Consider the following 112,827-nt stretch of genomic DNA (forward strand, 5'->3'; position numbering starts at 1 on the left):
GAGGCAGAACCGCTGTCTTGTATCCCGATGGAGTTCAGCTGTCTGGGCCAAAGGGGATCAACTGCTTCCCACCCTGACACCTTCACTTGGAATTTAGGGAGTCCCTTGAGTCTCTGGAGGACCTGACATGTGTGTTATCACAGTTTCCCAAAGCTGGGAAGGGAATTTAAACTTGGAGCCTTATTCAAAGGGTCACAGCCATGTTTTTAGCAGCACTCCCAAGGCAACAGGAGAGACAACCCTAAAATGTCTCCCAGTGGTAGGATCCGTTCTGGGAACAACCCGGGTGTTGGTGACAAGCTGAAATACTGGAATGGCACCTGCATTTTTGGTTGCCTGGCGTAGTGAACCAGTGGCCTTATGCTCACAGAGCTACCAAAGGCATTTGTAGGATTTTTCCACCTTTCCATTGTTTTTGCAGTCCATGGCAGCTTTTTCTTTGCCATCTTCTAATCCCCCCCCATACTAATAGTCCCTTAAAAGTTGTTTAAGTCGATACAACTGAACCCACTTGCCCAGCTGATGAGACGTGGAAGTTCCAAGGAGGCTGGAGAAAATGAGAGGAGGATATTTGGTATTTGTCAGTATTTGGTGACAACACCTGGGCTTTGGATCCAAAGGACTCCGATCAAACAGCTGGGGAACAAACACATGGCATTGAGCCTGCCACTAGAAAATCAAGGAGGGGTTTTTTTCCCCTACCTATTAGATTTCACCATTTTTTTCAATGTACTTGCATAAAAGTAACAAAACATTATATTTTAATTTACAGATCAGTACCTCCAAAGAGCATCTGAGCCTAAATCCAGCTGCCTTGGTTCCTATGTGCAGACTAGTTAAACTATCCTTCAACAATTGATTTATATAACTGAAATAGCTGGGGAAGTGAGAAATTTCCTTCCTCTTAGGATACAATGCCAAGGATGTCAAATCTCCAGAGAGCCCGATGATAAGAATTGGGCTGTCCTTTTTTTTGCAGTTATTAACGAAGTATCTGATTGTTCGTGAGGGCACCAAGAGAATCAGGAAACAGTTTACCAAAGCCTGTGTTCTTCTCTTCTTCCTCAGCTGGTTCTTGTTCCCATCGAACAGCCTCTATTTCCTAACAGAAAGACCAGGGCAAACTCCACATGCAATCTGTGAAGTACTATTAAATATAAGATTATTTAGGAAGAAAAAGCCCCGTATCTTCCAATACAAGCTCTATGTTAATTCTGTGAAGGTGGTCTCAGCAATTAATGCAAATGAGTGCGCTGAGATTTATAGCTTAGGACTTCTGTAAACTCTGAGCAAGAAGTGGTAGTTGCTTTATGAATTACTTTTCCCTTGAAATCTGCCTGAAAAAAATAAGACCAGTAATGACTGATCCCATCAATCCTAAATTTAGAAATGAATCTAATTTATACTCCTTGCTTTTCAGCAGAAAAGCAGGTTATGGAACTGACCTAGTACAGCTTTTCAAAATGCAGCCTACTCCGAATAACGGTCTGTCTAGTCAACTTGATTTAGATCAGTAAAACCCTGCTGTGCTTCCTCAGACCTTCAGCTTTGTAACGTAACTTCATGGTAAAGCTCTGTTGGCATCTCACAAGCCCTTGAAAATTACAGGTAACAAAGGACTTGGAGTGTTCATCTCTTAAAAGTAACGTGCGCTGTAGCGAACTGAGGTCATGTTGAACCGCCAAACTTTGGTTCACCTCCGAATGTTTAAAAGAAGGTTGGTTGAGAGGTGCAGGTGACTTGCTTGGGCTTGACATGATAAAAATGTTACTAGATGCGATTTCAATCAAGGATATGGTTTTGTAGCAGGATGGCGCGGTTGTCTTGGGATGCAGGTTTCAGTGCGGTGCTGAGCCCTGGGTGGACGCCTTGGGAATCCAGGGACGACTGGGCCCTCCCTCTCACAACCGAGGAAAATCCTCCATTTCGCTGAATGGACAGAACCCTGCATGTGTTTTGCTCAAAGTTCCTCCTTTTTGCTCTTTATCTACCTCTTCTTGCCGTCACTTTTAAAGCAAGACTGTGCTAAGTTCTTTTCATCTCTGTTACAAGACTTCTACATTGGATTTCAGCGACCGTGATTTCGGTCCTGGAGATGATGGCTGTGCTAAGGTTAATCGCAGTCTGAAATTTAACCTCGCGCGGTGAGCACCTCGCTCGATGCCTTTGTCTGTAGCCAGCCAGTAGTCCCAGTTTTGGGGCTAGGAAGGGATTTACTTTCAGTTAAAAAACACGCAAAAAAAGACTGCAGCTAATTCAGTTTAAGGATGATTTTACACACCAGCAGCCCCAGTGGCCGTGCACAGTGTGGGTTTTAGCAACAGGGAGAGCACCACTCGTTTGCCTGGCTGCACATTTAAAGAAACCTAAAGTAAGAATAACCTGACAATGTTTTGGAGGATCCTGTATCTATTTTCCTCCAAACTTTAGCACTGGAAAAAGAAGGTGAGAACTCATACAGAATCTGTTCCATTAACTCTTTATTCCTCAGTGACCCCGTCATTTAGGATCTTTAGCCAGTTCTTGTCTGTCAAACCACAGAGAACTGTGGATGCCGTGGCGCCCACACAGATACCCAATTGTGCGAGCACTAATCTCTGTTAGGAATCTTGTCTGATGCTGGATTGAGAGAATAAACTACTGGGAACTGCTCAAATACATCTGGAATTTAGGTGGAGTTCTTTGGGCTGCAACTCCAAAGCCATTTACCTTGTAAAAGGCTTCCCCTGCACGCTCTGAAACCCTTAGTTTGCAGAGTCTGAACTGTAAAAAAATCCTCCCTGAATCAGGCTTTTCTGTGTCCAGTTTGGCAGCTGGTAAACACTGACTGGGAGGTTTGTTCAAATCTGATTAATAAGGACGTGTTATTAACAATGACAGCCTGGAGTCAGTAACAACCACCTCCTGCAATTTCCAATGTACTTTGGTGGACGAACACAAATCCTACTCGAAAATATTTTCGAACCCTTTCAGTTTTAAATTTGATAACCTGAAAATTCCCAGCTCAGCAGGAGGGGAGCACGCACCCACCCACCGATTCGCCCTTCCCGCTTCTCACAGGGCTGTTTGTGGCAGTTAAAACTTGCAGAAAATCGAATTATCCAGGTCTGTAGAGTTTTCTGCAACTAGTAAATTCTTTTAATCAGGGTCAAGTCCTGATGAGCCACGTGACAGCGATCAGTAAACAAGCTGAGGTGCTTGTTTAGAGCCGTTCCCTCAAGTAATGGCTCCGTGGCTCTGACTCACTGTTTGCCAGCAAAACATTTGTGTCCGAAGCTGCAGATCACAGGACGAGCCGATCTGAGATGGGCTGTGGTGGACCAGTTCTCCCGAGGCTGAGATGTTCTTTGGCAGGCCTTTCAATAAAAGCAACACTCGGTGAACTTTGTTCTCCCCCACTTCTGAGCAAAATCGATAGTCCATGAAGCACTTGTTGAATTGGAGCAAATCTCCTAATATATCCTCTTCCAACCATAGAAGTGCCTATTAGAGTCAGGGTCGGATAACATCCCATCTTGGGATGGCAGTATTTCCATCTGCTGCTGCTTTCCCCATTTCCTCCCCAACTTACTGATCTTTAATTTCCAGCTTCAGAAAGATTAATTTTCCTTTCTATTTAGGGTCACGCTTAGACCACGGAATTTTGATTGTTGCCCATCTCGCATCCACCTTTGCTGCAGAAAACGTTTCGCGCTTGAGCGTTAACTCCTCGTGGGTGGGAAACAGGCAGACGGACCCGGCGGTGCAGGTTATAGTGACCCTGAAGCGTCTGCCATTCTTCTTGTCAAAGAGCACCCGTTTGTCTCCTCGAGCGACTTCAGAGTCGCGTTCTCCACCTTTCCCTAGCCGCGTATCGGCTCCCAAGCATCAGAACTCGTTTGGCCTGTTTGCTGTGCCAATATTAGCGTGTTCCCCCGCGTCTCGCATCTGCTGGTGGTTGCGGGACGATGACCAAGTGCAACAGATCTGGCTTGAGCTTCACTTCTTGTTTGACCTACATTCTGATGGGCATTGAGGAAAGGCGTAACCTCACTTTTCCTTCTTCCTTTAGGGACACTTGTGAATTTTGCCTGAATTGTTTGGCGTTTTTCTCTGACATCCCAATACCAAATTCTGCTGTTGTTGCAGTAAAATGAGCTTCCCCGTGTGCGCTATCTTGGGTGGTATGAATAGTCTAGACAGCGTAGTATTAAAATATCCAGGAAGGATGAAGTATTTGATCCATATTATCTGTAGACTTTGCATTTGGAATGTGGGAAATACCTTCGGAAGAAAATTTTAATAGTTGCACTTTATGGTTCCAGCAAAATTTTGCTTCTGCGGTGAGATGTCCGGCTTTAAAGTAGAATCGGTTTTGGTTGTCAGAACGAATATTTGTGCGGTTTTCTGGGGTATCACCACATTTTTAGATGAAAATCACACGCAAGTAACTGTTGGAGGCAGTTTGCTGGGTTAGATTTTTGTTGTACACCTTTATAAAAACGCAGAAGTCTGGAAGGGCCGCGCGGGGACCCGTCCCTGCGGAGCCGCTCGAGCGTCATTAGCGCCATGCAGCTGCTGCCTCCCCAGAGCCGGGTCACCTCGGTGACACACCCGGGACACAGTGACACCGCCCGCCCAACTCTGCTTTCCTGCGCCACTTCCCGGGCTCTGCTCCTTTAATCCGGGGGAGAAACGGGGGAACACCGGTGTCGCTCGGCCCTGCGTCGTCTGATGCGTAACGCGGGATGGGTTTGCACGAGTCCAGCTGTTCGCTTCACAGAAATAGCTTCTCTAATTTTGAACTATTGGATTTTCATTTAAATGTAGTCTTTGATTTAGATGAAAATCCAATAATGTTAATAATGCTGCCTTTTTTAATAAAGGTGATGCATAGCACCCAAGTATTTAGTTAGAGGGTACAAAGTCCCAAAAAGGAGGATATTCAGGTTCACTTGGCTGTGAAGATTTTAGGTGCTGTTTTAAATGAGAGAGGAGACTGCTTTAATAATGTTATAGCCATACTCTCCTACTGGCAAATACTCTCTACCTGGCAAAGATGTTTATAGATTGAAAACAAGGATAAGATACCATTTATTAATTACCGTTTCAGATGCCTGGTTTGCTTTGTTTGGACCTAAGTAGCGTCAGCTTTATTTTTTTCTGAAGCCAAGTTTAACATCCCTCCAGAATTCCTCCTCAGATCCCAACTCTTTCAAAGTCTGACAGATACAGGTAGATGAATTCAGTTGCCTTTTTTTCCTTGTTTGGTTGCAGTTTCATAGAATTTTCCTTCTGAAAGCAGCTTAGGACCAGTTTCACTTCACTTTAAACATGTTTCAAACAAGTTACTTCACCGTACATACCTATTTCTAGGAATACCCAAGCCTGTGGTATCGGTGTTTTCTTGCTGATAGAGCCACTAACTCGCCACATTTGATTGTCATCGAAATAACATCAGCTTGTGTCTCTATTAAGCAATTACGACAGTGATGGACTGTCCAGGTGACTGAATTATTAACAGTCCCTCTCAATGCAACACCTGTACTGTCCCCTTGTCGCTAAAATCTCAGCTTTGGCCCCAAAGAGAAGGCAGTCTTTATTAAAAAAGAAAAATTAGTAATCAGTAGCTGGTCTTAAACCACACTTAGTCGGAAATATTTACCAGATAATCGCTTGCTTCAATGTTTTAAGCAAGCTGATGGAAGCAGAAGGAAAGCAAGCATTCTCTTTAGTGTTTCTGTGCATGATGTTGGAAGGATGTAGATGGGTGGTTTGGTTTCTGGGCTCGCAATGATCGGGGCTGGAACAGCTGAGGCTGCTTTCTGCTCCTTGCTGACCCACCGTGTGCTGTCGGCAGCCGTGGGACCGGCTCACGGGTGGAAGAAAATCGCGATTTCTAGTGTCGAGTGTTTCTAGTTTCTCTCCTGAGCCTGCGGAGCTCAGATCGTCTCTCTCGGACTTTGATCTTAAGACTGATTACGGAGACGAGCTGAGCCCGTCCCTCCCCGCCGGTAGCGAGGCCTCCGAGCACCGGTAGCACCGCCCGGAACACGCCATCTGCCCCGAGCTCGGTGCCAGGGCGGCCGCCGGGGCAGCGCCGCCGCTCCCCCTTTTTTCCTTCAGCAGGAAGGAAAAACACAATCGGCCCCCGCGAACAATCCGTGTCCCCGGCGCTCCCGCCGCCGGCCCTGCCCGCACCGCAGCCCCCTCCGGGAACAATACCCGGGGCGCGGAGGCCGCGCCGGGGCCGCCCCCGCTCCCGCCGCCGCCGCTTCCACGTGGCCCCCGGGCGGCGCGGCGGGACCCGCGGCGGCGCCCCCAGCCCCGCGCCGCAGCCAATCCCCGCGCCGCCTGCCACGTGCCGCGACCCCCCTCCGGCCAATGGCGCCCCGGGTCACAGACCTGCTCCCACCATTGCCCGGAAGCGGCGCGGGGCGGTGCGGCCGCCGCCGTCCCCGCTGTCCCCGCCGCACCACACAGGGGCCGCCCTGTGTTTCGGGGAACGCCGCCGCGCATGCTCCGCCGAGTGACGCCGCGACTCCATGTGTGAGAAGCGCATTATTTGGCAAGGGGGAACCGCGGCGGAGAGGAATAGCCGGGGGGATCCCTGGCGGCGGGGGGAAAAAAGGGGGCGGCGAGGCGCTAGGAGCCCCCGAAGCGGCACCGGCGGGGAGGCGCCGCGGCTGTGTGAGTTCCTAGATTAAAAGTTCTCGTTGGGTTTATTGTCTTGGGGGAGGGAGGGAGAGGCGGCGGTAAGAGTTATTTGTGAGCGGCAGCAGCCGGGGATGCGTGTGTGCGCTCCCGGGGAAGTTCCGGGAGAGCCCGGCCGTGCGGGGGCCGCGGGCAGCCCCCGGGAGCCGGGGAAAAGTGCAAAGTCCTGCTGTCCGGCTGCCGGGCGGACTGATTGATTAACGCCTGCAAGGGAGGGAGTTCGTGCCGCTGCCTGCGGCGGGGAGGAGAGGGGCAGCGGGGCTCCCGGGGTGCATCCTCGCCGCTAAACGAAAAGTTTGGCGGGCGCGGGGCGACCCCCGAACCCCGGGGCCGAGCGCCCGGGCTCGCCGCCGGCTTTTGTTCGGTGCTGGGACGGCAGCCTGCGAGGCGTTTGTTTCGGAAAGTTGTTGCGGGCTTTCCGCCGTGCCTGCTTCCTCTTCCTCCGCCGCCGCCGCCGCCGCCACCCGGGCCGCCGCGGGGCTGGGAGCGCCCCCGGCCCCCGCTGCCCCCCGCGCACGGCGGCAGGACCGGCCCCGCGGGGCCCCGCGGCGGGGGGCGAGCGGCCGCCCCGGGCACCCCCCCCCCCGGGCCCGGGCAGCCCCCGCCGTGGCACCGGCCCGGCTGGCGGCCAGGCTGCGGCCCGTGTCACAATAAGAGTCCCCGCCTGCCCGCCCTTCCTGCGGCTCAAGGTGCACCGGGGCTGCGCCCCCCGCCGCCCCCCTGCCACGCAGCCGCTGCCGTGTCGGTAACCGGGGTTATCGGCCGGGCCGGCGGGTGAAGGTCTAGCCCCTGTGTCTCCATTGCTGCACGTTCCGAGCGCCCGCGGGAGGGGTCGGGCGGGATGCGGCCCCGCTCGGGATGGTCCCTGGGAAGCGGCGCTGCCCCGGTGAGCGGGCGGCTGGAGCTCCCAGGGGTCCGGGAATCCGTGCTCGCCGGGGCTCGGGGACTGGAAGCTGCCTGGCATCGCTTACTGCTGTGGAACGGCAAACCTGGGGAAGCCCAGGAGTTGGGATGCACCTACTTACTTCTCTAGAGCATCTGCTTCCTTTCTTTATTTTACACTCGCTATATATCTTAGGCTTTACTTCCACTTGTCTTTTTCCCTCTGGCTGCCTAAAGCTGTTCCATTTTTGTACTTTGTGCAGTAAAACCCCTTTTCCCCAGGACAGAGGCTCCTAAGCTGAGGGATACAACACTAATTTCCAGGCATGGCCCTAAACCTCGTTTCCAGCTTCTTTTTTGCAGGTGTTTGGCTTTCACGTTTCTCCCTTGCCTGCCTGCAAATGCAGCTGGAAGCAGAGGTAGCGGAGCTGCTGGTAGAGACGGTTACACAGGAAGTGAAACGAAGAGGGGCCTTGGGGAATAAGAGACATGCCAGTAGGCTGGAAGCTGCCATACATCAGCAGGAGAAGGGAGCAAAACCCGGCTTTCTTCCAGACAAACTATTGACCGGCGTCTCGAGTAGAAGGAGACGGGTAGGAAGAAGCAGGAGCGTAAGAGACGTGTCGGTGGTGGCAGGGGACCGGAGGCAGGAGATGGCAGAAGAAAGTCAGAAAGGAAGCGGGATGTGTAGCACGTGGAAGGCTTTTTGTGTCAGAACCCTGCGGGGCTCTCCTGGGTGTTGCGTCGCTGCGCACGTGATCGGTCGGTCTCACCAAATCTTGGGATGGAACCTGCTGGGGTGTAGCGGTGATACCGCGCTGATGCCCGCTGGCATTTGGGCTGTGGGGAGGCCGGTAGCCCCCCCAGGGCACTGTAAGTGGGGACAGCGCTCGGTGTGGAGGGGCGTCACCCCCGAGTGCCACCTCACAGCCACAGATTGTGACGTGTACGGGACAGCGTATTCCTGTACATCACGCTCCATTACCGCTGGCGTAGCCTTTGGTGCGTCTGGATTGTCAAGCTCTGGACAAAAAAAGGGGTGTGATATCCTGGAGGCAGCGAGGCTCTGCGGTGAGGTATCTCAGATGGGATCACAGAATACGCTGGTTTCGGGACTGGGAACTATTGAGTTTGTTTTTTCTCCCTCTGACTGTCTGGGTTTGAAAATGGGGAGGGTTCTGCAGCTTGGCATGTGACGCTGAGGCTGTGAAAGCTCACCCCTTCGTGTGCTGTCTGTGCATAAGCAACAGGTTGATGCTCTCCTAACTTGGAAAAAGAGTGAATTTATTACCAGTCAACATGATCTGGGTGAATGTGAAAAGGACCACGTTCTGTGCTTGAGGTGACAACCACCTTGCTGAGTTTCACTGGAGCAGAGAGGGTTGTATCTCTGGTCGCTCGGTATCAGCAGCGGGGCGGGATAGAGGCAGCCGAACACATTGCTCTGTCCTCAGAGCTGGAAACGCAGAGGAGTAGCTAAACCATCCCTACCAGCATTACATAGTCATGAGGTTACATCAGTGGGTGATGATGCAACACCGCTGGTGGATGATGCAGTGGCACTATGCTAATACTGTAACTTAATATAGCTGTGTTACGACTTTTTTGTAGTAATTACAGGCCGGTAGTCGTATGTAGAGCTGTTTAAAATCATGTGTTCCAACTCGGACAGCTCTGGTGTGTTGTGTGGTGTTGTGAGGCTTGTGCAAGGTGAGCTGAAGGATTTCATCGCTTTTTTGGCCAGACAGCAGCACGTGTCTGTAGGTGCAACGTTTGGCCCCCGTAGGGACCTCTGTGCACAGCCTCGGGGTTGAACTGGAATTATCCCTTTGCTGTAAAGGACCTGTAATTGTGGGAGGAACTCTGGGCTTACTGTCTTATGGTCTTACACTTCTATTTCTGGGTGTGCGCTTTGTTAGCCCTACACATCCGTATGGGCTATAAGCATCCTTACTTTCTCACCGCATCACTTCTGCTACGCTACTTTTTAGGGGCAGAAGAGGGAAAGAGGCTTGGGGTAGAACTAAAGGAAGCCAGCTTCTGACATCTTTTGGATAATGCTGGAAGTATTTTTAAGCCTACGTCTAAAATCCATTCAGATGCGATGAGGCCACACTTGAGACCATCTGACATTTTCGGTGGTACCTCTGTTGTAAAGTCCCCCTAACCAAAAGTTCTGATGTGTGGCACAAGAAGCTGGAAGGACAGAACCAAGAAGGTGCCGCCGCGGTTGGCGGAGCTCAGGTTTTCTGCTTGGACGGGGCACTCGATGTCAGACTTCTGGGTGGAAAACGCTCTGCTGGCTGCGTTTAGAGTGTTTTCATTGAGCGTGTTTTGAACCGCAAACTTCTCAATGCATTTTTTCCCTCTTTATGTGTCTTCTGAGGTATAAAGTTGTACGCCCTGTGCAGTTTGTGTGTGAGAGCCGTACCTGTGCAGGTACAGGCTTCTATCCCAGGTGTAGGTACCGTAGGTCATAGCAAAAAAGCTCGGAAAAAACATGCAATGCGTGCATTCCCCTTTTGAATTAAAATACAAAATACCAAAGGCAAACCGAACTGTGATGTGAAGGTTTTTAATTCCTCCTCTTAGAATGACCAACATTACAACCCCATTCCAGGCACTTCTCAACTTCCAATCTGTATCTTTTTCAATAATAGTCTAAGTAACGTAGAACTGTGTGGTTTGGGGGTTTTTTTCCCCTTCAAATGTTTCTGGAGACTGTGGTATCTGAAAATATGGTGGACTTATTTTTAGACTTGGGGAAGTAATGTTTGCCTTGGTGCGATGCTCTTGGTGGCGGAGGTATCACAGCACAGCCTGTGCGCCAGTATGTGCCGTGTCATTGGCGTGTTGTGTTGATTGGGGGGAAAACGGGTTTGTGAGCGCTCTTTCCTCTTCTGGAATTAGACAAGATGCATGTTCAGGGAAGAACATGCCACTGATGGACTAGAAAGCCTCAGTCTCAGTTGTATTCTTCGTTGAAAGTCTATTCGTGATAGTTTTTCATCGGGCTGACCCGTGCTTCTTGTTTTAGATTGCGCCCTTAAAACTTACAAGCCAGAGTTTGGCACTTTATATATAGACATTGTGCTTATTTATGCATTCATATTATGATTGATTGGTGTCAAGACTTGCTGGGGAGCTTTATTTTAGACTTTTCCAGGCTCCTTCCCCCTCCCCGTGTCTGCATTTCCGTGCCATCCCTTTACCTGGGGCAGCGGGCATTGACCCTCGCTCAATTAGCGGGTCCCGCTCTGTTCCTCATGCAGCACCTGCCATTTCAGAGGTTATTAATTTCTTTGGGATATTTTCTATCTGCTTATCAACCGCTCGGTCGGGACGCCCTGTGTACATCACCGAGCTCCACTGTCAGGTGAACCACATGCCCATTTTCAGGTGGGGAAAAGGAGAGCGAATTGCCCGAAGCAAGCGGTACAAGACAGGGACAGAACAAAGGTTCAGGTTTATTAATACGCAGTTTCCTATGTTGGCTTTTTGCTGCTCAGCACTTTGTCTCTTCCTTCCCCCAACACTTACCAACATTTCCACCTTTCCTCGCCTTTAATTGTGCTCTTTGGTGTTTGACTTTGGTGTGTCAGGTCTCGGGACTCTCCAGTGGGCACCAGTAAAGCGCTGGTGTTCACCTGCGGGCGTTTGTGTGTGTGACCTGTTGGGCATCACCTGGGGAGACTGTGGCCACCCCGGGGCAGGGAGGAATCCTCCGGTGGAGCTTCCCTACCTCCTAATTACAGAGCACTTCTTTGTTAGCGCTGGGGCTTTTAACCCGCTGTCCGCTATGCTGCTCTTGCTGGCGCTGGAAAGCAGCGTTGTGCCTGGCTTCACAAGCACGGCTCCCTTTGAGCAAAGAGGGCGTTTGGAGGAAAAATAAAGACCTGATTAGGCCATCTATGCTGCACGGGACAAAATCAAAGTTTAGCAAGAAAGTTTTGGGCACTTTTGATGTGTTGGCTCTTCAGAAAACAATGTTTGAGTGTGTTGCTGTGGCAGCCGGAGCGCAGGACGGGGCTGGTGGGTCCGGTGCGGCGTCATAGGCAGGTCCCAAGTGTTTGTCCCTGTTATTGCTTCTTGAAAATCCATCGGGCTGATGTCCTGTGTGCTGTGGTAGACCCTTCTCACTTCTGTTTCCTTCTCTTCACCAAAGGAGGAGTTTTATCCTGCCTGGGGTAAGTGACTTAAAGCTCTCCATGCCTTGGCCATCCTGTGTGCAAAGTGGATATAAGCGTGTGTTACAAATGAAGCGTGCAAAACGTGGATTATAACAACAGTTCCTTTTATTTTAACCTTCACCTTCTTTAGCTTTTATCTTTTGAAATTATCTAAGCCTCCTGTCATCTCATTTTTCCAATGAGAATTGCCGGTAGGACTTGAGGAGAGGGGGAAGACAGAGCCGTCGGGTTTCCCTCGCAATCCGCAAGGCCAGTTTGCTGTGTTAGGAAATGCAAACATTGGAAAGGTCTGGGAGAGTAAAATTTAACAACCGGCCACAGACGCCGAAGGCCACACAAATACGGGAAGGAGCGTCACGTGCAGACCCTGCACCCCAACATGGGGGGTTCGCCCCGGCTCTGGTGTTTGTTCATTAGGACGTGATGTGTGTGTAGGTGATGTGCACAAGTCGGGTGAGTTCTCAGCCTCTGCAGTTTCTTTCCATACATCCCATTTAGAAGTTTTCTACAGCTCTATCAGGTGCTGCTGGTGTTAAGCAGAATATATTGAATGGTCTGTGTCGTGGTTCAGGTGTCAAAGAGCTGTTTAACACGCACACCTCCGAGTTTATCTCCATCCATTCTGTTTGTATTCATTCTTATTAAGTATTGTTTTTTACCCTTTTTTCTTTACGCTCTGAGTTAAGCATTTCAGCCTCTTCATTCTCCCACTTCTTTGCTTTTCCTTCTCTCTTCCCTCTCCTTTTGATTTTTTCCTCCAAAAGAGAACAACAAGCAGAAGACAACTGGGATTTTGCAAGAGCAAAGGGAGTTTTCCTGCCTATTTTCGGGTGCCCCTCCAGGTGAGGTGCTTTGGCTGCGACCTCAGCAAGTGGGGTGTCCTAGATGATGTGGCATGAAGTTGCAGCGCTGCCGGAAAGGCCAGGAGTTGGTCCCCGATTCCTTTGGCAATTACGAGGTGACTAATCGCCCGAACGCGGTTTCCCTGCTAATTTGCGGTGCCCTGTAGTGAACTCCGCTGCGGCACGAAAGGGATGAGCCCCTGAGCGCTTCGTCTGCTGCTTTTGGCGTCTCATGCGTCACCTGATTTGGGCTTATTCCTGTATAAACACGAGTGAAACTACATTAAAAGTGTGGCCCAGGAGTCCCCCACGTGTCCAGTCACCACAGCAATATCTGCTTTTTGTTGCCCTGGCGTGAATGGGAACCAGAGTGGTGGGAACAAGAAGAATAAAGCCCATAAAAGAGCTCTCACATAAGGCGGATGAGCCCTTACATGAGGTAAACACCGTTCTCCCCGCACTAAAGTACCTTCAGCTGAGTATAAGTGGCTATAATTACTAATTCTTTAACAGTAAATGTTACTCAAAGTTCAGACAAAAGTAACGACAACTAAGAGTGTCCAGTGGCACCTCAAAAGGGTGGTGGTATTTTCTCCATCGTATTTGATGGAGATGCAATGATGGGTGTGTAAGAGGGAGCTGATCTCAAGGCAGCCTTTTCTTTCTTCTTTCCCATCTCTGTTAAATATCCAGAATGAGCAGGAGTTTATGGTGGGGTCTTGGCATTAAAGTGCCAGGTTGCTGGAGCTGAAGGAATAAAGGCTTATTATGTAGCTTTTCAATGGGAAAAGAAAATGAAGCACTGATTGAGTTTTCAGGTAGTCTTGACGTAGGTTTTGATATGACCAGTCTTGTTTACTTTGGGGTACAAATACCCAATTTCACTACCTATAAGACTATAGGAGTTGCCGTTCAAGAAAGCCTTTATTTTCTCTTATTTTCTTTAATTCGGTAGAACGCTTGCTGGGTAACGTGTTTCTTGTTTTCGATTTGATGCCTCAAACAGTGAAGACTCGCGGGTACTCAAACGGGTTGGAGAAGGGAGTTGTTGGATGTCCCGCAGACGCCGGTTTGAGCGGCGCCGCTCGCGGTGCCCGGTGCGTGTTCGAAGCGGCCGCGCCATCACGAGCTCCCAAATGCCTGCAAGAATTAGCGGTGGTAAACCGCAGGCATTCAGATTTAATAGGATCTCGGAAAATCCCGTCTCCGGTGGAATTAGGTACTTGCGTGTCCCCAAACACGCCGAACCACCCGTGGGGACCCGGGCGCAATATCAATGTAAAGTGTTCTGGTTTGGTGAAATGATGCTGTTGAGGAGGTGCTTCCAGCTTTGCTTTCTGCTGGTTTGCGTGGTTGTTTTTAAGGTTGGAGTCTTTGAAAACAAGTGCCTGATTATTTTGGGAGCGGAGAGACTATAGTTTTCAAACACCGCTTATGGGAAAGCCAAGAAAGCAGCAATATCCATTGGTAACGCAACACAAGGTGGTGAGCAACAGGGTCTTTGGGGGTGCTCTGGTGTGTGGCGCCTATGTAAAGTATTCTGTGGCTGGAAAAGCTCTAGAACTCTTGCGTTCTGAAGAGCGTAAACTCTTTTTGGCTTGATATTTTAAATAAATAGTGTGGTTGTGCCCGTGCCCTTCTCTGCCCGGCAGGAGAACCGAGCACCTCAAGCTCCTCACCCGCCGCCTTGGTTCTGTTAGTTTGTGTAGAAACTATTTCAGTATCTCCTACTTTTTCTTCTCCCTTCAGCAAACGTATCCAGAGAGGGACGTGTTCGTTCCTTTTGTTGCACCAAAACCTGCTTTTAAACCTGAAGGTGATGGTTTAACGAGCAGCCAGGACTTTGAAGCAGCTTGGGGAACAAAAGCGCATGAATCCTCTCGATTAAGACCTGATAGGTAACTTATTTCTGTGAGGTGCCTGAGAATTATGATGATGAAGACTACAGGAGTAATTAAATAAGCCTCATTTTAATATTGCTCATGTTATTGATCCCTTAGGACGTTTAGATACGCAAACTCAATAAGAAGATCTCCTCTGCAAAATGTCGCTTGGCGTAACACTGGTTGTTTTCCACCCAAAATGCCCTCGTGTTTCTGTGGGAGTTGGATGTTGTTTTACACAAAGCCACTGAAATAACCACATTTCATCTTGCTCATCTTCACTATCTCTTCACTTTCTGCTCGTTCTGGGTCCAGGGACCATTCCAGGTTTGCTCAGAATTAAAATCTCTTATTGATCCCATGGATGGCAACAACAACATTTATTTCCTTGTCCTATTGCGGGGCCAGGGGTGAAACACCAGCCCCACAGCCGTCCTTTTTTTTAATACTGATTTCAGGTAGGGGCTGCATTCTGCATCCAGATGGAGTTTAGTGTGCCTGGGCTTCGGGATTAATTAATGATGGTGACTGTTCTCGGCTTCCCCGTCAATAGGTGTGGCCGCTGGGTCCCTGCCAAGCTGCCATTTCGTTCCCTTATTTGGCTTTCTGAACAATGTCATTCCCCGCACACACCCCCTCGGGTCGGTTTGTAAATAATATGGTCGGGGAAGCCGAAATTGCTGCTCCAAAATTATCGGATTATGGGTTATTAGCGTACTCCTACAACTGAGATTAAGGACGTGTTGGTAGTGGAGGATGGTACTTGAGCTCCCCCAAAAAAAAGGATAATTAAAAAGGTTGCTAATGTGTTTTCCATCGCTGATGCTGAAGCCAGGGAGGCACCAATCAAGTTATTGTATTGTAGTTGATATCAGGTTGCCCGGTTAAAGCTACTTGGTGAGCACAGCAAAGCCTGAGTGCGCACCGAGCATCCCTCAACTCTGCGATTCCAGAGCACAAACACACCTGAATCCATGAAAATACGACAGATTTTTCCACCAGAGCTGGAAATAATGATTTACCACCCACTTTTTTCTTTTAAGTTGTACATTGCCGCTCATTTTCGCCTAAGGAGGGAAGATCCAGAGCTTTCCATTCTTCTTCCTTGGGGTTGTTGAGCGCTCAGTGAAAGGGGCGATAAATTCACCCCTCTTGGCCTGTTTAATATTCTGCCAAACAGTTCTGCAAGTGCATTTCATAACGCTGCTTCTTTGCATAGAAGAGACACCCCCTTCCTCCGGCAGAACGACATCCCACAGCTGGAAACGGCACAGAGGAGCTCCAGCTCTTGAAAAACGCGTCTACACACCGATCTGGCACCGGTGGGTGATTACATGGCACCTTGATTAAATCCGGTCGATTGGGACGGCCCGGTGCGGATGGAAGGTGACAGGGCGGCGTGTTGCTCCCAATTGCTGGTCTGGATGACAAATATTTCGGTGATTTGAGCCCTTTTTGCTCACCAATGAACCCAGTAGATCTTGGCCCTGGGTGAGGACCAACATCATTGGCCATAAATACAGAGTAACTGAAAAAGAAGAGTTGCTATGTATAAAGCAAAGAACCCCCAAACCAAAGCACTTCAGGCTGGTTTTAGCTCTTGCTGGTGTTCTCTCCTTTTGCTCTACAGCAGATACTATAGTTCCTCTTCTCCAAACGGGCCCCGTGGTGTTCGCGTCGGGTGGTTTTTGTTGTTCTGCAAGTCAACCTCTTGCAAATACTTTGATTTAATGAGTCAGGTCTCACTTATAGTAATTACAAAGATTAACTTGGATACGTGTGAAACAGATGGATAAAAGTGTTCGGACCTGACTCCAGCGCAGCCTCGTAAATCGGTGGTTTCATCCCTTCTCTGACTTAACTCCTGTTTCACACTTTAATTGTGAAATTAATGGCAACAGTACGACTTTCTCTCTGTTTCACTCACGGATTTCCCTAATTCCTTAACGTGCCCCTTTGTTCCTTTGAATGAGAACATGAAATGGCTCAGGTGCTTCTGCACAAGGGGATACAGCTCTGAAAACCAACCTAAAACTGCTCTACCCAATGCCTTGCTCTGGGGTTCCCTTCATCTAGAAATAGCAGCTTCTCTTGCTCATTTTGTAACATATTGCTCTGGACTTTTATGAAGCTGAAGTGTCTTGGGATGGTTTCCTGAGGACTTCTTGAGGAATAAGAGGTTTTTTGCAGAGATCTGGGTACCTGCTGCCCTTCTGCCCCCACTTTGAAGACACAGATTGCATTAGGAGTTGATTATTTGGTTCTGAACTGCGTTATTGGAACCTCTTTATCTTTGCATCCTCCAGTTATCCACGTTTGACTGAATTCTGCGTAATCTCGGTAGATTGTGGGGCTTGTTCGGGGAGGGAGGAAGGAGCTCGCTAATGGAATTAACCACTGAGATATTCCAGACTAAGAACAAGAGAAGTCAAAACGCGTTTGCACTTTGATCTCAAAACAGTAAGTTTTGATTGCAAGAGATTAGATTATACCGGTGTTGTCCCAAAAGGATTTTCTGAGGAGAATTTACTCCGACATTTCCCATTTCCCTGCGTGTTGGTGTGGGTGAGTGGCAGGGCTTGAGTAAAGAAGTAAAGCTGGGTTTCTACTCCAAGGTCTGTGAGCACTTCTGTGTGGTTTACCAGCACTTGGTACCCACCAGGGCGCAAACGCTGGGAAATAAGCCTTCTCCAAAAGGATGCGCTGGGTGACGCGTGTAGGGAACAGCGGGTGCTTTCTCCATCTCTGGTTTGTGCCGCCGTCTCAAGCGCTGCCCTCGCTGCCTGCGCCATCCCGGCTACTCACCGGCTTCACTACAGGGTTACTACAGCCCCGCGAACGCCGGCATCGATCGGGAGGGTGTAATTACAAATGGTATTGATGGTATCGAGGGGAGTCGGGGGGGTTATCTCTGGCGCAGGAATTCAGGAGCAAGCCGGGGAGACTCTTAATTTGTCACCGGTTTTATTTGCGATCTGACTTGAGCACAATAAACGGGTATTAATGAACATCTGAAAGGAGCTTTTTTCCTCCCGACAAGGTGGCATTTCACTGCAAAGAGGCTAAAAGTGAAGAGCGGGGTGTTGAGCTTTCACCTGCAGCTTTAGGCACACGGGAGGTACAAAGCAACGCTTGAATATTTGGAGAAACACCAACAAATGGCAGGAACAGGATGGATCGGCAGGAACAGGATGGATCGGCACGTTCACCAAAGCCAGAGCGGGGCTGTTCCACCCCTGACGGTTGCCTACGCTGGATCGCAACGTGCACCGTGACCATTATTTCCATCTGACGGCTCTTCCTTGAATTCTCTTGAAACACATGGCAGGGAGGAATCTGCATTTTTGAAGCGTACAAAAATGCTTTCAACTGCTATTTCCATGCTTAAAAAAACCCAGATTGGATACTTGCGAGTTCTTCTAGGCCAGCAAAGTCTTTGAAGACTTTGCGCTTGTATTGAAAAATATTTATGGAAGTAAAGCCTGAGCACATGAGACAGAAGCCAGCCCCTTGTCTGTCAATATTTGCACTGAAATGCGACTCCATTTTTCTGCTGAAATCCAAAAAATCCAGCAGTTTTCTTATCTGGGCTGCTGGAGGAGGTTTGTACAGCGGTCACGCTCAGCTCTGCTACCTGTGCCATAGTTACCGCGCTTTAATCTGCTTAGAATCCATAGCTTGTCTTACACTGAAAATGTTTCTAAAACCCTGTTTCATGGGTGAAATCTCCCTTGGATTTTACTGGATCATCATTTTTCTAGATAGTGTTGGTGGGATTCAGTCATGTTGCTAAAAATTCTGATCTACAGCTGTCATTGTTACATAGAGAAAAACCCTCCCCAAGTGACCAAGTGGGCTCTGAGCAAACAGACCCATTTCTGCTCTGGCGAGTTGGCAGGAGATGCTGCTTGGGTTTGGGTTTAAGTTGTTGGACGTTTCACATGTTACAGTCTTTAAAAGTTGCTGTATCGGAGTGAGAGCCGCAATTCTTTTTAAACAAGAACAGCGGAGCCGTGGGACACTAGAGATGTCGTTTTCTCGGATGGTGGAGGAGCTGCTGCCGAACAGGTGTCCCCAATGTCCCCGGTGTCCCCACACCGAGCACATGGACCCGCGGGTCCCCATCCAGCCCTGCGATCGCTTCCTCTGCAGTGACTTTTTCCGCTGGAAACGCTGTCAAAACTTAGAGCTGTTGCTCTTAGAGCTGCTGCTCGGGCAGAGCTTCATTTCCAAGCATTAACCGTTTAATCGCCCGCTTCCTGCGAGGTTCCCTGAGCACACGCTTTCCAAATCGATCCTTCACAATATTTTTATAGGCGTTTTAGCCTTTTCTCCTTAGCAGCATGTGCTGCGGGTGCTGACTTCTCACCTCAGAGATGCGGGAGGAGACTGAGCCGCGGATGGAGCCGATCCAGAGCGGGACCGCGGGTTTCGGTGGGGACGTCCACGTGCCGAGCGCGGGTCGGCACATCCTGCGGCGCTGAAGCGGTTAAACCGCTCTTCTGGTGTCCTCGCAAGATGAAAACTATTTTAGTCCCATGACACGGGCACTATGGGAGTTTAATGCTACGGTTCGTTAAAAATGGAGGCTGGCCGGAGCCTCGGAAACACGATTCGGTAGCCGAGCTCCTCCAGAACGCGGGAGACGCTGACGCCAAGGTGCCGCCGAGCCCGTTTACGGGACCGTTTTCCCCTGTGTCGGGAGGACTTTCGCAGAGCGCCGGCTCCCCAGCATAGAGCCGGTGCCGGAGGATCCTCCTCTCCCACTGCGACCTTTGCAATTATCTCGACCAGGCAGAATAATTCCTTTTATAATATCATTTTAATTCTCTTTCCCCCCAGCATTACAACTCGTGGCTTCCCGCTCGCTGCGATACTGTTGTGCCTCCCGGTGTCCCCCGGTAGCGCTTGTCACGGCCCGGTACGCGGTGTGTATGTTGTTTTCTGTTGACTTGTGCGATGAAGGAATGTTTGTTCGTCTCCCAGCCCGATGCACGAGGAGCAGCGGGGAAGCGCTGCTGTATCCATCAGGTTTTATAGCTCTGTTGAAGGCCCTGGAGTAACTATCGCAATGGTTTTCAATGAGCTTCTAATTAGAAAAGCATTGGACTAATAGGATGAGCTATAATTAGCCAGACCTGCCCTCTAGATAACTAATCAGGGACCAGAATATAGTTGTGTATCCATTCATTAAGTTTCTATATCTACACTTTTGTAGCAGGTTGTTTAACCTATTGGAAACTTTTTGCGTGCTTAAAATGGTAAAATAAGAGATGTGCTGGGCTCAGTCTCCCGGCTTTTGGGACAAGGTGACCTGTGAGCTCGCCGGAGTTTGGTCGGGGGGACGGTTTGATTTGAGGGACGGGACTGGGCAAGCTCTGGTCCTGCCTTTTGGGCAGCAAACCAGAAATAACTGCAACTTTTGGAGGAGGGAAATGACTCAGTTCTCGGTGGCTTCGCAGAAATGAGAGGCCGAGCTTCCAAGGAGTCGTCTTGGCAGCCGCTCTGCAGCAATTACGGAGCTGCAGCTCCAACCCCGCGTGGGGTCAGCGGCCGCGGCCCCGCTGCCCAAATTGCGCCTGTCGACCCAGCCCGGGCTTTGTTTGGGGAAGAGCAGCTGCCGTGGGGGCGTTCGGCCAGCTCGCAACGGCCCGTCCAGCACCACGGCAAACCAGATGGCTGCTCTGGGTGAGCGGCCGTGGGTTTCTTCCCTTGGTGCTTTCACGGGCTGGGAAGGTTTGGATGTCGTGCGCTGTATGTACAGGCTCGTGGAAGGATTTGTCGTACACTGTACGTACGGGCTCGTGGAAGGATTTGTCGTGCGCTGTATGTACGGGCTCGTGGAAGGATTTGTCATGCGTTGTACGTACAGCCTCGTGGAAGGACTTCTGTAAAGTGTTGGCCAGCAAAACGTTTTCTGAAGCAAGAAGCTGATGAACACACGAGCGTGTTCTTTCAGAATTATCTTTACGTGCTCTCCCACAGGACAAAAACTCACTCGAAGAAGTTGCTTCCCCTTCTTTTCTCTGCTTCATGTGCAACTTCAAGGAGCTTCTGCGGGAGCGGTGACATGGTCTGGAGTGTCCCAGACAATTTGGGAAAGAGCGAGCGAGTTTCTCTCTGTTAGGAGGTTTTCTGTGTGCACGCTTGGGCTGTTTTTGTCCAAGAAGTCGATGGGGAGGTGGTGTGGGGACTGCTCTGAGCTACTCGGAGTGATCCTGCAGTACCAGCCCTTAGGATGAACACAGGTCTTGTCAGTCTCTTCCTCCTCGAGGAGAAACCATCAGTTAGAAATGGGTATATTGGTCCCAGTGGGTGTGTGGGTCAAACCAGGAGCAGTTGGTTTCCTCCTAAACTTGATTTAACAGACTAAAGAGCTACAGAGTAAGCAAAGCATTAACTTTAAAATGGTTTTGTGTGTGTTCTGGGTGTGTAACCAGCATCTCTCTGCCCCCAGGATTCTCGCTGCTGCCGCTTTCAGCTGCTTGGCCGGGTCGGGGTCCCACCTGGAACCCATGAACGTCGCTGACAGGTAGGAGTTGTCAATGAAATGGAGAATGAGCCTCTAAAACAGCACAGACACCCCCTCTTCCCCCCGCTCGCTGCTGAAAATGGGAAGGTGGGCTGGGAGGGTGGAATTGTTGCCTGGTCCAGGAGGACAAGGAAGAGCTGTAGAGGAGCTCCGAGGTTAAACTCAGATCCGAATCCAGCTCCTGGGCCTTAACCAACAGTCACCTTTCACTTGGCGCTTAATCCACACTCCAAAGTAGGTAAATCTCCCTTGTTTACTGAGGGACAGAGGAGTTTCGCTTCCTTTTTAACCGGGCGCTCACAACAGCTGCACAATATTGTTGGTCTCGAATGAGAGAAGCAAAAGCAAGCGCACGGAAATTCCTCCCTTGAGACTTTCTGTATATTTTGATCATTTGTGCAAACCCCCCGAACCAAACCGGTGAATGGGAGGGAGGTTCCTGCAGATACTCGTAGCTCTGGCCATGCTCGTGCTCCCTCGCTCCGCTGTGCTGCGTGCAATGCCGCTCCCCTCTCCCGCTGTACTGTCAAATGAAGCATTTCATAAATAGCAATTCAAGGGTTTATCTTTTTTTCCTCCAAAACCCGTATTGCCAAGGTTCTGGTGATCAATTTGAAGCATTTCTAGTCTTTACATTTCTTCCAGTCTCAGTTTTCCTGGTGTAGGCATCGATGTCTCTGCTTATGGATGTGCTCATTTGATTCAGAGTGAGCTTCAGCACTAACACTGTGCAGGCCAGGAGCATCGCTGATTTTATTTGGCTATTTATTACATAAGGTCCCAAATCATGTGAAGTGGTGCTGTCTTTCGCGAGACCGAAAGGGTAAATGAAGTTACAGAACCACCTTTGTTAATGCCGCCTGTCAGAGGTTTCGCAGACATCCTGACCGTAGTCAGGAACATTCCTTAATTTGCTCTCTTGTTTTGTAGTGATAACTCACTGAACACCCAAAAATCACTGCTCTGTGCGTTGTGGAGCAGAGTGTATCAATACGATCTGATTTTGCCAGTTCAACATATCCAAATGCTGCATGTTGAACCGTAATGGAAACCAGTGTTTCGCTGCTCCTCTGCACCGAGGATCTCCGTGATTTTTGGGTAATACAAAGCCCAGACACAGCCATTACCAGACTTCCTGCCCAGGAGTTTCTAGACAAAAATAGATCTATAAAACTTGGGGGAGAATTCAGGTCAAGCAAGTCCCTGCTGTGGTGGCTGTAAGTGTAGAAACAACTCCTTAAACCCAAAGCAGTGGACCTTAGAATGAATGTAAAGTTCTCTTTTACAGAATTAGGATATTGGTTGGTTGTTTAGATCTTTCTTGTCACACCAGTTCCCTCTATATTGTACTGTGGATGCATTCAGTACTTTACATTGGTGTGCACGTGAATCCAGAGCACAGCACGTCTTGGCGACGAGTGACGAGCTGCGTGCACAGAACATGCAGGAGAAAACCTGTGTTATAATGTGCACATCACATGGTGCCGGAAAATCTGATTGTTGTTGTGAGCGAGTGTTTAAAGATGCCAGTTTTGCTGTTCTTGCATTAAAGTAAATGATCCTCCTTCTAATAAGCAGCACAGGTTAAATGGGGAGGTGGCTGGGAAAAAATGGTGCCATTACTTCATATTTAAATCTGTTCCCATCAAATAAATAGTTAAGTGGAAGGTTTTTGTTTTTGAGTCAAAATAGACACAGGTTTTAAGGCTGAGTTGATACCCGTGAGGATCGATGTGCCTGGAGAATGCAGCCCCTGCAGAATCCGCGTCGTTGTGAACTGAGCCTTTTCCTTTTAACATGAAACACTCTCTAAAGAATAGCGACACTAGTAAAAGGCGTTAAGGAGGAAAAACCTGTTATTATTATTATTATTATTATTATGCACTTTTAAAATTGATTACGATTTTTTCTAAGATTGCCCCCATAGCGAACGCCTCTCTGAAGTTCTTACAGATATTTAGCAAGTTGCTAGATGGATTTTTACAGGCAGCAGCTACATTCCATTGCCACAGCGACGTGTTTAATATAATCTGGAGCTGTCTGTTAAGAACTGTGGATGCTGCTCTCCTTGTTACATAGAGGTTGGACTCCAGACTAATAAATGGAGCCCAACTCAGCCCTAATAGTGATTTTTAAGATGAATTGACACAAATAGCATGGGAAGCAGGTTGGCTCCTAGTGCAGCGAGACTTCAGCTCCTAAAGTCCTGTTTCTGCCCAAACCCAGAACTTGACGTTTGTGGTGCTCCCAGCCCCACTCCAGCGCCTTCCTACAAACTTGTATCTCTTGGGTTTAGTAGATATTTAGTCAAACCCAGGCTGAATTGCTTCCTGCTGTGCTGCAATGGCTGTACCGTGGGCACGGGCTGGGTGCTTGGATGGAGATAAAACCAGTTTTTGCAAGGCTGGAGATGCAAAAGAAGCTGCTGCAGGTGCTCCCCTTGGTGCTGGGCACCCAGAGCACCCGTGGGGCTGTTGTCAGGACAAAGCAGGGTTCCCGTACCCCACATCTCAGCTGTTTGTTGTCAGGACAAAGCAGGGTTCCCGTACCCCACATCTCAGCTGTTTGTTGTCAGGACAAAGCAGGGTTCCCGTACCCCACATCTCAGCTGTTTGTTGTCAGGACAAAGCGGGGTTCCCGTACCCCACATCTCAGCTGTTTGTTGTCAGGACAAAGCAGGGTTCCCGTACCCCACATCTCAGCTGTTTGTTGTCAGGACAAAGCAGGGTTCCCGTACCCCACATCTCAGCTGTTTGTTGTCAGGACAAAGCAGGGTTCCCGTACCCCACATCTCAGCTGTTTTCCTTCAGCATTTCCTCAGGCCCACATCCCTGCAATGATGCTTTTTCTGCTGGTGGCCAGTGGAGAACTTCCCTCTGCCGCCTCCAGCCACCCGTGGCACAGAGCAAACTTCTGTGGGCTCCTTCTCCTTTTAATTGCAACTACTTAACGAGCTCATTTATTCCTCCCTGGATGCTGGAAGAATGGGGGAGCAGCAATGAGGGTGCAGAAGGGCCGTGCAGCTGAGCAGATGCAGCTGAGCAGCCCGGCCAGCGAAGGGTTAAGAGCTGCCATTTTGTTATGTAACACCCTTAATGGACATTTCGGTGAATGGCACCAAAATGGCAGGAGTTAACCCTTGGTGGGCCGGGGTGCTGGGACCCCCCCGCTCCCTCCTGCTGAACTTGGGGCTTCAGCACCTGCACGTTCTGCTGCTTCCTTAGCACTCCTGGTTATGGAAATAGTGGCAGAAGTGGCAGAAGCGATCGCCCCAGCTCTGGCAGCTTGGGGGCTTTTAGTTGCCTCCATCAGGGAAAGGATGGATTTTTGGTTGCCCGGTTGAATTTGGGTGCAGGATGATTTTTTTTCACCCGGCGTTCTTGTCTTCTGCTCTTGCATTAATTTATTCTTTAAAAAGAATTAAATCTAGTTCATACTTGTGCTTTCTAAAGTTTATTTTTCTAAATATCGATGCGCTAAGGTCGGGAACTCTGTGTGTGCACATTTATACTCGTGCACATGTGAATGCATATGCACGCAGTCCTATACAGGCACACTTAACTGTACATTTCAATGACTTTTCCCAGGACATCTCACTAACCAGCATGAGGGAATTATCTGAGGGTTGTATTGGAGTTCACTGTGTGCTTGTGCATCAAACCCGATGGAAAACGCACCGGCCGACTCACACCAGGTTGGTCTCGGTCTTGCTGCTCCGCTCTTTGGGGGTTCGAAGGGTTTGGAAGGTGGCAAAAGAGCCCTTTTGGTCCTTCTCCCCCCAGAACATGCGCGGGCGGCAGCGCAGCGTTCACTGGGCTGCAGAATCATTGTGAAATCGGGAGGTTTTGGGTTTTTCCTGTGGAGGAATTGGTGCCGAGACTTGCTGCTGGCCATGGCGATGGCCTGCGGTCCGAGCACTCCACTGCGTTTTATATGGCTTATAAACTGCCTTTTGAATCGATCGCAGTAGTTAATCTGTGACAGCGATAGCACTTACACCTGGGGTTTGCTCTTAGGTGCTGGGCTCTCTGCCCCGAGCTGTGCGGTTGCGGGAATAAACAGCAGAACCTCCCATAAAACTTAAAACTGACTGTGTAATCCTCGCTTTATCTCCCTTCTCTCAAATAGAAGGTGTAGTTGAGTTAAACTGAAGCTGTTTGCCATCAGTCGGTCGCTGTGAAGGGTGGAGAAGCAGAAGCGGTGTTTTCGGGAGCAGAAGTGACACGTTATCCTTGTTCATGAACATCCCACTGATTTATTCTCACCTGGTGGAATCAATTGGTGCAGACGCGATCTCAATAAACCCAGCAGACTTAAGGTGCTGGTTGTGGGGAGGTGCTGTTTGATACTGGTGCTGGTCTGGGATGCCTGGCCTGCCTGCCTTGGTACTGAGATTAAGCAAATCACCACATTTTATTTTATCGCTTTTTCTCCTCCTCTCAGCGCTACATTAAATTTTCGTGCATCTGTAGCTGCGTTAACACGTTGTTTTCTGGTACAACTCGAGAGGGCTGAAACAATTTTAGGGAGCTTGGTTTAGGGCTCGTCTACAATAAACATGATTTAATCACTGTGGTAGAGGAACGGCGCGGCCAGATCTCTCTTACAGGGCTTATAAACCTTGAGCCTGCGCTTGCAATTTGCAGGTTTAGCTGTAAAAAGCTCTTCAGTGCAATCTCATCCCAAGGTCCTTGCAGTCCCGCAGCTCTTCGCAAGGCGCTGCTTCGGTTCTTGCCCTCTCCAGCAATCGCCGGCCCCGCTCGCCGCTTTGGGACAAAATGCTGTGAGTTTTTAACAAAACCTTGGGCTGAATTTGAATGCACAGCGGCAGCGGTGCCGTTCCTCAAAGTCACATAGGAGCTGTTGCTTTTTGACTCTGCGAGCCGGGAAAACGAGGCCATTTCCAAGCGAAATTCGGCTTTGGTGGCTGATAAGGGGGCGGTGGGGACGTTGGGAGGAGAAACGACAGGGTGCAAGATGTGATGTCCCCGGGAGTTTGTAACAGGAGAAGCTTTTGTTGGGAAGGTACATCGTGCGTTTTCATCAAGGCCGTTAATCTGTTCCGTCTGACCTTTGTAAGGAGTTTGTGTGCGAAGGGTTTGCCCCTGGAGACGCTCCGAGTGGGGCAGCGCTCGCTGCGCATAACCTGCTTTTTTATGTTAGGATTTTGACCGCGCTGATTTTTCTCAATCAAACTCAGTGCCAATAATGAGATCTGGATCATTTCCATTGAGGTGTTACCCCAGGTAGATGAGATTCATCTGGAAGAGGATGTTTGGAGTACCCCGGTGCAGCTCGAGGTGCTGCCGTTCCCCATCCCCATCCAAACCGAGGAGAAAACACACAACGTTGCGGGAACGTTCTCACATTTCGGAGCGTGCGGTGCTGCTGTGGCTTCTCACCTCCGCGAGGCTGGAGAGGGGACGACGCTGAAAATAAACCCAGATCAGGCTTTAAGGAGGTTTCCTACTGACTAAGCAGTCTCGCTTCAACAAAGTCACTGCTTAATGGCGAGACGTAAGCCGGGCGATAGCTCAGCCCTTTGCTTTAGCCCTGGGTTGCGTTTACACCGAGTTAATGGGGATAACATTTGCAGTCCCCAGTCAGGCTGGTTGTTGGCGGGTTCAGGGTTGTGGTGCTGCCGTGTTGCCAGCAGAGATGCTTAAACCGAGGTGCTTTTGCGGGGAAAAGTTGTGCTGGGGGGTATGGGAAGAGCCGCTTGTGCCAGGCCGGGCCCTGCGCTGTGTACGGGCATCAGAAATACCAGGATTAACAGCTGCAGACATCCCAGAATTACCATCTACAGCCTATAAAACGCCTTCGTGCCGCCACCAGGAGTTGGAGCTAAACACAGGTCAGCCGTGGGGAGGCACTTTGTATCAAGTAGGATTTTAATATTCCCTCCTTTAAATATATATCTATTTATATATATTTTATATATATTTTATATATATATATATATTTATATATATATTTTTATATATATATATTTCATCCAACACAGTGTGGAGAAAGTTGCGGTCGCTTGCACGGGGCTTATAGTGTCAAAATGGCAATTTCACGTTGTGCTGATGTGACGTGAACGGGGGGGTGAGCAGAGGTTAATTATGTTGCGTAATTATGTTAATCTCTTGCTGTTTAAAAGAAAAAAAAAATGGAAAGACTTTGTTGAACTCTTGTGTCTTGGCCTCACTCTTGAAATCAGTTTTAAAAGGAGAAAGGAAAGAATCTGGGGTGGGAAGAGTGTTAAAAATAAATGAATGAATTAATTGGAAAATTCGAAGCGGGGGGTTATTTCTCTCCCTGTCCCCCTCCCACCCCCCACACTGTGTCACCCACTTGGTGTCCGGTGTCACTGGGGCGATGTCATGGGGGGGTGTCACTGGGGGGGTGTCACAGGGGGATGCTGGGGCGCAGGGTTTCCTGCCGGCTCGGGCTGCTTTCTGGAAAGTGCTTTGTCTGGCCGTGGCATCCTGGGAAGGGTCATGTGGAGCCCATGATGTCACGGGAGCAAAGCCTGACTGAGCAAAGCCTGACTGAGCAAAGCCTGACTGAGCAAAGCCTGACTCAGCGCCAGGCCTGAGTGGCCGCAGGTCCCCAAGTGCCGGCCGAGATGTCAACCCTCACCAGCAGCAAAACTCCCTGCGGCAGGCGAGGAGTTAAGCCTGGCTTTTCCCCCAGCCTGGCAGAGCCTGGCTTGCTCCCCAGGAGGGATGAAGGTGTATTTGGAGGGTGATGATGGCAGCGATGGAAGGTCCCTCACACAGGGTGTGCTGGGCCTGTTCCTCAGCCTGCTTGGTTCCCAAAACTCGCAGTCGGGCTCGTGTCCTCCGACAGACACCACAGCCCTCCCAGCGAGATCCTAATCAAGGGGTTTGTAATTGCGTTTATTTGCATGTGAGGCAAACACATACGTTCTTCTTGCCTTTTGGGGAAGAGCCAAACTTTTTTCATTACGGGGCTTTGTATATTTTCACGTGCTCTAATGCAAGCCGCCTCTTTTTTTTCCCCCTTGGTGATTCTAGTTTACACTTTGTGAGCTTTGTGTGTGTGTTCTTGTTTTCCTTTGTTTGTTTTTGCCCAGCACAAGAAGTGTAAGTACAGTGATGCCGGGCGCGTAGCAGCTTCAGACTGAGATGTATTTTGAAGATAAGCTAAGTGAGCACGCTGGCAAAACTTCTGTTGCTCTTTCCAAACTCCCTTTTTTTGCAGCAACCGCTGTACTTTGCCCTGTTTGGAAATTAAGGTGTTGTTGTCCAACCTTTTCTTCCCGATGTGCTGAACTGGTGTGTGTCTCCTCTCTTGCAGAGCCTCACAATGACAGAGGAAGCATGCAGGACACGGAGTCAGAAACGAGCCTTAGAACGTGAGGTACCGCACAACGATGTGGACAGCAAGAAGCTGAAGATGGAGAAAGGACTGCTAGGAACGGATTTAAACGCTGAAGGCGACATGAAAATCAAACCCGATCCCGCCGCTGGAAAAGTGCAAGGATTATTAAAAAGCGGAGAGGTGAAAGCGACCATTAAAGTGGAGGTTCAGACGGGAGATGAGCCTGTGGACATGAGCACCTCCAAAAGGTGAGTTAGGATTGACGTGTTGCGTTTGGGACACCAGCACCATAAAATGCCGAAGGAGGAGTTCTCCACGCTTTAAAGGTAGAGAGAATTAAAACGTTATGTGTGTGTTGCAGCTCCGGCTTTTCACGTGAGATTCAACAGCTGTTTCTGTATAATTTCCATCCTGATTTTCCTTCCAGCAGCTGTGCTGAGCAGCTGAGGATGGAAATTCAGTCTTGAAAAAAATGTCCAAGTTATAAAGAGGATGCGCTTAGAGCTACTGAGTGAAGTTTATGTGAGGAAGAGTGGTTTGGGGGTTTTTCTAATTGAGCTGTGATATAGGAAAACTAACAGCTTCTAGTTGTGTAAACAGAGGTGTTTTAGTGGCAACTTGATTCTTCCTGACAGAGCAGAGTGTTTTGGATAAGCCTGACTTGCTTTTTGAAGTGACTTGTGGCTTTTGCCACCAGATGTGTTCTGAAAAGCCAGTTCTCCATAGGACAGGTTTGTCATACGTTTTGGAAAGTCCAGCCTGCTTAAGGTGTCTGAATTTTGCCATCTGGAGGCATGAATTCAAAGTTCCTTATCGCTTCGGAGAACTTTATTATTACAAAAACATAACGCTTTTCCTCTGACTTGTATTTGAGACACACAAACGAATCGGGTGGTTCTGATGTCCCCTCGGCAGAAGTTTTCTGGAGAATCCAACTACACAAGTTGCCCAATTTGATACTCAGGACTTGCGCAGGAGCAGTTAATTGGGGTAATAGGTGCCTTCCCTGGGTTGTACTGACTGGGAGTGAACCTCTGAAGGTGTCTCTCGCCGTAATCTCTACCTGCTCATTAACGCAGGTATGCGCGCTCTTTTTTTGAACATCTCAAAAGGCTGCTCACGCCGAAAAACTGGAATGAATTAGAAGCAGGTATTCGCGCCGCTTTGTTGCGGTACGTGCCCCCACATGCCCGCGCTCTCTGTGAGTTCATCATGCGTTTGAAACGCGTGCCAGCGCCTCTGCTCTGTTGGTGTCCATCCCTGAACGAGGGGCTGGAATTGCTCAGAGCGCCTCTTTAAAGGAGACGGGAGAACATCTTCTCTCCATCCCGTGTTCTTATTTCAGGTGGTAACAGGATATTGTTGTATTCGGTTTCTGCAAGGGGGGAGAAGAGGCTTCCCCGTACCAAAAATCCGCTTGCCGGAGACGCTCTGATCCCAAATCCGCTCAAGTTAATAGTAATAAATATAATTAAGAACTTCACGACGCGTTGCATACTGTTTATAAGTTGCAACGCCTTCCGTGATGCGTAGTTGTATGAAATTCTCCATAGAGAGGAATGAAACCCTGGGTCATCTCAGGTGACAAAAACGAGCCTGGATGATTCCCAGGGCTTCTGGAAATGAGGCAGCGGCTTCGCAGGGTCCGAGGCTGCGATCCCGGAGCATCAACGCGGTGCTGAGCGGCTCGGGGTGCAAACAGACCCAGGCAAACACAACCCGCGGCCAGAGATGCCCGCGATACACAGGAACATTGTCCCTGTCGAGTCTCATCCCTTGCATGTGTAAAAGCACAATTGGCGCTTATAGGGAAGGTGGATCTTAATTTCATAAGGATTTTTAAGTTGTTTTCTGAGTGCGGGACACCTTTCAGAGCTCCTGTTTTTAGAGGAGTTTAGTTTGCGGCTTTCCTAAGACTGTGTCTTTAAAGCCTCTGAGCTGATCTTCCCGAGGAGATGAAAAAAGAGCCGTTCTTAAAATGACTGAACCGCTCCAAACTTCTTGGGTAGAATTCATGCTCAGTTCTGTGTGGTGTTTGGGCTTTTAGGCTTCCTTAATGCTTTTAGGGCTGGAAACACAATATTTTCCTTGGAAGAGGCAGCCCAGCGCTAATCACGATTTAGCTGACGTAAAGCTGATTGAACGGGCTATCTTCCTGACATCAGCTGCTTTGCAAGGTTTGCAATACAAACCTATCTGCGTTAAACTTTAAAGTGTATTTTAATTTTCCTTTTTTGCTAAACCGTGGAAGTGAAATTTAAAAATAGGATCTGGTTGGAGCGCGTTTCCCGATGCCAGAAGAAACAGAAGCGAGTCTGTAGTGGTAGGAGCCTTTGATGGGAGGTCACCCAAGGCCAAACCAAACCCTGGCTCCTCCGCACGGCGTTTGTGCTGCCCTGGTGTGTAATTATCGGGGAAGGAGAGTCCTCCCCCCTTGAGAAAGATCCCTCATAAATAGTAAGACAGTGGAACGTAAAGGGCTTTGCTTGTGAGCGCGCTGATTTATTCAACGTTATAGTAACTCTCCAAATAGGTTTATTTCGGCGTTCTGCTTCTCCGGCACACGGGGAAAGGGAGAACATGTTGTTTTCTCAGCACACAAGCAGAATGTCCATGGGGGTTGGTCATAAAACACAAATCCAAGAGCTGGCTCTGTCTATCTGCAGTTTAAGGCTGGCTGATCAATAGAAATAATTCCTACAGATTTTGTATCAGTTGGGGTCTTATTTAAAAAGAAAAAAAGGCAAAAAAAAGAACCCCCCACGTTCCAAACCACTATGTTTATCACATCGTCTTCTCACATCGAGCTGCAGAGTCTGTGTTTTCCTTCCAGTCGCAATGCGAGTCTGGGTAAGCCAAGAAAACAGTCTGCGTTGGATACGTTGGGTTTATTTGCACCCAGCTCTTGTCTCCTGGCGTGCGGGACCCACAGGTACCAAACACCCCGTGTTTGCAGCTGTTGCTTCTGGAAGCGCCGTCCGAGCTGCTCTGGCTCAAACCGCCGCTCGTTTGTGGAATGAAAACTGACGAGAACGCGGAGTTTGCAGCATCCCTGGAGTTAGTGCTCATAGGAAAATCATCTGAGCTCTAATTCCTTTCATTTTAGGTCTTGCCGGTTACGATTTGTGTGTTTGACGAGGGCTGCATTGCTCTGGAACCTCGGGATAGTCGTGTTCTCCTTTTGTTACACGGGATAATAGAAATAACGCCAAATGGGGATGGTGGGAAGTTGACTGCGCTCTGGACCTTCCTGTTGGGCTCTGGATGCTCAGTTTTGGTGCTTTGAAAGATTTTTAGGTTTAGGGCTGTTTCTTGTTCTTAAATGCAGCCAGGTCACAGTTCAGATCGACCCAAGGAACAGATTTGCCTCTGAAACTCGGCCGTGTTCCTGAGGCTCGGGGTGCAGCCTGTGCCGGCCGCCCACACTCTCCACTTCACCGGAATGGACTGGGGTATTGTGGCAAAATCAATGCCCGAGTTTCTTGGGGAGCTTTAATGTTCTGTTTTAACTGCAGGCACTGATGAAAGTTTCCTTCCTTCACACTCAGAGCAAGGGGTGACGTTTGCTTTGTTTCTTTTTCACGCTGCAGTCACCAAATCCATCGCAGCTTCTTTGATTTCTGCAGATAAAGCATCTCCAGAAAAAAGAAAAGCAAAATTCCCCACTGCCTTCCTTTTCTTTCCTTGTTTGTCTTCCTTCCTTGCCAAAGATTTTTGGATACAAGAGATTGTTGAATGGACTGAGGCAAAACTGTTGCATATTTGCTAACGCAGATGAAGCTTTGGTGGGAAGAGGAGTTTAAATTGGTTGTGCGTCATTGAAACCTGTGTGAGTCCATCTCAAGACACCTCAGGTGTCTCATCTCCGAGACAAAAGTTTAATGAACCTTCCTCTGCCCCAGTTCAATGGGGATTCAGCCACCTCACCCTCTTCTTTCCTTCATATCAACAAGTAAATCCGCCGTGTCCCCGTGGGAAAGTGGCTTTTTGGTTTGCTTTGGGTTGTTTCGTGCTAGCGTTGTGCTCTGCACCGCTGCAGGATGCTCCTCAAGAACACTCTCGAAGGGGCGTTGTGTCTGTCCTTGCGCTCGGGGGTTTGAAAGGAGGATATTGGGGAAGCGTTGCCTTTTCCTTCGAGTTTGCGGTGACCCGGGAGACCTGCGCTGGGTCTCTTACACCGATTTTCTGTTACAATTGTGTTTTATCGCTGCAGACGCTTGAACGGGCGTCCATAGCCGGGCAGCAGCCCCGTTTCCATCCTCCAGCACAGAGTCCAAACAGTTGAGACAGCAACACTTATGCAAGCCGAAGGGAGAAGAATAGAACGACATCTTTATTTAGCTGAAGGATATGCCTGACAGCACCACAGGAGGAAGGTCAGAGGATCAGGGCAGTTACCCCACGTTATTTACTGCTGGTGGCAATATTTTTCTGAAAGTGCTGATATTCCCATTGTCTCTCTTATTCCAAAGCATCTGGTTTGGGTTTATTTGCTTTACACACAGGCTAACAAAAGAGGAAAGCAGGCTCCTTTTGGAAGGCAGAGTGCTTTGCTGGGTCCTGCGCTGTGTCCCTGCAGCTCCTGCGTTCCCCGTGCAGTCGATCACCACCAGAGATGTAAATCCTGTAACACTGGATACGAGTCGACTTGGTGGCTGCGGTCAGTTGGTGTTGCCTTTAAAAATACAGAGCATCTCCCCCATTCAAGATGGGTTTTCCTCTGTGAGCTCAGCAGGCTCGGAGTCCTAAATAGATACAACTGTTTCGTGCCTTTGTGGAAATACATGTTTTTAAAAGCAGCGCTTTCTACGGCAGCTTCTATTAGATGAGCATCTTATAGCGCAGCAGTCAGGAGTATCATCATGTATTTTGCAAAACAGGAATCATAGGGTTTTCCTGCTGGCTGGTCCCACCAAACACCTTAGGCAGCTGCTTTTTTGGGGGGCAAAGCAGCGGTATCTTGCATGGATGCTCGGTTTTGCTGTTCCTCTCTTCTGAGGGTGAGATGATACCTCCGGGGTACCCCCGGCTTTCGGAGCAGGAGGACAAAGTCTGTGGGATCACGACGCGTCCAAGCAGCCGCTGTTCGCCTTGGCCGGACAGACGGCCGGCCGTCCCGCTGTCCCTCCGCAGGGTTTGCTCCTCTTCCTCCTGAACTTCGTGGTGTTTTATCGAAGTGCTCAGATCGCTGCTGAACGCAAACTTGTGCTGCTCGCTCGTTGTGCTGTTGCCGGCACATCGTTGAACTAGTCCAGGATGGAGCACGCAGGGTGCCCCGGGGGACGTCAGGCATCATCCTCCTCATCCAGCCTGAAAAGAAACGCAGGAGGACCCCACACTGCAGCACAGCGACTCCTGCGGCTTCTCAATTTTACCATTTCTCCTTTGTTTTTAACGGTTTTTCATTGAAAAGCACCCAGTGACCCTTGGCGCGGGGACCCCCATTCAGGGCCGCTCCATTTTCCCCGCCGTCCCGCCCGGCCTGACCTCCCGCACCTCCCAAGATGCCGGCCGGGCCGCACCGGCCGGGCCCGCCCGTTGCCATGGTTGTCACCGCGCCACGTCACGTGTGGGGTGTCACGTGGGCCCGCGGTGGCCCCGAGGGGACAGCCCCGGTGCCGCCATTTGAAGCGGACGGAGCCGGATGGAGCCGGGTGACGGCGGCTCCGCTGCCGTGTTGTCGCCTCCCGGGTTCCGCCGGGTCAATGGGCGAGGGGACAAAGCGTCGCCGGTGGTAGAGTCACCGTCCAAATAAAACCCGTCACGTCCCGTTTGCGGTGGCGTCTGTGTCGTGACGTGTTGACCCCGCGGCTCTCGCTCCGTCCCCGCGGTCGTGTGGGTGGTTGGAGGTGGAGGTGACAAGAGCCCCGCGTGTTTGGGTGCTCAGACCCCCCTGTTGTTGTGGTGCTCACCGTCACTTTTTGGTGCTTTTCCCAAGGGATTTAACCTTAAAGTTTAAGGGGGAGCGACCAGCGCTTGGCCCCGCTTGGGTCCCGGTCTTCTCGGAGCTGCTGGGTTGTCGCAGGACGGGACCTGCTGCGTCCCCACGCACCCACCCTTGGGAGAGGTTCCCAGACCAGTTAGAGCACAGCCCGGCCCAGTTACTGCCCCGAGCGCGACCTGGGCCGGTTCCGTGCGTTGGGACACGGGAAAACGCTGGGAAATGCTTCACCTGTGCCCCTGGAACTTGTGAAACAGTTGGAATGCTGGAGTTTTCTGGCTCGCTGTGCCCTCTAGAGGACACTCCTCTACTTGTTTTACTTATTCTTTCCCCACTGTGTGTTTGTATATTAAAAACTGGGCTTTTGGAGTGTTTGAGGCTGGTTTTGCAGTATCCAGGATACTGTTTGGCTGGTGGTGTGAGCGTTTACTGGAGGCGTGCGTGTCACGGAGCTTAGCAGGACACGCAGCTTTTTGCTGTATCAATATCTGCTGCATCGCTGAATAAGATAATAAGGATTAATTTCTGCTAATCATTGGATTCCTAATAACTCTGGGCTATCAGTTAAGTCTAGAAATTGTTGTTTAGTCTAAGAAGTAATTGCCTGATATTTAAAAGTACAAAGCTCCGATGCCATTTCTCTTATTTGTGGATAATACAAACCACCGTTCTGGGAAGCTTAATATGCACCAGGAGAACAGACATTGATTGAACTCGTCCGCGTTTCTTCAGAATCAAGAGATTTGGGATTGATCTTGCAGGAACCCGTAAATAACGTCGCTTTGCAGCGTGAAGCAGTTGCTTGTTTTTATTAACTCGGTCTCTGTATTTTTTCTTCTGATTCGCAGTGAAATAAAGCGAGAGAAGAGAGTCCCCTCCCCGGACGTTATAGTGTTATCCGACAATGAGCCTTCTAGCCCTAGAATGAATGGTTTAACAAAAATAGCATTAAAAGAGACCAACACGGAGGCGCTCATGGTGAGTCTTCCTGTCGTGACACGTACGTGACAAGTAAAGAGCTGTAAGTTCATGTCGTAACTTGCGTGGTGTCTGTTCCTTCCCTCCCTCCCCTCCCTGTTTTCCCATCCCTGTTGCAGAAGAGCAGCCCGGAGGAGCGGGAGAGGATGATCAAACAGCTCAAGGAAGAGTTACGGTTAGAAGAAGCAAAGCTTGTTTTATTGAAGAAGTTACGGCAGAGTCAAATCCAGAAGGAGACCACTACTCAGAAGGTATTTATTTTCATACAGATACTTATCGTTTGAAACGGGAGAAACTGGAATAGCTGTGGTGGTTGCCATAACCTATGGACCATAAGAAAGCTTTCAAATAAAGCATATCTCACTTTTCATAAAATCTCAATGAAGTTCATAGTGGCTTATCCTGTTAACCGCTCCTTTTTGTGGAATTCCTTGTTGTGTCTTGCCAAGACCAAACTACAATAATATTCAAAGCCAAAGATCTTTTCATTAAAACTCAGGTGCATTTGTGAAGGTAACAGACTTCCAATTATTAAACGCTGTCCTTAACGCCACGTAGAGATCACTGAGATTCGTTTGGAGGAGATTCCTACATGCGAGAAATGTGCTGATGGGCAGAGATAAAGCGTTTGAAGCGTGGGCTCTACCCACAGCTCCCGTCCCCTCCTCCTATTTTCTCCCCACCCCTTGTCTCTCGCAATATTTAGAGCTCTGGGGGGAGCGAGCTGCTTCCATCAGAACTATCCCAGCAGAAAAGTCTTGGGTTTTGTGGGTTTTGCCCCATTCTGCTCACTCTGCGCTGGAGAGCAGCAGGAGAAGCACAGAGAGGCTGGGGGGGGGCATTGCAAACAGTGGCAACGAAATGATTTCATTTTGCAGCGTGTGATGCTGACCTGGTGGGTTTTTTTGTGGTGGGGGCGATGTGTAGATGGACTTGGCGGCACGGAGGGGTGTTAATGCAGCTCTCCTGGCTGGTTTAGGGGGGTTTATTGGCGTCCTTCTCTGGACTTCGAGGGCTTCAGTATGTGGGATCAAACGTCCCTGCATCGCTCGACTCGCTGCTGAACGCGATGAGCTCTGGGTGTTTGAACTGACTGCGGTGAAACCACAGATCCTCAGCTTCTCAATATCTGAAATCTTTTTCCTAAACATTTTTCTCACTCTGCATTATGGTCGAACCCAGTTAGTTGAGACTAGTAGTAATGGTGGATAAGGCTGAGATTTCACTCTGCATTATGCTCGAACCCAGTTAGTTAAGACTAATAGTAATGGTGGATAAGGCTGAGGTGGGCTCTAAGCTGAGCCTGCTAAACAGATCTCCACGTTGCTCTGCTTTTGGTGTACAGACTCTTATTTTCCTGGTATAATCTTACCTAATAATTTCTTCATTTAAATATGCATGTTGAGATGCTTGGAGGAAGAAAGGGCTGGGGGAGGGGGAGGTAAAAACCACAGTCTTTGAAGATCCTCTCGCTGAGGCGCACGGAGGTAAATGCTTTTGTTCTCGTAGCTTCTGTGATTCTGCTTTTCCACCCTTACGCTCGTCTGCTTTTCTTCTCTGGTTTGTTTCTCTCCTCTTCCAGCCTGCTGGTTCCTCTGGGAGTGCTGTGGCCACCCCTCCGCCCTTGGTGCGGGGACCGCAGAGCGTTCCTGCCGGCAAGGCGTCCCTCCAGGTCAGTGGGACCAGGGGCGCGGAGCCACGAGGCGCACAGAGCAGGAGGCCCCATCACGTTCACGCCTTGGAGACGAGTGCAATTATTTAAATTACTTTTTTAAACTCCCAAAACCCCACTTAGACGCTTCTTAAGAACGATCGGGGTGGGAGATAAAGATGGGATGTCACGCAGAGAAAACTCTCATAAGCTTGGCTTTTTAGATCATCCTGATCCACCCTGCGTACATACGTCCATACAAGCGCTAACGACCTTTGGATGCTGTGCGGTTAGGTCATAGAAATATCATTGCCGTACCCTTGGAGACTTAATTGTGCCCTCAGTGTGATTAATTGTAAGAGCTGAGCGAGTCATACAATCTTCTCTTTTGGCGTGGTGGCTGAATGGCACGTGATGGCAGGAAAGATCCTGGGTCGCTCACAATTAAATGAGATATTGCAAAGCCTTGGGGAAGAAAAAAAGCAGAGACAATTGACATCTGTCAGCCTGATCTTCCTCTTGAGCCCAGTATCTTGTTTAGTTTGGGGGTTTAAAGTGTTTCTGGTTATTTACCTTGGGCTAATTTGGAACAAATTTCAAAACTGGTTTCAGAACCCCCTCCAACGCTGCGCCCAGGGAAGGGGTAGATTTGTTCTCCGTGTAGGAAACCCTCACAAACCTAAAGCAATGTCTTGCTTGGGCCGAGCTGCCTGCGCTGGGACAGCACTTCCAGAGGAACTGGCCACGAGTGAAACCCTCAGCGATCAGTGGGACTGGGGTTGTGCAGAGCAGAGAGCGGGCAGCCCAGCGCCCACAACTGAACTTACTCTAATTTGCAGCATTTGAGCAAATTAACCTCTGTCCGCTTCTGCTCGACTGTCAGGACTCTGCTAATCCCCATGTGCAGGAGTTGATTTTAACCTTTGGTCTTCAGCCAAAAGGCACAACACAAGGGGATAAAAATTCCTACCTGCCTAAATACGTATGTGTGTGCGCACGTGGTCAAAAGAGCGGGGTCTCCGCTGTTTTTGGGAGTGTTCGTTCACAGCGATGCCAGTTTGAGGGAAGGGCAGGACGTTTGAAGCCGCGTTGGGCTCCATCGCGTAGCGCTGATGATCCGCAGGAGCGCGAGTGATGCGTGAAACCCACCAGAGAACCTCAGAGGATTTAATGGGATCTGCAGCCCCAGCGGCAGTTTTTCAGATTTCTTTCACCTACCTCCTTTTCTTTTCCATTTTTCTCAAGTTCTCCCCCTTTCCGGTCTCATTTTTTCCCTCCCCACACGCACACTGCTCACCTCCCGCATTCCGGCTCTGCCTGCCCTGTGCTCCTCCTGAACGCACCAGTTTGTGTTTCCCCGTTCTCTTACATCCCCCAAAATACACATTTCTTCCCCCCGCTTTTTCTCGTGCTGGGGTCACGGCGTTGCCGCTCTGCTGTGTCTCAGCACAGCAGCTCCGGAGCTGTTGAGTCTCAGCAGTGGGAGGGCAGAGGAAAATGCTGGGGGCTGCTCTTTACCTTCGCAATTCCGCGCAGGGGGAGAGTGAACAATCCAGGTGCCGCCGCGTCCGTACGTGTTTGTATCGCTGCCTGAGAGAGTTCAGACGCTGCTTTATCAGCATAGAAACGCACCGGAATGAAACAGTACAAGTGAAGTCTTCTCTTTGTTTGCAGACCTCTTCCACGCGCATACCGGGCACTGTTATTCCCCCTCCCTTGGTCCGCGGGGGGCAGCAGACTTCTGCAAAGCTAGGAACGCAGCAGAACACGCAGATAGTGATGCCACCGCTCGTCAGAGGAGCCCAGGTGAGTGCTGACCCGCCTCTCGCCTTCTCCTTTGTTTCCTTAGACACTTGTCTGCTTGGCTGGAAGAGACCCCCAAAGTTCTTGCTGGAATTGCTTTCTGAAAAACCCTTTGTTCCAGTTTTATGGTGTAACAAACGCAGCGGTGCTGTGGGACGCTGCCTTGCTCGTGTAGCTCCTTCCCTCAGCTGCACCAAAGTGCTCCATTTGCCTTGATTGTAAAAGCTCCTTTACAGGCTTCCAGCTTCACCCACTTTTTAGGAGAACAGCAGCAGAGGAAATGAGGCGCTGCCCCTTGTTCTTCCATTTTTCCCCCTCATTATTCTTCCTGTCATATCAATTCCACCTTTTCAAGTGCTAAAACTTGTTGGGTTTAAGTGCTGCTTTGCGGGGTCTCTGTCACCTGCAACAGAAAACAGCGGTGTCCTAAAGGGATAGGAAAGCAATGTTCGATTTGATACAGTCTTCCAAAATCACAACTTCTGTGGGATACCAGGGAAAACATATTTCCGTGTTATATGAGGATATATTCTGCAGAGAAAGCTGTGTTTTTATCTGTCGCACAGCCAGCATTGAGGAGGGAGGTCGAGATTTGCTAGTTAATTTTCATTCTGATTATGGAGAAAGCTATTCTCTGAATGAGGTTCTCCTAATGCCTTTAAAATGAAGCAGGCTCAACAACTGTACATTTTTGAAGTAAATTTGACTTGGAAACTTTGATTATCGGCACAGCTGCTTGGCCGCAACGTGACGGTTCATTTTGACAGAGAGAAAACACCCCGTATTGCCACTGCTGTTAATTCTTTGCATTCCCCGCCTCATTCCCCCTCTCCTCTCGATCCCATTCGATTCCCACCGCTTCCCCGCTATCCGAACCCTCTCCCGGCCCCATCGCATCACCCGTTTGTGTCTCCCCAGCAAATCCACACCATCCGGCAGCACTCGAGCACGGGGCCGCCGCCGCTGCTGCTGGCGCCTCGCGCCTCCGTGCCCAGCGTGCAGATCCAGGGCCAGCGCATCATCCAGCAGGGGCTGATCCGCGTCGCCAACGTCCCCAACACCAGCCTGCTGGTCAACATCCCGCAGGTGAGTCCAGGCGGAGCGCCGGGACTTGGACGAGCGGTTGTAATTAACGACCGTTGGGTCTCTTGTGTCTAATTGGCACGGCCTGCTCACCTCTAATTGGCGGGGTTGGTTATTTATTTACCGCTGCTCGTTCCTCCCTTGCTCTGTTTGCCTTCACCTCCTCGACACAGGAATGAGGAGCGTTACAGAATATTGGGAAGAAATCTGTATTTCGGTGAACTGAGCGTTGCGCCTCATTTCGCGTTTGGTATTTCAGTGCGAAGCTGGCCATTAGGGTATTTTTATTTTAATTCTCTTCTTTAAGAAGCGTAAAGTGTTTTGGTGAACAGAGCCGAAAATGGGCAAATGCTCCGATTTGAAACACCAAGAGATACTGAAGCAGCAGCTTAGTGTCTAATGCTGATATTGCCGTATTGGTTAAAGGAAACAATTTAAAGTCAGTGCCTTGACAAAATCGTAAGGAATAGGACTCCTGTTTGGTTTTTTTCCTTCAGAATTTTAAAAACTGCTTTATAAAAATGATGAGTAAAGAAAAATAGAGTCTTTCAGGAAGCAAATGGGAGTGTTCAATGCTTCCCTCCCTCCCATCCCTCAGTGGAGAGGAGCATGTTTTGGTCACCACGCTCTCTGCCCCTTGTCACCGAGTTGTCCCCTTCCCTCCCAGGCTTCCCCGGCTTCCCTCAAAGGTACGACGGTGACGTCGGCTCAGGCCAACGCCACCACGACCAGCGCCGCGTCCATCGGCAACTCCAGCGAGTCACCGGCCAGCCGGCAAGCGGCCGCCAAGCTGGCCCTGCGCAAGCAGCTGGAGAAGACGCTGCTGGAGATCCCCCCTCCCAAGCCGCCCGCGCCCGAGATGAACTTCCTGCCCAGCGCGGCTAATAACGAATTCATTTACTTAGTCGGCTTGGAAGAAGTGGTGCAGAATTTGCTGGAAACTCAAGGTGAGATGGAGTCCAAAGTGTTTCCTCAAAGGCGAGGAGAGATCCTTTCCCGTCTGGGTTTTATCTTGGTAGCGAGGAGCGTCAGGCTTAAATTGTTGTACTCTGTGAAATCTAGGGTTTGATTCCTTTAAAAATTTCAAACTTTTATTAAAGATACTAAAGAAAAAATATTTTAAAACTCTTAATAAAAAGTTATGATTTCTTGTAGCTAGAAATGGATTGTAAAGATATCTCTTGGTTGCATCCCGTTCTCCTCAGAGCTGTTCAGTTCTGATCAGCCACTTGTTTGTCCGTCACCGCTAAATTCTCTTAATGAGCATCTAAAGAAGTATCTGCTGGACACCTGCGAGGAAGTGAAGAGTTTAAAGATTCAGTAATGCAAACAGGGGAGCTAAAGGTGGAGGGTTTGTTTAATGGTGGAACGTTCTTGAGGTTCCTCAAGTATTGTTCATTCCTAGAAGCTGCTTTGCGTTCTCCAGGTAAAGTTTCGGTGCCCGTCTCATCTCGCGAGCCCTACATGTGCGCTCAGTGCAAGACCGACTTCACCTGCCGCTGGAGGGAGGAGAAGAACGGGACCATCATGTGCGAAACCTGCATGACGTCGAATCAGAAGAAGGCCCTGAAGGCCGAGCACACGAACCGGCTGAAGGCCGCGTTCGTCAAGGCGCTGCAGCAGGAGCAGGAGATCGAGCAGAGGATCCTGCAGCAGACGGCGGCCCCCGTGCAGAGCAAGGCCGACCCCATCGTGCAGCACCACTCGCTCAAGCAGGTACTTCTGGTCTCTGTGACCGTGGGACAAGGGTCCCGCGGTCCCAGGCGCATTTTTTGGCGTGAACTCGCTTTATATTAGCTCCACAGCGTGTGAGCTTGAGTGTGAATTTAAAACCAGGCTGGTGAAAGTGTCGTTCTGTCACGTGGGGACCTGATACATAAATTCTGTTCTCTGTACCTGACGAATGATGGTTTTCTGCAGAGTCATTGTCGTGATCCAGGGTGTTAAACTCGTGGCTTGCAAAGTCAGTTCATAAATTCTTTTAGGACGTATTAAATGGAGAAAGGTGCTCTGGTGCCAAATACACACAGGTAAATCGACCCAAGATAGGGGAAAAAAAGTAAATTGGCTTGAGCCAGGGGCACATAACGTTGCTTGTGAGGCTTGAAGGTGATGGTAAGTGGATCTCACGCCTTGTGAAAGCAGCGCTCAGCTGAGGGCAGACGGAGGCTGCTCAGGTGCTGCTTTGGGCTCAACTAATCCCAGTGCTGGTTATTTGGGACAGGGAAGTGCCGCCTGTGCCTGGAGATGCTCACACTGCACGTTTCTTTTGCCGCTTTGCAGTCGATCGCAATCCCTCATCCTTCCAGCTGCTCTCACAAGTAGAAAACCGATTCTTATTTTGCCGTAGAGATATCTCGAGGAAACTGAAACACCATTAACGCCTTCCAGCCCTGGAAGCAAGAAGCCGGGGAGGGGTTGTCAAAAGTTGTGCTCCAGGAATAGACAACTTCTCGGCCTTTCTTACCGGTGGTTTCTCCTCTTGCCAGACTTCGAGCCAGCTGTCGCGAGGCCCCCCCGGCGCGCGGGGCGTGCTGCACGCCTTCAGCCCGTCCCCCAAGCTGCAGAACGCGGCGTCGGCCGCGGCGCTGGGGAGCAGGCCGGGGAAGCATGCCGAGAGACCGGCCGGCAAGGGCAGCGCCGCCTGGAAGAAGACTCCCATCAGCACAGGTAGGTTTTCCGCTCCAGTTTGCCTCTTCTTTGTGCTTGCTTAGCTGCGCTCTGTCCAACAATCATAGTTATTTTGGGGAAGGACGCTTTCTCGTTGACGCTTTTCCTGCCGGTGTTGTTGACACTCAGAACAACAATCAGGTGGTGTGACCGAATAAAAACTGCTTGGCACATAAATAAATACAATATCAGCCTGTTGGTCGCTGCGTCTCTACGCGCAGCCAGAACCGCGCCGCGGGAGTTTGGCGCTTGTTTTGGGGAGTTTAATTTGGTCCTATGGTTTTATTTTGACCGGTGTTTTCTCTCCGCTGAAAGCGATAGAGAGTGGATGGGCGGGTTTGCTCTGGGTAAGGCCGCACACGCTCCCAGCGCTCCTCGGGACCTGAAGGAACTAAAGCTGTTGCTTTGAACAAATGGAAGTCATAAATTCTAATCTTAATTTTTTATATGTATACATATATATATAAGAACATGACTTGAGAAGAGTCATTTTGTTTTCTTAAACGGTAATCGGGATCTCCAGGGAGGGAACACTGTAGCAACCAGCCCTTTTCTGATCTACTTTCTTGCCCGCTATCAAATGAACTTCTTTTTATTTTTATTCCTGACAGCTTAATTTATCATTCAGAACATAATTGAATTGCATAGAGCTCTAGCCTGCTCAGATCTTACTTTCTGGCACAAAATCTTGCTCCTATTCAGGTGATTTTTGGAAAATTCCATCTTCTGAAGGTGGCCCACAATGATCCATTCCCACATGGGTGAGGTGCCACCAGCGTGACTTTTGCTGCCGTTTTGTCTCTATGACGCTTGTTGTCCCTTTTCTCTCTCCCTAGGCGGGGCTTTACCCTTCGTTAACCCCAGCCTAGCCGTGCACAAGTCCTCTTCGGCCGTCGACCGCCAGCGCGAGTATCTCCTGGATATGATCCCCCCCAGGTCCATCCCACAGTCTGCCACGTGGAAATAATGCAGCGGAGCGGCCCGGAGGGAAACCTGCCCGTTCGCCATCCTTTTGATACCACCCGACAGCGGAACCTGCTTCAATAATCCCAGCTGGATACGCCCCAGGCTTCCTAGGATGCGAGACGACCACCCCTCATCCCATCGCGTGCCGCTGTCCCCGCGCGAGCCAACGCCACCCCGGGGCTGGGAAAGACTCGGAGCTCCTTCGGTTCTCGATGCTGAACTGATGGTGACGGCTGGCAGGGAAGGGGAAGAATTCTTCTTATTTTTTTGGCTTTATGTATTTAGTTTGGATTATTGTTTTTCTTTGTCACCAGCACAAAAGGAGGACTGAGCGACTCTGCCTTCGGTTTCTTTATTAATAACTCCCGTGGTGTTGGTTCGCATCCCGCGTAGACATCGGTTCGAGGAGAGCGGATTTCAGATGCCGAGTTGACGTTCGCTTCCCTTCCCCGCTCCTCCTCCAGCCGGGAGGGCGCTCCACGCATTATAACGTTCCCAAATCTTCTCATGATGAGCTAACGATAAATAAGCGCAGACTCAAAATTCCCCTCGAGTATGTTTGGTTTTGTTTTGTTGGGTTTTTTTGGGTTCTTTTTCTGTTCTAAGAGACTGGCTGCCACCAAAACCGGTAGGTGGGACGCAGCACGGGAGCCTCTCACCTCTGTTGGATTCTGTTCCGAATAGACTTTGAACTGTTGGTAGTCTAAAAACAAATCTTAATTTACTGAATAGACAAACAGCTTCGTTCCGTCTTTCTAATCCAGCGAAGAGCAGTTGGGCTTTTCAGACGTTCCCAGAGACTTCAAAGTGAAACTGGTTTGGATCATTTTCTTTTTGGAGGGTTGGGGTTGGTTTTTCGTTGATGTTGTTGTTGTTTTGAGCAATTTTACTCCAAAAAAAAAAAAAAAAATCAATAAACAAGGAATTGCAGAAGCTGCATGCAGTCAGCCCGGGAGCTGCAAGCAAACAGAGCAGGAGCTGCATGCAATCAGTCAGCCCGGGAGCTGCATGCAGTCAGAGCAGGAGCTGCATGCAGTCACAAAGGGCAAGTGCATGGAGCACAGGACCAGGAGGCTCCTTCTCTGCCCATTGCGGCCGGTGGCCTGCGGACCGTGACACATTTTGGGGACAGAACCGCCACCTCCCCCCAGCTCCGTTCTTCCAGGCGCCCCACGCATGCTCCTCTCCCCACTGTTCCATTTTCTCATAGCTAATCCTGCTTTACGAACAGGCACCCCCGTGGGTTTAGTAGATGTTTTGGGGATTCCACAGGTCAAAGGCAAATCCACCAGGTCCAGTTTGGTTTCTTTTCTATTCTCTTGCCACCTTCCCTGTGCTTCTCCCGAATTAAAGTTGAATTCAAGCGGCAGAAATACATGCCTTACTACTTAGGTTGCATCCCAGCACTGGAAGTAGTGCTGATAAGAATTATTTGCAAAATTATATATATATATCTATATATATAAAAGAAAGGGGGAGAGGGGTTATTATTGAGTCGATGCTGAATCTATTTTCTTAGTTGCTGTTAGATCAACCATTAAACCGACACCTGTCCTGGGCTGTTCCCCCATCAGCCTAAACTCTTGCATAGCGAAAAAGGAAAGGTGTTCATTTTAGCCCCTCTTCTGTTGGTGAAAATCAGGATTTAGATCCTTTGGGAACCATTGGGTAGGATAGAAACCCCAGTTCTGCACGAACGGTCTTTGTTGCTGTATAAAGCCCTAGAATTCCAATTCACGTTGGTTTTGGTTTGTGTCGCACATGTACATGAAGAGCGCAATGGGATGAGAAGAACGGGTTTGAGGTTTTCATGTTTCCTTTGGTTCTGGGATATTTTGGAGACACGGAGTGCGCTTTATTTTGCACTTGGAAATATTATGACAAGTTTGAGTTTCTTACCCGTGTGGGGGATCATTTTCTGTTCCGTTTTGTTTCCTGCACTGTCTCCCCATGGACCCCCATGGCCAGCGCTGTTCATCACCTGGGAGAGCACATTGGGTTGAAAAACGAGCAAAACTCCAAGGAAAATTCCATATACCTTTTTGGGAAGCCTGGACAACTTCACCATTAATTCCCAGCCTGATTCGCCTTTTCTCACAGCGACGTCAAAACCTTTTTGGGTCCCCCAGTTCAGTACAGCAGCGCGCGAACTTTTCGGCACAATACGGAGCAGAGACTTAAAACGAGCCTTAAAATGATAGAGGAAACTTATTTGAAGATTCAGAATCAACGATAAGTACTTATATACTGTCCTACAACTCTTGCTCCGCAATCTGCTCCCATTAAGGTGCAGTAAAACCCCACAGATATTAAGTATTGGGGTAGAATTATTTTGAATGTTGCAAGCGAGTGGAAAATACCACACGGATATTGGGCGCTCAAACTGGTTTTGACATCGTTTTAACCTGTGGAGCAGTTAAATCCCAGGGTGTATTTCTTGCATATGTGCTCCTGCAATTTCAGATCAATGCAGCAGGGAGATAATTCAGTGGTTACGTGTGTTAAGTGACAAAAATTGCTGCTTCGCTTGGAGCCAAAACCGCGTGTTGGGTTGAGTTGTGGAACTGGTTTCGGGTACCACGTGGGGTTGAGTGGATGTTGAGACACACAAATCTCTTCCCCTTCCTGCAGCCAAAACAGCGAGAAAACAGAAAAGCTCCGTTAGTTGGAATATTCCCAATAGCGTTGCGCCCTAAAGGTTCAGCCGTTTGGGGATGGTGAAGGAGGGAGGTTGAAGAACGAACCTTTGGGTTTATTTCTGCCACGTCTGCGGTTCCTGCCTCCCCCAGGGCTTTGGTTCTGCCATGGAGCTGCCCCAAAATAATGCAAAGTAAATCGATTTCAAGCTTCCCCAGCAGAACGACCCGCTGGGCGCCGTCCCGGCCGCAGCAGCCGGGTCCCCAACCCTCCACGAGCCGCCGTCACCGCGTCCCTCTCCTGGGGAGAGGGTCCCACAGCCCCACAAGCCATAGACCCCCCGGACACCTTCGCCGCGGCCGGATTTTATAACAGTAATAACGACAAATGACTTATTATTGTACTTTAGATTTTAGCGACTTGTGAAATAAACCCCGGATTTTCATTTGAAACCCGTGTTGCCGTTTGGGAGCTTGTGTGGTTTGTTTTGGTTTTTAATTGCCTCGTTTATTATCCATTTGATTTCTGGTTGAATCTCTTGCAGCGCGGTTGAGTTGGCCAAGCTCTAGTTTGCTATTTCAGGTACTTCTATATGAGCCGTTGCAGCCGGACAGTGCGGGACACTCGGGTAATCTCAATTTTGAGACCCTTTGGGGTTGTTCTTTTCTAGTTGGTGCATGTTTGTTTTGGGGGGTTTCTCGGTTGGTCATGGGTGTTTTTCCTATAGAATTCAATGGGTATAGGGAGCCCTTTGAATTCTCCCACCTAGTTGGCAATTTATTTCTTTGCTTGCTAAGGAAATTGAAACTAAATTAATCAGAAGATGGAAAATGGGGCATCGAGCTGCGTGGGTCTCATCACAAACCCCATCCGGCTCATCTCTTGCTTTCTCCTTTCGGAAGGAGAAAGAATAATAAATATAGAAATATATATATATATATGTATGATGCATATATATGGCAGAGTTACACTGTATATCGCGTTTAGGGGAATCACTTGCATTGTGCTTTTTATAAAACAAAGCGGGGGGAAATAAAGGATTTATAATCATCTGCCTACCACGGGAGCATCACAGGACGATCCGCCAGCGCAGGGTGTGCTTTTGTCACTTGAATTTATTGTGACTCTAAATCTTTGGTAATAAAACCTTTAAAAATTAAAAGAAAAAGAAATCCCACTAAAAGCCGATGGTCTCAGCGGGGGCAGAAGCTGCAGTCGGTAACTACATTGTATTGGGGGGGGGGGGTTTAGTATCCGAATGGCAATAAAGCAATGGACAAACAGCCGCGTCTGCCTCTCGCTGGGAGCGTGTGGGGTGAGGATGCTCGGGGTGAAGGGACGAGGAGAAAAGATGTAATTTTAACGTTATTTTCACGTTTTGCAGCTCAGGTTCCCACGTGCGGCGTTTGCATCATCGAGGGCGAGACCACGACGGAGCTCGGGATGGAGCCCTGGATGTCCGTCTGTCTGCGACACCAACTGGTCGTCACTGGGCCAAACTGGGAACCCCAGATCCTCCCGGAGCCTCGTCCTGCCCGAAACACCCCATGAGAAAGCAGCAAAAACTGGGTTTGCAGTCATAAAACTCCCTTTTGGGGCTGAGGAGGAGGAGAAGGGTGAGTCCGACCTGCACCCTCCGCTCTGTTCACAGATCTTTCACGTGTTTGACGCTCAGCGGCCGTGGGGAGAATGTGAGTTTTTGGGGTCATTCACAAGTTTCTTTTGACCTTTTAGATTTGGAAAAAAAATCTCTTTAATTTCTGAATATGCGAGTTGGGGGGACGGTTCAATTCAAGCTCCTTCATTTTCCTCCACGCTGTTTAATTGCTGCGTGGCCCAGGAAGCCTTTTTGTGCAGAAATGCGAGCTGTTTTGGTACAAAAACATCTGATGTGTCGATACAGAAGTAATTCAGTTTGGTGACACTCAGCACCGCGCTCTGGGGATCTCGGGGTCCGGGGGATCTTGGGGGATCTGGTGGGACCCCAACCCGGGGCAGCTCTTTGTGTGGCACCAGTAACGTTCTGTCCCTGCGTCCCCAGCGCTGCCCTAGCATCACCATCTGCAAAGTTATTAATTCCCCGTGGCAGCCGAGGGATTACGGCCGCTGATTAGAGATTAAGACGAGTGACCTTGATCTTGGGGGGGGTTTGCAAAGCCGGGAGGTGCAGGGAGAACCGTGCTGGGTGCATCAGTTTCGGTGCTTATTTGCAAGCAGATGCACGCTTGCTTTTTGCTGCATCCCTCTTGGTGTGCGCTTGACAGTGCACGATTTTTAGCGCATATTTGCCAGTGGCTGCACGATTTTTGGTGCTTATTTGCAAGCAGATGCACGCTTGCTTTTTGCTGCATCCTTCTTGGTGTGCGCTTGACGGTGGGTGTGTGATTTTTTGATGCATACATGAAAGTGGGTGCACGATTTTCGGTGCACCTTTGCCAGTGGCTGCACAATTTTTGGTGCTTATTTGCAAGTGGGTGCACAGGTTTTGGTGCACACAGCTGGAGGCTGCACCCCCCCTTCTCATTCCCCACCCCGTAGCTCCAGCGCCCGGTAAGGGGGTGCAGGGGGTGAGGGTGATGTGCCCTGATACTGTGCATGCAGGGTCTTAGCACCCAGGGGTGCAGGATAATGCGCGGGGCGCAGTGGGCGCCCCCGTTGTCCCCCTGCCCGTGTGCTCGGCGACACCCCCGCTCGCTCGGTCGCTCCCGAGCAGCCCCGGGACCGGCGTGGAGAGGTGGGTGGGTGGGTGGGCCCCACCGCTGCGTTGCCCCTTTAAGGCGCGGCCGGCGGAGGCGCTTGTCACGTGGTGCGCGAGCGCGGCGGAAGTGACGCGCCGGCGGGATGGCGGCGCCGAAGGTGAAGCAGGACATGGCCCCGCCGGGCGGGTACGGGCCCATCGACTACAAGCGGCACCTCCCGCGCCGCGGCCTCTCAGGTGCGCGGGGGGAGCCCGGGGCCGCTCCGCTTCCGCCCGGTCACGCTCCGCGTCCCCCGCCGGTGTCTCCGGTGCCGCCGTGACCGGCCCCGTTTCCCCGCAGGTTACAGCCTGTTCGCGCTGGGCATCGGGAGCCTCCTGCTGGGCTACTACACCATCGTCAAGTGGAACCGGGAGCGCAGGTGCCGCCCCCATCGCGTCCCGGTCCCTCCCCGGTTCTTCCGCCGCGTCCGCTGCCCGGGGCGCCCCGGGGCCCCCTGGGGCCCCCTGCGCTCCTGCCCGGGGCTCCCGGCACCGCGTTCTCCTCCCGGGACTGCGCTCCGGTTCCGTCCCCTCCGCTTCCCCCCTGTCTCTGGTTCCCCCCCCATCTCCGGTTCCATCCCCTCCGGTTCCGTCCCCTCCGCTTCCCCCCTGTCTCTGATTCCCCCCCCATCTCCGGTTCCACCCCCCCACTGCTTCCCCCATCCCCTCCGGTTCCGTCCCATCCACTTCCTCCCTGTCTCTGGTTCCCCCCATCTCCGCTTCCCCTGTCCCCTCCGGTTCCGTCCCCTCCACTTTCCCCCCTCTCCGCTTCCCCCGTCCCCTCCGGTTCCGTCCCCTCCGGTTCCGTTCCCTCTGCTTCCCCCCTGTCTCTGGTTCCCCCCCCATCTCCGGTTCCACCCCCCCACTGCTTCCCCCATCCCCTCCGGTTCCATCCCATCCAGTTCCTCCCCATCTCCACTTCCCCGTTCCCTCCGGTTCCGTTCCCTCCGCTTCCCACTCTCTCTGGTTCCCCCTCCATCTCCGGTTCCACCCCCCCACTGCTTCCCCCGTCCCCTCCGCTTTCCCCCCTCTCCGCTTTCCCTCCACTCTGCTTCCCCCTCCCCTCCGGTTCCATCCCCTGCGGTTCCCCCCTCTCCGGTTCCCTCCCCGGTGCCCCCGCTGATCTCTGTCCCCCCTGGTCCCGCCACAGGCGGCTGCTCATCGAGGACCTGGAGGCGCGGATCGCGCTGATGCCGCTGCTGCAGGCGGAGGCGGATCGCAGGTACCGGGGGTGGGGGTTCCGGGGGGTCCCCGCTGATCTCAGCATCCCCGGACTCAGCCCCCCCCCCATCCCGCAGGACCCTCCGGCTGCTGCGGCAGAACCTGGATGAAGAGGCCAAAATCATGAAGGACGTTCCTGGTTGGAAGGTTTGTGACTCCCGGGGTGGGAACCAACCGGGGTTGGGTCTGTGTGGGATCTCGGGGAAGCTCCGAGGGGCTCGGAGCCCCCCAGGCACCAAGAGCCCAGGGGGGCCGCGCTGGGTTGTGAAGCTCATTCCCCCCAGGGCTAAGCCATTGTCATTAATTTACACCAGCTCATAGCAAAACCAGGTAGGAGCTGAGACATACAATGTGAGGAACTAAAGCTTCTCGATACAATTACACAGCATTAAGAATATTCCTTATTTCTACTAAATATTCTACATAATTTGCATATATCATTTTTCAGGATGGTTTTCCAAACCAGGCACTAAAATGAACTTCCCACAGGAAGCTTCTGTTCTTACTAAATTATTCTTAATGCTTCTTGGTAGTGAAAAATTGTTCTTGAAATCACAGCTGCAAATTTCTCCTTGGGGGAAAAGTCACCCTAAACATCCATTTCTAAGCAGGGTTACTAAAGGTGACCGCAGTAGAACAAGCATGGATATATAATTATAACACTGAAAGAACAGTTATCTGCCTGCATTAATATCTACGTGGCACCCCAGAATATTGTAGATACTATATAATACTTATATAATATTTAAGTTTGAACTGCCAGCAGTAGTTATTTTGCCTCTTCCAAGCCCCGGGGTGGGGAATGAGCTTCACAACTCAGCGCAGCCCCCTGGACCATCATCACCTGGGGACACTGGTCACCGGGAGGTGGCTGCGCCCATTGTGTGTGTTTTCCCCACCCCCTCCCCCTAAAAAATCTCCCCCCTCAGGTGGGTGAGTCCCTGTTCCACACCGACCGCTGGGTCCCCCCAACGCTGGACGAGCTTTACTACCTGCGTCCCCAGAGCGAGATAGACAACGAGAAGTTTGGGCTGCAGTACTACGTCTGAGCGACCCTCTGTGACCCCCCCGGGCCACCTGTGTCCCCTGGCACCGTGGGGGGGGCTGCCGGGTGGTGCCTGTTCCATCCTCTGCCATTAAAACTCGGATCTGCACCGTTGGACGTGGTTTTGTGTCTGGTTTTGTGCGACTCTGTATCCCCCCACAGGAAATTTGGCCACTCTGGGGTGGCTGCTGTTTGTCCCCACCCGGGGGGGTCCTGGGTTTTGGTCCCAGAGCCCTGGATTGCTGGGGGGGGGATGAAGGGACTGCGACTGGGAGGGCTGGTCACTGCAGCTGCCGAAGGTGCCTGAGAGGGGCTGGCAACCCGCACCCCCAGCCCTGTGTGTCCTCTGCAGTGGGGACGTGTCCCTCAGGGTCAGGTTGGGGGCTCGGGGTGGGGGGGCAGCCCTATGGGCTCTGCAGTCGCTGATGCTGCAGATGTGGCTTGGGGGGTGAAAAGTGCCGGTTTGGGGGCTCTGACACGCTCCTGTTGCTCGGGGGAGGGCGGGTGCTCCCTGGGCGGGCTGCGGGAGCAGCTGCCGGCGGGTCGAGGGGGGGTCGCGAACGGTATTTCTGCCGCTCCTGCTGCTCGTGCGCTCATCCCGGTGCGGGGGGCGATGCTCCCGCGGAGGGGGAAGCGGGGGGGGTTCGGGGAGGGGCGGGGACAGCCGGAGCCGCCTCCCCCGGGCGGCACCGCCGAGCGCCGGGGGGTCCGCGCTGCCGTCGCCGCTCCCGAGGGCTCCGCCGCCCGTCCCGCCGCTCGGGATGAGCTCCGCGCCCCGCCCCGCCCGGGAGCCCCCCCGCTACCTCAGGTGAGTGCGGGACCCCCCGGGACACCCACGGACCGTGCACTGGGAGCACTGGGATGGGGGTACTGGGGTCCCACCGTGTGCCCGCAGTGGGGGGTTCACACCCGGCACACCCGGGACCCTCCAGCCGGTGCCCCCCACGGCTGCTCTGCAGGGAGGTCATGGGGACCCCAGTGAGCCCCGGGCCGGGTGGCCACTCCGAGAGGGCGCTGGGGGGTCCCGCGGCCCCGGTGCTGGGACGGGACCCCCCGGGGGACCCCCCTCGGCGCAGCTCCTGCCCTCCCTGATGCTCCTCCGGGTGGGGACACGGCGACTCCTCCAGCCCCGCGCTGTCCCCACGCGTGTCCCCCGGGACAGTCCCACCCCGGCTTCTCGCACCCCCGAGCCGCGGCGGGAGGGGGGGGCTGGTACCCAAATAGTCTCGGTTGCCAGAGCAACTGCATCCCGGGTCTCCATGGCTGCGGCGGGGATGTCGCCGGCAGACGCGCGGGAAGCGGAGCGAGGGGACCCGCCGGGGGGGTCCCGGGTCCCGGGGGGGGGGCTGGTGCCTCCGTGGTCCCCCCCGGTGCGGGCGGGGGGGTCCCGCAGCCGAGCGGTGCCGGGAGGGACGAGCGGGGGGCGCCGGGATGGGGACCTGGGGTGCAGATTTGGGATGGGGAGCTGGGATGTTGAACTGGGATGTGGAATTGGAATATGGACCCAGGGTACAAAACTGGGATATGGAGGTGGGATCAGAGGGGGAGCAGGGAACCGGGATGTGGAGCCGGGATACGGAACCGGGATGTGGACCCGGGATACAGAACCGGGATGTGGACCCGGGATACGGAGCAGGGATGTGGACCCGGGATACAGAAGTGGGATGTGGAGCTGGGAAGCAGAGATGGGACAAGGAACTGGGATGCAGAGCCCGAGATGTCCCACTCCAGGGCTGGGATGCGGAAGGGGACACGGGGGGGGACTCTGAGCCCCTCGTCCATCGGCTCCTCTCCCTCCCATGCCCCACAAGGTCTCTGATTCCTTTGGGGCACCAGCAGCCCCGGTCATTGACCGTTCCCTCCAGAACGCACCAGTAACTGGGATGAACTGGGTCTCCCTGGGCTCTGCCGGTATCCCCCCCCAGCAGGGGACAGGGCAGCATTTCTCCCCCACTGCACCTCCAGCCCCTACAGCAAAGCCCGGGGGGAGCGGGGAGCGCTGGTAGCGATCGTGCACCCCGGAGCACTTGGGGGGGGACGCTGCTCCCCGGGTGGGCAGCGAGCCAGCCCCAGGGAGCCCCGCCATGTGTCCCCCCTCCCTGGGGACGCTGCCAGGCCGGCGGGCGCCAGCCCGGGCTGTGGACCAGGTTCCGCTGCCAGCAGCGATTACGGACAATGTTCTCCCCGGGGGTTTTGTCGGAGCCAGGAACGTGCCCGTTGTTGGGTGACCAACAACACAGCTGCACCGGAGCCCGCTCGGCTCCACCACCCCGGCGCGGAAGGGGGGACCGGGGGCCGGATTTAGCCCCGTTTTCCCCCTATTTGCCCACTGGGACCCTGCGGTGGGGCCGGGCTGGGACTCGCTAGAGGGCACCAACCACCTGGGGACGGGGACGGGGACAGGAGGGAATGGATGGAAAAGGACGGGATGAGGCTTTCCTGGGGTCTGTCACTGCGGGTCGCGGGATCTACCGGGATACACAGGGGGTAGAGGAACACCCAAACCAGGAGTGTGGCCGGGGCTGGGGAACCCCGAATCCCGCACGGGGCGGCGGGTTTTCACCCCTGGAGCACCGGGGTCCGGCTCCATCCTCTCCTGGGGGCCAGATGTCGCGGTCCCATCCATCACCCGCGCGGCCGCGTCTCGCAGGCCCCGGCACACGCTGTTCCCTGCGCGGCGCAGGTGAAGCCAACAGATGTGAGCAATTATGATCCAATTTGGAGGCTCCCCGGCCCTGCCAACTTCTGGGCTCGGCAGCGAAGGAACAACCACAGCATTGTTCGGTTTTATGTAACAGCCCCGATCCCCACGAGCCCGGGGACGCTGCCAGGGCCATTCCCTGCACCAAACGCAGCCCCCAGCCCATGGGGTCGGGCCATGCGCGTCCCCAGCCCCAAGCCGCTGGCTGTGCCCGCCCTGAGCCCCGTGAACCCCCAGCCCCGTGTCCCCAAGCGTCCCCCGCCCCACACTCTGGAGGTGGATGGGGGTCCCGAGGGGCGGGTTCCAGGGGTGGGGGGGATGTCCCCATCCTCACTGCCGTCTGCTCCCCCCGCAGCAAGGCAGAGGCAGCGGCCATCGAGAAGGAGCTGCTGGAGGATTATCGGTTCGGGCGGCAGCAGCTGATCGAGATCTGGGGACACGCCTGCGCCATGGCTGTCACCAAGGTGAGGGGCCAGCGGGGCTGGGGAACCCCCCGTGCCCATCACTGCTGCCCTCCTGCTGGAAACCTGAGTGCTCCTGCTGGATGTGAGGAGGAGGAGGAGGAGGAGGAGGAGGAGGCAGCAGCGGCTCTGGGCATTCTGGGCGAGCGAGGTGCAGCATCAAGGGCGCCTTTGTGCCTCCGCGCCCGCCCCGCTCAGCTTTTCCATGGGAGGTGTCTGCGCTACGCTCTGTCCCCTCTTCACTAGCAGGGGAGTCGCCTGAGGAGGGGAAACATTTGGGTGTTGAAGCATCTCTGGATCCTGTGGTTGGTCCCACCCCTCCAGGGAACCCCAATGTCACAACATCCCTGGCCCGAATAGGGGAGAATGGAGATGAGCATCCTCCTCATGGGGCTGAGCATCCTCCTCTTCCTCACGTACCTGAGCAGGCAGAGCATCCACAGCCCCAGCTCAGGCATCCCCCCACCCAGCCGGGGTCCCAGCACCGTCCCCTCCCGCACGTCCCCGCAGCCCCGGCGCCAGGGCCGGGCCGGGCTGTGTCCGGCTGTGCGCGGGCTGTGCCGCTCAGGGCTCTGGCGCTCGGACGGGACCAGGAGCCAGGTTCCGTGAGCAGGAAAGAATCCGTCAAGGGATAAACACAAACGTCCTTTCGCCGGCTGCTGGTATGCGGAGCGTGCGGCCGCCTCCCTGCGGGCTGGCGGGGAGCCCCGGCCCACCGGGCACCGGCAATGGCCTGGACATCGTCCTCCTGCTGCCTTGGGTGTCACCCCCAGCCCACCGTGGGCACCATCCCCATCTCACTACTTGCCCGGTCCTGCCCTGGGTGCCATCCACATCCTGCTGTGGGTGCCATCTCCATCCCACCATGGGTGTTGTCCCCGTGCCATCACACACCCCATCTTGCCAAGGGTGCCATCCCCATCCCACCTTTGACATCCCAATCCCACTGTGAGCATCGTCCCCATCCCATCACATGCCCCACCCTGCCATGGGTGCCATCCCCATCCCACCTTTGACATCCCAGTCCCACTGTGGGCATCATCCATCATCCCCATCCCATCACATGCCCCACCCTGCCATGGGTCTCATCCCCATCCCACCTTGGGCACCATCATGGGTCCCTTTGTCCCCCAAGCCGTGGTCCCCATGTCCCTGGCTCTGGTTGCCACCCCCAGGCCTGAGGTGGGAGGACGGGGCTGGGTGGTGTCACCGTGTCCCTGTGTCCTCTCCACAGGCCTTCCCGCTGCCGTCGCTGCCGCGGAAGCAGCCCACGGTGCTGGTGGTGTGCGGGCCGGCGCAGAACGGCGCCATCGGGCTGGTGTGCGCCCGGCACCTGCGCATCTTTGTAGGTACCTTCCTCCTCCTCCTCTTCATCCCCGCACGGCGCCGAGTTCCAACACCGCGTCTCCACCTCGCAGGACTACGAACCCACCATCTTCTACCCTAAACGCTCCCCGGACCCCCTGTACCGCGATTTCACCACGCAGTGTGAGAAGATGGACATCCCCTTCCTGTCCTACCTCCCCACCGAGGTGAGTCCCCGCGCCGCGCTCGCTGCACGTCGTGCTTGAGTTTATTATTCTTGTGGGTTTTTCGCTCGATTCGCTCCCGCCCCCGCTGCCTGCGGCTCTGCTGGGAGCCCGGGGATGCCATGAAATCCAGCGGCCCCGCCAGCCACCGGCTCTGTTGTTGTTGGACGCGCCGCGCTCGGCGGGAGGAATGTGACCCGAAATCGCTGCCCGGGCCGGGGCCGCGCGTCTCGGCGTGCCGGGCGCTGCCCGTCCCCCCCGCTTTGGCTTGTTGGGAGGACACATTTTGTTGGCAGTAACCACCGGGTGAATTTATTGCGGCAGGAAGACGGGATCCCCACGTGGGGCTCCCATATTGGGGGGGGGTGGTGGCCGGGGGACCCCGCTGCCCACCGTGTGTCCCCCCCAGGTGCAGCTGATCAACGACGCCTACAACGCAGTGGTGGACGCGGTGCTGGGCGCCGAGGCGGAGGCGCCCGAGGGGAGGGAGCCCTGCGCCGCCATCCTGGCCACCCTCAAGCTCCTGCGCATCCCCATCGTCAGCCTGGACGTGCCCTCAGGTCCCCCCCGCGCTCAGCACCCCCCCGGCACCCTGCGCCCCCCCCGCCCCGTGTCCCCACACCACGGACTTGTCACCCTGCCCGGTGCATCATCACCCTGGGCTCGGTGCCTGCGTGACCGGGGAGCCCCCGCCGTGCCATCGCAGGGTGGGGACACCCCCGGGGACCCCCCCACGGCCCCCCCAGCCTGGCAGCGTCCCCCGAGCTGGCGGCCGCTCCCCACGGCTGCGTTTCAGGGCATCCACGGTAAATAACAAACTCCCCGAACTGAGACATGATGTAATTTGAAAACACCCGGGTGTCTGGTGGCCAGGCCTGGAAATGCCATCACACCCCCCCGCCGCGTCCCCCCCCCGCGCCCACAGGAGCAAACAGGAGCCCTCGGCACGGCCGCTGGTGAATCCTCACCAAAAAAACCCCGCGCCGGTGCCAGAACGCGGCCGGAGCCGCACGGGGTGGCGATGCCGGGGGGGGACACGTGTTGGGCAACGATGCTGGGGGTGACGTGCACCCCATCCTCCATGTGCCCTCCCCATCCTCCCCATCCCTCCCCACCCCCTCCCAGGGCATCACCCGGGGACCCCCCCTGACCCCACCCCGTGTCTGTTTCAGGGTGGGATGCGGAGGTCGGGGGCAGCGGTGGGATCAGCCCCGATGTCCTGGTGTCCCTGGCGGCCCCCAAGGAGTGTGCCCGGCGCTTCCTGGGCCGCCAGCACTTCGTGGCCGGGCGCTTCCTGCCCTACGACGTGCAGAAGAAGTTTGAGCTCAACCCCCCCGAGTATCCCGGCACCGAGTGCGTGGTGGCCCTGTGACCCCCCCGGGAATAAAGCGCTTGGTGGCTCATCCCCGGGGTCCGCGTCTGCCTGGGGACACGGGGCGATGGGGACAGTGACCCCCCAGCAGGGTTTGGGTTGGGGGTGTGTGCCGGGAGTCGGTTCCACGCCAGGGGACTTGTCCCCATCCATGGCTTGACCCCCCCATGCCGTGTCCCCTGCAACCTGTCACCAACCCACTTTTGGGGACAGATCTGGTGTGACCTCCTCTGTCACCCAGCCCATGGGGACACGGGCAGCTGCCGGGGTCCATGGGTGGCTGCAGGGTCCCTTGGGTCACTGGGGTGTCCCCAGTGCCGTCACAGCCCCCTCATAGCCCGAAACCCTCGAATGCACCGGGGAAGGGTTGTGGGAGCATCCCCCTCATTATGGGGGTTTAATTACCAGGGACAGCAGTGACGAGCCACCGCTGGGGACCGTCCCCACCTGTCCCAACCCAGGGGGTGTACGTGACCTGCACCAGGAGCTTCTTCCCCCCCGGGGCGCTCAGTGCAGCCGGAGTTTTGGGGAATGCGGGGAATGCAGTGGGATTTCCGCCGGCCGGGCTGCGCCCCCACCATGGGCAGCTGCGCTTTGGGGGTGACCCCCCCCAACCTCATCACCCCCCCCTTCCCCATCACCCTCCAGCGCCTCTGGGCACTTTGTGTCCTGCAGCCCCGGGGGGGCCATCGGGACCACGGCTGCACCGAGTTGTGCCCGGGCTCAGCCCCGGCACACCCATGCAGGACGGGTCACGGCACGGCCACTCCCAGCCCGCCGTGCCCCGCGGCAGCGGGCGCCAGGACAGCGCTGGCACCCTGACCCCGACCGCAGGAGCGCCGAGGCCGGGCCCGCTCGGCTTTTTTTCCCCTTCCCTCCCCTCCGCATTCCCAAGTGCATCCAATTTTAGCAGCTTTTGCAAAAACAAACCCTCAAGTTTCCCGGGCTGGAGCGGCGAGCGGCAGCGCGGTCGGCTCGGCGGGGAGGGCTCCTTCCCGCTTCCCTCTTGGCACCGATCCAGCCCCCGGCAGAGCCGCCGGTGCCGGGTGCCAGGAGCCGATCGCTGCCGGCTGCCTCATATATAGACCGGCCGCGCTGCCGCGCTCGCAGTCGCCGCCGCGGGGGCAACCATGGGCGAGCTGGCTCTGGCCCTCCTGGCTCTGGCCGCCCTGCACGGTGCTGGGGCCACAGGTAAGGTGAACCAGGACATGGGGACCCAGCGGTGCCATTGGATGGGGACACCGCCGCCCTCCCCGGGGGCTGGCGGTGGCGATATGGGGTGGGATGGGGACGGGGCTGTGCGCTCGCCAGATGTGCCGGGGCCGGATGTGTGCCGGGGTTGTGGCACTGGAGACAGTTCCTCTGGCACCTGCTGGTCAGAGGACGCATTGGGGTGGCTCAGGGCAGCTTGGGCCATGTCACCGGAGGGTTGGGGACGTGCCACATGCCGTGTCCCCGCCAACCCTGGCTGCTCCGGCACCAGGTGGCAGAGCACCTGCCGGGACCCCCGGCTGGCTCAGCAGGGGACAAGCTGGGTGCCGGTGGGTGCCCCGGGGACAGCGTGTCCTGGTGCCGGGTGTCCCCACCCTCTGCTCCCCCCAGAGCCCATGGAGAACGACTCGGAGCCGGGGAAGAGCGACGGGGGGAGGAAACCCTGGAAAGCAGCTCCCAGCCTGGCGGAGCTCGACCTGGACACAGCAGGTACGGCTGTCCTGACACTGTCAGGGGTGTCACTTGTGTCTGGGACACCCCAAAAGTGATGTCACTGTGAGCTGCCACTTCTCGCCACGGCAGTGTCTCCAAAGGACAACAGGGATGTGGCGCTCCACGCTGCATCCCCCGGTGCCCTCCATCCCCTCGTCCTTTGTCCCCACACTGTCCCTAGCCCCGGTGGCATCCTGGGGCGCTTAGGGACAGGGCTGCCGCTCCCCACCCGTGCGCTCAGGGTCGGCTCCATCGCAGGCAGAGGAGCTGAGTGGACGTCGTGGTTCAACATCGACCACCCCGGGGGGGACGGGGACTTCGAGAGCCTGGACGCCATCCGCTTCTATTACCGGGGCCGCGTGTGCGAGCGGCCGGTGGCCATCCAGGCCCGCACCACCGCCTGGGAGCTGCCCGAGGAGGTGGGCGAGGTGGTGCACGCCAGCCCCAAAAAGGGCTTTCGCTGCCTCAACAAGGAGCAGCCACGGGGCAAGACCTGCTCCAACTACCACATCCGCTTCCTCTGCCCGCTGGGTGAGTGCTGGAACCCCCATATCCCCTCCCGAACCCCACCGGTGCTTTTTGGGGCTCCATACCCATTGCTGTGCTCTCCTTTGATGTGTCACCCCTCTCCCACTGTCACATCCCATACCAGAACCCCTGTCTCCAGCCATCACCTCTTGGGCATCATCAGGGGGAAACATCCCTCCCCACAGCGCTGGGTGCGGGTGGCGGGTCCCCAGTTAACGCCTCTATGTCCTCCCAGAGCACATTTACTGGTCGCACTGGTCGTCCTGGAGCCCCTGCTCGCGCAGCACCTGCGGCAGCAGCGGCACCCAGACCCGCGCCCGCCGCTGCGTCAACGCCCGCCTGGCGGCCGCGCTCAAGGAGGTCAAGTGCAAGGGCAAAGCTGTGGAGCGCCGGGCGTGCAGCGCCGGCCCCTGCCCAGGTAGGGACCCCCGACACCCCCACTGGCCCCACAGCTCCTCTCCTGGCGACATGGGGGGGCCCATGGCGACGCTGGCAGCGGTGGCTGCCCCTGTGCCGACGCGGCAGCTCCCCGGGTGAAGCCGCGGCCACCTGCACATCGTCAACTGAATTGCAATAACAGAGGCTGTGCTGGTAAAAATAGCTTGGGGGAGGCACGCAGGGGCCGAGCTGGGGGTGGATGGAGCCTCCTGGGGTTTTGGGGATGCCCTGGTGTCCCCATAGCGTGGGGTCACCTCGGGCTGGGGGCTCAGGGGGTGCCTGAGCGTGTCCCCCGCAGAGCCGACGTGGATGGAGTGGGGGCCCTGGGGTCCCTGTTCCCGCAGCTGTGGCAGCGCCGGGACACGCGTGCGGCGCCGGAGCTGCAAGAAAACCAAGAAGGTGCCGTGCGCCGGCCCCGCCACTGAGCTGCAGAAATGTCCCCCCGAGCCCTGCCCAGGTAACCCACCCTTGGGAACCCCCCTTCCCGGTGCCCCCCACCTGCCTGGTGGCCCCGGGTGCAGCTGCGGGGTCTGAGCTCGGTGCCACCCCGCAGCCTGCCCCGGGCACACGCTGCAGGGCACCGTCGTCACCGCCGGCGGGGCGGCGCTGCCGGACGCCCGCATCTACCTGGAGGGCCGCCCGCCGGTGCTGCTGGCGCGCAGTGACGCCCACGGGCGCTTTGCCGCGGGGGGCCTGTGCCAGGACAGCCCTGCCAACGTCAGCGCCCACCGTGATGGCTTCGCCACCGCCCTGGCACCCATCGTCTCCAATGAATCTGGCGTGGCAGTGGCCCATTTGACGCTGCACAGGCTGGGTGAGCATCACGAGGGGGGCTGGGGGAGCCACGTACCCCTAAGGGGGATGCACGGGGTGGCGGGGAGCAATTTGGGGGGGCAACCGCGTCTCGTTGCACCCTCCGCTGCCTTTTCCCCTGCAGAGAAGCCCTACATGGTGCTGCACCCCAAGACCAAGGTGCGGGTGGCCGGGCAGGAGGTGACGTTCTGCTGCAAAGCCTCGGGCACCCCTGTCCCCAAGAAATATTACTGGTGAGTGGGGTCACGGTGGCGCAAAATTGGGACTGGGGACGGCCAGGGATGGCAGCGCCGGCCGTGTCCCTGCTGAGCCCAGCCCTGTCTGCATCCCTGTCCCCATCGCTGTCCCCATCCCTGTCCCTGCAGGTACCACAACGGGACGCTGCTGGACAGGAAGGTTCTGCGCTACGGCAGCCGCCTGGTGCTGCGGGGGGTGACGCCGGAGCAGACGGGCACCTACCACTGCAAAGCCAGCACCGAGGCGGGTGTCACCAAATCAGCGCCGGCACAACTCACCGTGCTGGGTGAGAACAGGACGGGCTGCGTGAGCCGCGGCATCGCCCAGGGCTGGGGTGTGCGGTGGGGACGGTCACCCTAACCCCCCTGTCCCCACTGTCCCTCCAGCCCAGGGTCAGCAGAGCTGTAAGCCAGAGCCAGAGCCGAGCCTGGTGGAGCTGCCCAGCGAGTGTCCCCAAGATGCCACCGGCTCCCGCTACTACAACGTGGGTCGCTGCCCGCCCACCCCGTGTCCCGGCAGCCCGGCCAAGGAATCGGGGGTGCGGAGCGGGTGCAGGGCGCTGCTGCGGGGTGCGGAGGATGGAACTGCGGGAGATCCCCTGCGCCGGGTCCGTCCTGCCCGTCAAGGTGGTGGCCGAATGCGGCTGTGGCCCCTGCGCCCAGCCCCGCGTCCTGGTGCAGGGACGGGTGACGGCGGCCGACACCGGCGAGCCCCTGCGCTTCGGGCAGATCTTCCTCGGCGGGAGGAAGGTGAGGGATGGTGATGGGAGTGGTTGAGGGACTTGGGGGCTTCAGCTGGAGAACAGGAGCTGAGGGGAGACCTGATCTCTGAACTGCTGAAAGGAGCTTGGAGCCAGGGGGGTCGGGCTCTGCTCCCCAGGAACAAGCGCCAGGACAAAATGGCCTCAAGTTGCGCCAGGGGAGGTTGAGGTTGGATGTGGGGAACAATTTCTTCCCCAAAGGGCTGTGGGGCATTGGAACAGGCTGCCCAGGGCAGTGCTGGAGTCACCATCCCTGGAGGGCTGGACAGACAGACATGAGGTTCTCAGGACATGGGGCAGGGACAGGGTGGGTTATGGTTGGACTCCATGATTTTTAGGGTCTTTTCCAACCAAAATGATTCTCTGATTCTAAGGTTGGCTTCACTGGCTACAAAGGCTCCTTCACCATCGAGGTGCCGCCAGACACACAACGCTTGGTTGTTCGCTTTGTGGACCGACATCAGAGATTCATAGATGCCATCAAGGTCCTGCCCTTCGACCGCCGCGGTGGGACCGTCTACCAGGAGGTCAAGATGCTGCGGAAGAAGGAACCGGTGGAGCTGGACAGCAACCAGAGCAACGTCATCCCGCTGGGGGAGGCGAGAGGCCAAGAACCCATCGGGGAGCTCATCCTTCCCGCCGGCGCCTTCCTCCGTCCCTCCGGGAGGTCTTCAAGGGCACCGTCAAAGCCAGCGTCACCTTCCTGGACCCCAGGGACATGGCGACAGCCAGTGCCGCCTCCAGCGACCTCAGCTTCACCAACGCCGAGGGGGAGATCGTCCCTCTGCGGACTTACGGCATGTTCGCCGTGGATTTTCAGGAAGGGGAGACGGGGGCGGCGCTGCAGACGGGGCCGGTGGAGGTGCGGATGGACGCGGGGCAGGTCTGGATGCCGGAGCACCTGCAGAAGATGAAGTTGTGGTCCTTGAATCCCGAAACCGGCTTGTGGGAGGAGGAAGGGGTCCTGCGGCCGGCCGGGGGGAGCCGGGGGAAGAGAGAGGAGAGAACCTTCCTGGTGGGGAACCTGGAGATCCGGGAGCGGCGCCTCTTCAACCTGGACGTGCCGGAGGACCGCCGGTGCTTCGTGAAGGTCAGGGCTTACGCCAACGAGAAGTTCAACCCCTACGAGCAGCTGGAAGGGGTGGTCATCAGCCTCATCAACCTGGAGCCCCAGCCTGGTTATCCGGCCAACCCCCGGGCCTGGGGACGCTTCGACAGCGTGGTGACGGGTCCCAACGGCGCCTGCCTGCCCGCTTTCTGCGACAGCCAGCGCCCCGACGCCTACTCGGCCTATGTCACCGCCACCTTGGGTGGGGAGGAGCTGGAAGCCGTGGCCTCCAGCCCCAAGCTCAACCCCAACGCCATCGGGGTGTCCCAACCCTACCTGGGCAAGCTGGGCTACCGCCGCTCCGACCACGACGACCCCAACTTGAAGAAGACGGCTTTCCAAATCAACGTGGCCAAGCCCGACCCCAACAACGTCGATGAGACCAACGGGCCCATCTACCCCTACCGCAGCCTCGAGGAGTGCGAGGAGGCACCGGTCAGCGCCAACCACCTCCGCTTCTACCGCGTGGAGGTGGACAAGTACGAGTACAACGTGGTGCCCTTCAAGGAGAGCGACCTGACCTCCTGGACCGGCGACTACCTCTCGTGGTGGCCCAACCCTCAAGAATTCAGGGCTTGTTTCATCAAGGTTCAGATCGAGGGGCCGCAGGAGTACATGGTGAGGTCCCGGAACCTGGGGGGCACCCACCCGCGCACGCGGGGACAGCTCTACGGGCTGCGGGACACCCGCAGCGTGCGGGACATGCTGCTGGAGAACACCTCGGGGGCCTGCGTGGAGTTCAAGTGCAGCGGGATGCTCTTCGACCAGAGCTTGGTGGATCGCACCTTGGTCTCCATCATGCCCCAAGGCAGCTGCCGCCGCACGGCCGTCAACAGCCTCCTCCGGGACTACCTGAGCCGTCACCCGCCGGTGGCCGAGAACAACCACACGGCCGCCTTCACCATGCTGGCGCCGGTCGACCCGCTGGGTCACAACTACGGCATCTACACGGTGACGGACCAGAACCCGCGCTTGGCCAAGGAAATCGCCATCGGCCGCTGCTTCGACGGCACCTCCGACGGCTTCTCGCGGGAGATGAAGGCCGACACGGGCACGGCCGTCACCTTCACCTGCCAGGAGCGGCCAGCGGGACGCCAGAGTTTCTTCCAGCGGCTGCTGACGGCGCCGGCCCAGGCGCTGGATGAGATCCGGCGGGAGATGGGCGCCGGGGAGATGCGCCGGGCTCCCCCCGACGTGATGGACTTCGCCTCCGGCGCCCAAGCCCCCGGCCCCACGGCCGCCCGCCGGACCCCCGGCAGCAGGCAGAGGACGGGCCGGAGCCAGGGCGAACCGTGAGCACCGCTGCCCCCCCTGCGCCCCCTCCCCAGCTCAGCGCTGCCCTCCCTTTCTCCGTTGCTTTTACTCATTTATAACCACCGAGGGGGGGGACACGGGGAGTGGGACCCTTCGGCCATACCCCCCGGGGACAGTGGGACCGCTGGGACATGGGTGACAGTGGGGAGTCCCTATCACCCCGTCCGACCCTCAACCCCCGCCCCGTGCGGGGCAGCTCTTGGTGCTCAGTCCCCGGGGACCGCGGTGCCGGTGGTGCCGGCAGCGGAGTCGCGGCCCCCGTGGGGGTTATTTAAATAAAATAGAATCAAAACGGGGGTGGAAGCCAATAGGGGAAGGGGCTGGGGGGGAAGGGATGTCCCCTGCCTGGTGGCAGGGGGTCCCATGTGCCCGTGCCAAGGGTGCCGGGAGCATCCGCTGCATCCCTGCCCTGCACCCCCAAAGGAAACACGGGCTTTCTTTTTTGGCGAAAAACCCGAGGATGGGGATAAAAAGCCCCCCCTGTGCTCTTGGGGGCTCGGCGGTGGGTGACATGCAGGGGACACCAGGTTTGGTGCCCTTGAACTTCAGCGCGGCGCCCGGATGGACCCGATGCTGCACCTGTCCTGCTGCCACCCACCCGGCGGGTTTGCCCTGGGACAGTGTTTTGCCCCAGGTACCTTTTTCTCAGAAAAAAGAGCATTTTTTACCCCCCCTCCACAGCACAGGGACCGACCCCCCGCTCCCGGGGCGCACGGGGGCAGCGAGCGAGCGGCGACAGCAGGAGCGTGCGGATTTGTACATTATTTATTACGAAATACAGTTGTGTGTACACCCGCCTGGCTGCTGGGCTTCTCCGGGGGGTGTCCAGACCCAAGCAGGGGGATGCAGGGACGTGTACCCCCCCTCTCCATCACCTCCCACCCCGCACGGTAGCTCCGTCCCGGCGGCTCCTGTTTGCCTTGGGCCCCGTTCAGCATCTGGCAGCAGTGCGGGGGGGACCAGTGCCAGATCCCTGCGGCCAGGGGACGTGGCAGCGGGGGGCGGGGGGCGCCCATCCAGCCCTGTGGTCCCCCCAGCATGGGGATGCACCAGATGCAGGAGCTGAGCACCCACTGGGTGACCCCAGCCATGTCCGTCTGTCCCCTACAGAGGCACCGGGGGGAGTTTTGCAAGCGCCCCCCGCCCGCCCTGTGCCCTCTCCTGGTGGATGTTGTAATGGAATAAGCTGCTTTTATAAGGCCACCCCCCCCCCGTCCAGCTCCCGGGACAACATTTCCCTTTTACAACACAGTTTGGCCCAAACGCGGCATTTTTTCACCCTTATACTGGATGCGGCCACTTGCGAGATCAAAGGGGACACGGGGCACCCGGGTGGGGGGGACACGGTGGGGCGGGGGGAGTCTGCCAAATCCAGGCAGGATGGGACTCGATATGGGGACATCGGGTGGGTGACACCACAAGGCAGGGCGGGAGGTGGCACCTGAGACAGCAGGACCCCCCAAACCAAGGTGCTGCGTGTCCCGCCAGGACCGTGTCCCCCACTGCGGGGGGGCTGGTGATGGGGGCTGTGCCAGGGGCAGTGCCAGCAGCAGGATTGTTTTCCACCATCTGCTTGGCTTGGTCCAGGGCAGCTGCTCCGGCCAGGCAGATGGAAGCGGCTCCCGCAGCTCTGCTGCTATTTATGGTGGCGGGAAGAAAAAATAATGGGGGGAAAAATGGTGAAATCAGCCACAGTGCAACATCACCATGTGCTGAGCATGGCTTCCCCCCACCGGCCCCATCTGCATCCCCGGGACCCCCAACATTGCACCCTTGGGGATCTGGGGGCTGGGAGGGCCAAGGATCCACCAGGGGCTCCCCTCGGTCCCACGGATGGGGGGATGGAGGGAGGGACATGCAGGGATGCGCCGGGGTGCGGGAGGTCCGTGCTGGGTGTCCAGCCCAGCCCCACATTCCCGAGGGCTGGAAACCTGCCCGGGGTCAGGGGCTGGGCTGGGGGGCTGCAGCCAAACCCTCGGGCTCATCATCCCCCCAGGGCGGGGGATCCTCTGGGGAACCCCCTTCCCGAGGGTCCCACATGCTCCAGCCCCAGGGACAAGGAGCAACTTGGTCCCCGAAGGTCCCCAGCCAGACGCGCACCCCACCTGGGTGCTGTGGAGCATCATCAGGGACCAAAATACCCCCCCCCCCCGGCCCCTCCCGGCTTCCAGGCGATGCTGAGCTGGGCTGGTTGCACAGTGGAGTGTCCAGGGCTGCCAGCTGGGACGCTTTTGCCTCCAATTCTCATAATCGTTAGCAGAAACCACCGGCACGCGGCTCCGCATGGCCCGTGGCGGCTCCAGAGTGGGGTACCCGGGGGGGAACCCCGTATTGAACCCAGAGGCTGCGGGGTGAGGAGCCCAGAGGAGTTTTTGGCAACAGCTGTGGTGTCGAAGCCACTTTTGCTTTTGGGGTTTTATTTGGCACGGGCAGCGATCCCAGCTCAGCCCGCGATGAGCAGGTGGGAGGATGGGGCTGGAGCGAGAATCCCCTTGGACACCCCCACGGCTTTGGGCAGATGATGGCGCACGGGGGGCCCAGCTGTGGGTTTTAGGGTGGGTGACATGTGGGGGAAACGCTGCCCTGCTCCCCACTTGCAGAGACGGGGATGGAAACCTCCTGGGGTGGCTGGCAGGACCGCGGGATGCAGATGAGGGGACACGGAGAGCCCCCCCGTCCCTTGGGATGGCGACAAGAAAGGCAGGTGGGGTGGTCAGAGGGGGCTCAGCTGCTTCTTTTTACCCCCCCGGCCCCCCATCAAAAGGGAATAAGAAAAGTGAGGGAGAGAAAAAGGAGCCAGGGAGCAGCTCCCGTCCCGCCCCGCCAGCAATGAGGGATGGCCGGAGCCCAACGTAAATGAGCGGGATGGTGTGTCGGCACATCGGCACGTCCTCCGGTGCTGCCGGGGCCCCCGCGGCCGGGATGGGGCTGCTGATTGTTTATCCCCCCCCCGACAGCATCCCCGCATTGGGGTGCATCGCCCCAAAACCCCCAGTGTTCCCTGGGGAGGAGGGGAACGGGGCTGCGGGAAGGGGGTGACTCTGCGCCCCACGAGCACGTCCCAGCGTTGGCCGGGAACAGAAGCTGCTCTGAGCAGCAGCCGGGAGCTGGAAACGGCCTTGGGAAGCTGCTTGTTCTCATTCTCTTCTCTTTTTTTTTTTTAAATAATGGAAAATATAATGACAGTGCCTAAATTAAAATAATAGAAGAAAGCAGCCAAAAAGCCAACCCAAAATAGGAGAGAAACCCACGTTTCAGGCTGAAAGGAAACAGGCACAGGCAAGGGATGAAAGGGAAAAGTGGAGGCGTTGTGCCTGCCCGGGACATGGATCTCAGCCCCCCCGAGGGGCTGGGGGGGCTGTGCTGCCTGACCACCCCCCTGGGGCTGAGCGGGGCAGGAGCTGCCCCCGTGTGCTGACCCCAGCCCCTGGCAGCCCAAAAAATGTGCCCCTGCACACCCTGTCCTCACTGGCATCTATGCTTTGCTCCACACCCAGCACTGCAGCTACAGGGGCCATATCCTGCTGGGGGGCAGGGGACAGAGGCGTCTCGTCCGCTCCCTGCCCTGAATTGGCACATCCCTGGGGACCCCAAATCTGAGTATCCCTGGGGACCCCAAGCCTGAGCATCTTCAGGGATTCAGAGCATCCCCAGCGAGCTCAAACTGCAGCATCCCTGGGGACCCCAAACCTGAGCATCCTCAGAGACTCCAAATCTGGACCATCCCTGGGAACCCCAAACCTGAGCATCTTCAGGGATCCAGAGCACCCCTGGGGACCCCAGAGACCCCAAACCAGAACTTCCAAACCCCAGGGACCCCAAACCCAAGCATCCCCGGGGACCCCAAGTGTGAGCATCCTCTGGCACCCAGAGCATCCCCAGAGACCCCAAACCCTGGGAACCCCAAACCCAAGCATCCCCGGGGATCCCAAACCGGAGCATCCCGGCGTGTCCAGCCGCGGGGGGACACGGGAGGTGCCAGCTCCGCGTCTGTGCCGCGATGGCGGGGCCGGGCGGGATCCAGCTGCCGAATTCCAGGCCGTCTGGCCAAGAGCTGCGGCCCCACTCCTGGCACTCCCTGGATAACCTGCCGGAGCAGGAAAACAAACAGCCCCTGAACACGGATGAGCTGGAGGAGAGAGACCCCAATCCCTCCCAGAGCAGGGGCACTGGGACCTCTTGCTGTGATTACCTTGGGAAAGGGGCCTTCAGAGACCAGGATTTGGGGGAAAAACAGAGGGGAAAGGGAAAAAGGCTGCCCGGAGCACTGACGCTCGCTCTGCGAAGCCGGGACCCGGCGGGGCGGCCGCGCTCCATCGCGCCGGGGTGGCTCCGGGGCAGCCCTTCGACGGTGCACATTCCTTTCTCAGTTGCTTTTTCAATATATTTTTTTAAGAGTTGCATCTCAATATCTCGCTGTTCAAAGTGAGCTGGTTCTGGAAAAAACATCCATTCCCATTTTTCAGGCTATTTTTGAAACCTTTGGCCTCGGTTCCTCTTCAGGCTCCAGACCATAAATAATAATAACAACATATTTAAAGCCTTTATGCTGACAGCTCGCCGAATCTGCCAGCACCTTTTAATTCTCCAGATGCTGAAAATCTGACTCAAAAACTTGAAGTTTGGTAAATATGTTGTGTGTTTTTAATTTCACAGCCATTGGTTTTTCTATCACATGAAGCAGCAGAATAAAAACACTAAAAGTGGAGCAGCTATTTCTGGAGCCGGGGGGAAAGGTGCTGTCCCCATGTGCCAGGATGTGGCCGGAGCATCCCTGGGGACGGGTGTTCTCAGCTCCCTGGCACAGATGTGGTGACAGGGACGGTGGCACCAGCACCAGCTGTGAAAACACAGGAGCCCCCCAACCCTCCAGTTCCCACCCAGCCTGGGATGCTCATATTCCCATATTCCCACATCCCAAATCCCATATTCCCACATCCCATATTCCTGCATCCCACATCCCACATCCTATATCCCTGCATCCCATATCCTACATTCCATATTCCCACATCCCATACCCCATATTCCTACATCCCATATCCCATATTCCCTGAAGCCATATCCTATATTCTGTATTCTCACATCCCATATCCTTCATCCCACATCCCATATCCCATATCCCTGCATCCCATATCCTATATTCCATATTCCCACATCCCATACCCAATATTCCTGCATCTCATATACCATATTCCCTTAAACCATATCCTATATTCCATATTCCTACATCCCATATCCTTCATCCCACATCCCATATCCCATATCTCTGCATTCCATATCCCATATTCCCTTAAGCCATATCCTATATTCTGTATTCCCACATCCCATATCCTTCATCCCACATCCCATATCCCATATCCTGTATCCCTGCATCCCATATCCCATATTCCATATTCCCACATCCCATATCCTTCATCCCACATCCCATATCCCATATCCCTGCATCCCATATTCCCTTAAGCCATATCCTATATTCTGTATTCCCACATCCCATATCCCTGCATCCCATACCCTATATTCCATATTCCCACATCCCATATCCCAATATCCTGCATCCCATATACCCATATCCTTTATCCCACAACCCATATCCTGCATCCCATATCCCACATTCCATATTCCCATATCCTGCATCCCATGTCCCATATCCCACATCCAGCATCCTCCCATCCCATATCCCATATGCCACATTCCACATCCCAAACCCCATATTCCATATTCCCATACCTTTAATCCCACTTTTCATATCCTGTATTCCTGCAACCCATATCCCACATTCCATATTCCTGCATCCCACATCCCATATTCCATATCCTTCATCCCATATCCCATGTTCTTCATCCCATATCTGGCATCCCGTATCCTGCATTCCACACCCCGTGTTCTATATTCTGCATCCCATATCCCATCGTCTCCATCCCACATCCCATATCCCCATCCTACATCCTATATCACGCACCCTATATCCAAATATCGCACCCCCTCGTGTCCCACAATCCACGTCCCCGTCTCCTCCCAGCCCCACAGGGGACAGCGACAGGACCCGGGAGGTGCCTCCCCTGTCCCCCCAGGTGCTGCGGGGGGGGGCAGCAATGGACCGGCCGCCGCTGCCTTCGCTGGGGGGACATTTCCCTGCTGAGAAACGCAGGGAATGCATCAAACCCCCGCAGGATTTTAGCACAACTCCTGGGGGGGGCCCTGAGCTGGCTCAGCCCTGTCCCCCCCGTGGCACCAGCTCCATGGGGTTGGGCGACCCGCAGCACCTCCCGAGCGCTGCCCGTCCCTGCCCGTCCCTGTCCGTCCCTGCCCGTCCCTGCCCGTCCCTGCTCGTCCCTGCCCGTCCCTGCCCGTCCCTGCCCGTCCCTGCTCGTCCCTGCCCGTCCCTGCCCGTCCCTGCCCGTCCGTGCCCGCTGCAGGCAGCGCGCGTTCTCAAATCCACGTGATTTCCAGGAAATCCAGCCCCCTCTTGCAGAACCGAAACCGCCGGGTTTTGGTGCAAAGCTCAGTGTCCCCCGGCCCCGCGCAGGATGGCGAACAAGCCGGCGTGGGTCACGTACGCGGCCGTGGCCATCGGGGTGGCCGCCGTGCTGCTGGGGGTGACGCTCCCCTACATGCTCTGCCAGCAGGACACGCGCCCCGTGGTGGCCGGCGACACAGCGTGGGGGGCGATGCAGCTGGAGGAGGCGCTTGCCACGGTGGCCCAGTTGCAAGGTGAGTGCTGGGGGGGGGGGTGGGGGTCGGTGCGGGGACAGGCGACAGCCCAGGGGACACTGTGATCCCCATTCCCTGGGACACCCTGATTCCCTGGGACACCCAGATCCCTGTTCCCTTGGTCATCCTGATCCCCATCTCGTGGGACACCCTGATTCCCTGGGACACCCTGATTCCCTGGAATACCCTGATCCCTGTCCCCTGGGTCATCCTGAACTCTGTCCCCTTGGCCACCCCGATCCCTGCCCCCTGGGACAGCCCGATCCCTATCCCCTGGGATACCCTGATCTCTGTCCCCTGGGACACTCTGATCCCTGTCCCCTGGGATACCCTGATCCCTGTCCCCTGGGATACCCTGATCTCTGTCCCCTGGGACACCCTGATCCCTGTCCCCAGTGTCATCCTGATCCCTTATTCCCTGGGACACTCCGATTCCCTGAGACACCCTGATCCCTGTCACCTCAGTCACTCTAAGCCCTGTCCACTTGGTCACCCTGATCCCCATCCCCTGGGACACCCTGATTCCCTGGGATACCCTGATCCCTGTCCCCTGGGTCGCCCTGATCCCTGCCCCCTCGGCCACCCTCATCCCCAGCCCCCGGGACACATTGATCCCCAGGCTCTGGGACACCCAGATCCCTGTCCCCTGTGTCACCGGACCTCCCCGCACTGTCATCTCCCCACAGAGCAGAACCAGCTGCTCAGGGCAGAGGTGGCCCGGCAGCAGGAGCAGCTGGAGGTCCTGCAGATCATCAGGTGAGCCCCATGCTCCCCCGCGCTGTCCCCAGCCCTGTGCTCTGTCACCGACTGTCACTGTCCTCACCCCAGGGACAAGATCCAGCTGGAGAACGAGCGCCTGCAGAAGCAGCTCCAGGGCACAAGGAGCGAGGACTTGGGTGGGACCTGGTTCTGGATCCTCCTCGTGGCTGTCCTGCTTTGGATGTGGCTCCGCTGAGCCCCACAAGCCGGGACCACAGGCTCCGCTGATTCCCTGTCCCCTGGTGTGGGGCAAGGACAGACTGTCCCCATCCAGGGTCTGGGGGTGGCAATGGGTGCGGTGTCACCTGTTCGCTCCTGTCCCAGAGCCACCTACACTGACCCCCTTGCTCACCAAATTCACCCTGGTCACCATGGGGACACCCTGGGGAGATGATGTCCCTCCATCCACCAAGGGCTGTGCCTAGGGCAAGGGAGGACACTGGGGCACAGGCTGGAGGGGACAGAGACACAACTGGGCTGCCCTGAGTTGAGATGTCCATAGATACTTTAGAGTTAACTAAGTTCTAACCTATTTCCATTAAAACCTTGCGAAAACCCAGCACTTTGTTGCCCTTGGCGACCTGGATCCCCAGCCCTGCTGCACGGGGGTGCTGCAGAAACCCCTGGGGCAGACAGCAGCCTCAGTGTCCCCAACACCCACCAGGATGCCAACTGCATCCCCACTTGTCCCTGCGCTGTCACCCACAGCTGGGCACAGGGACAGCGCGTTGTCCCACGTCCAGCACAAACAAAGTCTATTCTGGGCTGTGACCTGCGCGAAACCGCAGCCCAAAGCGGCGTTTGGTGAGAAATAGAATAGAAAAGGAAAACAAAAAACCAACAACAACCCACAGGCAGCAATTATGGCAGCCCAGGGAGTGACCTGCACTGGGGATGCTGCCACATCCCAAGCAGCCACCACCGGAGCGGGTGAGCGTCCCCAACCCGCCATGGACCCCGCGGTGCCCAAAGCCACCCTGAAGGTGCTGGGGCTGTGCGCGGCACTGCTGGTGCTGGTGGCGGCAGTGACGGTGGCGGTGGCGGTGATGGTGTGGCGCTCAGAGGCGCTGGGGAAGCTGCAGGGCTGCCGGGAACGGGCGGCGAACGAGAGCCGGGAGCTGGGGACCCGCCTGGCCGAGCTGGAGCGGGAGCGAGCGCGGCTGCAGCGCGCGGCGGCGGCGGGCGCCGAGGCCGGGGATGCTCTGCGCAGGGACATCGCCCGGGCCCGCGGTGACACCAGGAAGGTCAACGCCAGCCTGGCGTCCTGTCGGGAGCGGGCGGTAGGTGCTGGGGGGGTTGGGGACACCTGGTTGTGGAGAAGGGGGGTTCTGAGACACCTGGGGGGTTCAGCTGGAGAACAGGAGCTGCAGGGAGACCTTCTGATCTCTGAGCTGCCTGAAAGGAGCTTGGAGCCAGGGGGGTCGGGCTCTGCTCCCCAGGAACAAGTGCCAGGAGCAGAGGAAACGGCCTCAAGTTGCGCCAGGGGAGGTTGAGGTTGGATCTGGGAACAATTTCTTCCCCAAAGGGCTGTGGGGCATTGGAACAGGCTGCCCAGGGCAGTGCTGGAGTCACCAGCCCTGGAGGGCTGGACAGACGGACATGAGGTTCTCAGGGACAGGGGGTAGTGCTGGGGTGGGTTATGGTTGGAGTCCGTGATCTTGAGGGTGTCTTCCAACCCAAATGATTCTATGATCCAGAGAGCAAAGCCCAGCTGCAAAGATGAGCTGGAAAGGGTGATAAGCAGCCTGTGGGTGCACAGCCACCTCCCTGCATGGGACACCCCAAAACAGGACCTCCATCTGCCCCCGGTCCCTCGGCACAGCCCTGCTCCCGCTGTCACGGCTCTTCCCAGCCGTCACCCAGCTGCTCTGCACACGGGTAATTACCCCGTCCCAAAGCGGCTGCGGGGGCCGGTGCGGAGCTGCTGCTTCTCTCCTCCCAGGTATTTTTAGCTGCCGCCCCGGCTGGGAAAGGGCCCGGCCCCGGTGCCGCGGCACAGCCTGGAGGAAGAGCCGGGTCCCGCCGCCCCTCCGGGCTCATCCGGCTGAACAATGGTCTGGAGAGGCTGGAAAAATGCTCCCGCTTCCCGGGAATGGGGCTGGGAGTGGGGCTGGGCTGTGCAGCCGTCAGGGACGCAGCTCACGCGACCTCTGTCCCCTCCCTGGCCCCGGGGATGCCACCCATGGGGTGCTTGAGTGACCTGTGACATCCGCAGTGCCCCAGCATCCTCCCCAGGATGGGCGGCCCTCTGGGAAAGGATTTTCCCTAAATCCATGTCCCAACTCCTTTGAGAAACATGATGGGGCCATGTAAAGCCCCCAGGAGCTTGGGGACAGCTTGGGGACACAGGGCAGTGATGAGGAGGAACAGGGCTCTGCCCAGAGGACACTGTCCCCTCCCTGTCCCCACACCACCATGTCCCCTCTCCCCAGGCCAGGCTGGAGGTCAATGTCACAGCGCTGGGGGACGAGCTGGTGACCCTGCAGCGCGAGCGAGCTGAGCTGGCCCGCGGCAAGGCAGCTCTGCAAGGTGAGGTCTGTCTGTCCCCTGCATCCACCTGTCCATCCCCTGCATCCATCTGTCCAACCCCAGGGAGCAGCGGCATTGGGTACAAATCCTGCGTCACCCCACACGAGGGGTCCCGCAGCCGCACGCCCTTTGGGGACCGTGCCCGGTGGGTTCGGGGTGTCAGGGTGACCACGCTGTCCCCTCGGTCCCACAGCGGAGCTGGCGCGGGGTGAGGAGCAGGCGCGGGGGCTGCGGCAGCGGCTGGACGAGGTGACGGAGCAGCAGCGAGCGCTGCGGGCGCGGGGGGAGCAGTGCCAGGCCCGGCAGAGAGAGCTCGAGGACACCCTGTAAGGTCCTTGTCCCCTGCCATGCCACCCCAGAGCATCCCCCCAAAAACCCCACACTCAGCCTGACTCCCACCCTCCGTCCCCCACACCACCCCGCCCTGTCCCTCCCTCCCCATGGGGACCCTCCGTCCCCCATCCTGAGGACAGGGACACCGCGTCACTGGCTCTGTTGTCCCCACAGGCGGGACTATGCCACCAAGCTGGACGCGCTGCGGCGGCGGACGAGGGACCGAGCGACCGGGCGCAGGTGCCCCCCGTCCCGGTACTTTCTGTGTGGCCGGTGGGGGGGACAGCCGAGGAGGGGGTCACCACACTTCCTGACATATGCCATTGTCACCGGTGTCCCCAGAGGAGCAGGACGCATGGGCCATGCAGGGACTCACTCTCTGCTCCCCCATTCTTTGCAGGAAGGGCTGAAGCCCGGCAGCCCCCCAACCCCTGCGTGTCCCGACGTCACCGTGTCCCGATGTCACTGCGTGTCCTGATCCTGCCACCTCTTGTGATGCCGCCGTGTGTCCCGATGCCACTGCATGTCCCAGTGCCGCAGCAGGACAGCCAGACCGGAGGGGTTGGACGTTCGGCTTTTGAGCAGCTTGAGCTCAACCCAGGGATGGTTTTTCCCACCTGGGGGGTTTAAAGCCACATTCCCAGTGAGCTCCAGCAACTGGGAACTCTGGGCAGGTGTTTGGGCAATAAAAGCTGCTCTGCTCACCACGACGTGTCCCCTGGCTGTCGCCACAGCCCTATGAGCCGTCACACCCCCCCGCAAGGCTTTAACCCCCAGACACCCCAGGGGACAAAGCGGGGACAGGGGGCACAGGGATCAGCAGCTGCTGCTGTTTCCCAGCCGCTTCCCAGCATCTTTGGTGCCGCTTTGAAGAAGGTTTCCAGGAAAGTTTGCCGATTTTCCTGCCACCGCGGTATCCTGTGCAGAGGGCAGGCAGCGCGCAGGCATCCGGCCCCCCCGGGCATCGCCCCCACCACCCCCTGCGCCGGGCGCTGGCATGGGGCTGCCGGGCAGTTTCCAGCTGAAAGTATCTCTGCACACTCTGGAAATCGTCCCCAACTGGTTGATTTGGGGCTCCCCGGGCTGCAGATCCCATGCGGGGCAACACCAGCCCCATCACAGCACTCCAAACCCGGGGGTTCCAATGCGGAGCCCCCAGCCCTGCAGCAATTTGTAGCCAGGCAGAGCCGTTCCCATGGCCTGACCTCAATGCACAGCGTGGCAAGGATTAATCATAGCCAGCAGGTTAATGGGGAAATGGGACAGAGGTAGGGGCTGCGGTGCCAGGGGGGAGCGGGTGCCCCCTTGGGATCCCCAGTGACCCGGGGAGGCTGCGGGGAGCCCTTGGGGGGGCTGCCGGGGGGAGCATCCAAAGCCACCGGGGTCAGGGGTCTGGTGGAGCCCCGGGAGGGTCCCCGCGGGGGGACCGGGGGTGACTCACCGTTATTTGCAGCTCAGGAAGGAAACGGCAGTAGCTGAGAATGGATTGGGGACCGACACCATCCCGGCCATCGCAGACACTTCCCGGTCCCCGGGGACCGCGGCGCAGCCAGAAGGCAGGAAACGGCGAGCGAGCGGCTCGGGGTCAGCGGCCCCCCCTGAGCATCCTGCAGAGCTGGGGGGGTCCTGGGCACAGCCGGCCCCTCTGCCACAGCACAGGGCTCCTGTGGGACCGGGACAGGGTGGTGGGGGCCAGGGGATCCGAATGTGCTTCAGCTCAGCCCAGATCCAGGGGGGCTGGTTCTGCAGCCCAGACCCCCCCTCTGTGGTCACCAACACCAGTGCAGCAGCGGAGACCAGGAGCAGTTCCCTATGGCAGGACGGTGGCTCTAAGGAGTGACAGCACCCACAGGTGCCACAGACAGAGGTTCCCAGTGGTGGCTTCATCCCATGTCACCCACTCCAGCCCGCTGCCGCCCTACCTGCCAACCAGGGCCTGGCTGCATCCTTCCCTGCCCTCATCCTTCCCTGCCCGCATCCCTTCCCTGCCCGCATCCCTTCCCTGCCCGCATCTTTCCCTGCCCACATCCCTTCCCTGCCCGCATCCCTCCCTGCCCGCATCCTTCCCAAAAGGCACAGGAGAGCAGACGTGGAGCATTGGTCCCCAAGTGCCACCCACCTGGTGAGCAGCAGGGTCCCGCCACTGTCCCCCCATGACGACGCGGTGCCAGGACCAATCTGGGGTGTGCGGTGGGGGCAGTAGGATCCTCCTCTGGTGGGCTCAACCCCCAGGCTCCCCCACCCTGCCAGGGGCTATTTTGGGGTGAGTCTGTCCCAGGGGAGCACCAGACCCCGGCACAAGGGTGGGGGGAGCGGGATCCCAGCCTTCGCCCCCTGTCCATTAGCAACCGGGAACAATAGTCGTCCCGCAAACAGAAGCTGCATCGTGATAACCCGGCGGGTTGGAGGCATCCGGCACGGCAGGAAGGAGCCCGGCAGGAGGAAATATTAAATAGAGCAATATAAACACGGCGGTGGGAGCCAGCTCCGCCCCGGCGCGGCTCCCCCCCCTTGAAAGGGGCTGCGGTGGGGTGGGGTGCGCAGAGCACCGGCGGGATGGAGAAGAGCAGCTACGCCATGGCCAAGTTCAGTTTGGAGCCCAAGGACCCGATGCCCAAGCGGGACTGTGGGTTTTACATCAAGTACATCTTCCTCTTCACCTCCCTCATCCAGTTCCTCATCATCCTGGGGCTGGTGCTGTTCATGGTGTACGGGAACGCGCAGGGCGGGACGGACACCCACCTGCGGGTGCTGGAGGAGCAGCTGCAGGACCGTTTCAACAAAATCACCATCCTGGCGAGCAGGAACATGAACCTCACCCGCACCCTCAACGCCACCCTCAAGGAGAAGCAAGGGCTGCAGGTCCTGGCCCAGAAGGTGCAACGGGAGCTGGAGAAATGCAACAGCACCCAGGCACCCAACCCCATTGCCAAGGTAAGACCCAGGTGGGGCAGCGACCCACCTGTGGGTGCTGGAGGGAGCTGGACCTTGCTGCAGCCCCACGAGGTCTGGCAGGGATGGGGGGAGATGGGGGTGGGCAGAGCCTGATGGTGACGTGCGCCCCGCTCCCAGCGCCAGGGGAGTTCTCAGCTCTGGCATCCTGGAGCCAGCACCCCCCATTCTCACCCTCCTCCTCCTCATCCTCCCCAGCCCCCAGCTCTTCAGCACTGCCCAGGGGGAGCAAAGCGATGCAGGGGGGTCCCTGCGTGACACCCTGACCTCCCTCCTCTTCCTCCCCCCACGGCAGCTGCAGGAGATGGTGATGATCATCTCCTATCAGAAGAGGAAGCTGGATGAGTGCCACATGACCATCAGCCTCATCAATGCCAGCTGCAGCGGTAAGGGACCCCCCCAGTGCCCCCCAACACTCCCACCCCCTGGGGACCCCCAAACACCCCTCAGGGACCCACCACAGACTGTGCTGGGGGGTGCCCCCTCCCCAGAGACAGCAGTCACCCCAAGATGTGGGTCGGGAGATCACGCACCCCAATCGTGTGTCCCCCCCCATGCAGCCGAGAAGGCGCAGCTGCGGAGCCAGCTGGACAAGAGCACCCTGAACAAGAAGGACCTGGAGGAAAACTGCCGCAAAGCAGGCGCCACCCTCACCAAAACCACGGAGGAGCAGAAGAGCTGCGAGCGGGAGCTGGTGACCACCAAAACCGTCTGCGAATCCACCAAAACCAACCTGGACCTGCTGAAACACGAGTGCGGGTCCCTGCGGTCCGACATGAGCTACACGTTCCAGCGCATCAAGGACATGCTGAGCCCCTACAGCTGCAGCACCGTCCACGAGCAGCTCAACTGGCTGACGCAGCGCACGGAGGGGCTTTTCCTCTGGCAACAGGAGCGAGAAACCAAATATGTGGGGAAAAGCGTCTGCGACATGAACCTGCTCCAGTGTCGCATCAACTGCTCCGGGGAGAAGCAGGAGCTGGAGAAACGGCTGCAGGATGCGGAGAAGCAGGTGAAGAGCGGGCAGGAGGAGAAGAAGCAGCTGCTGGTGGAGAAGGAGCGGCTGGGGAAGGAGCTGGAGGAGAAGAGCAAAGTGGCGGTGCAGGCAGGACACCTCAGGGAGCAGCTCAGCCTCTGCATGGGCTCCAAGGTGAGGGAGCTGCTGGGGCGCAGGGACATCCCCAGGCACCCTTTGTGGCCGTGCTGGGAACACGCGAGGCCAGACATGTACATCTTTCTTTTGCACTTGCACAAACACCCCTTTGTACGTGCATCTTTCTTTTGCACATTCTTTTTGACCACGCATTTTCTTTTGCACATCTTTCTTTTGCACGTGTGCTTCTGCAAACACACTTTTGCACATGCATTTACTTCTGCGCATGCAACTTTGCACGTGCATTTTCTTCGCGCTTGCATCTTTCTTTTGCAAACTTCTGCACACACAATTCTGCGTGGCCACGGGGTGCACCCCAGGCAAGGACAAGCCATTGGGGCACCCTGGGGTGCCCTTCATGCCAGCATTGACCCCCCCACTCTCCCCTCCACAGCTGGACACCTTCTTTGACCTGACGGGCTCGCGGGTGCCGCTGGGCAGCGGGCGGTCGAGCCCCTTTGTTAACACGGGCTCCTATGCAGATGCTCTGCAGAACCAGGGCATCTTCGGGAACATGGGTGAGTCCTGGAGGGGGGGACTTGCTGGGGGTCACTGTCCCCCCATGGTCGGGGTCACCGTCCCCCCATGGTCGGGGTCACCGCCCCCCCCCCCATGGTCGGGGTCACTGTCCCCCCCCCATGGTCGGGGTCACCATCCCCCCATGGTCAGGGTCACCGTCCCCCCATGGTCGGGGTCACCGCCCTCCCCCCATGGTCGGGGTCACCGTCCCCCCATGGTCAGGGTCACTGTCCCCTCCCCCCATGGTCGGGGTCACCGCCCCCCCTCCATGGTTGGGGTCACCGTCCCCCCATGGTCAGGGTCACCGTCCCCCCATGGTCAGGGTCACCGTCCCCCCATGGTCGGGGTCACCGTCCCCCCCTCCATGGTTGGGGTCACCGCCCCCCCACCATGGTCGGGGTCACCGTCCCCCCATGGTCGGGGTCACCGCCCCCCCCTCCATGGTCAGGGTCACCGGCCCCCCCCCCCCCCCCCCCATGGTGGCTGCGCCCAGCCCCGCTCAGCCCCCACTGCTCCGCCCCCCCAGGGAAAATCAACGTGGAGGAAATCCAGCGCACGGTGCAGAAGATCATGGAGCAGTACACGGCCACCCTGAAGAACCCCAGGTGAGGGGCGGGGGGGGTTGGTGCGGGACCCCAGCAGGTTGGGGGAGGCAGGTGGCAGAGGGTGCCAGGGGCCTGATCCTGCGCTCTCCGCAGCGGCTAACGGCGCCCAGGGGCTGGAGGACACGACCAGGAGTTGCTGCCCACGGCACGGATGGCAAACCCCAACCGGGAGCGAGCAGCCGGCACCGTAACCACCGTCCTCCCCCACCCCAGGGGGGCCACCAGCATGGCCGGGGGCCAAGGCCACCCTCCCTGTCCCCTTCCCTGAGCCCCCACACTTGCCCCCCCCCCCCACGCGCATGTACCCGCATGCTTGGCGACAGGGCTGTAAATACAGGCGGCCCTGAGCACCGGCACAGCTCGTCACACGTGTGAGCGGGTGTCTATGGCCGGGATGGGGAGCGGGAACGTCCCGTCCCGGCTTCTCACGGCCCTTTGGGAACGGGAAGCGCACGAGGCCGAGCGAGCGGGAAGCCCTTGGCCACCGAGCCCCCGGGGCAGGTCGGGGGGGACAAGGGACAGACAGGGTGATAAATCACCAGCTGCCACTCGCTGATTTACGGCCCCGTTTCCCCGCTCCTTCCTGTGGAAAGAACCTTTCCTGCCCGCCCGCACGCCAGCCCTGCCGGTGCTGCGCCAGCAGGACGCGCTGTCCCCCACCAGCACCCCCAGGTCCCACTCTGGTCGTCCCCCAGGTCCCCAACGCCGCGTCCCTCCTGGGATACGGGATGTCCTGGAACTCTGCTATAAATAATCTCAGCGCAACAGGTTCTGCCAGAGCAGGGAAAGGAAACAGGGGGTCCCTAGGGAGCCCCCACTTTTGGGGTTGCAAAGCCCAAAGCTGCCAGGTGGCTGCAAGAGCTGGGGGGGATGTTACAGTTCCCCAAGCTGGGGCTGTGGCCTGGGGGGGACCCCAAAACCCTCAATGGTGCATCCCCAGGGGTGGGGGGGCACTGAGGATGCCAGGATGGACCCGCGGGGATGCTGAGCCTCATGTCCCCCCTGCCAGGGCACGGGGGGGTGTCCTGGGGGTGGATTTTCCCTTCCAGGCACTGCAGCTCCTTGTTTGTCCTCCTGGCCAGGAAACGGGGCCTCTCCCAGTCGCTTTTTCCATCTCTGCGGCTCGGGATGCGCTCCCCCCTGCCAGGAAAACACCGGGACGCCGAGTCCCACGGCACTGGGGACAGGGGAAGGACACCAGAGCCACCAAAGGCACCACGGTTTAATCCCAGCGTGGAGCTGTGAGCCCCCCTGCCTGCCGTCCTCAATGCCGGTGTCACCGCAGCCGGGGGGACATCCCCCCTCAAACCCGCTGCGCCCCTCACTTGCCGACGCAGAAGTCCCTGAAGATGATGTCCAGGACGTCCTCGGCGCCCACGTGGCCGGTGATCCTGCCCAGGTGCCGCCGCGCCAACCGCAGCCGCTCGGCCGCCAGCGCCAGGTCCCGCTCCCGGCCGTACCGCGCCAGCGCCGCCGCGCAGGCGCCCAGGTGGAGGCTGTGCCGGCTCTGCGTGAGGCTGGGGGAGCCCGCCAGGGGGTCCCCACACCTGTATGGAGGGGGGAAACACCCTGGAGAACCCGCCAAGCTGCGACGGGGTGGTCAGTGTCCCTCCCGCTGTCCCCAGCACTCACAGCCGCGCCAGCTGCTGCGCCAGCAGCGCCAGGAGCTGGTCCAGCCCCTCGCCCGTCTTGCAGGAGAGGAGGGCGGTTGGAGACCCGCCCTGGGCGCAGGCGTCTCGCAGGAGGGTCCCCTCGCCCCCCCGCAGCAGGTCGGCCTTGTTGAGCACCAGGATGCAGGGGGTGGCGGTTGTGGGGGGCAGCAGGGACCCCAGGGCAGCCCCCAGCCCCACCGGCTCGGGGGGCACCGCTGCGGCGTCCAGCACGGCCAGCACCAGGTCTGCTTGCTGAACCCTGTTTGGGGGCGGTCACAGGGTAGGGACAGATGTCACATCCTGCCCCCTCCAGCCCAGACGCCCCTGGCCTCACCGGTCCCGTGCGCGGGTGACCCCCTCCTGCTCCACGGGGTCGGTGGCATCGCGCAGCCCGGCCGTGTCACTCAGCACCAGCGGGTACCCGCCCACGTTCAGCGCCACCTCCACCACGTCCCGCGTCGTCCCCGCAATGGGTGACACGATGGCTGCCGGACGCTGGCCTGGGTGGGAGACACAATGCTGGGGACCCCCCCTCTATTTGCAGTGTTGGGGACAACAGCTGCTGTCCCCAGGGATGGGGAACCCAATTCCGGCTGTGAGTGGCCCCCCTGCGTCCCACTCACACAGCAGGTTGAGGAGGCTGCTCTTGCCCACGTTGGGGGGGCCGGCGATGACGGCGTGGACCCCCCCGCGGAGCAGCTCCCCCCCGGCGCCCGTCCTGCAGGTGGGCACCGATCTCCTGCTCCAGCGCCCGCACGGTGGCATCCACTGCAGGGAAAGTCAGGGGACATGGAGCAGGGGGGGACAGCGGGGACCAAGTGTCCTGGCCCCCCCGCTGCCCTGCCAGCCTCACCTCGGGACAGAACCTCTTCCTCCACATTGTCATCCTCGCTGAAGTCGATATAGGCTTCAAGGTGGGCGAGAGCCTACAGACCGGGGCGGGTGTCAGTGGGGACATCCCAGCTCCATGTCCCTAAGGTGCACGTGTCCCACCACCCATTACCTGGGTGAGGGTCTCGCTCCAGCGCTGGTAGAGCCGCCCCAACTCGCCCTCCATCTGCCGCAGTGCCTGCCGCCGCTGCGCCTCCGTCTCGGCGCGGATCAGGTCCCCCAGCCCCTCGGCCGCCGTCAGGTCCAGCTTCCCGCGGCGGAACGCTCGGCGCGTGAACTCCCCGGGCTCGGCGGGACGCAGCCCCGGCAGGCTCCCTGCCAGCCCCGCCGTGAGCTGGGACACCCTCTGGTGGCACCCCGGGGGGCAGGACCCAAAGAGGGGCATAGGGATGGGGGGAGCCTCACCCAGCGCCCGCAGCACCCCGCTCACCACCGCCGGCCCGCCGTGCACGTGCAGCTCGGCACAGTCCTCCCCGGTGAAGCTCCGGGGACCTGCAGAACCGGGACACGGTGCGGATGGCATTGAGCGAGCCCCTGGTTGCACCCAGCGCATCCATCTCTTCCCATGGCAGACCCCACAGGGGCTTTTGGGGAGCTCAGGAGAGACCCCCCCACTAGCAGCTGTGGTTAAGATTGGTGCAAAGGGGGCGGCATTGAGCCAGGACCGTCCCCACTGGCACGGGGACCATCGCTCAGCCAGTTTCATGGTGCCAGGGAAGCCAAGAGGGGCTGCGCTGGGCACCAAGACCCCTCAGTGGGCACCAAGACCCCTCAGTGGGCACCAAGACCTGATGCCAACCCCACCTGGGAACCAGACGACGAGGCCGCGGTCCAGGGTTTCGGCGGTGCTGGGGTCACGGATGCGCCGCAGGGCCAGGACACGAGGTGGGGGCAGCTCGGGGCGCCCAGTGAGGCTGCGCAGGGCCCCCCCGCTGCCCGGCCCGCTGGTGCGGATGACGGCCACCCCGCAGCGCCCGTGTCCCGACGACACGGCGAAGATGGTGTCCCCCCAGGCCGCCGAGCACAGGCGCTGCGCCATCCTGGGACAGGGCGGGCAGCCTGGAGAGGGGGCGCAGGGGTGGGGCGCCCCCTATCCGCACCCCTCAGGTAGGGCAAGGTGGATGCAGGGATGAACAACTACCGATTCATCCCCTGGACCCCTCCCTGTGCACCCCACACACCCACGGGGGGGTCTCACTGCACCCTGGGGTGCACACCCCTCTCTATTCCCCCCCAAGATGCTGAGGTGCACCCCTTCCTCCTGCAGCCCCCCACCCCAGCTTGCACCCCGTCGCCGTGCACCCTGCCAAGCCCTAGGTGGGCAGGATGCAGGGGGACACCCCTTTACCCCCGCAGCCCACCCCGTCCCGGAATGTGCAGCCCAGTCTATACACTCCCTCTGCTTTGGAGTGCACCCCCAAATGCATCAGGGTGCACCCCCTTTTCCTATACACCCTTCTCTGAGGGTGCAGTCCCTCTCCATGCACCTCCTCCCCGTGTGATCCCCCTCCCCATGCACCACCGCTACACCAGGAAACCCCCAGCCCCATGCGAACCCCCTTTCGTGCACCGCCTTTCCGTGCACCGCCTTTCCGTGCACCCCCTCCCCAGCGCCCCCCCACCCCAGGGTGCCCCCACATCCCCGGGGACCCCCACCCCGGGCTGTCCTCACCTGCGTCCCGCCGCGCTCAGCGCCCTCCGCAGCGCCATGAGCCCCCAGCACACGCCGCCCGGCCGCACCCCGCGGCGGCTTCAGCGCAGGCGCCGCTCTCCACCCAAATACGGGCGGCGATTGGTCACTACGCCAGCGAAGGGCGGGCTTTATGCACACGGTCGCTTCTGATTGGTCAGCGCTCGTCAATAGCGTCACTCCGTCTGAGGCTGCGCAGGAGTTGATCGCTTCCGCCCGGCGCTGGGCGCGTCGCTACCCGGAGTGACCGCAGAGGTCCCTGCTCGTCCCCTCCGTTGTCCCTGTGTGTCCCCGTCGGGGAGCTGCAGCACCCCGCGGTCCCCCCGAGACACTGCACACCCGCTCGCCCCCCGGGTGCTGCCCCCGCGGGGTGCGGGGTGCAGCGGGGAATCCCCCATTTACTGTGGGGCTGTGCAGGAGGCAGACACTCGCGACCCGAGTGCACCCTAAAAATGACCCCCAGCACCGCAGGACCCCCCTCGTGTCCGGAGCAAGGGAATCAGCACGTCCCTCCACGGCAGAGCCCACCCCTGCCCAGTACCTGTCTCATTGTCTCCTCTGCACCCACCAGCATCCCTGTCCCTCCAGGGTGGAGGTCCCTTGTCCCCACGCTAACTCAGGCTGTCTAGGAGTGCCTGGGCTTTTCGGGGACTCCTGCTCACCTTGGGGGGGTCCCTGCAATGGGCACCACCATGTCCCGAAGCAGCTGAGTCCCAATTCTGCACCCAGCCAAACTGGAGCCGCTTTTCCCCTGGGGAACCCCAGCACATCCCGGTGGTCTCATCCCTCTCAAGCGGGGGCTGGGGCTGTCCCCATCCCACCCCTGTCCCCATCCCACCCCTGTCCCCATCTCAGCCTGTCCCCAGCCCTGTCCCTATCCCCTCCCCTCCTGCTCAGGGCCCCAGGCTGGGGCAGGGGGTGTCTGAACCAGCCAGTGTACAGGGGTTGGGGTGTCGGCAGCCAGGACGATGGGGTCCCCCCTGCTCTGGGGGTCTCCCCTCATAGTCCCCAAATTCTCAGCTCAGTTTGCAGCAGTTTTGGGGCGGCTGGGGCCTGGAGAGGGCTGCGGGCCGCTGCGGTGGCGGCGGGGGGGGGACAGGGGGGATGGCCATGCAGACAAAGGCGCTGGAGCAGGGAGGAGCGAGCAGCAGCATGGCCGGGATGCTGACAGGGATGCAGGCAGGGATGCTGGAATCCCCAGGATGCTGGAGACGTGTCAATGTCACCCCCTGCGTCCCTGCAGACACCCCAAACCCCTCCCCATGCTCTGTGGACCAGGAATGAGGGACAGAAACCCAGAGGAGAAGCCGCAGCAGAGAGCATCACCTCTGGGGCTGGAGGGAGTTTCCCTGAGGATCTTGGGGTCCTCGGGTGCCCGTACCCCACATCGCAGCCCTGCACGGCCCCTGGGTGACCAGAATAGCCCAGATCCCCTCCCGACCCAGGGATGCAGAAGCTTTTAGTTCTACACCCCGTCGCCCCCCCCAGCCATCCCCTCCATGCCAGGCAGCTGGACCTGGCCCATGGGGGTCCCAGGAGGGTCTAGTGGGGGTTCAGGCTCCACTGGACCCTCTGGGCAGGGGGGGCCACCCCGTGCCTGGCCAAGACGGGGACAGCGGCCAGGCCTGGCCTGGGAGACGTGCCAGCCTGTCCCCCCCACTCCAGCTGCCGAAGCAGAGATGCCAGAGGAGGGGACGGCTCCTTGTGGCACCGTTCAGTAGCGCTGGCACCCAGCCCCTGCCCCAAAATAGCCGCGGGCGTGCGCAGAACTGGGGGGGGTGAGCAGGATCTGGCACAGGGGTGCCCCCAACCCCCCAGTACCCACAGTGCCCGGGGGGCTCACAGGGTGCCCTGGCCGGGCTGCACTGGGCCCCAGGACCTTCCAGCCCTGCTGGGGGGCTGGGTGAGGGTCCCCCCGGCTGAGCGGGGCCGGGCTGTGGGGCTGGGGGGTAGGGGGGGCCGGGGAGGACTCCCGAAAGGTCAGAGAGGCAACGTGCAGCCCGATCGGGTTACCGACCCGTTCCCCCCCCGCCCCGGGAACAGCCTGATCCGCGGGGCTGGGCACCCAGCCGGGGCGGGGGGGAGCGGGGGGGACACGGAGGGGACGCGGGGGACACGGGGGGGGACAGGGCATCCCCGGGGGTGGGCGGGGGGTGACACAGGGGGCAGCCCCGGAGGGGCGGGGGGATGCTGCATCCGGGATGCTCCGTGCCCCCCCGGGCGGGGTCTGGGGAGCCGCCGCCCCGCTCCCCGCAGAACCACCCCACGGGGCGCGGCCGGACACGCGTGGCCGGTGCGACCGGCGCTGGGGAGACGGCGACCAACCAGACAATTAAAGGGGCCGGGAGCGCGGCGCTTCGCTCCGCCGCCTTTGTCCCTCCTCCCGCCCGGCGGCGGCGGCTCGGGAGGCACCGGCCCCGAGCCCGGAGCCCGGAGCCGCGGCGGCCCCATGCACCGGTCCCCGCCGAGCCGCCGCGGAGCCCCGCACCATGCCCGAGCCGCCGGTGGCAGCGCAGGACGGCGACCGGCCCCGGCGGGCCCCGCTGGGCGACGAACGGGGGGAAGCGGTGGCCCCGACCGGCGTCCTGGGTAAGGTGGCACCGGGCGGGAGCGGCCCCCGCCGCCGGGGTCGGGTCGGGGCTGCGGGCGGCGGCTGCGGGGGGGCCGCTCCCTGCGGCTCGATGCGGATGTCGGCGGGGATGCGGCTCCCGGGGACGGGGCGGGGGGGTCCGTGCCCCCGGTGGAGCTTTGAGCCCCGCTCCGGAGCGCTCCGTGTCCCCGCGGGGGTCCTGCCCCTGCACCCCACGGGGGTCTGTGTTTCTCCGGGGATCCGCGATGTGTGTTCCCCTCACCGGGACTGGCCCGTGTCCCCCCTGGCATGGAGTCCACGCACAGATCTGTGTCCCCGGGAATGTAACGGTGACCTCAGCATCAGGTCCATTCACCCCTCATGTTACCTCCGGGACATAAACCACCCCGGGAAGGTCCGTTTGCCCCCCCGGGACAGGCCCATGTCCCACCCAGACCCAGTCCCTACACCCCTGGGGCTGGGCAGTGGGTGCAGTACAGGAGCTTTGGGCTGGGGTCCGCAAGCAAGGGTTGGGGTCCCCCGCTTGCATGTCCCCAGGAACAAGTGATGTCCCCATGGCCGGGTTGGGGTCCCCAGGACACGGCGGCACAGACAGGGCCTGCTGCCCGCCACGCAGCCGAGCGGGACTCCCGCCTGTGGGAGGGTGACCCACTTTGTGTCCTCCCCCGGGACGCGGCCGCCCGTGGCGGGCGGCATCGCTGCTCCCCAAAATGCCCCCCCCGGTGGCCACGGGCTCCGCTCGGTGGCGGGGCAGCGCTGTCCCTGCCCACGGCACGCTGCGGCTCCGGTGACCTTATCCCCGAGAGCCAAGGTGAGCAGCACGGCCCCCGTGTGCCGGGGGAGCCGGTGGCCGTGGGGACAGGCGGGGAAGGGGGGGACGCAGGGCTGGGATGCGGAGGGTCTGCATCCCCCCGCTTTGCCGGTGGAGCCCTCGAGTGGGTTGGTGACGGCTGCGGGTGCTGGGAGGGAGCTGGGGGCTGCTCTCACTGATGACAGGGTGCCAAGGACCCCATGGCCGGAGTGGAGTGACGGGAGGGTCCAGCACCCCATGGCCAGCCAGGGTGGGGTGGCAGGGGTGGCACTGGGGACCCCTCTGCATCTTGCCCACATCTTTTCCCTTGACCTTGGGCAGCCAAAACCCTCCTGCACCCAGAGCCGAGGCCTTGGGGTGGGTGCCGCTCTGGTTCACACGCCGGTGCACACACGTGTGCAAGGTTCACAGCCAACGCTGCCCGGCGCGGCCCCTGCCCCAGTGCCGGCTGGGTGACACCGCTCTCCGCGGGGCATCAATAATTCAAGGTGGCTGAGCTCACCGTGCCGGCACCGGCGAGCTGTCCCCGAGCCACCAGCACCCCGCAGCCACCCTGGCAGCGCTGGGCCCTGGGGTGCAGGATCGGGCCCGCTCTGGGGGCAGTTGGCTGGCAGCCCAGCGCTGTCCCGGCGTTGTCCCCGGCTGTCGCCCACGGTGCCAGCACAGGGCAGCCTTTCAGAGCCCGGCGCCGCGGCCCCTTCCCGATGGCGACTCGAGCGATGAGTTTGTCGAGTCTCAGCCTGGTTGGGGGGTGCTGGCTCTGCTCCCCCAGCCCGGGGGTTTGGGGTGCGCGGAGCCGGGGTGCAGCCCCCGGGATGAGCTGCCGGAGCAGGTTTGGTGTTTCCTGTTTTTCGGGTCCCGGTGTGAGCAGCGTTTCCAGAGCCCCGGGACCTTCCCAGCCCTGGGGCAGCCGGAGAGGCCGTGACGTCCCCGGGCACTGGTTCTCCCACCCCGTCCCGGCTCTGCCACCCATTAGGAGGGGAAACTGAGGCAGGGAGGTGGCTGGGCACACTGCTGGTGTGGGGCAGGGAGAAACGGGGTCCCACGGGGGTACCCACCCTGAGCACTGTTGGGGACCCTCATCCTGCCCTCCCTCCCTGCTCCGGGCAGCTTTTTGGGATGCACCGGGTCCCCGTCTGCCCCAAGAGGCACAACAGGGACAGGATGTCCCCACGGCGCGGGCACCCTGAAGCAGGACAGGGACCATATCCGTGTGCGGGACCCAGTCAGGGGGGGACAAGGAGACCCTGGGGACCGTCCCCATCCCACGTTGCCGCGGCGGCGCGGGGCCTCCCTGGGTTTCCATGGAGACCGGCTGCTTTTTCGCTCTCCCCATTTTTCCTGCGGTTTCCCTTCTCCCAGAGCCGCAGCCCTGCCGGATCCCGGCCCCACCGAGGGGCCGCGGGCACAGGTGAGCAGGGGGCTGGGGGGGGGACAGGGGGTCATCCCGCAGCCACCGGCACCCCAAGGGTGCCAGGATGTGCTGCCGGCTCCTCCCCAGCAGCTGTTGGGGCCTTTTTGGGCACCCTGAGCTGCCGGAGGAGAAACCTGAGCTGGAACCAGCGTCACCGCCAGTGGGGCCATGACCTGCTGCCATGGCCACTGCTGGGGCGGCCACCACCGGGGACGTGCCAGGGGTCCCTGCACCCAGCCCATGTGCCAGCAGCTGAGTCGTTGGTACTTGGGGGTCCGGTTGCCAGCACTGCGGGTGGGAGGTGCCCTGTGGGGGTCCCGTGGCCGCTCACCCCCCGTCCCTCCATCCCCGCGGCAGATAAGCTCTTCGGGAAGCGGCTGCTCCAGGCCGGGCGCTACATCATGTCCCACAAGGCCTGGATGAAGACGGTGCCCACGGAGAACTGCGACGTGCTCATGACCTTCCCGGGTACGGGGACGCTCGGGGTGCCAGGGGCTGCCACGCCGGCATGTGGCACGTGGATGGTGGCACGTGGGGAGGGATGGGGACTGGAACGGGCTGTGCTGGGGGACAGGGACACACTGACCGTCACCCTCCAGACTCCACCGATGACCACACGCTGCTCTGGCTCCTGAACCACATCCGCCTCGGCATCCCCGAGCTCATCGTCCAGGTTCGGCACCACAAGCACACCCGCGTCTACGCCTTCTTTGTCACCGCCACCTACGAGAGGTAAGGTCACCGCCGCGTCCCCAGCCCCCGCCGTGGCGCTCGCCGTGTCCCCAGCCATGTCCCCTCTCCCAGCAGTTTGCTGCGCGGGGCGGACGAGATCGGGCTGCGGAAGCCGGTGAAGGCGGAATTCGGCGGCGGCATGAGGAGCTTCTCCTGCGAGGAGGATTACATCTACGAGAACATCGAGAACGAGCTTTACTTCTTCACCTCTCAGGTGGGATGCGGAGGGATGAGGGACATGGGGCAGGGATGCGGGGATGTGGGATACAAGGATGAGGGGATGCAGGATACAGGGATGCGGGGATGTGGGGATGCGGGGATGTGGGATACAGGGATGTAGGGATGTGGGAATGAAGGGATGAAGGGATGTGGGGATGTAGGGATGTAGGAATGCAGGGATGCTGGGATGTGGGATACAGGGATGTGGAGATGCAGGATACAGGGATGCAGGAATGTGGGGATACGGGATGCAGGGATGTAGGGATGCTGGGATGTGGGATACAGGGGTGTGGAGATGCAGGGATGTGGGGATGAAGGGAGGTGGGGATGTAGGGACATGGGGAGGGAAGGCAGGTCCTCTCCCCCTCCCCATGTGGAGAAGGGGATCAAGGAGCCCCAGCCAAGCTACGAGCCAATCCAGCCACCTCCCAAGCTGGGGACAAAATGGGTCTGGGGAGGGGACAGGGCCCGGTGACAGGGGTGTGGCAGGAGAGGGACCGGTGGCTGGGCAGCGGGAGCGCCACCCCGGGCTCAACCCTGCTGCGGCGCGGCAGGAACGGCAAAACATCATCCGGTACTGGCTGGAGAACCTGCGCGCCAAGCAGGGCGAGTCGCTGCACAACATCCACTTCCTCGAGGGACAGCCCATCAGTGAGTACGGCACAGCGCGGCACGCTGCCGCACGGCGTCACCACCCCGGCCCCAAGCCGTGCCGCGGTGGCCCTGGAAGACACAAGCCCAGCAAGTGTCCCCTGTCACCCCATGTCCCCATCCCCATGGCGCGTGGTGCTTGGGGTGGTGGCCACGCAGTAGATGTGCCATGGCCACCCCAACCCCATCCTCCCCATGTCCCCGTCCCACGCGTCACCGGGGACATGTGGGGGGTGGCAGTGTCACCCAGGACATCCCCAAGCCATGTCGCAGTGGCCCTGGAAGACACAACTCAAGCATGCGTCCTCTGTCACCCCATGTCCCCATCCCCGTGCCGCTCGGGGTGGTGGCCGCGCAGTAGACGTGCCACGGCCACCCCAACCCCGTCCTCCCCGTGTCCCCGTCCCACGCGGGGACAGGCGGGGGTGGCAGCGCCCCCCCGGGCCGTCCCTCAGGCCATGCCCCGCGGCGCAGTCCCCGAGCTGGCTGCCCGCGGCGTCATCCAGCAGGTGTTCCCGCTGCACGAGCAGAGGATCCTCAAGCGGCTGATGAAGTCCTGGGTGCAGGCGGTGTGCGAGGCGCAGCCGCTCGGTGAGATGCTGGAGGGGGGTGGCGAGGGGAGGGGTTTGGGGGTCCCGGTCCCGCTCATGCCCCACTTGGCTCCCACAGATGAGATCTGCGACTATTTCGGGGTGAAAATCGCCATGTACTTCGCCTGGTTGGGGTTCTACACCTCGGCCATGGTGTACCCCGCTGTCTTCGGCTCCATCCTCTACACCATCACCGAGAGCGACCAGGTGAGAGGGGAATGGGGTCAGTCCCCATGGGGTTGGGCCGTGGGGAGGGTGACATCAAGGACAGGAAGGGAGTGACCCCGGTGCCCTCTGTCCCCCAGACCAGCCAGGACATTTGCTGCGTGGTCTTCGCCATCTTCAACGTCATCTGGTCCACCCTCTTCCTCGAGGAATGGAAGCGCCGCGGGGCTGAGTTCGCCTACAAGTGGGGGACGCTGGACACCCCCCCCGAGTCCATTGAGGAGCCCCGGCCCCAGTTCAGGGTGAGCCCCTGGGGGGGTCCAGCTGAGCCCCCCGCGATGCGTGCCCCGGGCTCCATGCAGAGAACCGGCGCATTCATGACACCGCAGGGTCCCAGCAGCACTGGGGTGACACAGGGACCCCGTGGGTGCCCCCACTGTGGGGAGGGTCACACGCTGCTGTCTCCCCCCCCCATAATTAGGGCGTTAAGCGGATCAGCCCCGTGACCAGCGCCGAGGAGTTTTATTACCCGCCATGGAAGCGCTTGCTGTTCCAGTGCCTGGTCAGCCTGCCCGTCTGCCTCGCCTGCCTCTCCTGCGTCTTCCTCCTCATGCTGGGCTGCTTCCAGCTCCAGGTGGGACCTCAGCCCCCCTCCTGTGCCAAACTGCCGCCCCCCCCGGCACCGACCCCCTCCCTGTTCCCGCAGGAGTTCGTGCTGAGCATCCGGGAGCTGCCCCGCGTCCTCCGCTTCCTCCCCAAAATCATCCTGGCCGTCATCGTCACCGCCTGCGACGAGGTTTACAAGAAGATCGCCTACTGGCTGAACGACATGGGTGCGTGGTGGCTTGGGGGGGCCCCAGGGTGCTGTGGCAGGTTTGGGTGCTGGGACCCCCCCTGCCAAACCGCCCTCCTCCTCTTTGCAGAGAATTATCGCCTGCAGAGTGCCTACGAGAAACACCTCATCATCAAAATGGTCCTGGTGAGAGGGGGCCGGGGGGGACACGGAGGGGGCCGGGGGTGTCTCAGCACTCACCCCCCTCCCTCCCTCCTCCCCCCGCAGTTTCAGTTTGTAAATTCATACCTGAGTCTTTTCTACATCGGTTTCTACCTCAAAGACATGGAGCGTCTGAAGGAGGTGAGGGGCCGTGCCGGGCGCAGGAGCCGCTCTGCGCCCCCTCCGGCATCGCCCAGACGGACAGACGGATGTCCCCAACCCACCCTGCCGCTGTCCCCCCCACTACCGTGCCTTCCCGGGGGGGCCGCTGTCCCCGTGTGTCCCCCCCGCCGTGGTCCCTGGCTGCGTTGGGTCCCCAGCTGCGGCTCACGGTGTCTCTCTGTCTGTCTGTCTGTCTGTTCTTCTGTCCCTTCCACAGCTCCTGCTCATCTTCTCTCTCTCCCAAAGCCTCGTGCGTCAGCTCAAAGAGGCTCTTCTCCCCTTCATCCTCCTCCACCTCCACCTCTCTCTCATCTTCCTTAAGTGCCTCCTGGGCTTTTGCTGGAGACTGGGAGTATCCAAAGTAGGAGCAGGGGGCAGGGGGGCCGGGCATCCTCCCACACCCACCCTGGGACCCCCAAGTGTCCCCTGGAGGGACACGGGTGTCCCCAGCCCTGGCTTTGCTCTGGCTGGTGGCGGCATGTGCGGCCCCAGCACCATCCCATCAGCTGTCACCCATGGGGGGGTCACAGGAGCAGGGGACACCAGGCTCAGGTGTCCACAGGGAGGAGCAGGGATGGGGATGCAGGGACACACACACACGCCTGGCTGCTGTCACCTTCTCCCTGGGTGACAGCTGTCATCCATGGGGGGTCACACCAGGCTTGGGTGTCCATGGGGAGGAGCAGGGACCAGGGATGGGGATGCAGGGACACACACCCAGGTGCTGCCACCCCCTCCCTGGGTGACATCCCTCACCCCGTGTCCCCACGCAGATGCTGGCCACACTGCTCATCACCCGCCAGTTCCTGCAGAACATCCGGGAGGTGTCACAGCCCCACCTGTACCGGCGCCTGCGCCGCGGGGACATCAACCTCCACAGCCTCCGCCAGCTCGCCCACGCCGTCCTGCGCCTGCTCGCCCCCCGCTGCCGCCCCCCGGGCCCCCCCGAGGGGACACAGGGCGAGAAGAAGTGTCTGAATGGAGGCTGCGGGGTGCCGGAGGAGGAGGAGGAGGAGGAGGAAGGGCGGCATGGGTCGGACTCGGAGGAGGAGAGCGCCCTGGACTGCGGGCTGAAGCTGAAGAAGGTGAGCTTCAGCGAGAAGGCGGAGCGGCGCGGCGGCGAGCCCGGCGGCCCCGAGGACGACACCTTCCTGGAGGAGGGCAGCCCCACCATGGTGGAGAAGGGCATGGACCCCGCGTCCGTCTTCGAGCTGTGTGAGGACGAGGAGGAGGCCGAAGGTCCCCCCGGGAGCCCGGCGAAGGCGGCGGAGCCGGCGGTGATCCCGCGGGCCGGCCGGAGGAGGCGGGAGGAGGAGGAGGGTGAGGAGGAAGGGCGGAGGCGCAACCGGGCGTCGTGGATCGACCCGCCGGAGGAGGACTACACTACGCACCTGACGCAGGCGGAGGTGGAGAGCTGCATGAAGAAATACGAGGTGAGGGACATGGGGACAGCGGGGTGCAGCGTACAGCTCCCCCAGCCCCATCGCAGCATCCTCTTCCTCCTCCTCCTCGCCAGGACACCTTCCAGGACTACCAGGAGATGTTCATCCAGTTTGGCTACGTGGTGCTCTTCTCCTCCGCCTTCCCCTTGGCCGCCATGTGCGCCCTGGTGAACAACATCATCGAGATCCGCAGCGACGCCTTCAAGCTGTGCACGGGGCTGCAGCGTCCCTTCGGGCAGCGCGTCGAGAGCATCGGGCAGTGGCAGGTGGGCTGGGGGTGCCGGGGGGCCAGGGGGGGTCCTGGTTGGCTTTGGGCTCATCCCCAGTGCTGTCGCTCTTGCAGAAGGTGATGGAGGCCATGGGCGTCTTGGCCATCGTGGTCAACTGCTACCTGATCGCCCAGTGCGGGCAGCTGCAGCGGCTCTTCCCCTGGCTCAGCCCCGAGGGAGCCATCATCTCCGTCGTGGTGCTGGAGGTAACGGGGCTGCCGCCCGCTCATTGTTATTGTAGGGTCCCCTATGTTGTCACGGCTCAGACAGCCAAGGGCTCCCTCAGATTCCCCCACCAGGGATGGGGTGTCCAAATCCTTCGCTGCACCCCCAGACAAAGCACCAGGGCCCAGAATACCCCCAAGGTGTTATTGTAGGGTCTTCCTGATCCCCATCCCTTGCAGGGTGTGTTTTGGGATGCGATCCCCGTACCCGTGGGATGCTCACCCAGACCCGCGTGTCCCCCTGCAGCACTTCGCCCTGTTCCTGAAGTACGTCATCGAGGTGGCCATCCCCGACATCCCCGCCTGGGTGGCCGAGGAGATGGCCAAGCTGGAGTACCAGCGCCGCGAGGCCTTCAAGGTACGTGATGCCGGGACAGGACCCCCCTTGGGCCCCCACCGCGTCCCCGAGGTGTCCCTGAGGTGTCCCCAAGGTGTCCCCGGGGCTGATGCGCCTCCCCGTTGACAGAAGCACGAGCGGCAGGCGCAGCATCACTTCCAGCAGCAGCAGCGGCGCAAGCGTGAGGAAGAGGAGCGGCAGCGGCACGCCGAGTACCAGGCCCGCAAGGAGCGCGAGTCCAACCGCGACGAGGCCAAAGCCGAGGCCGCCGGGCAGGACCCGGCTCAGGAGAAGAGCCAGAGCAAAGGGAAAAGCTCCGGGGCCGCCTCGCACGGCACCGACAAGCCCAAGCGTCCCAGCTCCCTCCTGGCCACCAACAACGTGATGAAGCTGAAGCAGATCATCCCTTTGCAGGGCAAGTTCCTCTCCGGGGGGGCGGGCGGCACAACCGCTGCCAGGTCTCCCCAGTCGCCCACCGGCAACGAGAACAAACTCCCCGGCTTCCTCAGCTTCAAGTTCCTGAAATCCCCGGAGACGAAGCGGGACACGGGGACCGAGAAGGTCCAGTCGCCCACCAAGCCATTCAACCCCGGCAAGCTCTTCAACTTCGGCAAGTCCGAAGGGGCCGGGGGTAACGGGACGGCAGCCACCGCCTCCCCCCAGCCCCGAGCCGGCCCCTCGGCGGACACGGGCGAGCGGCCGCTCCCCAGCAAGTCCCATCTCAATGGGGCGCCGGAGGAGGGGGGCCGAGAGGAGCCGGAGAGCCAGGCGGAGGAGGAGAGCGGGGGCTACAAACTCTAACCGGACGCTTTTGGGTCAGGCAGCCGCCACCATCGTCACCCTCTCGCCTCCCCTCGCTGTCCCCCCACCGCAGGGAGCTCAGGGCTGCTGTGCCGGGTGCCAGCGCCGGCCCCTCGCTCTGCACCGTCCCCACCTTTGCCGCGTCCTCTCGTGTCCCTCCAGCCGCTCCGCTGACCACAGCCCGGCATCCTGCACCGGGGACACGGCCGAGAAGGAGCAGCAGCCGGGGGGGTCGGACGGAGCATCCCAACAGGGAGATATCCCGGCCACCAGCTTCACGGTGGAGATGCCGCGGTCCAGCCCAAGGAGCTCGGGGATGCCGGAGCCACCAGGATCCACGCCTGCGGTCACGGAGGGACGAGACAGAAGCACTCACAGCAGTGAGAGGAGCCCAATTCACCCATGAGCTCCAGCCATCGCCGCAGCGGCACTGGGGCCGTGCCCTGCTCCGTCCCGCTCCCCGTGGATTGTCCCAGCACGGGGACATCGTCCTGCCCGGAGCCCGGGAGGGAGGGGGGTGAGCGGCGGCCACCCGGACCCCTGCGCACGGGCAGCATTTCTTGCACTAAAACCTGAAACAAAACCCAACGCAAACGACTCGCTCCCCTTCTTCACCCAGCAGCTTGAGGCCAGAGGCGCCCGGGCCGGGCAGCGGCCCCAGCGACCGCAACACGAGCCGGGACGCGCCCGCCCGCCCTCCACATCTGATTTCTTGGAATTATTTCACACTAAGGACCGGCAGCCGGAGGTTGGGCAGAAGGAGCGGGGCTGGGGGGGTGCAGGGGGTGGGTGGGAGCAGCTTCGCTTCTGCCAGGGTGAAGGTTTGGCCGTCACTGGGTCTAGTTTGATAGTTTTAGAGCTTTACGAGCCGCCAGCCTCGCTCGGCAGCGCGGGGAAGCGGCCGCTCCCGGCTTTGCAGCAGCTTCGCTTTAGGCGCCAGGATGGGACGGTGGCACCGCAAGGTGGCAGTGCTGGCACCCCAAGGTGTTGAGGACACCCCAAGGTGTTGGGGACACCCAGCCCTGCCCACTGCCCCCTGCCCCGCACCACCAGCTCCGCTCTCTGCCCACCAGCCACCCACCGTTCCCAAAGCAAGTGGGGGACACTCGGGGGACAGCTGGGAGCCGGGGGACACTGAGGTGGTCACTCCATCGCTGTGCCCGGTCCGGGGCCAGGCAGTGGAGGGGTCTGCGCTCCCCTCTCTCCCCTGGTCCTGTGCTGTAGAAAACGTTGAGCTGGTTTTCCCCCCTGTCTCTTTCCACACATCATATATATATATTTTTTGTCTTAAGCCATTTTATACAGCAATAAGGGCAGGAGAGGACAAAGGCTTTACCTACCGCCTGCTCCATGCGGCAGGGAGATGCTCTCCGAGGCCAAAGCCACTGTCCCCACCACCACAACGGGGACAAGATCCCGGTGGCAGCTGGGGACAGCGCCAGTGTTGCTGTGCCCCCTGGGCCGTGCAGAGCGGAGGATGCAGGAGAGATTTCTGGGGCGATTTCAGGGAAAAGGGAGCACAGGGCTCTGTGGTGCTGGGAAACTGGGGCACGGCGGCGCTGGGACACCAGTGAACCAGTGACACCAAGGGGAAGCAGCAGCGTGATAACAAGGGAAGGAGAAAAGACCTCGGCAAGGCCGGGGGGACCAGGGAACCCCAAACATCCGCCCCAGCTCTCACCCCAGCCCTGCGCTTCAAGGGACTTGCTTTTGTCCCATTTCCCTCCCATGGGTGACAACCCTGGGGACAGTGACAGGGTCCTGCTGCATTTTTAACCATTTCTCTATACAAATTACTCCTACAAGCGGCTGCCTGGCTTGTATCTCGCTCCTCGGGGCAGTTACTGCACCAAGGAGCCAAGATTTAAGCTGTTTAATTTGGGTTTGGTTGGTTGGTTTTTTTCCCTTGCTGTGGTTTATTTCTTCGGAAATTAAAAGAAAGGAAGGGGAGGGGGTTTATTTATTTCTTTTTAATTTATTTTGTCATATTTTTGTAAAACCTGCAGAAATGCAATAAAAATATATTTCAACAAGCCTGAGGGTGTGGGGTAAAATTCATGGGGACATTGTCACCAATTGGGGACGTTGTGCTCTAACGCCAGGTAAAGTTGGGGACACCAGGACACCAAGTGCAGCTCTCACAGGGATTGTCAGGTAGAGGAAGAACAAAGAAAGTTAAAATCCTCTAAATTCTGCAAATTTATTATACACAGTATCAAACATGGAATAGTTTAAAAAGAAATGCAAAACCAAAACTAAATCCAAGGGCCATGACGTGGGATGAGGGGTATTCACAGCCCCTGCCTGCCAACATGCAGCTTTTGGGGAGAAAACACCAAAAATCCACCTTCTCCCAGCCCTGGGCAACAAGATTTTGGCAAAAGAAGAAAATTCAAGTTGTTAAACCAGGTTGGAAGTAACAGAGACTCACAAAACCAGCCCGGGGTGGCGAGTGCTGGGGGAGCGGAGCTTAAAGCTCCACCCTGGGACACCGGGTTTAACTAAAAATACCCAATAAAGCTCGTTAACGGCACATTGTGCGCTGATTAATAAGGAATGAATGCGTTCGGAAATCAGCATGGACAAGGCGGTGACTCAGCCCTGGCCGGGCTATTTCGTACAGTAATTAGTCATCCCCAAGAGCTTCGTTAAGGAAGGAGCCGGCGAGTCCTGCTCTGCACCGGCTCCTCCATGCTCCCCAGTCCCGCTTATCAAAGCCGAGAAGTATTTGGCCTGTTAGATTGCCCAATATTGTGTGTCTCAAAAAAAACACCCCGAAAAACCCAAGCCCTGTGTGTATTTAACAGCGACGTCCTGGGATGAGCAAACAGGGACGAGCTGGCCCGGGGAGGCAAAGTCAGACCTTCCCAGCCAAATAAAGTTGGGTTTGGTCCCGAAGATGAGGATATTAAGAGCAGAATTATAGCAAAAGCAGCACAAATGATCATCCGTCCCATGCACAGGGCGCCGCTCACCCACCTCCCGTGTTAAAATAAAAAGTCCTGATTTGAGATGTTTGAAATAAGGTCGAGTTTTGGCAGCTCCTGCCAGTTGACGCGTGTCGGTAAAACCCGAACTCCAGCACAACAGCTCGAACCTCCCCGGCTCCCTAAAAAGCACCAAGGCTGCCAATAACGCCTTTGAAAACATTCCTAGAACAACCCAGCTCTACAAATCCCACACGCAGGGAGCTTTAGTGCTTCAGATCTGGGGACACACTGGGAGTTTTGCCTTTAAAAACACAATCTCGGTGTTAAAGAGAATTTGAAAGCTGGTGTTTTATTCCCTCTTGCAGTTACAAAGATGCTGTTCCATGCAGGGCACGTTCAGCCTTTTCCACATCTAAAGATGCCCTGGTAGTTAAATAAAGATGAGGTTCTCCAAGTCCCATCTCCTCCCTGACATTAAACCCTCCAGATGACACACATCTTTTTATATCAAAATATAGCTCAACTTGCCTGCGTTTCAGGACGAGCTGAACCTGCTCCCCATCCCAAAAATACCCTTTAGCTGCTCCCAGGACACACAACCCTCGCTGCTTTAACGAGAAGGATTTTCCCACTTGCTGTTATGCACCAAAAAACAGACAAGAGCTGATGCAGAGAGAGACGAGCGGGAGCCCCTCTGGTCACCATCAGCGAGTCGCAAAACTCCTCTGCTGCCACAACTAATGCAGGAAAACAAATTGCTTTTCCTCTTATAGATATGCAGCTCTCTAAAAAAAGTATTAAAGCCAAAAAAAGCAGCTCGTGGTGCACAGACAAGGCGGGAACGGGAGGTGGTGCCGAGCTGAGGGCTGCGGCGTTAGGAAACATCTCAGACTCCTGCTTAGTCCTCAACTTTAAGGCCAGAGCTGAGCAAAAATAAAGCTTTGGAGTTAAACCTGTTAGAGCTACCCAGTAAAGAGGGAAAATTTTAAGAGTAACGTTCAAACTTTGCCTCGCAGGAAACAGTCCAGAGGCGGAGAAGCGACCGCTGCATAAGGCACGCACAGGGAGGGGAGGAAATCCATTTTCCAGCTGATTCTGCCCAAATTTCGCAGCCTTCCCCACACAGAGCCGGTGGTGAAACCAACAGCCCAGCTGTTTGCCAGCAGCTCCAAGTTCACTGGGGTGACAGTAAACAGTGTCCCTGGTCACAGCGCAGTTCAGCACCTGTTCCCAGCACAGGACGTGCAGCCCAGACACCGCTGGTGCTTCAAACCTTCCCAAGGCAAAGAAAAGCCGCTTTTTAATATAAAAAAAAAAAAAAAAATCACATCTACAGTATCTAAACGATTCCAAAAGCCCACGCTCTTACAGCATCATGTACCTAAACGCACCTAAAAACTCCTGCTCACCTTCAATCCTTCTGCGGAAATGAGTTAAGCACCACGGCCACCTGGTGTAACGTGCTTTCAGGGTTTGATTAAAAACTTGCTCAAGGAAACATCTCTAAAGCTGGACACGCCAACATCACCTGCCTGAAATCCCCTCGACAACATCAACCAACCTGGCAAACTGCAGGAACCAACCAGCAACGCTAAGAACACCGATTCTGTGGCTCCGGCGCAGCGACCCGTCCCCGCGGCTGCGAATTCGGTCTCGCCTTCCAAAATTCTCCCACCTCTAAGTCTTCCGAGAGTGTTTTTTGTTACTACTCCTCCCCTAAATAAAAGAAATAAAGCATCAATCATATGATATCAAAAATAAATCTAAAGAGAACTTGAGTTTCCCTGCACTGGTGTATCTTTATGTTAGAAAAAGGCAGTGCCTAACTTGTTAATATTCTAAACTTGCCCAGCGTATATCGAATTTAACTGCACAAGCTCCAGCGCTGTTGGATGCAGGACGGCCTGCGGAAGGGGGTCATCACCCCCAATAATGTTCCTGCTGCTTTGACTTTTAAAGATGCACTAATCAACTAAAAAAAAAAAAAGAATCAAAATTCTGATCTCTGACAAGTTTCTCAAGTTTTCATTTAAAAACCCAAACCTTCAGTATACAGAAACAATAAAAATAACACCACTATGCAGACATGTACAAAAAAACCCCTGAGGGTCACTAAGTCTTGGTCGCTTTGTAACAAGAGAGTTGGAAGTCAGAGGAACTGGGTGTTATACAAACTGTGCTCAGTGAAAACCCAGGGTTTGGTTCTTTAAGGTGTTTCTGTCGTTGTTTTCAATGCACTAAGGCACCAGGAAGTCACAGTCAGGCAAAGATCTTCCATGCAACACTCAAATACACTTACCATGGATTACACAGGATAGAGGATGCGCAGCCGGAGGAGAATCGGAGGCGGGAGCAGCGTGGAAAGCGAGGAGGAGGAGGAGGAGGAAGGACGGGACTCGCTTCACATTGGTGGGATGTAGAAAGACTCACTGCAGGTACCAAAAATCCACACTGCTTGTACACAGTCACCAACGCCAACAAGTACAAATGGTTTGACAGCAGAAGTCCCGTCCCTTTGAAGAGCCGATCCTCCATCGCTTCAGAACTACTTTAAAAAGGCAACTTTACCTCCTAAAACCAGGTGAGATATTTCAACCGACAAGATGGTTTTATCTAAAAGACACGGAGGGAACAAAGACGGGGGGTTTACAACGGGAAGGAACTGCCAACTCTGTTTAATCGTACACGGCTCTGTCGGGTGGAGAAGTCGGCAAAGCCCAAGCCTTGCCACGTCCACCCGGAATTACACAGCGTTTTACAACTCCACAGCACGGCACAAACGTCGCGGCTCCGCCAGACACACACATTGGTCACACTTCACCACCAGCTGCACGTGCGGCTTCTTTTTCGGCATCTCGCGATTCTTCGAAGGATTCTTCAGATTTGGGTGATCCCACCGGGCTGGACACTCCCACATCTTGCACTTTGCACAAAAAGCCTTGTTGACAGCGTAACTCTTGCCATCTCCACTAAATCACACGGAAACCCGAGGATATTTTATCTTCACCAACACAGTTGGCATTTTCATTGACGCTCCAGCAATTTGGAGGTCGCTGCCATAGCAAAAAGGTGATTTTGTTGTTGTTTGAGGCAGATATAAAGTTCTAAGCTACTTGGTGTTAAGTCAAATTCACTCGCGGCATCAGAAACTCGGTGCCTAACGTATGTTTAAAACTGCAACGTGAGCTGTGCCCTGCTCGTCCTAAGGTTCTGCCTGGCAACGCAGTCATCAGCAACGGTTTGGCTCCCTTTGTCCCCAAACCTGACAGCGTGACGCCCCTCGTGGGGACAGGGACAGCAGAAACCCTCCAAGCTCGCGGCCACCACAGCCACTCGGAACAAGGCTCACCCAGGATCCCTAGAAAAACATCATCCAGGATCCCTAGAAAAAATAAACGATGCTCGTGCTATTTCTTGAATCGGTGTTTTAGGATTTGTGAACAAGAAAAAACCACAGCTAGAAATGCAACGGTTTAAACTAACACAGGGTGAAGTCAGCGTCTCACGGTAAAGCAGACAAGACATCATTACTAAGCTACACCTTTCCTGTCCCCTACAGGTGACGATGCTCTTTTCCTTTTAGTCTCTGAACTTCAGAATCCACCTGCACGATGTTCAGGTCCCACTTCGGCTCTTTTGGAAGAGCCAGTGAAGGGCTGCAGGCACTGAACTGTCACAGTCTGAGAGTTTGGTCTTCATCTGAGACCACAGAAGCTCACATGGTGATCAGCTCCAAGTCCCAACTCCGTTCCAGCCACATCGATATCGCAAGAAAATATAACGTACCATTATTCAGAGCCAGCAGCTGACACACAGAACTCCATCTGGTTGCTCAAACTCATCCATGTGCCTCCCCAGCTCTGTTCCATCAGCTTTAAGACACTGTCGATCCACAGAGGAGAGGAGTGTCCCTTTAGTCCAGCGCACAAGTCGCACACATCAGTCCGTTTGAGACCAAGAGAAGGTTAGAATTTAAGAGCAACAAAAGCAACACACCTTTCGCTTGAATTCTCCAAGACCACCGATGCATGAGCTAATATGCGCTGCCAAACGAGCCTGATGTCCCCGAACAGACCAAAAACCACACAGCTGAGAGATCCAGCCGACACCACGTTTGCTAAGATCAACATAACCCTAAATGACACCCATGATTATATTTTTGAGTGCAGTGCCAGTTTCAGAACATTTGTGAAGAAGTGAGGCCCCACACTTACGGCATCCAAAGAAGAATTAATGACTTGTAATATGTCAACGGGTACAGAGATGGGAAAAGCTTCGCCACGGAAGGTTCTGTAACAACCCACGTCTCCCCCCAGCTCCTGTGGCGAGTTGATTAGGTAACAGATTCAACGAAATCTGTGAAAGTGACAGTGTGTATTTTTAGAAAGGAGGAACTACGGTTATACTACATCATTCACTGGATCGTTCCACCACTGCTCGGTAAGTTTTACGGCATAAATTAAAAAAAAAAAAAACAAACAAAGAAGAGAGGAAAAAAAAATAAATACATTGGCTCCTATGAAGTCAGAAGTGGTTTGGGCTGCATAGTGGAGGGGTGAGAGATGGGCAAAATTTACACACTTTGCGACAAAACAGGAAGCGCCCGCAAAGTCGTAGAGGAGAAAGCCAAGAGTTTAAGTGTCCTCGTTCATATCCTGGCTGTCTGTCCGAGCGATTTTCCGTGGAGGCGCCGAGTTCTCCCCTTCTATTTCCACTTGCTCTTGATCTCTCTTCTTTGCTGCGTTCTGTTGGGACAGAGAAAACCACAATGAAACTCTCCAAAACCTCAGATTCTGGTGGGAATTAGTGTTGGTAAGCCGAATTTTTGCTGGTGAAAGTTTTCAGATGAAATAGAGCGCTGCAATGTCCTAACAGGCCCAGGAACCCCCACTTCTCGCTCTCCAGCACGAGTTCAAACACACTGATTCGCATGTTCCTCAGCATTCGTACCCTAGGTCCTGACACAGCCTCGTTAGTGCAGGCACATTCTGCACAAACTCATCTGGTTTGTTTTCCTAACAGTCCCAGGACCAATTTGCCAAGGTCACAAAGGGAAAACTGCAGCAAGTGGAAGATAAAACCGCAGCCTCCCAAGGTCCAGACTAAACACTGAGTTAGTGTCCCCATGTTGGGACAAAAACTCGTCTTTTTACAAGTGTTGCTGCATGTCTTCCTGAAGTGCTGTTTGCACTTTCTTTAATTAACCTTCAACATTTTGATTGTGATTAAGATTAAGCTCAACTAGCCCAAGTCAGCAAATCAAGGCAAAATGTTAAGAAAACACAACCGTACCTTTTTGTCCCACTGCTGATGTAAATAACGCAAAAGTATATTTGTTTTTTCTGTTACTATGACTGCCAAGAAAACAAAAAAAGAAGAGAAACATACTGAGGTCATTTGGAAGATGACTTTGAAAACAGTGCAGTAATCACCACATTACTTCACATACCATGGTCCTTCTTAATAAAAAGAACAGTACACAGGAACACTGATCGCTCCATAAGGACAGAGGAAAAGCACAAAAGCAATAACTAGCCGTACACTGCTAATCACTGTGCTGACAGTTCTGTAACATCACTCGAGCTGAAGTTTAAAATAAAGGAGATTACGCATACGCCAGATTTTCTACAGTAGAACAGAACAATGTTATTCAAACCCTCAAACTTCAGCATGCAGACTCACTTTGTTCAGACGGATATTCTCTCGTGGGAAGATATACCGATGGTCTTCTATTCTGTAGAAGAATTAGAACAGTTAAGAGAACAAAGACGGCAGAAAAGGTGATTTTGAACCCAAGCACAGCTCACCCAACCCAAAGGCCCTTGCTAACATAAGCACTGGGATATTCTGCCCTGTTCCATGATGCTGTGCGTTACAGCTTTTTAAAACACACGTATATAAAGAGGAAGGTCCTTTTTTAGTGTGTTTTTCAGACAACTATTACAGAATGCATGTGTAAAGCAAGCACCACAGCTGGGTCTGGCTGATGCGAGGACACGCTCCTCACCAAAGCAAGCAGGAAGTTTTCCTTGCCAATCCCGACTCCTGGACCATCAGCTGTGATCATACGTGGGGTTTAAGACACAAAATACTAATTTCAGGGTTTTTTTCACCCTTGGAGCCGTGCGAGAAAACCTTCCCCCAAAGCGGCGGGACGCGGCAATACTTACTGATGCTTTACATACAGAGTCCGCGTGGAATCTGCTGAAGTTGCTTTTGTTGTAGACTGGTAATCCTTTCAAAAAATCTGCCTAAAAATACAGAATACAAAGAAAGAAGGAGGTGAGGAACGGAAGAGTAATATTCCGGTCACTGTTTGCCTTGTGCTGATTCCCAAAGAAGTCGATCAGGTCTTTAAGAGAAACGACTGCGGAATGGATGGATGCTGCCGGGTCCCAGTTTCAACATTTGGCTGATTAAATCCCCAAAGTTCAGTAATTCGGTTAGAAAGCTGCTAATTAACTATCTTTTGGCACACAGGTGATTAAAATGAGGTGTGTGTCCAACTTGGAAGATCAGCACTGCACAAACACTGCTGGTGTAGCGGATCAGAACTCCCAGTAATTTACCACCATAAATCACGACATTGCACTAGAAACTGTCACAGCTACGCTGAAGTCCCTGAATATCACATCAGATCACACCAGTTGCTCTATCCCTTTCCCAGTTACCATTCTTTGTCGCAGCCCCACAGAAGGACGAAAGCCCAACCCTTTTGTTGAGGGATCACATCCCTACGCACGCGTCGAGGCTGCTGGTACATCAGAGGAAAAGAAACACAGCAACAAGTTTTGCTGGGAGCGGTGAGATCACCAGGCACAACAAAAGGGCTGATGGCAGGAGCAGCCAAGCTCTTTGCTAAGAGCCGCAGGAGCCCTGCGGAGCCTCGCGGTTTAATTAAGCCGCAGCAGCGTGAAACAGGAATTTCCTTCTCAAAAGTGAAAGCGGGGGGGCGGCAAGAGAATATTACAGGGTCAGGAGAAAACAGGGCTTCAAAGTGTGTTGGAGCCTCTCTACTTGCAGCAGAGACAAAGGAAAATGCCCAGAGATGTCTTAAAACAAAGAGAAAATGGGGAATAAAGGCAAGATGTACCTGTGCGATGAGCAGGAGAGGCCCTGAGATGGGCCCTTCCAAGTCATTAGAGCAGCTGGCTGTATCGTAACGATAATTGCTTCAAGATTCAAAGCCCGTTACACTAAAAGATTTTACCCTAGGATGTCCAGCACCTTCTTTACAAGCAATTTTAAAAGGATGCTAAAGCAGCAGATGAGAAGTTGTTTAACTCCAGTGTGAGAAGCGATGTGTAAATGGGCACTGATGCTACAAGCTGCCAGGCTGGAAGACTCTGCTTTCATTTCAATAAAGCCATTATTTTTATTAACACTGCATCTTTAATTCAAAACAAAGAGCTAGAATTAGCCAAACCAGAAGAGATTATTCATGCTTTTGTTCTTAAAAAGAACGTTACTGCCATTCTACCTCCAGCCCTTCCCACAGGCCCGGTTTTAGAAATAATCTTGTTAAAATACTGGGCAATTTCAGCAAATTGCAAATTCCTCTTGCCCATCTCATCCCCCACAGGCCCAACACTATTTCCTGGCACCTTCGCTCGCTGCTTCTCCAGGACAGAGACTTCTAAAAGTGCTGCCAGACAGAGTTTCCTCCATATAGCCCAGATTTAAGAATTATTAATTACATTGCTCTGTTTAGAAGGATCGAGGCTCTTTAAAAAGAACCCGTTACATTTCAAAGCACCTCGCTTCCCCATCGCATTAATTTTGCAGGCTTTCTATGACAAAGCCACCTGCTCCACCACACCAGCCCAATCCAGAGACAGACACGGCCTCAATTTATTTGATTGCGGTAAAGCCTGACAACTACTTGGGTTTATTACCACTTGTAAGAATGGAAAATAACCACTCTTATTTAGGAGCACACAACGTCAAGTGTCTCTTCAATAAGCCACAGCTCAACTCAAAGTTCCTCACGCTCGACTATTCCCTGTTCTCCAAAACGACGAGATGGATGTTTCTCCAACCCAGGCTGCAGTCAAACACCGGTTTAACCAAAAAGTCCGTTTGTCAGCAACACAAAGTGTCCCTCTGATACAGATAATCCTGCTGCATAACAGACATTTCAGCAGCTACCTGCTGATACGACCTCAGAAACCAGCAAAAAGGCCCCCCCAGGGGAATTACTTGGAGTCATATTCCTGGATATTCAGAACTAGACAATACCCCAAGTGCAACGATCCTTATCTGCTCCAAGGGCAGCAGATAAATAAGCCCCAGCACGGTGTTTACACACCGAGTCACAGCTCCTGTGCAGTGTCACATGAGGAAACGTCCCCCCCGGGCGCCTCCTGCCACTCGTTAACCAAGGAAAGCGCAGCCGGGCCAAGAGAATTGTCCTGCGTGGAAGTGAAAAACCAGCACCTGCACGCAGCAGATGCTTCGTTTCCTTTGGGGAAAGGCAAACCCCCAAAAAACCCTGACAAAACAAGCGTGATGATGCAACCTCAGAAGACAACACTGGTTCCTTCTATGATTTGAGAAGTGAGGGCGAGATAAGATGCATCTACTGTGTCAACAAGGTGCTCGGCTTCCCAGGAAGACGCCAGTACTACTCAGCTAAAAGCAGAAAGGTGAAAACCAAACATATATACACACCCCATTCTCAGCTTTTTAAAGGAACTGCAGTACAAGGCTCAGGAAGACGAGGCTCAGCACAAATGCTGAGAGCACAGCCCTGTCCCAGCACACACAGGGAAGAGGAAAATCACTGACACAGGCTTGGGAACGGCCACCTGAGCTCTCAACCATGGAACAGCTGTACACAGAGACCACAGGGACATCCCTGGTCTTCCTTTAGTTACTGAGGAGCAGAAGAGAAATCCTCCTCCTCAAAAAAAATTATTATGTTGCTACAAAGTGGAGAAAGGAGCCTGGAAGCCCCTTGGCTGTAACATTGACCACCAAACACTGGGGCACAAAACCTGTCACTGCTTGGGTTGGCACAGAACAGACTGAACAACCTCATGTCCGTCTGTCCAGCCCTCCAGGGATGGTGACTCCAGCACTGCCCTGGGCAGCCTGTTCCAATGCCCCACAGCCCTTTGGGGAAGAAATTGTTCCCAGATCCAACCTCAACCTCCCCTGGCACAACTTGAGGCCGTTTCCTCTGCTCCTGGCGCTTATTCCTGGGGAGCAGAGCCCGACTCCCCTGGCTTCAAGCTCCTTTCAGGCAGTTCAGGGATCAGAAGGTCTTCCCTCAGCTCCTGTTCTCCAGCTGAATCCCCCAGGTCCCTCAGTCGCTCCATCACATTGTGCTCCAGCCCCTCACCAGCTCCGTTCCCTTCTCCCAACTCGCTCCAGCACCTCCAGCTCTGTCCCCCCCTCCCCCCCGCACCCCCGGGGATGGGGATCCCCGCCATCTTGGGGTGCGGGACACCCCGGATCGCAGCGACTCCCCCGCCGCCCTCCCACCTCCGCCGAGGCCCCGAGCGAGGCCTCCGGAGGCTGCAGGCCCTGCCGGGCCGGAGGCGGCCGCGGGCCCCGCCACCCCGGGCTGGGTGCGGCTGCGGGGCGCGGCCGCCGGGGCAGCAGCTGTGGGACGGGGTGCGGGGGAGCGGGAAAGAACCCCATGTGCCGCGCTCTCCTCACAGCCCCGGACCGGGGCCGCCGCCATTTCGGGCGGGGGGCGAGAGCCACCTACCATCTTCGCCGCCGGAGCCGCGAGGAGCCGCCCCCTCCCCCGCCGCCGCGCCTCAACGCAACCACAACCTCCGCTGCCCGCCCCGCGCGGCCTTATTGGCCCGCGCCGCGCCGCTCTGCCCTTCTATTGGGTGGCCCCCCCGTCACTCAGCGCAGCGCTGAGGAGCATGGGGTTGGGTTGAGGCAGGAAGCGCCCGCACGGAAGGGCGGGGGTGGGGGGGAGGCGGGACGACCCGGATGTGGCGGCGGCCGCGGGGCACGCTGGGAGCTGTAGTTCGTCCCTTGGTCCTCATTAACGACACGCGTTAATCACGACGCGGTTAATTAGCAGCGCTGGGAGAACGGTGTCCAGGAGAAGGGAATTCCTCCTCTCCGCCCTGTCCCCGGCCAAGACCCAGGACCCGGAGCACCGCAGGGGGGTGGAGGAGCAGAACAGGCAGACCCTGCCGGTGTCAACCGTTAATAAAACCAAGCTCAGCCCTAATTCCGCGCTCACGCCGCCCTCCCGAAGGCTCCCGAGCAGCCGCACCCACGAACGAGCCTGCTTTCCTCTCCCCGTCAGCTTCACACCACCACTCAGCACAGGGAGCTCCAGGCGAGCGGCGGGGCTTTAATCACAGCTCAGCATTCCGCACGTTTCTCTTTGAATCGCGCGTACAAGGTGCCGGTTGTTTCACAACTCCAAAAGCAGCCAATAAACCAACCCACTCCCACGCCAGCGTGACTCTCCCGACACCAGAAGGAATGGAGGCCGCTCAGACGGGGTCGTGCCAAAGCTGCAGCATCTCCTGGGCTGGATTCGGGGCTCCCCCCGCGGGCAGAGCCCTCAGTGGGTCAGGGACTTCCTGCCCTTCAGCATGCGCCGCAGGATGATGGCCACGCCGCCCGGCGTGCTGATGCGCTTGATCCAGCCGTGCGTCCGCTTGCGCTTGCGGTTGTTGGGCTGGTACTCGTTGCCCCGCGACCGCGCGCGGATCTGCTGGCGGCTCCAGGGGGACGCGGGGCCGGCGCCCGCGGGCGGGAGGGCGAGACGGTGCCTGAGGGAGCCGGAGAGCAGCGAGGCCGCGCGGAGCTGGAGCGGGCAGGCGGCAGGCGGCTGCAGTAGGTAACAGCTTTGGAAAACAACAAAGCAGAGTGAGAACCCGGCGCCGCCGGACAATAAAGGGCCGTTTCGCAGCCCTGAGGGACGGGGTGACCCGGCACGTCCCTCCCCCGCCCCAGCGCCCCCCCCCCGGGTAGCACCGCTCCCCGCTCCGCCCTCAGCCCGTTACCGGCCGCCCAGAACCCGCGCCCAGAGCCGGCCCAGCCCCGCCATGGCCTCCTGACAACACCGTGCTGCCAACAACGCCGCTCCCTATTGGCTCCGCCCTCCCGGCCAATCACAGCCGGCGGGGAAGCACGCACGACGCGGCGCGCCGCGAGGGCTGATGGGAGCTGTAGTCCCGGGCGCGCTGTTACCATGGCAACGGGGCACGGCCTGGGCCCCCGCCGGCTTGCGAAGCGCCCAGGCCTCATCCGGAGCAAAATCCGCCTCTGAAGGCTGATTTATTCCTCACCGGGGCGGTTCTGGGGGTGTCAGCTCCACGTGTTGGCCTCTCCGGGGCGGGAGGGTCAGGCTGGGCCCAGGTGCTGCCACCTGTCCGTGAGGGGTGAGCTCTGGCTGCCCCCAAAATTGCCACAACAAGCAGGGTGCTGCACAGACACCGGGTTTGGAAACCCCACCGGGCACCACGACCGGCCCGGCAAAGGTGCTGGGACTGCGATCGTCTCTAATGTATAATGTATAGAGAGCGGCAGCGTGTAGGATGTGCTGAGGCACCTACAGAGAGGTTCAGCCTCCACCCGTCCCTGGGTAGGTAAATGTGATTATCTGCATTTTATAGAGCAGGAAAATGAGGTGCAGGAGCATGAGGAGATGGAGGAGGGATTCATTGGTAACCCAAGGATCTCAGCCATCCTCACCGTCTGCTCTGATCATCAAAAAGATCCTTCAAATTGCTTTCCTGGAGGCAAGCCCAGCCGTATCGCCAAGCAGCAGCACCAGCTCAGGGGTTTTTCTGCACCGTTTTGGTGTTTTCCTGCCAGAAATCAGCCCGCCAGGGTGCGGGGATGCGACTGCAGCCCTCCCGCACCTCCAGCTGCGAAAACAAACCCCAAAGACATTCACCAGCTTGTGTTTGTCCTCTTGCCCCAGTCCCTGCGGGCTGCAAGTTGGTGTTTGCAGTGCAGGGTCACCCGCGCTGAGCACCGACCTCTGGGCAACCACAGACACCAGAGTGGCAAGGAAACAGTAAGAGGTAAATTAAATTAAATTAAATTAAATCTAAAAATGAATTTATCCTACTGAAAGGGGCAAGAAAAGCCAGGGTGAATCCTGTGGCTCCTGGCAGGCTCCCTGGGGTGGGTGGGGGGGCTGCGCTGGGGCTGGCGTTGAGTGGCAAATCTCCTTGTCTGTCACACCGAGAGCCCTCCTCTTTAGGAGGGATTTAAGGGGCTTTCTATGGCTATAGACCGCAAGGACAAACAGCACCCCCAAAGCCCAGAGCTCCAGTTATGAAGCTGCTCGTGGGGAGAAGATGGAAGGAGAGATTTCGGGCTAAAGCGGATGAGCTGAGCTGAGGGCATCGCTCTGTCCTTCCCACCACACCAGGCGAGAAAAATGTAATCGGAGGAGCTGAAAAAGCTGAGCGGAGCCTGCCAGCGCTGGCACAGCCGCCTCGTCCTCTCCCCCTTCGCAAGATTTAAGCCTTCCGTTTGCAACCTCGACTCCTGACAATCCTTGTCAATAAATGAGGTGAGCATCCTCTTCTGTCTCTCTGTGTGCAGAGGACCGGGAGCACAAACCGTGGTGTATAAGGTCAAGCAGAGGAAGGTGCTCTGCATGGGGAGCAAAATGGCCAAAAGGTGTGGGTTTGTGGGGTGTTTTTTGCTTTAGGGGCGTTAGGTGGGATTGCAGGGAGAGAAGGGGAGACGGCAGCCTCGCAGCATCATGGCTGTGCTTAAAACCCCCCGTTCTATTCAGCATAGGGTTATAAAAAGCTGCCCAGCAATAAAACTTAAGGGACGGCTTCTGTTGTGATGCAATTGCAGTAAATGATTGCCGGCGCTGCCCGAAGCCCCGCTGTTGCTATGTGCATGTCAAATCTGCTCGGGTTTTCGGCTGGAGATGGAGGGGGCACCTGCACGCGTCGCTGCCCGCCGGAGGGGGAAGGGTTTTCTTCTTCTCCTGCCTCCCTGCAATGGTTTCTCCCAGCTGGCTGCCGGAGGAATCCAACTGCCCATTCTGCGGCTACGCGGTGCGACCCCCTTGGAAACGCGGGAGCTTTGGGGAGAGGGAGGGCGTTAAGTGCAATTTTGGCGGTGGAGGTCAGGCGCAGGTTACTCCGCTGTGCGTTGCATAATCTTTTGTTTCTCAAGGTCTTCTTCCTTCCCAAAGAGAGCCGTGTGGCAGGCGGCCAGCCGCGGCTCCCGCTGCCGTATGTCTTGCAGACGCTCGCCTTTCCCTGCCGCGCCGTTTCTTGACCCAACGCGATTTGTCTGCGTCCCGCGGGGCCCTCGGCAAAGTCCCGCAGACAGGGACGGCTCCTCCACCCTGGGGATTTCAGGGCTGGCTCCTTGGTTTTCTATTTGCACGACTGGTAAAAACTTCCTGCCTGCTTAGTCCTGTCTGTCCTGGTAAAGCTGCTATAATTGCATCAGGATGGGGAAGCCAGGCGGAACAGAATAAATCCAGATGCTTGTCACCAGCTGAAGTGGCTTTTTCACATTCCCCCAGAGGGAAGTTGACTTTGCAGGACCAAGACTAAACAACATAAACATTTCCTTGCATGTATCTGAGATTGGCGCTTAAACAGTCACCCCCTTTATGCATTTCTCAATGCTGCAGTTTCGCCACTTTGCAGTGAGTGAATGATGGGGGGAGGCTGGGAAGAGCGTAATAATATTTTCCCATTCCTCAGGGGTGTCGTGTGTCATCATTAATACTTGTGAGCCCCAGGGGAAAGGGATTAGAGCTGCACAAATTATGATGGCAGGTCAGATTCTGGCTGCGGCACATCTCCCTGGCACCTCTCCTCCGAGGATTTGCAAGGAATTAGCAGATATCGAGTCCCTGCTACTCCCTGCGAGGATGCAGGGAGGGGGACGGAGCTGCTGAGCCCCACGGGCTCTATGTCAGCCCCATGGGCTCTATATCAGCCCCACAGACTCTTTATCAGCCGCACAGGCTCCCTGTCACGGTATCCCATCGATCTTCCTGCCCTCCGCCCTGCCACATCGCATCTCATCCCATTTTTCCCCAGCTGTGACATGTTGCTGTCAAGTTGTATAAAATCGGAGGCGCTGCAGCCCGAAGTAGGTCAGTAAGTTGTTTTTCCCCAGCTGGGTTGCTCGTTGCGGTGGTGGGGGGAGCAAATCCAAAAGTCTCTGCATTGGTGCTCCAGGACAAGGTCTGGACCTGGAAAAAGCCTCATCCTCCTGGATTAACCCCCAGCACCCCTTGAGCATCCCCCCACTCAGCTGGGAGCACTTTCCTGGGGGCAGCTGCGATTTTGGGAGGGACCGGGATGTGGGGATCAGCTTGGGGCGATGCCACCTGCCTTCCCGCGCTGCGTCCTCGGCCTCGCGGGACACAGGGGCCGATGGCAGGTTCACGCCGCGCCTGACTCATTGTTGTGCCTGGCTTTATGTAAGCGGTGCCAAAACCGCGCTCTCTGCCGGGGGCGGCGATGGAAGGTACCGGGATGGATTTGGGAGGGGGGGAAGCAGCTCATCGCCATGGTTACCGGCATCTTCGCAAAGTTCTTCGCATCCATCTGGTTTCATTTTCATCTCCCGGAGGGAACATCCCTCGATGTTTCTGGCTGCAGCGGCCGCGGCAGACGGGGCGGTGGGTTCGAGGAGGCGCGTAGGGGGCGAGACAGACTAACGTGGAGTCA

General features: G+C 56.9%; 9 protein-coding genes across 11 annotated transcripts; 6 read left to right on the forward strand and 3 right to left on the reverse strand.

Annotated features, from left to right (window-relative positions):
- The first annotated feature begins 6,434 nt into the window (after positions 1-6,434).
- Positions 6,435-46,977, forward strand: GATAD2A (GATA zinc finger domain containing 2A). 3 transcript variants are annotated; one of them, XR_013923318.1, is made up of 13 exons: positions 6,435-6,669; positions 20,948-21,022; positions 24,610-24,716; positions 28,331-28,602; positions 35,144-35,273; positions 35,393-35,524; positions 38,599-38,730; positions 39,646-39,813; positions 40,478-40,757; positions 41,237-41,526; positions 42,300-42,480; positions 43,317-44,262; positions 46,628-46,977. XR_013923318.1 is itself a non-coding variant. In XM_080359464.1 (12 exons), the coding sequence occupies exons 3-12, from the start codon at positions 24,687-24,689 to the stop codon at positions 43,445-43,447; spliced, it is 1,746 nt and encodes a 581-aa protein (XP_080215590.1). In that variant the 5' UTR covers positions 6,435-6,669; positions 20,948-21,022; positions 24,610-24,686; the 3' UTR covers positions 43,448-46,609. The 3 variants fall into 3 exon arrangements, 2 of the variants coding, with proteins under 2 accessions (XP_080215590.1, XP_080215591.1); XM_080359464.1 differs by lacking the exon at positions 46,628-46,977 and having other exon boundaries at positions 43,317-46,609; XM_080359465.1 differs by lacking the exons at positions 24,610-24,716; positions 46,628-46,977 and having other exon boundaries at positions 43,317-46,609.
- A 1,917-nt stretch (positions 46,978-48,894) lies between these two features.
- NDUFA13 (NADH:ubiquinone oxidoreductase subunit A13) lies at positions 48,895-51,200 on the forward strand. The gene is made up of 5 exons (XM_080359494.1): positions 48,895-49,018; positions 49,122-49,200; positions 49,971-50,042; positions 50,119-50,188; positions 50,971-51,200. Exons 1-5 carry the CDS (start codon positions 48,925-48,927, stop codon positions 51,088-51,090), a joined length of 435 nt encoding a protein of 144 aa, XP_080215620.1. The 5' UTR covers positions 48,895-48,924; the 3' UTR covers positions 51,091-51,200.
- A 647-nt stretch (positions 51,201-51,847) lies between these two features.
- YJEFN3 (YjeF N-terminal domain containing 3) lies at positions 51,848-57,149 on the forward strand (the record flags this gene model as incomplete). The annotated part of the gene is made up of 6 exons (XM_080359514.1): positions 51,848-51,894; positions 54,143-54,251; positions 55,483-55,593; positions 55,667-55,780; positions 56,187-56,337; positions 56,950-57,149. 6 exons carry the CDS (start codon positions 51,848-51,850, stop codon positions 57,147-57,149), a joined length of 732 nt encoding a protein of 243 aa, XP_080215640.1.
- A 1,130-nt stretch (positions 57,150-58,279) lies between these two features.
- On the forward strand, positions 58,280-64,033 carry CILP2 (cartilage intermediate layer protein 2; the record flags this gene model as incomplete). Its single annotated transcript, XM_080359547.1, is given in 12 exon segments — positions 58,280-58,340; positions 58,752-58,850; positions 59,112-59,384; positions 59,617-59,799; positions 60,118-60,276; positions 60,373-60,633; positions 60,757-60,865; positions 60,998-61,155; positions 61,256-61,404; positions 61,406-61,618; positions 62,004-62,292; positions 62,295-64,033. Coding segments are annotated over 12 exon segments (3,693 nt in total).
- A 12,906-nt stretch (positions 64,034-76,939) lies between these two features.
- On the forward strand, positions 76,940-79,712 carry PLVAP (plasmalemma vesicle associated protein; the record flags this gene model as incomplete). Its single annotated transcript, XM_080359192.1, has 6 exons — positions 76,940-77,317; positions 77,631-77,721; positions 77,896-78,485; positions 78,883-79,006; positions 79,534-79,612; positions 79,706-79,712. The coding sequence occupies 6 exons, from the start codon at positions 76,940-76,942 to the stop codon at positions 79,710-79,712; spliced, it is 1,269 nt and encodes a 422-aa protein (XP_080215318.1).
- A 1,118-nt stretch (positions 79,713-80,830) lies between these two features.
- Positions 80,831-83,930, reverse strand: GTPBP3 (GTP binding protein 3, mitochondrial). Its single transcript, XM_080359258.1, is given in 10 exon segments — positions 80,831-81,159; positions 81,245-81,523; positions 81,599-81,764; positions 81,888-81,969; positions 81,971-82,032; positions 82,118-82,190; positions 82,268-82,470; positions 82,561-82,647; positions 82,960-83,195; positions 83,828-83,930. Coding segments are annotated over 10 exon segments (1,452 nt in total). The 5' UTR covers positions 83,866-83,930; the 3' UTR covers positions 80,831-80,933.
- Positions 83,931-86,334: 2,404 nt separating this feature from the next.
- On the forward strand, positions 86,335-95,246 carry ANO8 (anoctamin 8; the record flags this gene model as incomplete). Its single annotated transcript, XM_080359348.1, has 18 exons — positions 86,335-86,434; positions 89,018-89,128; positions 89,260-89,392; positions 89,468-89,606; positions 90,166-90,262; positions 90,737-90,853; positions 90,932-91,059; positions 91,158-91,319; positions 91,499-91,651; positions 91,724-91,850; positions 91,941-91,996; positions 92,078-92,152; positions 92,391-92,534; positions 92,947-93,606; positions 93,690-93,881; positions 93,959-94,090; positions 94,356-94,466; positions 94,575-95,246. The coding sequence occupies 18 exons, from the start codon at positions 86,335-86,337 to the stop codon at positions 95,244-95,246; spliced, it is 3,309 nt and encodes a 1,102-aa protein (XP_080215474.1).
- A 7,263-nt stretch (positions 95,247-102,509) lies between these two features.
- On the reverse strand, positions 102,510-107,979 carry DDA1 (DET1 and DDB1 associated 1). Its single transcript, XM_080359038.1, has 5 exons — positions 107,892-107,979; positions 104,347-104,427; positions 103,859-103,910; positions 103,469-103,530; positions 102,510-102,921 (listed from the first exon to the last, which is right to left on the reverse strand). The coding sequence occupies exons 1-5, from the start codon at positions 107,892-107,894 to the stop codon at positions 102,811-102,813; spliced, it is 309 nt and encodes a 102-aa protein (XP_080215164.1). The 5' UTR covers positions 107,895-107,979; the 3' UTR covers positions 102,510-102,810.
- A 455-nt stretch (positions 107,980-108,434) lies between these two features.
- MRPL34 (mitochondrial ribosomal protein L34) lies at positions 108,435-109,255 on the reverse strand. The gene is made up of 2 exons (XM_080359450.1): positions 109,162-109,255; positions 108,435-109,002 (listed from the first exon to the last, which is right to left on the reverse strand). The coding sequence occupies exons 1-2, from the start codon at positions 109,203-109,205 to the stop codon at positions 108,717-108,719; spliced, it is 330 nt and encodes a 109-aa protein (XP_080215576.1). The 5' UTR covers positions 109,206-109,255; the 3' UTR covers positions 108,435-108,716.
- Between the last annotated feature and the right edge of the window lie 3,572 nt (positions 109,256-112,827).

Source organism: Nesoenas mayeri (genome assembly GCF_963082525.1).
Source record: "Nesoenas mayeri genome assembly, chromosome: 25".
Lineage (NCBI taxonomy): Eukaryota > Metazoa > Chordata > Aves > Columbiformes > Columbidae > Nesoenas > Nesoenas mayeri.

Excerpts from the sequence above, each read along its gene's own strand:
- GATAD2A (XM_080359464.1), top strand. The coding sequence starts at position 24,687 with ATGGAAAACGCACCGGCCGACTCACACCAG. Across the intron at positions 39,814-40,477 it reads TGCTGGTCAACATCCCGCAG|GCTTCCCCGGCTTCCCTCAA; the intron begins GTGAGTCCAGGC and ends CTTCCCTCCCAG. Across the intron at positions 41,527-42,299 it reads AGCACCACTCGCTCAAGCAG|ACTTCGAGCCAGCTGTCGCG; the intron begins GTACTTCTGGTC and ends TCCTCTTGCCAG.
- NDUFA13 (XM_080359494.1), top strand. The coding sequence starts at position 48,925 with ATGGCGGCGCCGAAGGTGAAGCAGGACATGGCCCCGCCGGGCGGGTAC. Across the intron at positions 49,019-49,121 it reads CCCGCGCCGCGGCCTCTCAG|GTTACAGCCTGTTCGCGCTG; the intron begins GTGCGCGGGGGG and ends GTTTCCCCGCAG. Across the intron at positions 49,201-49,970 it reads AAGTGGAACCGGGAGCGCAG|GCGGCTGCTCATCGAGGACC; the intron begins GTGCCGCCCCCA and ends GTCCCGCCACAG.
- DDA1 (XM_080359038.1), bottom strand. Across the intron at positions 103,911-104,346 it reads ACTCTGTATGTAAAGCATCA|AATAGAAGACCATCGGTATA; the intron begins GTAAGTATTGCC and ends ATTCTTCTACAG. Across the intron at positions 102,922-103,468 it reads ATCAGCAGTGGGACAAAAAG|AACGCAGCAAAGAAGAGAGA; the intron begins GTACGGTTGTGT and ends CTGTCCCAACAG.
- MRPL34 (XM_080359450.1), bottom strand. The coding sequence starts at position 109,205 with ATGGCGGGGCTGGGCCGGCTCTGGGCGCGGGTTCTGGGCGGCCG. Across the intron at positions 109,003-109,161 it reads GCGCGGGTTCTGGGCGGCCG|CTGTTACCTACTGCAGCCGC; the intron begins GTAACGGGCTGA and ends TGTTTTCCAAAG.